The 136,129-nt window shown below is 40.8% G+C and overlaps 1 protein-coding gene and 1 long non-coding RNA gene across 3 annotated transcripts; one reads left to right on the forward strand and one right to left on the reverse strand.

The window, feature by feature from the left end:
• The first annotated feature begins 6,978 nt into the window (after nt 1-6,978).
• LOC139449866 (uncharacterized) lies at nt 6,979-52,546 on the forward strand. Of its 2 annotated transcripts, XR_011652195.1 has the most exons (4): nt 6,979-7,096; nt 29,125-29,189; nt 46,182-46,756; nt 51,381-52,546. It is a non-coding gene; the product is annotated as an uncharacterized lncRNA (long non-coding RNA). The 2 variants fall into 2 exon arrangements; XR_011652194.1 differs by lacking the exons at nt 46,182-46,756; nt 51,381-52,546 and adding an exon at nt 41,912-44,939.
• A 14,078-nt stretch (nt 52,547-66,624) lies between these two features.
• Nucleotides 66,625-115,503, reverse strand: LOC139450710 (glycine receptor subunit alpha-2-like). The gene is made up of 9 exons (XM_071232512.1): nt 115,196-115,503; nt 83,393-83,502; nt 83,008-83,078; nt 82,496-82,563; nt 78,176-78,402; nt 74,023-74,105; nt 71,697-71,828; nt 69,351-69,730; nt 66,625-68,842 (listed from the first exon to the last, which is right to left on the reverse strand). The coding sequence occupies exons 2-9, from the start codon at nt 83,485-83,487 to the stop codon at nt 68,699-68,701; spliced, it is 1,200 nt and encodes a 399-aa protein (XP_071088613.1). The 5' UTR covers nt 83,488-83,502; nt 115,196-115,503; the 3' UTR covers nt 66,625-68,698.
• Between the last annotated feature and the right edge of the window lie 20,626 nt (nt 115,504-136,129).

The following is a 136,129-nucleotide window of genomic DNA, read 5'->3' on the forward strand; positions in this document are numbered from 1 at the left end:
ATTGGGAGGTACCAAACCTAAGGCACCGAGAACAATGGGGAGTCGGACAACTTGGTACTTGGCATGCAAGCGTGACATTTCGAAAGTGAGGTCCGCATATTTGCCATGTTTTTCCTCAATCTTGTCAATCAAATTAGTGTCAAAGGGGACAGAAAATTCAATGATACAAATGATTTCATTAGATTTATCAAAAAGGACAAGATCAGGTTTGTTGGCCTTGCTACGTCTAAGGCTGTAAATGGGCCTGTTCAAAAGAATTTTGTATTTATCATTTTCCATGACGCCCTCCACATATTCCGGGTCGTACAATGGGTGTACTTCTGTGTCAAAACCACAAGCATGGCGAAGACGGTAATAAAATGATCGAGCTACACCATCATGTCGTACTAAGATACTGTGTTTGTGCCAAAGCTGGGCATCCACTGATAATGTGCTGGACAGTCTCATTTAATTCATAACATAATCATTCTACATTTCATATTTACATTTTGATGCACAATCGTACATTGACGGTTTCGAGTGGGAAGTGACTGGTACTGAGCAGCGACCAGAAAGCCTTCAGTTTCATTTTTCAGGCCACGCGACTTCATTCAAGCGAAGGACTCGGCAGGATTGCTGATCTTCTCAACACGTTGCACACAAACTCGATGCAGTGGTCGTTCAGATAGCCTCTCCTTGAAAAACTGAGTCTAGGCCGAAATGATATGGCACTTCGCTTGGTTGACACTCTTTTCTGTACCGTCCAGCAGTACAGAACCATTAACAAAATCAACACCGACATTGAGATTATGTCCCACATCCTTGGCTCGTTTAAGAAAAATGTGGAATGCCTTGTTTTTATCATGAGTCTTTACATTATTATTATTATTATTATTATTATTATTATTATTATTATTATTATCATCATCATACTCTACTACTATAGCTACAGAGTAAGAAGGTTTGGAAATACATCTATCTGCTCTTTAACTCCAGATAATTGGGGTAACTGCACACACGTATTAGCGGTTTCATTAAGCCATCCAACCATCAGCCCCCTGGAGCATGCGTCTGACAATGATCACGAGCCCCTGTACACCCCCCCATGTATTTACTGTACATGAATCTCAAGGTATCACTGCTGGGTCTCTGATGTGGTGTCTGTTAAAAATAAACCCAACAACTAATGCATGTGTTTGTTATTTGATACGTTTCGCTTATAGCGTTTCGGCATTTCCACGTCACTCTTTTTTAAAATAATTAAAGTCTTTATATATTTATATAGGCATACTTATTTCCCTATGCACATAGCTACGTTTGCTATTCTATTGCCCATTCCATCCCAGATTTAGTGATCCGTTTGTTTCCCTCGGACTGTGCGCAGGCAGGCCATACAGCTGACTTTAGATTTTTCGGTTACCTGGTGTGTTTACTTTGTGCGATGTCTGCACGCTGTCGCTGTAATACATGTTAGCATGGATATACGTCTGTATGTCGGCATTATTTGGGGTTGATTTCAGAATACTACGTTTATGCTTATCATTTTCCGTTGTTTGTTTTCATAAAGAAAAGCGTCGTTGATTTATTGCTAGTTTGTCATGTGATTAAGAATAATAATGCTGACTTTTATAAAACTATTTACTCAACAACAAAAATTCACGTGACACCAATATTTTAGTGTATTTTTCAAACAAGCAAAGTTTGGTTTTCAATATTGTAGTAAATATAAAAAAGTCACAAAAACGCAACTGCTACAGAAAAGCATGCATTCCATGCAAAAGTTGACTTTTATGCAAGCCCAATGCATTTCACTACCCACGAATGGGTAAAAACACATGTGCCTTAACGGGAGCCCATATGCATTGTTTAGCATCGTGCTGACAACAACAACTCAGAAAAAAAAACATTACGCAATTATTCAACATTACGAAATGCTACGCCTGTCCGAAAATGAGCGTCTGCGAGCCATTGGCATGCTTGAAGCAGGATCGACTCAACGTGATGTTGCAAGACAATTTAACGTCTACATAAACACCATTTGGTGTTTATGGCAACGTTAGCAACTGACGAATGCAGTCAGAGACCATTCTCGGAGTGGCAGGCCACGCGTAACCAATAATCGACAAGACATCTGGATTCGAACAACATACCTACGAAATCGATTCCAGCCCGCAACAGTGACTGCAAGAAGCATCCCTGGCCTTAGACGAATATCTTCACAAACCTTACGTCGTAGCCTCATATGTGCAGGGATTGTCGCCAGAAGACCCACCAGACGTCCCATTTTGACAGGAAACAATCGTCAAGCACGTCTACAGTGGTGCAGACAGCGTCTACGCTGGACGGCCATGCAGTGGGGACAAGTTCTATTCACTGACGAGTCTCGTTCTCACCTCAGCCACAGCGATGGACGGATTCGAGTGTACTGACGTGGGGGTGAACGTTACGTCAATCATTGTGTCATGAATGAAGATCGGTTCGGGGGCGGCAGCGTCATGGTATGGGGTGGGATTACAGCAAGACAGAGGACCCGTTTGATAGTGGTAGAGGGAAATCTCAATGGACAGCTCTACTGCGACGATATCATCGGCCCTGTTGTTCTACTGTTTTTGCGTCGTCATGGCCCAGGCATTACCTTTCATCATGACAACGCCCGGCCTCATATTGCTCGACTTGTTCAGGATTCTCTTCAACCAAACAACGTGAATGTTATCTCCTGGCCGGCTCGCTCCCCTGATCTCCCACCAATCGAGCACATGTGGGATGAGATGGATCAGAAATGGGTTTCACACATTGTACCCATGTTGGGAATCGAACCCGGGTCTTCGGCGTGACGAGCTAACGCTTTAACCACTAGGCTTCCCGCCACTGTTTCTTTCATGCTGATTGGCTGAATGGGTAGTCACGTGATCTCATATTTAGAGTTCACACACCTGTGAATGGACAAAAAAAGTTCACACGATGTGAACAATTTTTTTGGAAATTGATCGTGTGAACTTTTGCCGTAACTACTTTCCGGGGTTTCCCCGAATTCTCGATCGGTGTTTACGACCAACTCGTCTTCTATTTTCTTGTTAATACCTGCATTTATCAGCAATATAATGAATTTAGTATATTTGCCTGGTCTTGTAACATTTAATCTGACTTATAAATAAATAAATGCTTTGGTTCTGGTGATTGATGTCGTCTAGCTGCTACATGAAACAAAATGGATTGTCCTTGCGGTGATTTGGATATTGAATGGCTATCTTTCAATACTAATAACGCGAGTGAAGAAAATTAATTCTGTAAAATTACTGAGGTGAACGAAATTTATTGAACGATTTATTTAGCGATATTGACTTTGATGCCTTGTTTTCGGAAACGACAGGAATCTAGCACCAATGAAAACAATGTTGTACCCTGCTCAGAAGTGGCCGCTGACACAGAGCACTGATCAATCCCAAACTAAAACCCGATTTTCTACAGTATTGGGAAAAAAATCAAAGATTTTGAGAAACCATAAAACATAAAAAGGTAAGGAAAGAAACTTGGAATTAAAAAAACACACACCAAAAACTTGCCTACCTGTTTTATCGATGGTCATCGGAGACGAGAAAATATCCGTAGACGGAATTCGAAATCTGCTATTCCAGTTTCTGAGTTGGCCGACCTTCTCCGTGCATTCTAGGCCGAGAAGAGGCGGCACATGAGGAGTGACAGGGCACAGTAATGAAGCTGGCATCAGGTTATACAGTAGGTCCATCTCGGGTGACAGGAAACACCAGCTTAGCAAAGTATAACAGCACACGCGACAAATCCCAAACTCCAAATATAACACACCCTGACGTTGAAAATTAACACAAAACACACAAGTTTCAGAGCACTCGGTTCAATCCCCACCAGTCCATTCCGCATCGTCGGAATTGGTTTGCGATTATCCAAACACAAGCAACACTTGCATAAATCGGTGATATTCCCAATTTGCTCGTGCCACGGGAGGGTTCACGCGTCGGGATGTTTTCCATAACTGCTCCATAATCGTCATTTTAAACAGCAGCAAGTATAAATTTCATCCTCATGCTCCCATTCGACTCGAAATGCACCTCTTTGCAAACTTATGTGACGTCATATATAATTTCGCGCTTGAAGGTTGATCTCGCCTCGGTGCATCGAGGTCATGTTTATATTTTTGTTCAACTTCCTGTAACCTGTTTTTAAGATTTGATTTATCCCAAATGTTGTTTGTAAATGTATTCAGAGAATGAAATTATGTTGACATATTTCTAGATTATGTTGTATATATTCAAAGAACTATTTTTCCTTGCGTAACTGAGAATGAGTGGGGAAACGCATGTGACCGATCCGCCGAGAGCCGGCAAATACCGACAAAATAACATTGTTGCTATGTTCTTCGGCGAATCCAGAGGACTTCAAATTTAAGGAAACATTGTCACGATATTATTCGACGAGACCAGTAAACTACAAAGTATGAAATTACAAGAATTCAACGTCAGTTTGGATGGATTCATTGAAGTGTGAACGATTTAAAACCGCTGGTTAAACTTTCGTGTGAACACAGTTTAACCAGCGCTTTTAAATCGTTCACGCTTCAATGAACCAATCCAAACTGTGTTAAACAAACCCCGGGTGTATGTATGTATGTATGTATGTATGTATGTATGTATGTATGTATGTATGTATGTATGTATGTATGTATGTATGTATGTATGTGTCTGCATATGTCTGTTTGTGTATATATGTGTGTCCTCCTATCATTCCATGATGGCGAGGAGCCCTCCATATCAGTAATATAAAAGATCATCGAACCGGAAGTGAGATGAGGGTCAGCAACAGCTTCATCCCAGTGTGGGCTTCAGGCTATACAATCACGGTGGCCTGTTTTTTCTGTCACCTCTGTACCTGACATAATATCATCTTTCGTTTGCGCGTGGACTCGTTATTTTTGGGAACGTGATACTTGTTGATATTACAGATAACGTTGTGCGCATGTCCATCGGAAAAACAAATACAAATTTCTCTTTAGAAATAAACAACCAGCTAGTGTCATGGCGATATTCTATATCTGCAAGTGCTTCTCATAATTGATTGGCTATTTGAGGGGTCAAGATGAACTTGAACTTGCATGGATAGGTGAGGTGAGGGTGAGATGAGGTTAACGGGTTTAACGTCGCGTTCAAGATTATTGCACTTATATAGCGAAGTGCATGTGTGTGTGTGGCTGCTTGTACTTATGCCGATTTTATAGTGCTAGCCTAATCAGATAACATGCGGCAAGTTAAAATATCCCAGAGTTAGAATATCCCACGCACAGTATACTGACCAATCCTTGTTTAAGCTCATTAATGCCGAGCGCCAGGCAAGATAACAACAAGTACCTACTTTTAACGTCTTTTGGTATATCGCGGACGGGGTCGAACCCAGTGCTTCCAGTCTCCCGACAAACGCCCTGCCACCAGACCACGGAGGCGGTGTGCATGGATAGCGAATGATACCCGATGTTTATATCATTAAAGGAAATAGCCAACAATACCGTAAAGCTAAATATGTATAAAACATATTGCATTGACATAACTGAAGCATGTAGAGAACTGTTCATCATTTCCAGTGAATGAAACAACCCAGCAGTGTATGCTCTCTTTATGTGTATGGCCCTGTACACTCAGAGTGGGCGGTAGCAGGGTTGCAGGTTTTCTTTGTAATCAAACTAACCCGTCAAATTGAAAAGGAAGATTGAATAATTTTGGAGTGTATTCAACAATTTCCTCACTGAGTTTCAATTGTTTTCTGTGCCGAATGCACCCATTGCAAGAAGACTGTGATATCGCTGATGCAACGTTAATGTTTCATTCAGGTCACCGTGCAGGCTAGTTATTAAGAGTGCGATCCTGCAGACACATCGTCAACACTGAATGTAAACAAAGCTGCAACAAGTGAACATCATATCATGTATACACACGTGTGCTGGCGGACAGGTACAAACAATATTTGATTAAGAATTATCACACATTTCGTTTTATTTCCTATAAATATGCACGTACTTGTTTATAGTTATGCACAATGATACAACTATCCGGTATATATAACATATGATGAAGTCATTACAATAGAATTTATTATACAATGGACGATGGCCACATTCAAATGCCCCCCCCCCCCCCCCCCCCCCACACACACACACATGTACACTCCCCCACTGTGTTGCAAAGCGAATATTTCGTAGAAGTTATTCTTGTCAGGGTGATTAATCAATAACAAATAAAACCCATTGGCCTACAAGTAAACTATCCGAGGTCAGGGAATCCGATGGTTGTTAATAACAACGCTTGAACAGCGATCATTGTCGTCGGGAACGATGATATGATGCACATTAAGCCAGGTCAGACGTTGAAAAGTCCGAAGAATCGAACATCATGAAGGGGAATCACAAACGATGTTCGTGAAATAGTTTATTGTTATAAAGCACCAGATATTATACAAGGCCTTTCATGAACACTTACTGAATGCCTCCACACAATGGCATAACTCACGCGTTGCAAGAATATAACCATCCACGACAATGTGAAGTGACATGCAATGACAAGCTGAAGCGGTTCAGGTAGGTCATGTTACTGATCTTCAATCTTAAATGCACTCTCATTGCACAGCTTACTGCTTTCATTCCCGGGGACAGGTGGTGTTTTCGTGAAATTGTCTACCCATGTCATGACACTGACGTTCGTGTTGACTTGGATGTGTGAGGCACATCTGCTATATGATGCCGGTATCAACCTACCTCACAGATTATTTTGCAGTTTGTTATCTCAGTGATCCGGAAATTGAAACCCAATTCTGTTTTAAGCGTCCGATGGTGCGTTTCAATAAAATTACAAGAGCGGTGACTTTATCTCGCATGTCACTGAATATGAACAACTGCTTGCTTGGTAAAGTTGACTACTATTGCGTTGAAGTTGTGTCATCCAGGAAGTAGATCTAACCTAAATACCTGGGCTACTCTCATATGATTGGCCAGGTCCTGGGAACTACAGGTGTACCCAGACAGCTGAGGATCAGCAGTTTTATAGATTACCCTTGGCGAAAGGAGACCAACAGAAACCGGTTTGGCGAATCGTGTTTGGTAAGTTATGATTTTTTTCACGCATTAAAATACATTTCTACTTAGATTTTATTTTCATAAATTATATAAGAATGCCGTGCAAACACTTTATTCTCTTTCATGGAATTTTCACTAAACGTATTGAACTTGTACAATAATGAAAACCAATATAATGGAAGCAAAATAAGGTTACATTATTATTTCCTAATCTTCGGTCTCGTATTTCATATCAAAGTAGTTGCTTACTTGCGCCGCAAGAATGTCATGTAAGCGCATGTGATGACAGCCCCCTTTCAATCACGTGATCCCAGTTCAGAGCCGAGAGATAGCATGACGATGCATACAGATTTAATGGCTCCTGTCAATCCTCCCGTGCATCGTGAAGTCGTTTAGCTGTCAACTCGATATTTCATAATGCTTTTGAAGACACGCGAGTGTCCTGTTGTGTTAACTTAACTCTGCAGACATCCTGTCAATCCTCCCGTGCATCCTGAAGTCGTTAAGCTGTCAACTCGATATTTCAAAATGCTTTGAAGACACGTGTTAACTTAACTCTGCAGACATCCTGTCAATCCTCCCGTGCATCGTGAAGTCGTTTAGCTGTCAACTCGATATTTCATAATGCTTTGAAGACACGCGAGTGTCCTGTTGTGTTAACTGTACTCTGCAGACACCAACCCCCCCCCCCCCCCCCCCCCCCCCCCACACACACACACACACCCTCGTATCGTAAATATTTAACACAGTGTTTGTCGACATCCATATAAGATTATACCGAAAATGAATTTGTCATTTCTGCGTGAGAGCCTAGAGCGCCGGGGCACACCAACATCACATGCACGTGCAGCATCACTTATTGGGCCATAAAAAACGTTGGTGTTTCATTTGCATGACATCACAATCTTACAGCAAGTATAGAGCAATGTATGTTCTGCTCAATAAAGACCGTCTATACATTCCACAGTGTGAATGTTTCATTTATGCCTTGAGTATTTTTCTAAAGACATCCTAAAGCACATGTGTTTTAGCTATCATTATTTTTTTTACTTAATATTTCTGTCAAATGTAATATACCAGGAAGCAAATAAGGCACCACTTACCATATAGTTACAATGATATAAAATATCCATGGAAAAGATTGTATACTTTTTAAGACGACATAAAATTATAATATCGTTATTATTTACAATAGTGAAATACCCATCTACAAATACGGAAACCATAGTCGATTATCTAATGAAATATTTTTTAACGTCCAACGCCAGTTGATATTTGACTATCATTTCATTTGCTCCATGTTTTCTTCATCGCATTAAATTAATCTGATATGAATTAGTGATTGTTATCATATGGCAAAATGTACAATGTTCATGTACTAACGTGTCGGCAGCTATCATTGGCACACTGAGCATTTATCAGAAAAGGATCAATGTCACACAGCTTTCCAAGCGATAGCTGTCGGTGTTCGCCATATATGATCATACTGATTAACGTTTTCAAGGTGTACATTTGCGAGCATCGAAATTGGATATTGATAATAATAATTACATTACAACATACAGTAATAAGTATGTCATTCCTCTACTCATTTTTTAATTACTAACATTTTATACAGGAATCTGTCAAACAATAGTGATTCAGTCGATTTTCATAAACAGGGATGAAATGGATGTTAAATTGAAGGATTATTCTCACACAACATTTGCAAACATACATGCAAAACTAGTGCTGTTGTGGCTGCCATGTTGGAAATACGGTCGGTTTGCTTCAGGGATCGTATGTTACTACCGTGCATCAGTGTAAGAATAGCTGCTCTTTTCACGATCCTAAACATACACATAAGCGCCTTTCTTGTCCCATGAGTTTGATGCGTTTAAGGTCTTAACATGTTTTGGATTGTGTTTTGTGTTTAACAGCTAAACGTGTTTTTATGGTGTGGGAAAGACACGTATTCCCCCCTTCCCCCCCCCCCCCCCCCCCCAAACCTCCCGCCTCCTCGAAATTCATTGTAGGTAATTTAAGAAAGGCGCATTCTTTATGTTTTTAAGCGTTTATTTGGGATATTGGTATTTAGGGTTAACTTAAAACAAATAGGAGTCTGTCGTACTAATCAGATATACTTACATCACCAGTTTCCCTGTATGACAGAAATACTATTTGTCATACAGCAACAACGTAACACGTTTGTGAATACAACACGAAAAAGACTTCGGTAGGATAGGAACATGACGAACGAACACTTTAACCACAAGGCTACCTGCCGCCCTAACTTTTCTCAGCACATTAGGGTTAAACCAACATGTATTTTATTTCAAAACGAACACGATAATTGTTTCCATATGTGCATATACAATGTTATTAAGCGGAAGATCCCTGGCCACGTCTTACCAAAATATCATAAAAGATGGTACTTGTTGTTTCCCTGCATGGCGCTATGTGTATACTGTGTCTGAATGCGGTATTCATGTTAACCTGCCGTATGGTATGTTAGTGTGCGAGAACTATGAAACTGGCATAGGTTCGGACGAGTACAAGCAGCCACACATGCACACACGCACACACACGCACAAACACACACACGCACGCACACACACACGCACATACACACGCACTCTGTTAGTGCTGTGGCACGCCGAGGTGTTCCTAGAATAAGGTGGCATGGAGTCAGGAACTTAGTAATATGATGCGCAGAAAGAAACGCTCCCCTCCCTTCTGATGTGTTTCTTTATGCATATGACTCGGATTGGCTAAGCTGAAATTTATTTCGCTCAAGACAACAAGACATAGCTTCTTGAGGGTCAACAGAGGTCATTATATGCACATTCATGAACATACAGGCTGTATCACGTACAATCATCACTTACAACATTTATGATAGATTTACAGAAAAAATGACAACTTCTTCATTGTAAGTGTATGTGTGCGATCAAATTGTTTCACCAGTTTAAACATTGAAGGATTTCTTGTGTAATAATAATAGATCTATTTTGATCTAAATCATTTCACAAATTACGATATAATGACATTCATGTGCTACGCCATTGCGTGTAGACAACAGACATGTCCTTCCAGCTAGTGGTATTTTGGTTCAGAGACGTTTTTCACTGAATTGCCTGTGGCAAAAGAATTTAAAATACAGTAGTAACATGAGGTATTTGGGGGTTTAGTATCTAGGTAGCATTCTGGTTTTTTTCATATTTGATAAGTTGGTAGATTCTAGAAACTGAGGATCAGCGTGTTATTTTTGTAAGAACTGATCTTCAAGATGTGTCTTAACCACACATTTATATTAAAAGACATTGGTATAGATGAAGGTTGATTTATAAACAATCTTATTGCATCCTGTTTTAATTGCTTAGGTCCATTAGTTAGAATGATTAATATTGAATTTATCAAGCAATATTTTACAGACAATACATGAAGCAGATATTTTTGACGATTTTCCAGTTATTAGTTTTGTCCCAGAGGTTTACGTCCCAGTTCTACATACAACATATGCAATGGAATATTCTTTTTGACAGGTGTCAATTTTCTGGTTTACCAAGGTGAATCTTTTCCTTTATAGTGCATATTTTAAAAAAAATCTGAACCATAGGTTTACAAGTCGATTATCATTGCATCAAATAATGTATTGGCAGATTATCGAAAGGTTGGTAATCCAGCTTTGGTCAATATGAACTGCCTTTTATGCTTTTTCACAAAATAAATGCAAGGTGGAACAGAACGTATTTTTAAAAAATGCTACAGGACATAAATATTCACATTTCCAAATACAACATTATTTACAGTAAACATAGTGGAGTAATCTCTCTCCTGACCTGGCGCTTTGACTCTTCTTAAGGTATTGAAGCTTAACGTTATATTTTCTCTGTGAGAAATTCCCAACTGGGCATCTGTTTGTACTGCAGCGTCGGTCTCCCAACGGAAATTCTACCACCGGAGTAGCTGTCCGTAAGATGCTGCTTACGTAACAGGTGGTTTGACCAATGTCCTATTTAGACTGGCGTCGTGGGAAAGTGTACCTGTGTTGATGTGTAACACCCACTGTGTATGTACATCGGGGTCAGCTGTTTATTAGAACTGACCAGTTCACTGTTGTTAACTTATATTTGCCTATCTAGACGTACTCGACCCGTGAAGATCCGGGATAGAATAGGTCTTCAGCAATCCCTGCTTGTACCCCGTAAAGATGCGGGGTAGAAAAGGCTAAAGCAACCCATGCTTGCCGTGAAAGGAGACTATGCTTGTCATAAGAGGCGACTAACGGGATCGGGTGGCCAGGCTCGCTGACTTTGTTCATTCATGTCATGCTCTTGATTTTAATCAGTGGATTGTCTGGTCCAGTCTCGATTATTTACAGATCGCCGTCGTATAATTGTGATATTGCTGAGTGCGGCGTTAAACAACAAACATAACAAAAACAAAACACATCTGGACATTAACAGGCTGTGTGATTTCAACTTGTAACTGCTTGTTTAAAGCCCCGCTGATTCAGCTTGGTTTATTGCTCAGTGTTTATATATCCTCCAACTCCAGGTTGGTTTTCATTTGTCAGTGCGTTAGTGCATTAGTTCTGTCTGTACATTAATGTTTCTAATCTCAAGTGTGTGTACTTTTGACGGTTAGGAGAAGGCACGTCTGTTGTTGACGTCGGCGGTGTGTAATCGTTAGTTAAGTAGCGTGACACGTACCTTTTCCTGGTCTTGTATTTGACAACGTGTGCTTATCCGTAAATGACCCACAAGCATACCGTTTTTACCCTTTGAATATATCCTGCCGAGTATTCCCCCATGTGATAAAGACAACGTAAATTAAGCCGCCACCACCGCCAAGTTTGAACCCTGATCACAGGAAGGGCAAATGAAGGACTGGGAGCAAACTATTGCTAATTGCTTACTACACGTGCACGCATTAATGTTTTAGCTTGGTGAATTGTGTCTAGTTTTAACAAATTCTTTAACGTCAGTTGGTTTATCTTTGTCAATGCGCCTTAATACACTAGCTTGTCACGTTTATTATTATATGTTTTGACAATAACGAGGCGGTTCCCTCGTGGGTGAGGCTTTACTCTGGCGTGTGCGATGTTGTCGTTAGTTAAACACCATGACAAGGATGTATCACCATGTAAACTGATAACATGTTTTAAGATAAGCATAATCATTTAATTTGTGGAGGGTTGGATATTCATTAAATTTTACAGGAATGCAATGCTTTATATTTATTACAAATGAGGAAGAAGGGATATTTGTGTTATAGATGGCAGTTTACAGATATTACATAATCTCTCATTTCTAGCTTCTCCAAAAAAACCTGCCAATTTCTATTCGTAGTTTATGAAAATCCTGGCAAACTGAACAAGAGCACATCTGTGTTTTAAATACTAGTTGTTGACTATATGGATATATAGTTCGACACTGAAAATAGGTTTAAACAACGAGTAGCCAATGTGTTTGTGCCCTTTACTGATGCAGATTGCCAGTCTTGTTGAAACGAAACTTTTAGTCTACCTAAACATTCATTTTGAAATATCGTTTCATTTAGAACCATCTGTTCTTAACAAACACATCCGAATGCATAGACATGTAATAAATGTATGCTTAATCCTATATGCCCAACTTTTACAACCATAACTTTCCATTTGTACAAGCACATTTCTTGGCATAACACTCATTTGACACTTTCAATATTTTATATCACTATTTCATAGACCTTTTGATGGTATAAATGTACAATGGGTATCTTCTACATTCGCCTTGCACAACATGACTCAGAGGACTTAATTCCCCAAACTCGTTTACACAAGTTGCTAAATGTAAACTTCTATTTCCTAAACAACATGCAGTCACCATATTTCTGCACGGTATAATAACATCTCAAAGAACAACTCAAAAGGTAATAGCTTAAACATTGTCAGCCATCTAAAATTTCCAAATAATACTTGTTTAGCCAGCAAACATACACACATACTGATGACCTACTGAATAAAATACCAGGAAACGCATTCTACTTGTACGCCATTATGAACTACGTTTATAAAGAAAACGCTCACAACCAACTGACGTATATGAAAAAACATATTTTTTGGCCCCGAGCATTTGCTTTATATATGCTGTAAATATGCTTTATAACGAACTACAGTTTTAACGAAGTAAAATTAGTGGTCCCTTTGAGCTCATTATAACGGTAGTTTACTGCAGAACCAATTTTTCATATTTCGACAATTTACGTTTGTTCTTCTCCATATTTACCGTCAAACTATTCTGAAAACAAACGTCCTTCAGGAAAACAAGCCTCTTCTGTAAACCAAAAACTGTATTAGAGATTAACACAACATCTTCAGCAAACAAAATAAGAAATAACTGTACAAGTTCAGGATGAAGCTAAATTCCTGGTTCGCCACAAGCTTCGATTTCAAAAGCTAGTTCATTTATAAGAAAGGAAAATAGAAGAGGGCTAAATATACACCCTTGTCGTAAACCCAGTGGACAATCAAAACTTGAGTCCATAGTTATGCTGGGAATAGGCTTGTCAGATGAAGAAAACTTGCACATTGTGCTCCGAACAATTTTGAGTTATTCAGATTTGTAAGTAATATATCTTTTACGCATTCATAGTAGTTTCTTTGTTTTAGATTTTATAGTACAACTGTACATGCTTCTGGAATGCCAATACTTTCAAAGCAATGATTCATCATTACAATGTCTAAAACACCCCAAAAATATGCCGTCCTCATATCCCCTTTATATTACCATTGGTTTTAATATGTCAATATCGTCAACAGCGAATGGGTACCCAGTAGAGTGTGACTGAAAATCCAACAGGCAGCTCAAACTACTGATCCTCTTCATTGGCCTGTACATGCACTTGAGAGAGGTGTTAACTTGTGGCCTATTATCTAGCCTCTGCTGTCAATGACAGCATTGGCAAACCCCACTCATGTGTGCCCTGGTACTTTAGTCTTGCCGGTGGGATCTGGGTGTAATAGAGTACCTGGTGCACCTCCGGGAAGGGCAAAAAGGGGTATTCCCCGTGAACGCCCCTAGTTTACGCTTCTCTTGTCATCACTGTACTTCATGTCAGGTCACCTTACTGTAATTAAGGAAACCGTGCCAACTTTGGAATGAACCCATATGACTTTGAAGCGGTGGCTAGCGGCACAACTAGACATGTCATTGTAATCTATAACATGATCTATAAGCTTGCCGTAATAATTATTTCTTAAACTATCCATCTTAGCCCGGGACAACACAATAGCACGAACTATGTAAAGTGTTTCTATGTTGTGTTGTATGTAAGACAATGGGTCGTTTTACTAGATAAGATAAATGTGTAATTCCCACGTGTTCAATGTGATATATAAATAAACAGAGAAATTGATGTAATGTTTGATCAGGCTTCGACAAATACAGGATAAGATAGCCATATCTTAAATGTCAACCACATCCACTTCACATGATAACCCCACTTGGATTAAGTGCGAATGACACGATCACGTGATCTGTTAGAATTCTAGTCGTACAATGAGGTAGCTATGCAGGAATGAAGACAAAAATGTGGAGATGCGCCAGTACATGTGTATACTACGATGTATCATATGAAGGTACCATAATGACGGCAACACAAAGAAAAGAACTAGATTTAAGTTTAACAGTTTTTCGGTGAAGCAATTTGTAAAAGAAATCAGTCATGGCTTTCCTGAAGGTGTCATACATATTTGTATTGGGATGAAAAAGAAACTTTATTGTAGCCACACCTCAACCTTTCCTCCACCATCCTCAATGGGAACTGAAAATAAATATAAATGTCACCGCTAGGTTAGAACAATACAAACATAGAGAATGCTGGAGACAATTTGAGTTTATACATTTTGAATTTAATAAAAAGCCCTGCCCTGTGTATGCCAGTGTAGGTCATTTGTTTATAAATTACAACCAGGGTTGTTCATCTAGTACTATAAAATTCCAAAATTCTCATTTAAAACACGGTGTTAGTATATAACGCGTTCTTACAGATGGGCAATTAGGCCAGCTTAGAACTGTGCCGAAAAGGGGTCATAGTTAGTGACAAAGTTAAAATAAATATTACGCATGTTCAAATAAAGGCTACAAATACATAGTTTTCCTCAAAAGGAACTGATGAAATAACACCCCATAGAGATGATATATCTTTTTTCATCGCAACCTGTTGCATATTTGCACTTCTACCAAGACATTTCTAGGAATCGGCAAGACATTTCTAGGAATCGGCAAGTCATTTCTTGGCAATCAATATGACTTCTCCCATTGTAGGGCTGACAGGCTTTGGAAAAAACACGACAAAGGACCTGCTGAACTACTATATTACTCCAAGAAACTTTACTATAAATTAAACAACATGATGTAGTTATTTTAAAGTTTAAAGTATCAGTTGGTTTGAAATAACTCCCCAGCAGTAATACATATACATGTATCTCTCATTCCAAAACTCCGACCAGACTGAACTTGACTTCCTTCCCTTACTCTTTAATGCCTAAGGCTGCCAAAATAGTTGTTCACGGTGACAGTGCTATATACAAATTGCATGAATCCAGAGGATAGTCCCGACCTGTATTGATGCTCAACATAAGCCTGCATAATTACAGGTACAAATGAGCCTGAACTATGTCTTTTGGTATGACGCGGGTGGGAATCGAATCTCCGGGGGGAGAATTTTTACGGGGGAGAGTTTATACCGGGACACCGGCCGCTCTACCACTAGACCACGGATGCGGTATAAGGGGATTAAAAAATAACAACTACGCAAAACCACGTTTTGATGAAAATCAACGTCCGTCATCAACGTCTGACATCCGGCCTCGACGTCCAGCAAAACGCCTGATCTTGCTACCGTCAGGCACGCCTAGTTTGGTGTGGACCGTATCTGAGGTTCTGTAGACATCTGGACAGCTCTGGTGGCCGTGCAAGGGTCTACACACGTCCAGGAGAACGTTTTAACGACGCTTGCGTTACTCAATGTCGTCAGTTTGTGGGTGGACCTGTGATGGTATGGGGTGGCATTACAACTCATGGGAGAACACAACACATCATCGTTAACGGCAATTTGAATGGCGTTGGCTTCAGGGACGACATTGTTCGAGATCATGTTCTACCCTTTGTGCAAATGCAGGGAGGTAACGCCACGTGGCAGCAGGGTAATGCCTGCCCACAGGTTGCACGTGTTGTAACAGACCTTTTGAGGTAGCATAACATTGATGCTAGGGCTGGGACGAGTCCAAATTTATTACCTGGGTACCCGACCACCATTACCCGTCCCTACTCGGGTACCCACTGAAGGTCTCAAGAGTTTGGAACGAAATGTCTGATTGGGAATTGTTTTACCGCAGCCCTGGAAAAAAAAAACTATTGAGATACATGTATCAAACGATCAGATCATGCGTACACGGAAGTTTACTGAAGCTTTATCTCTACTCACACATATACAAGTCAAAGGAATGTGTTCATCGTCAGAAAGAAATGCGAACTATAGCGACTTGAAGTGTAACCACTGAGCTATAGTGTGTTGTTGTCATTAAACAATATATCACGTGACTAACCACGGGTCCTGGTAGTCCTGTGGGTACCCGGATCCTACTCAGGAACCACCCGACCCGAGTTACCCGTCCCAGCCCATATTTCTGCACTGTCATTGCCGGCTGTTTCTCCGGATTTCTCCCATAAATAACTTATCTAGCATGAGATGCATCGAGCCCTACGACAGGACCAGAACCAGCGGATAACACTAGCTCAGATGGGTCTTTCCTGGGCTGACATTTGGAATACCATTGCCCAGGCTGTATTCATTTTTCTGGGGTTTTCGATGATCCGCCGCTGCCTTGCCTGTTTCAACGCATATGGTGGTCACACCCTAAATATGCATTCGTTAATTGACGTGTTACACCGTCCGTCCTTTAGTGTGTGTCGCTCTGCCTCCTGTCACCATATCCGATGTTGTTATTTTCAATAACGTAACACATTTATAGTTTTACACAGTTTCTTCATTCGCTAGTATACATAGCTGTGTACACTGCTTCCGGATCTTCGTTGCGACTTTCGACTTCTTTAAATGTTATCACACAAAAATATAGACCAAATTCGTTTCGGCCAAAACGACCAACTGTGCATTATGGATTACATGCCTCATGTATATACAATCATGTAGACAATACTGTCATTGGTCCGAAACTAGATTGTCTTTTAGATTCTACTCTTGTGTACACTTTCGTGTTTCCTTCTTTGTAAAACCAAGGTTGTACTATCTGTACGGTTACAGGCCGGCAAAGCCACATTTCGAAAATAGATAGCCCAAATTGATGTGGCTCTCGCGGCAATGGTTATGGTTGCGTGATTGTATAATGTGGCTCTCGCGGCTATGCTGTCAAAACATGCTTTGTGATTCTAACAGGTTACCGTATATAACAAAACAAGTCTTGTTTTCTCATTTTTTATTCAACAAGGATAACATATTCATCAAAACTTTACATTGATGAATATGAATAGCATATGAATATCATAATGGATTTAATGTCATTACTGCAGATGAAGGTGTCGCCCACGTGGTCAGCATATTCACTGATCTTCATGAGGATATTCCAGTATTTAGGGCAGGTGTTTTACTGATCTTCATAAGGATATCCTAGTATTTAGGGCAGGTGTTTCACTGATCTTCATGTGGATATGCCGGTATTGAAGGCAGGTGTGTCAATGATCTTCATGAAGTTATCCGAAAAAAATATAGGGCAGGTGTTTCACTGATCTTCATCAGGATATCCTAGTATTTAGGGCAGGTGTTTCACTGATCCTCATGAGGATATGCTAGTATTTAGGGCAGGTGTTTCACTGATCCTCATGAGGATATGCTAGTATTTAGAACAGGTGTTTTACTGATATTAATGGGGATATCCCAGTATTTAGGGCATTTGTTTCACTGATCTTCATGAGGATATGCCAGTATTGAAGGCAGGTGTTTCACTGATCTTCATGAGGATATCCCAGTATTTAAGGCAGGTATTTTACTGATCTTCAGGAGGATAGGCCAGTTTTTAGTGCCGGTGTTTCAATGATCTTCATGGTGATATCTCAGTATTTATAACAGGTGTTTCACTGATCTATATGAGGATATGTAAGTATTTAGGACAGGTGTTTCACTGATCTTTATGAGGATATCCCAGTATTTAGGGCAGGTGTTCCACTGATCTTCATGAGGATATTCAAGTATTTAGGGCAGGTGTTTCACTGATCTTCATAAAGATATGCCAGTATTGAAGGCAGGTGTTTCACTGATCTTTATAGGGATATGCCAGTATTGAAGGCATTTGTGTCACTGATCTTTATAAGGATATTCCAGTATTTAGGGCTGCTGTGTCACTGATCTTCATGAAGATATCCCAGTAATTAGGGCAGGTGTTTCACTGATCTCCATGAAGATATCTCATATTTAGGGCAGGTGTATCATTGATCTTCATGAAGATATCTCATTATTTAGGGCAGGTGTTTCACTGATCCTCATGAGGATATGCTAGTATTTAGAACAGGTGTTTTACTGATATTAATGAGGATATTCCAGTATTTATGGCATGTGTTTCACTGATCTTTATAAGGATATTCCAGTATTTCGGGTTGGTGTTTCACTGATCTTCATGAGGATATGCCAGAATTGAGGGCAGGTGTTTCACTGATCTTTATAAGGATATTCCAGTATTGAAGGCAGGTGTTTCAATGATATTCATGGGGTTATTCCGGTCTTTAGAACAGGTTTTTAACTGATCTTCATGAAGATATCTCATTATTTAGGGCATGTGTTTCATTGATCTTCATGAGGATATGCCAGTATTTAGGGCAGGTGTTCCACTGATCTTCATGAGACATGCCAGTATTAAAAACATGTGTTTCACTGATCTTCATGAGGTTATCCTAGTATTAAAAACAGGTGTTTTACCGATCTTCATGAGGATATGCCAGTATTTAGGGCAGGTTTTTCACTGATCTTCTTTAGGATATGCCAGTATTTATAACAGGTGTTTTACTGATCTTCATGAGGATATGCCAGTATTTAGGGCAGGTTTTTCACTGATCTTCTTTAGGATATGCCAGTATTTATAACAGGTGTTTCACTGATCTTCATGAGGATATCCCAGTATTTAGGGCCGTCGTTTCATTGATCTTCACGAGGATATGCCAGTATTTAGTACAGGTGTTTCACTGATCTTCATAATGATATCATAGTAATTGAAGGCAGGTGTTTCACTGATCTTCATGAGGATATGCCAGTATTTAGAACAGGTGTTTCACTGATCTTCATGATTATATCCCAGTATTTAGGGCTGATGTTTTCATTTAGTTAAAGGTGTAAAAGACAATCTCAAATACCACAAAGTTTCATTTTTAACGAACTTGGTTAATGAAAGTGGTGTACCGTGTTTGCATTAGTGTTTGTGACTGTGTAAATAGCGTAGGTTTCGTCTACACGATGTCAGTCGACAATCATCAAATGGGTCCAATCCCGTTAGAAATAATTGTTTCCGCACAGCGTTACGTTGTTTTCTCGTCCCCTCTTCTGTTTCACCGATGTGAAGACGAGGTAAAGTGAAATGAGATTAACCTTATTTAGCTGAAATAGCGACATAGCATGTATATGCACGTGTGTGAGGGGCTGCTTGTATTAGTCCAGACTAATGCCGACTTTATAGTGCTAGTCTACTGAGACACCATGCCGCAACTAAACATGAATTCCCCCTCAGAACCAGTATACAGACTCCGAGCCGACCAGTCCTTGTTTTAGCCCCTTAATGCCGAGCCTCAAGCAGGGTAACCAAACATAGTATTTGTGAACACTCAAGTTATTTACTTGACATTGCACAAGGACAAAGTCAAAATCGTGTATGGTTTAACAGACGCTCCAGTGCCGTATTGAAGATTATGACCCGTTCTCCCTTTGCGGGACATTTTGCTGACAAAAGGCACAATACTTGTATTGAATGATCATAGAACTAATAAAAACAGATTCAAAATAATGTTTAGTTTTCACTCTTCTATACGCTGCTTGTCATGAGTGTTGTGTATTATGCAGTAATGTTGAAAGCCTGACGATTTACCACGTCTCTATTTTCACGTGTGTTTACCGCAGCCTGCAAGTTTTGATGTGGTGTGGATGTAACCGATTTTAGTGTGGAGGCAACATCAAAAGTCCAAGACACTGGTTACGGGGTGAGAACGTTTTATTCCCGGTCAATTAAACACACCCTGAAACAATATATCATTCAATATATATAGCGTCATACAACATACCCGAGGCTTAAAAACAGTCCATTACACAAATTAGGTGAAACAAAAATGACAGATCGTATGACAATACAACAAGGGGAGATAACTCCTTGATTAACTCATATCTTCAAAATATCTTCAAATTAAATATGACACAGACGTCTTAATGCAATACGCATATCAAATAGAATAAATGTGATACTCAGTATCACATAAACATACGAGATGCAAAATAGCATAATTCCTACCCGGTGTATGGCACTAGGGTGCACACGACGTTCACCAAGCTCCGCCAAGCCAGATATACCAAGCGTACCTAAAATCCGTGTAAACAATATGCAACATTAATTCTACAGTAACTACAAATCAACATAGCTATTATCATTACCAACACCTGGAACACATCAAAACAACTTAGGCTAAAATCACATTCGTACTTACATTCACATATACACTATTCTTCCTCTCATATATGAAATCAGTCAATCAATCAAACACTCAAACATGCAACAATTCACTCATTGGGAAATTATAATTACCTGAATGAATTATATGAGTTATTTGATAGTTTTTGTATTGATTCTATACTCTGAAATGCACTAGAACCTGACTGAAGTGTTATTTACATTTAGGTTAGATTTACCATTATTAAGGTTGAATTTACTTGTTTTATTTATATCCACACAATACAAATATAACATATAAAGTGTACACACTCATAAAACAATGTAAGAGATTAAACTAACCTGTGAGGTATTTGCATTTGTTTATGATTCCATGGCATAACAATCCTGATGGTGCAAAGAGTGACTGTGAAGTGCAGCTTTGAATTAGGAAAGAGGGCAAGAGTTTGAATGATCCAATCGGTGTTCATTAAATCAGGCCACGTAATAATGTGGTAGCCCTACCTATCTACCCTTAATCATATTAGAATGAAACTAACTATAGAGCTAATAATAGACTCAACCTTCTGTGTCCTTATAATTATAGCCTGTATCAAAAATGACCAAACCTGTTGATAGAAAAAATACATTCATTAGTTAAAATCGGAAATAATACACCTGCAATTCATAATGCAATTGTCATTATACAAATATCAATGCAACACTTAAATGACTTAAAACTAATATTAACATAACTATATAATACAATAATATGTATCTGCCACATGGAGATGACACAGATTATGACCCCTTCCGAGAATGGGAGGTGGGTTTCTAGGAATCTAGAGACCATTGTATCGTTATAACAAATCAGACGCTATTTTTCAGCGCATGTATTTGAACAGCCGTTCAGGCCTTTCTTCGCTTGACCTGTGCGCGTCAGTCACGATGTAACCCATTTCGTATCAGTATGCCTTCAACTGAGCTGTAGCTTACGTAAATTCAATAAAGAGGACATGACCATGGCGCGCACCAAATCATCTTTTTGTTCATATTGAAAACTAACTGGACTGGAAGGAATCATTCACATAGTGAACATTCACCGGTATATACATTTCCATAAGTTAGCTTATCATCGTAGTGTCAGCAAAGTCAATCTGTCGTATTTGCTCATGAAAATGTCCTTAAGGAAATTTGCCAAATAAATCTTGCTTGGCACGATCGGTTTTACTTAAGAAAGTTTCAATCTTTTACCTGATAATTTGTTTCAAGCATCAATAGTTTATCTTGCTAAGTCAGTTGATTATGTTTCCGGAGAATATCCCTTTTGGGGATATGGTGTATATGACATTGGTAAGAAGTAAGATAATTGTTTATGTCAGCAGTTTTACAAATATAACACGGATCAGTTTGATATGTAAGTTTGCGCTCAACGTCAAACCGTAAATCATTCAATGTACATTCATCGTTTCTAACATTAGTTTTCGAGGTCAGGCATCGTGTTTAAACTTTAATGCTTGAATTTACCATACTCCTAGTACGTTGTATTGAAACCTACTATCCGTATAAGTAGCCTATTACTAGTATGTTTGTCACATATATTACAACATTACATGTTTCCGTCGTCTATTCAGCAATGTCATTTGTTGAAACAGATTTTAGAGTTCATCATGTGCAATCTATTTTGCCTGCCACTTGTGTTTGTTGTCACTTTTACTTGCCTTGTGTTTGCATACTTAAAGTAGTTGTTTGCAGGCATACTATTCAAAGTTTGCTAAGGATTACCACCTTTAAGGTAATGTCCTGAGTCTCCCTGCACCACCCAGGAATAAAGCCTGCTCCTCCCACATGTTTAGTGTAATAAAATATAGGTTTGACGTGAAGTGTAACAGTTAAAGCACGAGGACGCTTGCGGCTTTGACTTTGCAGCAGTTCGGGACAACATGTTGTTACACTTCTCATAGGGTACGAAGAGTAAACTATATTCAAACTGTATTAGAAATTTAAGACACTAAACGTGTGTGACAATAGAGATGCGATTGTAGTCAAGTCTGTGAAAAGCGACGCCGCAAATTGAAAACTGACTGCTAGCAGACGCGCTATTCATAAACTCAGAAGCATTATCAATATAGTCAACGACTAAACATTTGTCTGGGTCAGGACATTAAAACTGCCGGCAACTGTGTTGCAAGAAGTTTCTTAAACGTTACTCTCTAGTTGTAAGCACTGCACGTGTACGCAGCAGAGGTAATTCAATATTATGATAATATCGTTTTTCATCGTTTCAACATCAGTAAACGCGCTATCGTTGTCACTGGATTACAATTGTGTGGTCCATACTTTGCTATTACTGCATTGTCTGGGCCAGAATCCATTGTTTACAGGCCGCTATCGTATAGTATTGCTGGGTGCGGCGTTAGGCAACAAACACAAACGTTTTTCATGCAAATTGTGTGAGGAGCCCAGTCAGCAAACCACTTCATATATAAATCTACACCATCGGTTTTCTGTTTGAATTGTTCAGTATTAGTTTGTGGAATCTAGTCAGCATGCCTGCATCACTAAACTATTAGATTATGTCCCCAATTGTTTCCATTACATGCAGCTTTAACGATCAAATAATGAGTGACTCTACGATTAGATTAGATAATATAACACTCTGCATGAACAATGTTCTTGTTTTGTGTGTTGTTTAACGCCACACTCAGCAACATTCCAGGTATATGACGGCGTTCTGTAACTAATCGAGTCTGGATCAGAGAATCCAGTGCTTGAAATGATGAGCATCGATCCACGGGATACGATGACATGTATCAACCAAGTCAGCGAAGCTGATCAACCGATCCCGTTACACGCCTCTCTCGCCAAGCATGGGCTGCTCATGAGCAATTACTACACTGTGTTTGCTGAAGACAGATAAGGGAATAAGGATCACGTGTCAGGGTTTTCATTTTCTTTTCCTCCCTATTTCTCCGAGAATTCTGAAGGGATATTTATCTTAAAAACAACATAGCTTTAAGCAGACCTGTAACGATTAATATTGCACTTTGACTCAGCAGTTCATGATCAAGAATGCGGATCTCCACATTACAGACAAGACTGTCGTGGGGTACTTTTTAGTGTCAGACGCTATGCTGTTGTAGTGCATTGTGTTCAATATTTCTGGCATTTAAGACGATACATATCTCCCTGAGGTAAGTTCTAAAAAACATCTTATATAACATTCTACTAAACTATTTTGTCCTATATGACAATCCATCCGGCTGCATGGTGTTCTGGATTTCGCCCAAGTGGAGAGGACAACGTGACTTTTTGCAAGTGTGTTGGAATGTGTGTTAAGCGGTACTTGTGTCGCTCAGGTATTGACATTGGTCATGCAGGAGATAGGCGGACATAGCAATGGAATATCGATAGATGGACATTATTTGCTAACGTTAAGGAAATATCCACTGATGATGGTAATGGTCACGGTATGGCAACGTTTACCCTACAATTTCAGGGAAAGGGTTCTACACAAGGTCTACGTCTGCTTCATGTTGGATTATTCAGTGGTCCATGATCATGATCGTTTGAATTAGGTTGGTCAGTGGAAGCACTTAATCGATGAATCATGTATCTCTGATATCCATGTCAGTGTTTGATGTGTCTATCATATTTATGAGACAATAACGAATGTAATTTAGGAAACTTTTGTATTCAAACCGTCACAATATCTAGAATTAGCCTTGGGGAATCAGCTCGGGATCGGGCACCACATTAGAAAGAAACCAAAAAAGTGTCTGTGGTCAATTCCTCCACTGGGGTTTTCTTAACAGTGAAGTACCCCCAGGACTAGCTAGTATTATAATCTCCAGACACCTTGAATAGTTAGTATACGCATTTACTGCTAGACCGATTGTTCAATTATCCGCTTAATAAGATAATTTGCATTCGTGTGCCGAGAAGAATGATTAAATGACTTTCTTAAGAATTATGACCAAGTGATGTCCACAGAAGTTAAATAATAATTGATTATTAGTCCGAAACTACTGAATAATATAAGTTCGGCGCATCAGCAAACGTGTGCCAAACGGTTATTGTAACAGTCTGAGCCAGGTAAAGCAAGTTACTACTGACCATGCTCCAAGGGTATAAGTTTCTAGATTACTGCGATCTTCAACATGTGTGACTGACTGAATACAGCAATTTACGTCTACCTACATTTAACGCAATAAAGACTATAACAACCCTTAACTTTTATATAAATATTGAAGCGAAAATGACCAATGTTTGCACAATGACAATACTGACTGTGCTGGTTATACATAAGATAATCAGTTAGTTGCAATAACCAAGAACCCTTGGTTGACAAAGAGAAAGAGATGCAACGAAGCAAATGATAAAGGTCACATGTAAGGAAGTGGGACCTGTCCAAAGATCCGATGCTAAACATCACGATTACTGTGTGTTATCTTAGTTTACTCTCGCTTCTTTCAATTGCTTTTCTTGTTATACTGCTCCAACCTTGGCGGTAGTGGCCGCATTTACGTTGCTTTATCATGTAATGCGTAGGGTAGGATATGGTCAAGGTCATGGTTTATCTGTCATACAGACAATGAAACAAATATATCCATGCAAGTCTATAATAGTGGGTAAGTCGAATAGAGCACTGCAGTAATGAAGAGATGTTTATTAGGATGATTTAATAACGGTACCTTTTTCTATAAGATATGTTCATTTCAGAGACTAGATGTTTAGGTCAAGGTATCCATTGGGGGTCATTTACGGTTTAACATATAGTGGCAAAGAAAAACAGATAAGATAGATACGTGCCACAGTGTTTAACTAGCGATTACGCCGCCTACGCTAGAGGAACGCCTCACCAACAGGGGAACCGACTCGTTATTGTCAAAAGAGTTTACAAGCGAGCACGTGGGAGTGGAAAAAATAATGTACAGAGAGACCGAATTCATTAAGGCGCATTGACAAAGATAAACCAATCTGGATTTAAAGGATATGTTAACTCTGAGCAATACACCAAGCAAAAGAATTAAGGTTTTAAGTAAACAATTACAAGTTGAACTCACTCAATGTGAGATACGTTTTACAGGCAAATATACACAAGTTAGCATCACCGATAATAAACTAGTCAGTATTGACATGCAACTGACCCGATCTAAATTCACAGAGGGTGTTAAGTCTACACAAGTAAAAGTTGCAAAAAAGCAAGTCAAACTAGGTTAAACCCTCTGTTACATAACCAGCTTCTGTCTGGACACCAGGTCCTAGCTTTGAACCTGCGGCGTCGCAACGACGGCATTTATCAATGATTCCGATTAAGAATGACATAACATGACAGATGAAATTCCCCACATACAATGTCTGTTCCTCATTCAGCTAAAAAAAGACACTCGCGTGATGACTTCTACATATCAACGTGGCATTTCTAGAAAGTATCCTTCATGGGAAGTACATATCGAATGACCATCTATACTTTCTTGAACTGCATGTTGGCTTCACATATGCCTACAGCGCGCCAAGGACATGTCCTAATGTTGCTTCGTGGGTGTCTATAGTATACCAACAGCTCCACTCTGCCATGACCTACTTTCTGTCACCCTGTTTACTAATCATGTTACACATATAATGCACGCCCAATGACATTGAAACTATCGTCAGCAATTGAGTTAACTTGACTCTTACGCACTGCGGGTGATACAACTAGGAGAGAATGGCTGTTATCTTCAGCTAGCCCCTTTAGGATCAATGCACTTGTCACGCACACCTTGTCTGGGCGCCATTGTTATCAAAATATATTTAGTACTCACAATCGTGACATGACGCTAGGAGGAGGGCCGTAGTTATGAACGTGACGTTGTGACCACGTTGACATACGTTCGTGATGTAGTTTGAACAGTGAGCCTTCAACACTGTGATGATTTACAGTATTGAGCACTGTACGAAATACGCACCATTCCGTCCCTGTAAGAATCAGACACCTGGATGACACCACTCAATGACGAGTTTCCAACAGATTTGTTTGTCGATTTCTAAAATAACTGAAATATTTAGCCTTTTTGTGAATTGCCAAAGGGACAATTTTAATCATTTTACACATTGAATGGTTTTACACATTGATTGTAACCAACGTTAATCGGAGTCGGGAAGGCATATCAACAATGATTGACTTAAGATAGCGAAATGCTTCGCATTGATGTATATAACGAAACTTCCAGGTACATGTACAAGTGGCCTTTTTGTCGCTAGGAATATCAACAAGAGGGCTTAAATGAGGACCGGGTGTCTTGCAATACATATTCATGAAGACTTATCCTCGGCTTTCAGGTCGTGATCCACAGTGATGTTTGCGTACTTCTAGGAGCATGATACACACGTGTGTTTTTTAAAGTGAGCAGCCCACAAGCTATCTGATAAAAAACACTTTTATAACCATAAATACCGCTTACGCAAATGCCACGGCTTACTGAATATCAACGTGTACACGCCGTGAGTATGCTGCAGACAGAAATGACACGAAAAGAGGTTGCCGGGTATGTTAATGTTCATCTCCCAGGAGACGTTATCTAGAGCCAGGCAACATTCAGGGCTTGCCAAGGACCGGTCGTCACGTCAAGTCACCAAGACAACCGTATTCGGTTGGTTCGTAAGGATTGAAATTGAAAATATAAGAAATATAATGAATCAATGAATGAATTTCTTTATTTCCTCCAGAAATAACATCCGAAGATTTACAAAATCCAATTTGATCTGTTGTATCAGAATAGTGTTCACTTGTGTACATAGTAAATGAAGAACAAATATAGCAGTTAATATCATTGTGTCACATATGTAGTGCTAGTTTTGATATTATAAGCATTGACTGAGTCTTAGTGTGCACATATAATATGTCTCATAGGAGAGAAGCATGAGTTTGTACACAGTCTTCCGAGGAGTAGTAGCCTGCATGTGTCTATGTATCCCGTCAGCGTCCACATCCCAAGATTTGCTATGGTTGAATCTGTAGATGATTTTTGGTCGAGAACTTGGATGACTCTGGCGAAGTGCCGTTGAACATTCACTATCTGAATCGTATCTTTACCACGTGTGCCGCTTAGCAGCTCACACGCATAGAAGCTGCTTGTCTTTGGTATTAACATTCAAATAAATGATATTTCTATCAGCGACGTCCTACCGGTGGGTAAGCTAAATATATCTGTGAAAAATGTATATTTTCGAAAATATCACGATACAGTTTTTACGATCCATCACATGTTTGCAATTGTGCTTGCTAATAACTTTATGTGTTGGCGTTGCTGATATCTGGATATGTTCTCTGGCAATATATACCAATCGGTCATCGCCCACAAAGATGACTTGTGAAATATTCCGTTTTAGTTCACTATTAGTTTGCGTATTTGTTGGTTATGTGACTGCAGAGTTATAGCGATTTTCTATACTTTAGTCGTCCCTGAGCCTTGCCCTTTCCTAATTATTTTGATTAAAAATCTCACTATTATCGTGTCGTTATTTAATGTTATATCAAGTACCCACTGTAATCTGCGAATTCGGATAGAACGGTAGAATTCATCACTTCCACTGCGAGGCTCGGGCACCGCGTCAAACTCAGGCCTGTGGCCAATCTGAGAAATAGAAATACCGATAAACACGGTTGCTCGATTGATAATGTCAGTTAGGAAAAGGGTGGAGCTTGATATCATTGTTCTCTCGCAGTAAATTCCAATGTCAAATAACAAACCAGTCCGGGCGAAAAACCGATGGTAAAGCTGCGTCCAAAAATGTCGCTTTTTCGTATTTCCTGCTTTAACCCCAACATATGCACGTAATAAATGGTGAAATCAGAAAATAAATACACAAGATCAATGAACTATCAACAACTACAATCATAAAGGCGATCCAATGTGGAAGAAGCAATAAATAATAGGCCTATAAACAAGTCATTGCAATCACGAATGTCCAGAATTTGTGACAGTCGAATGTCTTGAGTGAAGCACTTGATCCGTCCTGTAATCCAGGGAACAGTGTTTAAAGCAGGCAGTTATGCCATAGTCTCGCCCTTCTAAAGGCAATGACAGCCTTCTAGAAACACCAACCGCGGAAGTCAGTTCCAAAACTAGGTCGAGGAGAAGGTGATCAAGATGTGAAGAGCTTGGTCGAAGTTTGGGCTATAAAAACCTCAAGGGGGTCTTTCAAACTTACAATATACAACGTATAGTGCAAGGCCCACAGTATACACAGATACAGATAGTAAGCAGTCGAAGTCACTCCACAAGTGACAAGCTCAGTAGCAAGTATCAATGGTAAAAAATATACTCTATGTTTTGGTCGCGACAAAACTGGTTATTCGAGTATGGTTATTCTTCTGTATTTGCGTGTTTATTTTTTGTTTCAGGAACCTGTTAAAACTACTACTGCATCCCATGTGTGAGGGCATAATCAACGCTAATGACTCTTTTGGTTAGTATCTGTTTTAACTGTTTCTCATTTATCTTGCTGATTATATTCACTATTCGCAAATAATCAATTATTTTATATTAAGAGTTATTGAAACGGTGGAGTTTCTTAGAATTTGGATAGATTAGTTTAGCATGCAAAATACGCCTTAATATGTTAAAACCTTATAAAATTCTTACATTGTTTATTTGAACGATTGTAACTCATTCGGAATCTTATATGGAAGTTAAATGGGCACTAATCTCTCGCTCCCGGCTGTCTGACACTGCCCGATGAGGCCCACTCCTTGCCGTGAGTCGACTTGCTCACTGACGCTACCTGACTGAGCGTGACAAGAGACTCGGCTACTATCAGAAGCGACACCGTAAGTCTTTGAGACAATATCTATACGCATTTCTGAACACTGATCGGTTACCCGTGACCTATGAAGAGTTACATATTACAAAGGGCTTATGTTAATTAATTTATTAAACCTAAACAAACAGACAAAAAGAACGGTCGAAGCTCATCGGATGTCGTTATTATTGAAAATACCCCTGATGGTTATACATGTAGCTAAATAAAAAAAGTACTCTTGCAGTGGAAGCATTTTTAGATACTCACTTGAATGTATTAAAGGTAAAATTAGTTGTTGGCACCACTCAGATTTCCTGACAAAGTTTCCATAAAAAAAGCATCCATCAAAGTATTAACAGAAAATACCTTGATTGATTAATCACTGTTATCTTGCACAGCGGATTTGTCTAAAGTATGTCCTTACATCTGTAGGTTTACTAAAGCATTACCATTGTTAAAACAACATACTTTGTTCAAAGGTTTTGGCGATAGTACGTGGATTGAAACCATTGACCAATGGTCTCAGCGGACCAATGAAACTTGACACCAGTGTGAAACATCTGAAATAAACTTACTTGATCAGTTAAAAACCGAACACTTGTTATGAATATATACATTTTAAAATATTTGATTGTTACAAAGACAAGTACCATCGAACAAATTTGTTTGTACAGCTTCAGACGATAGTTTTCTTTCTTGATATTAACGGATACATCCCTCGAACAAGGTAATTGCCTCATAACTATACTCATAACTTTGGTCGGTTGTAATTACGATATTTGCATTTTGTTTTCTGTAACATTTATTTGCTGAAGCATTGAACAGAATCAGTCTTGTTCCTCTACGTTTTCGTTCGGAAATCCTTCGGTGCGATACAGACAAATCTAAGCCGTTGGTTTCAGAAGCCTTTTCGTTTGTAGGCGTGTATATGTTAATTACAGTCAGAGTGTAATATGTGATTTACTCAGGTCATTTATGGAACTTTCAGAACTTGTTATTTTTCCATAAGCCACCACTGGTTGCACAAGAGCAATGTATTTTATAATTTACTCATAATATTGACCGTCCCCATAAGAACATTGTATATCAACTTCACTGCAATATTTTGTAAGCATGAAAGATGCAATATCATTGAGATAAATTGGGAAGCTCAAAGGTGACAGATTCTGTGCTTGCTTTACACCAGATTTACTTGAGAAAACATCCGTAAATTTATCATTGACAAGTACACACTTATGTAAACAATTGTAACGGAGCTGTGCTCAGTCATCAGGGGTGTAATTAAAAAAAGTAGGTAAAAGGTAGAGGTTCACAGGTTTATTAATATCAACTAATTCTTCTAAGAGATGACAATAAAAGATAAGATAAACCCAATCTGCGCTGACACAGATCACTGATTAATTACAGCAGAGCCTCAACACAAGCGGTTTAGCTAAGCAACTGTGTATTACAGTCATAAACATGAGGGTAGCCAACACAACACTTTGACAAGATAGCGACCAGGTACCAATTTAGTCGGCTGTGACAAATCCACACTGAATCAATTAACTCAACACTCTCATGAGTGAATAACCTCGGCTTGGTTAAATAACGGGAAATAAGCACTGAGGGTCTATCCCTAAAATAAGTCACTTGTACTCTAAAATAGACGAGTACCTCTTGAAATCAAAGAGATCCTAATCGACTAAAGATTCTGTCATTTTGACTGAACAATAAACAAAGTTCCTAAATAGCAAGACAATCACGGGAAGGTTGGTTTTCCACGGATTACTAGAAAAACGGAGTATTGGAAACACTAGTTAATAAGTGCCTAGACTATCACGGGAAGGTTGGTTATCTGCGGATTACTAGAAAAAAAATCAGTATTACAAACTCCAGCTATTAAGTTTAGTTCAGTACAACCAGACTAAGTTAATACTTGATCGATAATTGACCCGAAACCACTCACTGAAGAGACCTGAGCTTCAAACGGGACCGCGCCAGTAGCGAGACCATCGTGAAAGATTTAACGAAACCTGGAGGGTCAAGACAGTCTAGTTCTTTCATATCATCAGCTATGTCACTGTCAGATACACTGTTTGCAATTAAGTTTATATTTCTAAAAGATTCATAGACCTACTCCGTGTGAGGTACTTCACAACTCTTCTCCCCGTAGATTTTTGGATACAACACTTTCCGAAATTCTCTTGGAGAAAACTTGGCAACACTTCTAAGTTTGTTACTTATTTCGTTCCTATGTTTATAAATTAGTTTATTGATGCACCTTTTGTAAGCGTTTGCGTAATTCCGGTAATATATTTTGTTAATTTTGTTTCCATTCTTCTTAAAACGTTTCTGGCTTGAGTGTTATGTATTCTCTTTCTTTTGCACTCCGAATCGAACCATGGTTTATTCCGTTTCTTGGATATATGTGATTGGAAAATGTTGGTGGCAGCCATTGTTAATTTGCACACTTGTTTTCACGCTTGTTCAAAAATGTCTTGGAGGAAAACAGTAAAGCAAAATGCATTCGATATGGCATTCGTAACTCGTGGTAGTGGCTGTAATGAGGCAAGCACAAGCCAATAATTTGTCATTCAATTATCAACATTTTTCAAGTTCGAACATGCCGAGACTCAGCGTGGCCGACAGGAACATGGCCACAGGATGTATCCAAAGAGGGGAATCGAAGTCTTCTGTTGCACGCCACTTCAACGTCCACCACCATCATTTGCCGCCTTTGGGACCGATACACACAGTTCAATTCCACTGCAGACCGTCCGAGAACCGGCCGACCAAGAGTTACCAACCCTGCACAGGATCGTTACATTCGACTGTTCCACCTACGCCATCACAATGCCACAACTACGGAGACTGCAGGACGCATCCCTGGTTTGCGGAAGATATCGGACCAGACTGTCAGGAACCATTTTTGCGAGGCTCGAATCCGACCCAGAAAACTAGTTATTGTCCCTATTTTGCAATAGATCCATCGACAGCGACGCTTGCGTTGGTGCCATACTTTACAGCCTTGGAATTTGAGAAACTGGAGACGAGTATAGTCTAGCGATGAATCACGATTTCTTCTCCACCGGCGAGATGGAAGACAACGTGTTTATCGTCGTCGAAATGAACGTTTTGCCCAACATTGTGTACGTAAATTCGACAATTTCGGTTGTGGTAGTGTCATGGTGTGGGGGGCCATATCCTACACCGCGAGATCTGACTTGGTTGTGGTTCAGGGAAATTTGACAACAAATCGCTACACGAATCAAATTCTTCAACCTCACCTTCTTCCAATCATTGACCGCCAGAGGGAGCTGTTTCAACAGGACAACGCTCCCCCGCATACAGTTTTTTGTCACGGTAGGCTATCTTCATAATGCCATTATCAACGACTTGCCCTGGCCGTCGAGATCTTCAGATCAATTGAACACCCCTGGGTTGAACTCGATCGACGTGTACGTCAGCGTCAGAATACGCCGCAGATACTCCCACAACTGACCAATGCGTTACAAGAGGAATTGCGCAGAATTCCGCAGGACAGAATTCGTACACTTATCCAGTCGGTGCCGGGAAGAAGCAGGGCCGTAATTGCTGGTCGGTCACACGAGATCTAGATACTGAGTTCAGCGCCACCTTGTGGCCTTATGTGACGTGATAATGAACAGTTTTCAATGCCTTTGTACAAAGACAACATGTGACTATCGAACTAAAAATGTCATATTTGTATCTATGATATTGGATTAGATATATCGACTTTATTAGGTACATTAAATTTCCTAAAAGCTACCTGTGTGTTTCATTTTCTTTGAGAGTATGTTGGTTTATCAAGAAAGCTATCATTGCCAATACGCCCGTTGCAAATGAACATACTGAGGTTTTTGCTTATATCCAGTAACTTGTAACCATAATAATTTATTCTTTCTGTATCTTGCATACATATGTGTGGCACTTTTAACTCATCTAATGCGCTTACTAAATGACGTATTTTCTTTTCGTTATCCTAGTCTAACTATGTTTATTAAAGATACAGAACTCTCTCAGTTAGCTTGTCCTAGCGGTGAAGTCGCTCATGAAATATATCATTTCAGAATTACTCAACATTTCAAATATTAATTATTCTAATTCTGGAAACATTTAATCTGATGCGTATTTAGATCCTTTCGGTGGTAAGTATACGACAGCAATCGCTACGTCGTGGTCCATATAAATAGTAATTGGATAGGTTGAACCACGTGACATATTCATTAACATCTCCAAGAGGTGTTACATAACTACTGAAAAACCTGTCCATTCATTTAGCAATTATTCAGACCTTCAGAAGGGCTTAAACATATTATTGTTGATATATTGACGAGTGGATTGTTTTTCCCAAAATTGTTCCTCTTTGTCATGTTATTTTGTAATTCCTGATTCATGCTGTTATGATGCTTAGGGTGTAAGTTAGAATATTTGTACCTCTGAAGTAAAGTGTTCACAAATTTGATAATTCGTATGATAGCAATTACATGACACCTTGTTGGAGGAAATGCACTGGACATTATACATTAAAACAATCTTAAACAAAAGTCTAACTATGCCAGGATTAGAGTGAGTGAGTGAGTTTGGTTTAACGCCGCTTTTAACAGTATTCCAGTCATATCACAGCGTGTAAACTTAATGTGGGAGGAAAGCCCGAAGTGATGCAGGTCTTAGACGTTTACCACTTCGGTGAAACCCACGAGCACGGGTACGGTGCTGACAAACCTATAAACATAATGGAGGCGAACCGGGATTCGAACCCACAATCATAGGTTTCTGGCGTGCCCATGGAGCGCAACTCTGCACAGCGAATCGCGGCGCCTAAGACGACTGGGCCACCAGTGCCCCCGCTAGGATCAGAAGCCAAACAATACAGAAATGTTCTTTGACTGTCGTTTTCATATCGCAATCATATATTTTTTCAGTCACTGGGTGATGAAATTAAACAGGTTTGGATTTTATTATCATAATAAAATAAATGGACAGATTTTTTTCAATGGACAATTTGTAAAAACTGTGAATATTTAGGTGTTTAATAAATTGTCTCTGTGAAAATATTAGTCATTTGAATCATTGACTATAACATATACACACGATAAAATAAGCAATGCTCAAGTGAAATCTTTAGTTTCAGTTGTGTTACAAGCCAAAATGTTGTAAACGAAAATCACACAATATCATGATCAAGCAAATGACTTATCAAAATTTCTTCACCATTACCAATGCAACCCCCAAAGATACCTACATTTACTTATCATTTCCAAATCCAAACTGTATTTCATTTTGTTGATCAATGTAACGACACGCCATTGCACTATCAATAAAAGGACAAATGCGTTTTTTGTTCGCGCAGCACAGGTCGCGAACTAGTCGAGATTTCTAGGATATCATCCGGGTGCTCACAGAAAAACAACAACAACAACAAAGGCAACACTCTGTCCCGGGGAATTGCTGTAGATCAGTACCCCTTTCATAAGAAACATCATGACAGTTCAGTTAGTGAGTGAAGAGCGTTCTTTCAACATGTACATCGCGACGTCCTGTAAGTATCATCTAGTCCGTTACTTTTTTGTCTTTTTTGTTCAATGTCGCACTCAGCATATTCCAGCTATATATTAAGGCGGTCTTTAAATGATCGAGTATGGACCAGCCAATCCTGAGGTGAACCTGACGACCCGATCAAATCATAATTAGTGTCCTCTTCTACTATAAACATTGGTTGCTGGGGTGTTCGTACCCAGAATACCAAAGGGTTTTTAGTCAGTTGACTAGTACACTAGTGTAATTATTGTTGATATATTGACGAGTGGATTGTTTTTCCCAAAATTGTTCCTCTTTGTCATGTTATTTTGTAATTCCTGATTCATGCTGTTATGATGCTTAGGGTGTAAGTTAGAATATATGTAGTTCTAAAATAAAGTGTTCACAAATTTGATAATTCGTATAATAGCAATTACATAACACCTTGTTAGAGGAAATGCACTGGACATTATACATTTAAACAATCACATAGTAAACTTACCTACAATTGTACCTACTGTGCAGAAGACGCTCGACTAATATTATCACAGTAACATTCACATTACTATGTTAATTTAAACCATCCGATACATATATAAACCGAAAACAAGTGCCTTATTTCAACAGTTCCTCAAAACCAAACATAAGTGACCTTATTCCTGTAATAACAAAATCATTTAACTTTTTTTTAAAAGCAGCGTGTATTTCAAGATCATCACAACCTGTCTGAGGCAGGTATTCTATGCCTATTGGAACGTCATGGTCAGTTACCAAATCAACATTTTGTGGTCATTGACAAGCGTAGAAGTATACAATTTCGACTTCAGATTATGTACTAGCATCACTGACTACATAAGAAATGATAAATAAACGCCAAAAAAACGAGTTTGCAACAGAATGTAACACTATCCAGTATGGCCAGAGGCTGTGTAGACAGGTGGGCTTATTGTGACCAACGAAGGAAAACAGTTACTGATCCATGATAATATTAAAGAAGACACCCTCTGTGCGTTTTTGGATTTAATGACCCCCCTAAAGATTTGAGGGTCACTAATGGCTCATTTGCGACTAGCAGTAATAACGGTTGATTAGTCTGGAGGCTTGTTGTGACACTCTGAGAACTTGTTGGCCCATTATGCTGCGACATGTTCTCAGCTAATCAGCTGAGAAAACCCCTATATATACAGCATCGTCAGTACAGACGGCAGAGAGGCAGAGAAGGGCGCTGTACACTGACCAGGACCAGACCGACAGAGCAGTCCAGAAGAACGGCATAACAACACGAGCCAACGGCCAGCAGCTATCAGCCAAGTCAACGCTCAGAAGGCCAGCACACTGGGACAAGCTCTAGTCAAACTTGGTCACGCCCGAAACAGCCCATAGCCTCTCTCACAGTCTCTGCCACGCCCTTGTGAAGTGTTCATAGTACTAGCGTATGCAATTAGTCCATGTTATTATTAAAACCTGTTGAAACTGAAGACCGAGTTTGTCTGTTGTGCTACATATAGAGCACTGTTGGGTTCTTCTTTGGTGCCGTGACCCGGATCCCTCTCAAAACAAAGGAACAGCCTGGGACAAGTGAAGACTGACGCTCAGACCAACTTGGGTAAGTAGCTCAGATTTCTTCTGTTTCATTTATCGTTATGGCTGGCCAGGAATTGGGAGAATTTTTGACAGGGATAGCAGGACAAATAACAGGACAGTTAGCTAATCTTTCAACAACTTTAGGAGCAGAGGGAATAGCGCAGGTCATAAAGACTTTTGATGGGGAACCTACAAAATTTAAAGAATGGCTAAAAAGTATAGAAAAATATGCGGTATTAACAAATGCAGATCAAGAAAGAATAAATCTGGTGGCCTATCAGTCAAGTTCAGGGGCAGTTAGCGATGTCATCCATAGGTATCTACAAGACCATGATCAAGCAACAAGGCAGATTGTAACCTTGGCAGTAGTCGTAGGTGCTCAAGGCATCGCTAATTTATTCCGTTCATTTGAAGGGGATCCAGCCATGTGTTAAGCGTTCGCAAAGACTGCTTAATGTTTGGTCTAGATAAAGTAAAACTAGTTGTGGAAGTGATCAAACGCGTACAGAGGTAAGCTTAAATTTATATCGGATTATTAGGAAAGTTATTGGCAGCATATAAGAAACTGAAAGTCGATTTTATTAAAGAGGCTAAACAAATTATAGGGATGAGGGAAACCTTAAAACGGGAGAACAAGGTTCTTATCAAGAACAGAATAGGGAAACTGTGAACACAATAGGAAATTCATTAATGCGAAGACATACACGTGGCCCAGGTCCGGTCAAAAGTATGCTAATATCGTTAGGGGTTGTAAAAACATAAAGGATCCAGTTATGAGGATCAGTTCTTGATCGTAGGTTGCGTCAAGGGTGTACTGACATGATAACGGTGATGATCAGTATTTGGTCGCGAGTAGTGACAAGAGTATTCTGATATGCTTCAAGAGATTGCCCAAACAGTCAGAACTTATGGGACGAACTATGGGGCACACAGGGGAACACATAACAGAGGTTTAAACACTGAACACTCCTTCTCATGATGACACTGATTGGAAGGAGGAGGAGGGAACAACATTCCGTATAAATTAAGCTGGTAGCCCGTGCAGTGGTAGCTGGTACAGTTAAGATAGGAAAGCAAGTCATCCGAAACTTACAGAAAGCATGACAAACAAGTAGAGTTCCATGGTTCGGTTGTGGAAAGTGAAGTTGCGGATAGCGACAGGTTCAGTTGTGGAAAGCGAAGTTGCGGATAGCGACAGGTTCAGCTGTGGAAAGTGAGGTTGCGGATAGCGACAGGTTCAGTTGTGGAAAGTGAAGTTGCGGATAGCGACAGGTTCAGTTGTGGAAAGTGAAGTTGCGGAAAGTGACAGGTTCAGTAATGGAAAGTGAAGTTGCGGATAGCATCAAGGAGACATGTCACACAGAAGTCCAACCAAATGCTATATTGCCTAGGGCAGAATACCTTACTGCAGGACGCTGGGTCTTGACAACCAATAAAAGGTTGGATCTTGTAGTGGCATGTGATGCGGATAACAAGTTTTCATATACCATAATGGTCTTACCTCCGTTATCAATAATTAAACTGAACGCATTATGTTCAGCATCTAATGATCATTTGACCTTACTCCCTTATTATCATAATGAAAGCCAGTACGAGTTGGAAGATAATTTTCTGAAGTTAGTTCATACCCCGAATGTTTCAAACATGTTGCTCTGGAAACCTTTCTTGAAAACTGCTGTAAAACTGAACTTGATTAGGTTACCTGATAAACTCAAGAGCATTGAGAATATCCCCATGAATCATCTTATAGATCAGCTTAATGATTTACAGGCAATGGTACCAGATGAGGAGATTTCAGATTGGAAATATTTCTTGGGAATAACCTTAACTGTAGTGGGAATTCTGGTGGGGATTTTCTTGTTTGTAAGATTTATTAGACCCTGGCTAGCCAAGCGAGGAATGAGTAAGAGGAATGTCTTGGCTACAACCGAGTTTGAGATGGCGCCAGTTGACACTGGGAGCGCAGGTCGCGCCTACAGAGGAAACCTACCCTCTGCGCCACTCTTGACACAAAGGGACTCCGATCCAGCAGAAGAAATTCGACCGACTCCCGCCATACGGAGCATCTACCCGACGCTGGATGCGGGTACCCGAGGGCATCGTGAGTTCGACTAACGCACGTTGACAGGAGTAAGGACAGCAGAGAACTGCATGAAGTGTTGTCGTCGCATATGATCAGAGCACCATACTACAGCACTTTACAAATTGACTGTGGAAAAGAAAAGAAATAGACACAACGCAGGACAGACGATCTAACATTGTGCAGGTGTTTTGCATTTCAGTTCTTGGTGTGCAAAGATGAACTGTATCCTGTTTTCAGCACATGTTATATTTTGTGAACTTATATATGTATGCATATTCACTATATTCTAATTGACAACGGTTTGTTGTGGTTTGTACATACATTTGAAGTAGTCGTATTAACTATATGCTAATGAAATGGACAACGGATTGTTGTGGATTGTACATATATTTTGAGGTGTTCATGTATCTATGGATGGTCATAATTATTTTAAGAAATTTTATGCTGAAAATTTCTCAATAAGAAAAGGGCGAATGTAACACTATCCAGTATGGCCAGAGGCTGTGTAGACAGGTGGGCTTATTGTGACCAACGAAGGAAAACAGTTACTGATCCATGATAATATTAAAGAAGACACCCTCTGTGCGTTTTGGGATTTAATGACCCCCCTAAAGATTTGAGGGTCACTAATGGCTCATTTGCGACTAGCAGTAATAACGATTGATTAGTCTGGAGGCTTGTTGTGACACTCTGAGAACTTGTTGGCCCATTATGCTGCGACATGTTCTCAGCTAATCAGCTGAGAAAACCCCTATATATACAGCATCGTCAGTACAGACGGCAGAGAGGCAGAGAAGGGCGCTGTACACTGACCAGGACCAGACCGACAGAGCAGTCCAGAAGAACGGCATAACAACACGAGCCAACGGCCAGCAGCTAACAGCCAAGTCAACGCTCAGAAGGCCAGCACACTGGGACAAGCTCTAGTCAAACTTGGTCACGCCCGAAACAGCCCATAGCCTCTCTCACAGTCTCTGCCACGCCCTTGTGAAGTGTTCATAGTACTAGCGTATGCAATTAGTCCATGTTATTATTAAAACCTGTTGAAACTGAAGACCGAGTTTGTCTGTTGTGCTACAAGAACAACATACAAAATGTACTAATGTCAGTTAAACATGAATTCATCATGACAGTGTCAACACATGTCCTCTGTAAACGTCATGGCAATTGTTAGTTCACAAGTCAGTATCGGGTAAGACCACCATGCCAGTAGCAGAGACGCAAGCCTGCCAGCGCCTCATTGACGACACAGTATTTGTGAGGAAGGCTTGTGGATGTCATCAGGACCAAGGCCTTTTGCAGCTGGATCAACGTCACCGGTTGGTTTGGAAGTCGACGTTCCATTTCCTCCCATTCATTTAAACCCATTGGATTGGCGACAGATTTGTAGGAACAGCAATCAATGGGAGTACCTATGTTCTGTTGTCCAATGAAGTCTACGACCACACGTACGATGTGAGGGTGTGCGTTGTCCTGAATTAAAGTGACGTGACGTCCATGGGTCTCAAGGAACGTTAGGACGCATAACATCGCCACGGTACCGCACACCTGCCAATATACCATCGATGACTACACGGAGGATTCTGTGATATGCAGTGATGCCTCCCCACACCATGACGTTCCCTCCACCGAATTCAGAACGTTGAACACACGCGTTAGCGTATCGTTCTTCCAGACGTCGATAAACACAAGATGAAACCTGGACATATCTGTGAAGAGGACTAACATCCAGTTCTGTAATCTGAACCTCAGATGTTGTTTTAACCTTGCCAGGCGTTCAGTTCGATAACGTGGCACCAATACTGGACGTACAACCGGACGTCGTAGTCGGATGTTGTGCTCTGGTAATCGATTTTGTCACAATCCTTGCCGTAATCGGACGTTAGCCGGGGATGCTGCGGGCTGTGAAGTTTCAGCCTGATTCCTATTTCGCAGGTGAACAAGACGGATATGGTTGCCGACTTGAAGTTACTCTTGGCCGTCCAGAACGTGGTCGGTTTCTGGTTTTGCCAGTCTGTTGATACCGGCCCTAGAGTGACTATGTGGTGTTACAGCGAACCCACAAACGGCTGACAACAACGTTTTGTTCAGTTCCAGTTTCAAGCATTCTAATTGCAAGCAACCGTTCATTTTTAGATAGGCGTGGTAGAAGAGGCTTGGCCGTCAGCAAAGCTGTTTTTCACAGTTAAAACACTTCAGCGGTTTACTGTGTTTGAATTTACTCTGTCCCACGTGTGCCCTGAATGTGTGACGAATATCTTATTCCTATCTCAGTCTATGCATGTAATCAAGGAACAATTTCAGGTTCATCACGTGTAATCATGACTATGTCACTGTACACGTGATTAACGTGCATGTTTCTGACAAATCCATGGCAATATATTTAAATGTGATTTTGTGTGGTGCACAGTATTTCTTTCCGCTAGTATATCTATGTGACCCTGCATCCGTAATACATTTACCAATGATACAGTAACTGCTTTTGAATAACATGTTTTCTCCAGGGTTATTCAATGTAGAGATGGAAAGATTTGTACTGATACATGCATCGCAGATGCAGATATGGCGATCGTGTAGTCCAGAGGCATTTTAACAGTAATCATTTTGAATGTGCCTGAAGTAGGCGAGATTCCGTTGATTGGATAAATGTATACGCCTGTCTCATAACTGAATAACGAAGCTTTGAGGCTATTCATAACGTTAATATTGTCTGACAATTCCCAACTTTTGAATTACTTCGTACGGGTATATCATCTTTACCATTTCGATCACTGATGGTATTGCATAAGGGGTATTGTTAAAATGCATAAATGATACATGACCGACCTGAAATTCAGTGTAAGAAAAATATGATCAAATATTTGCTCTTCCATTATCGTTCACGCAAGCAAACCATTGTTCTGGTGTTAATAAGCATGAGACAAGGTTTCTGTCAAGCCACTGATATGCTTGTATTTCTGTGGAATTGCTAAGCTACATGTAAATCACAGACCCAATTATAGATCCGTGGCTAAACGTTCATTACAAACTCCCTCAATCATAATATTAGATGTCATTATACTCTAGTCTGGTACAAGACTGCAGACTTCAGCGACAGAATGTATTACAGTATATGTACACATTGCCCGCCTAATAAACTCTTGCAAATGCCAAGCTGTATCGTTATGAAACATTTCTTGATGTGTTTTGTCTTTAACAGGTGTTGATACTGCTTGGATGTGTTACAGTCACCAGGCTGGATGAGGAAACCGCATCTATCACCTGTGCATCATCAGTGGGACGTAATGACATCGACAGCTCGAACACTTGCACAAGGCCACAGAGAAGAAACTTAAGAAGAGAGCTGTCAAGATTCAAGAAATATGCCAGGTTCAAGGACGCACTTATGTATAATATACCCCCCAAAATGGATGAATTTAGAAGAGAAATGGAGAGAGACTTTGGGAAACAACCATTTGCACAACCTTTAACAACAGACATATTTCAAAAAGAAATTTGCACGGGATATTGGCACGATGACTATAATGACGTATGTCGTAAAATGGATGTTTTGACCTACAGTAAGTTGCGATATCCGCGACGTATACACGAATACAAATGTTGTCCACCGCCGAAACATCAGAAAGGACATTGCAAGCCCGTGAAAATACCTGTACACGTCCTACAGATCGTCCGCCCTGCACACAAATATTGTCGGTGCGTTGTATGGGATTTCTATTTCAAAACTGTGGGCTGTTCCTACGAACCTGACAATTCAAGAAGTTTTCGAGATAAGACATAATCTTTCGCAACGGATGTTGAGACGTCTGGCCTAGTTAAGTTGCTGTTAGTGTGTAGCGCTACCCCTATGGTGTGGATGCAGTTGTAGAGACAACACATAACCAGCTAAGTTGAAGCAGGGCAGAACGTGTTTGACAAAATGTGCTTCTTGTTGTTTCTATGTGACGTTCACCAGGATATGTGTGAGCCTGACTCTGGTAATCTCTCACTCGCTAGTGACACAAACTACCGTCTGAGCCTCACATCTGAAACCGCAGATTGATCAATCACAATCGATATTGTTCAAAGTACAAAGTGGTATATTATCGGTTGACCATAACTCTTCCACACTGTCTTCCATGGATTCTCTGTCAGTGTTGTCAGGATTCCCAATCAAACTAAACAGAAGTGCATCAACTATATATTCCACTGATGCATGTACGCAAATGTACATCTATATCCTGCGTCTTGATGTGTCTGATTATCTGGAACAATGTAAAATTGACTGGAATCAAATTTAAACAGATAGTTGTCAGAACAGATGTATACTAAACAATGATGATAGGGCTGCTTTTGTAATGGCAATATATTTGAGACCAGTGGATACATAGTTTATTTGCGATGAAACTTCAATACCAAGGTGTTTAAATTTTACCTTGATGTTATTAGACTGGACACTTTGATGACACTTGATAAAGTGCCAGATCCTTCAAAAACAAGATTCAGTGTCGGGTGTAACTTACAATCATCTCCAAAATGACTTTGACGTGAAAAGCTCACGAATGTGTAATGTCTTAAAGTCAATGTGACCGGCCCTGACAGCAGGCTGTGAGACTTGACTTGGGCCTCGTCCAATACAGTGTAGACTGAACTCACGTCCGGGCAATACGCCCGTAACTCCGTGGCGTGTTCGATGAATGGTCGGGATTAGTCGTGCATACAAACAAAGTCGCCATCTAAAGACGCCGGCGTCAGGTTGTAAGGTGTTTTCTTACAGGCATTGTAAAGACCAAACAATCATGGTAGAAACGATTGATAGCACTGTTGGAATGACATGTACCTTATCAGAGAAAAAGGCAAGGACCGGTGTCACTGATCGGGCCCGTCAGTGTATACACCTCCATGTATTGGCTAGGTACCACATACAAGAGACCTGCGTGCATCTCCACAACAGAGTCCGACAATTCCACACGATACGCACAAATTTCGTGAACAAATATTAGTGGCCCACGTTTGTGTTACTTCTATACAACTATGTATATTGACCATTTCTTCGGGCACATCTACCATGACACCCTTAAGCCATTTTCTAAACTCTTGGCAAAGTGTCCGATGGCCTGGGTATATATAACATAATCAACGGTTCTAACCAATGCTGAGTTGGGTTTGTCGAATCAAATTTAATATGCAGCTACTAAATGAAGTATATTTCTTATTTTGATCATCCTTGGGTGACATTGAACTGGGCATACATCTGAGTGTTATCCACGACGTTCTTAATTAACTTCACGTTTGCGTGATGTTGTCATCTGTAGTTATCCACAAAGCTTTAGTGGTGATGTACAAGTGCATTTGTATTTCTACTAGGTTACCTAACTCTTTCTGAAATATAGTGATGATAATTAGTTATGATAATTAGCTACTACAGTTGGTATTTGTTTCTTTAATCCAAAGCGATTCATTCATGTGGTCATTCATCAAAGATCATCTACAGACAAACATGAACCAAGCCTATTCAAACCAGACATAAATATACATATATACATATGATTATATATGTGTCTATATATATATATATATATATATATATATATCTACTTACATATGCACGCCTACATCAGTAGGTTCTCTCATCAGTGTGTAGCTGCTCACGTGTACTGTCAGCTGGGTAATCACGCTCATGTGGCGCCCAACACATAAGTACATTCAAGCATCACGTCATCAGAATATTTACCCACCAAACCCAAACCAAAAATGTACACATTCACTTTCCTGATGCCAGGCGTTGGTGAGTGTGGTTTTACTTCTTCAAATATTCCAGCTATATTACAAACAGGGTCACCAGTAAGTATTTTGCGAACTGAATCCGGGTATTCGGCCGGACGAATCACTGGCTACCATCCTGCCCCTGCAGGTCTATTCAGCAAGTTGTATGTAGACACCACACATAGCTCAATGACATCCCATTGTATACATCGCTGCAAAGCTGTATAAAGTATACATTCATGTTTTCAAGCATAGAACATTCAGGTGTTGCAATAGAACTTACGTTTTTGTAAGGGATTAGTTCATATAACATGTTTTCATTTTTACTGTACAATACATGTATTTCGCTTGATTACATTCCGTTAATTTCATTGTATGACGTTTCAATTGTAGATGTAGTTTCTTAATTACTGGTCAATGTTTTCAATCTTACCTACCTACAAGTGCATGACGTCAGGCAGGAGGCGAAATAATTTTCCAAATAGCTGTCTCATTTCTTGCATTTTTTATCAATAAAATATGTTTAAGCTATAACGCCCGTTATGTATACATTTAAGGAGCTGGCGAGGACATCCATTGATGTTTTGGCCCTCACTGTGTATACGAAGAGTCATACTCCATTGAACTCACACAAAGTGAATGTCATTTCTTATAATTGTCGATGTCACTATTGTATATCTCGAAGATTGTATTATACAATTTCATCAAGTGCGCGTGACTTTATGTTTACACTGAGAGTCAAACAACAATCAGCTGTATTGTGGAATAAAATAGTTCCTCATTTTGACAGGTGATTAGAGCGTATATATGCTGTTCAAGAACACCTTTTGTAGTTAGAACAAATAGATTTGAATATCATCATTAGTCGATAAAGGTCTGTTAACAACCTCAGTAAGTCAGTCACAAAGACAGTTCGTCGAAATACATTTCGTGTAATCTTCACATTAAAAAATCACATTGATATAACCAACCAGATGCAACAATTTATATTGGACCTCAAACAATAATTAATGGATGGGTTTGGAGTAGCAGAACTACACATGCACCTCTAATTACTTGGCGTAAGCGTTTGCTGCCAATAACAGCCAGTAGTCATTGTGATAAGTGTCTCACATATGTGTCGGATGACGGGTACAATTATCACAATTCCAAAATGCCCCTTCTCATAGTAGACTGACGCCGCTGCTCTTTATGCCAGGGCACACTACGCATTATGATACATATTCTTATTTCTGTTGGTATGCAGTTGTTCGCTAAAACGTGTGCGCATCCTGCCCAAACGGTATCACACGTCACAAACACATGCATAGCCTAGTCAAATGTTCACCTGAAAAAAAACACGCGAACAATGGTTCAAATCAAATAGTAAATTGCATCGGACATCATACTTAACAATAACTAATCTTGATTCGAACCTTTTCTATCCCGTAAATGACTTCTATTTTTGATAAAATACGATAACAATGCTATTAACCATGCTGAGTAAGTTGTAGTAACAAACTATATTATATTTTATTATAAGACATATAGTCATTTCGTAGTGATGTACCTCAGAACAAAATGTATGAAGTGGGTTTTTTTAAATCATGAATTCATATGGGTATTAATGTTGAAAGTTTATCCATGTGGTAAGACTGGAATACCCTTCAAAGTGAAGTGACCAAAGAGTGAAATTCACATTATCAGACTCGCTTATGATCACTCACTCATGTTTCATGTTTCAGATCCGAATGCTGGTCACCCTGTTTGTCAGTTTGGTTTGGCTTAACAGTTTCACAGATGGAAGGAGCTACGTATACGTCGTGAATAAACGCCATTGCAAGAGGCCAAATAAAAGACATTTGCATAAAACACTGTATAACTTTACGAAACGTTTACCGTATCTACTTCAATATGTGATACCCGAGGTGAGGACAAGATCAAAGTGGTATAAACAGAAAGATCGTTTTCCTGAAACGATTCCGTTTAAGTATGCTTTGACAGAGAACATCGGCAAGGACACAGAGCTTTGTAATAGATCCATTCTGCTGGAAGTTAATCATCTCCGATATCCTTCAAAGCAGACTTTTATTCAGTGCCGCAAAAGCACAAAAGAGCTTATGGGTTCATGTAAACCCGTGAAAATACCTGTTCCTGTTCTTAGGATTATGAACCCCTGGGATGTCGGTAAAAAATGTTTCTATGTTCCGTATATTGAGATGAGGACAGTCGGCTGTTCGTGGCAACCACCTGATCCTGTGCCTGTGAATAATTACACCTACACGGGGATAAGATGACGCCATCATTTGCATCACGCAATGTGAGGTTTACATTCAGTGATTCTTCCAGATTTTATATTGAAAGCGCTGCCATGAGATTTGTTGCTTTACACTTTCGTTTATTTAGGACATGCAGCAAGGACTAAAACTATAACTTCAAAACGGACAATAGGTACGAGAGCAACTTAACACTAAGAAGGGATTAAAGCATTCTACTTTTAAAATGAAGGGTTCACAAAGTTGAACAGGTACGCGAAACACTTAGAACATCCATAAATCACATTCACAATTATGAGACAGGAGTCTGACAACTTGATACTTGACTTGCGCCTGTGCCCAAAGTCTGGTAAACGATGACAATGGTGCTTTAACATGAAGGTAATGATGTAAGGCACCCAAACCAACATCATGTGGGTTAAAAGTTAAAGGTTAAAGTTGGTCGCCATCTTTGCTTTATGTCTGTAGCTGTCTAACAGTGAGTGGAGGAATATTGTGAACGCACACATATGTTAGAAATAATTAACTCACCTTTACACCTCATGAGACAACTCAAAACTATCTCTCCATGGTTATTTACTTTTCTTAGAGACAGATTTTTTTTACAGTTTGTTCTTTTACGCAAAACAGATCATTTCAAAACATCCAAGAATTTAATAGAATGAAACAATACAGAACAATAATATGTCTTGTGTGTCTTATGAATGTAACGAGTATGTACGGTGACATGTGTCTTATTTTTCGTAGCTTCATTAACACCTCGATATTAGTCGAGGAGCGGCTAAGTCTATAAGATAGGGCCGAATTGTGCACTTTGAGTTAAAAGCATGACATTTGATACAGTAAAAGCTTTAACCATCGTCATTACTTAGCTACAGGGCCAAGCTAAGTGGCCACCATTAGCAATATTCCCGCCATCTCAGGCCTGACATTCTGTCTGCTCCTGTGTAGTTTCGTGGATTTAAGGGATAGGTAGGAATTGGGTCTTGTGTAGATGTACGCACGTACTAGTACATACACGCAATCGCTGACCGTGTAATCCATAACAGACAGAGCAGAGGCCCTACTGACTTCCCTGTAGTCATGTATGCAGTCTATCGTGTTATACTTCTTTATCATGTGGCTGAAGTGTAAATCTGAATATGAAAACAGTCAATTATACATACATCAAATACTTGACTTAAACAGAAACAATTAACAATAAAAGAGACAGAACCATGTCCATAATCATAAGATATATCTACTTAAACTAGTGAGTAGGGGGTAGTTGGTGCCTCAACTTTATGTCTAAATGTCCTCTTCACACATTTGACATGACGTGTTATCTATGGGGAAATCCTGCATTTCACATATTGTTTTCTCACCAAAGTTCAGATTTGCTTTAAAAACAATTTAATTAATATGGCATGAATTAAGATATTATATATCAAGGAGGATATTTATTGTTCGTTTGTGTTCTTTCTGTTCAGGCGTTTATCGAGATGTCCTTTCGTAACTGTGCGGGGGGCACAGGGGGCCGAGTCGTCTTGGGTGCCGCGATTTGCTGTGCAGGCTTGCGTCCCTTGGGCACGCCAGAAACCTATGATTGTGGGTTCGAATCCCGGTTCGCCCCGATTATGTTTCTAGGTTTGTCAGCACCACACCCGTGCTCGTGGGTTTCACCGGTGTTAGGCGTCTGAGACCTGCATCACTTCTGGCTTTCCTCCCACATTAAGTTGACACGCCGTGATATAACTGGAATACTGTTAAAAGCAGCGATAAACCCAACTCACTCACTCACTCGTAACTGTGCCGCCCCTGTCCTCTGCGGAATCCCGCTGGTCGTAATGATTCGGGCGTTCTGGTGATTGTGTGATACGACGTAGATGGCTGCAATTAATATCTATCACTGGGTTGTCGGGTCCAGACTCAATTATCTATAGGCCGCCAATATATACCTGGAAAAAGTTCCCAGTGCGGCGTTAACAAAAACAAATATATTTAGAACACAACGTCCACTTACAAACGATAACATATACACGTGCAACCAGAAGCGCAGACATTACTGCATACAAACATGTTCAACGTTACAATTCGCACTCACTAACATATTCTGCTGTTTGCTAGTTAAACAATACTTTTTTACACATAAGGCATCGAAAGAAACACTCGCGTTAAACATAATAATATTTATCTATTTCTTGTCTATTTAGATCCTCTTAACTGTAAGTGTTTGTCGCGTATTTCTATTATGGAATAAATAGCTATGAAACAGATCCCAAGAAGAGAAAACTGTGTGTGTTGCAACTTGTGTTCATGGACGTGTAACATAGATCATGTGTGAATGGTTGCCCCGGCTGTGGAATGTACACACACGTAGTTAGGTTGTGATCATTCTAAACTATACTCTGTATATCTATACTCCCGAAGTACAAGAACTCCCCTCACGGTAGTTCGGATCGTCGTGATTACTCGTTAAAACGTAACAAACCATATCAGTTGGAACTCGCTCTCTTGGTATTACTGCGACGTAATTTCTGGTCGTTTATAAATTCACTGCTAAGAACCTTTGCTATTACATGGCTGTCATGTATTAATATTCACATTGCAAGAACCTTCCACACTAAGGATGCACATACATGTATGAACAACGGATAATAGCCGGGTTTTCCCAGTCCCTTTATTTCCATGAACACGTGGGTGTATTTTTATAATCGTGCATAAAAAGACTTACGCGGATGCAGTACTTGTAGATCGCGACACAGAACAGTCACCGTGCCTTCACGTTACAGGATAGGAAGCTCATTTGTCTGAATGAACACCTTCAAACATGTAGGTATACATTAATTTTGTTTAAAATGTCATTGCGAATAACTCTATAAGGGAAGTTTAGTGTCGTGTGTGCGTTCCCGTGTATTTGTTGTATTATGGACTCATTATCGTTTGTCGGGAAACACTTCTTGCTGGTGTCCGAATGAACGGATACGTGTAGTAATATTTTCAATCACGTTATGTATAAACAGACCCGTGCAGATTTGAGTTAGAATAGGTCTTCAGCGAGAAGCGACGAACGATATCGGGTGGTTAGACTCGCTGACTTTGTTGATGCATTTCACCGTATCCAAACTGCGTGGATCGATGCTCATGGTCATGATGTCAATCACTGGATTCTCTGGTCAAGACTCTATTATTTACAGACTGCCGTGATATAGATAATATTGCTGAGTGCGGCGTTTAACAACAAACACAGGATACATGTTTGGTAATACCAGTAGGATAAACGAGGTGTGAGGCTGGTGACAACAGATGTTGTGACTGATGTGTGTGATGTTGTGGTTGTTTTGTGTGTGATGTGTGTGATGTTGTGTCTGATGTGTGTGATGTTGTGTCTCATGTGTATGATGTTGTGGTTGTTTTGTGTGTGATGTGTGTGATGTTGTGTCTGATGTGTGTGATGTTGTGTCTGATGTGTGTGATGTTGTGGCTAATGTGTGTGATGTATGTGATGTTGTGACTGATGTGTGTGATGTTGTGGCTGATGTGTGAGATGTTGTGAATGATGTGTGTGATGTTGTGACTGATATGTGTGATGTTGTGATTGATGTCAGTGATGTTGTGGCTGATGTGTGTGATGTTGTGGTTGATGTGTGTGATGTTGTGGCTGATGTATGTGATGTTGTGACTGATGTGTGTGATGTTGTGACTGATGTGTGTGATGTTGTGGCTGATGTGTGTGATGTTGTGACTGATGTATGTGATGTTGTGGCTGATGTGTGTGATGTTGTGACTGATGTGTGTGATGTTGTGGCTGATGTGTGTGATGTTGTGACTGATGTATGTGATGTTGTGGCTGATGTGTGTGATGTTGTGACTGATATGTGTGATTTTGTGATTGATGTCAGTTATGTTGTGATTGATGTGTGTGATGTTGTGGCTGATGTATGTGATGTTGTGGTTGATGTATGTGATGTTGTGGCTGATGTATGTGATGTTGTGGCTGATGTGTGTGATGTTGTGGCTGATGTATGTGATGTTGTGGCTGATGTGTGAGATGTTGTGGCTGATGTGTGTGATGTTGTGATTGATGTGTGTGATGTTGTGGCTGATGTATGTGATGTTGTGGCTGATGTGTGAGATGTTGTGGCTGAAGTGTGTGATGTTGTGGCTGAAGTGTGTGATGTTTTGGCTGATGTGTGTAATGTGGCTGATGTGTGTGATGTTTTGGTTGATGTGTGTGATGTGTGTGATGTTGTGGCTGATGTGTGTGATGTTTTGGTTGATGTGTGTGATGTTGTGACTGATACGTGTGATGTTTTGGTTGATGTGTGTGATGTGTGTGATGTTGTGGCTGATGTGTGTGATGTTGTGGCTGATGTGTGTTATGTTGTGGTTGAAGTGTGTGATGTTGTGAATGATGTATGTGATGTTGTGGCTGATGTGTGTGATGTTGTGGGTGATGATACGCGTTTGTTGAAAGTAGATATTTGGGTCGGGGGTGTTGTAATCATGTCCGATAAAGCAACATGTTCTTTGATTCTAGTGGTTATTGGGCGCAATGCCTTTCCAGTGTGTGTCAACATATGTGATTGTCTGTGAAGAGGGCACGCTATATCATTAATCACATTAAGATGACATGGAGGGTTCAATAATGCAAGTGACCTAGTTAAACGTCTTTATATATGTTTTCAGATGACCCTTGTTTCTGCAATCCTGGTCGGAATGGTGGTCACGTTCTGTGCCCCCACAGGAAGACGTATGCTTAAGAATGAGTGTTTGTGCATCCCGCGCAGAGACATATACCTGTACAAATTAATTGCAAACTATAAGAAGAAACAACCATCAATTCTTGTTTTCACAATACCTAAAGTGAAGAAACGGTTCGAACCATTTTGGAAGGAGGCATTGAAGAATGTACCTACGACAAATCCCTGGATTGATAACTTACTTGGGACCAGAAAAAACAAGATCCCGAAAGACGAGAGATACCCGTGCACTACATCCTTAATGATGGGCGTTGACAATTTGAGATTTCCAGGAATACGAGACTTTGTTCAGTGTCGTAAAACCAGGTTGGGAAGTGCCGGGACGTGTGTGGATGTGAGTGAACCAGTTGTTGCTCTGAGAATTACCAACCCAAGACAGAAGACACGTAAGTGTCGATATGTGCCCACCATAGAATGGAGGGTTGTTGGGTGCTCTTGGCTACCAGATGGACTCAGAAAAGTGAATGTAAATGAACGCCCCCATCATTAATGAACAAATCAACGTCTGCATTTAGATCTGCATGAATACGGAAGGTGATAAATGCGAGATTCAGGATGTGAAGTGTATCAAGTGTCTGTCTGAATTTGATACGATTGTTTTGTGTCAATTATGTGCATTTATTCCATGAAATGGTGTGACATATTACCATCGACGTTTCTTTATTGCCCATTTATTACACAACTCTTGTGATGCAGATATAGTTTACCTACCCCTTTGATCAACCTAAATCATTCTCAAGTGAATGTAAATGCCCATGAACAGAACAACGTCACTACTAGACCTGTTTCACACTTGGGTGGAATAACAACGCAGTGACCTCTAAAACATTTCATAAGCTTTAAGGACGATTTACTTCTAGTTATTCTCTGATGTACATCACCATCATGTGTTATATACACCATGGTGACGCAGACTATGGTTGACATTATGGTGGGCGTATTCACAATCAATGTCTCCTTCCTAACATTCCATTCCACCTCCATTCATTACGTGTACCTGGGAAATATATAGCATTTCCAACTCGACCTGTGACGTGGTGCTATAAACAGCTGTGAATTCCCAGTGTGTAAATACATCCAAAGGTCTCCTAATAAAAGAACAAACATCAGACAATGATCCTAAGTTGCTTTAATTGAGATCAGATTATTCATGAACGGTGAGCAGCAGATAAGGAAGATAATTATGTCAATAGTTTACACTGCAAACACGAAAACGTCGTTTTTTTCCGTATATGGTCATTGGACGGGAAAATGACGTTATTTGGACGTTTTCAAACCATCGTTTTTCCGTCCAAATAACGTCGTTATTTGACATCGGAATTTACTGGGAGAGAACGATGCCGTTAAGCTCCTCCCTTTCTTGATTGACATTGTCAATCAAGCAACAGCGTCTACCGGTATTTCTACTTCTCAGATTTCATTGGTCAGTCCTCGTGTGTTAGATTACAGGCCCGCGTTTGACGCTGCACTCGAAGCGCTTAGCGGAAGTACTGAAATCAATCGTTCTGCGCATGCGGATTACTTTACGCCTTGACCAAATTTTCCGTTCTGTGCATGCGCGATTTCGCGTATTGTTTCCTAGATTTAATGTCACCACTATTTGACAATGATTCATAAACAGAGTCACGTGAAGGTTCGGAATCGTAACGAATAACGCCATTTAAATTGAAGAGGATCCCCAGTGATATGGGAGATTCCAAGATGAAACTATTCAATGGCTATCTAGGCTGCCACCCAAACCGATCTTAACGGGACCCGATAGCTTATTGTATGTTATATAGTCATATGGAAGTGGACAAGAACTATACATTGTATTCCGGCCGATTGTTCTTGCATTTACTTATAAGTCAGGAAAATGGACTTAAAAGGGGAGTTGTTGAATGTAATTATTTTAATTATTAAATGTTGCCTATACACTAATCTGGACGAACTTCTCATTGTTCTGTTTATGTCATCCTATATACTATTAGTATGTTACCGTTCTAAAGTCAACCTCTCACATAACATTATATTGTTCATAGTATCAAAGTTTAATCAACAATATCAAGAGCAGCGATTTAAACCACTGAAACACCCAAACACAAGGCTGTTATCAAGCGCTAGTGCAGACGTGATGCATCGTAAAAACTGTATCGTGATGTCTTCAGAAACACAATTATACTACGAGATAGTACGGCTAACGCTGACTCACCGGTGGAACGAAGACAATATCGCTAATACAGATATAACGTATTTGAATGTTAATACTAAAGACAAACAATCATTATTTTTGCAGTGACGATATAACACTTATACACGTTTATTGGTAACTTTCATCATGCGTGCATGCGTTGTGATACGAGGGTTGCCGAACATGTTGTCAGATGATTGTGTGAGTAAGTTAAGTGGTTGAGGATGCGGCAGGTATGAGTATTGAGTATGAGTATTGTACAATTCTTCTTCTACCTCTCACACACACACACACACACACACACACACACACACACACACACACACACACACACACACACACACACACACACACACACACACACACACACACACACACACACACAGGCACACACACACGCACACACACACGCACACACACGCATTCATTGTTTTATTAAATGTTTCTTCGAGAGTCAGTAAGAAACTAAAAATAACTGCCTTTGTTCTGTAAACCTCACCAAGTTTCAGCTTTCGCCTCTTTCTTTGTGGACTGAGGTTTCACATTTGTAAAATGATCTCTCTTATCTGTCTGTACCATCAACTTAACTGCCCTCACCCCCTGCAGTTTTCCCGTCCCATATTGCCAAGCAGGTGACCCACAAGGAGGAATACCGCCCTCCCTCAATCCAGTGATACTGTGCCTAGCACAATATGTTGGGGATACGTAGCCTTGCTGTGGGCAAACATTTTGTAACAATTTGGCAAACTTTGATATGTAAACAGAAAATATAATCAGTTTTATTTCAACAAAAACGGAAAAAAATCGGATCCTACTTATTTTGTGGATACCATAACAATAAATCAAGCCAATAGATCTTTTGAGCTGGCATGAATATACAAAAAATAATTAGCAAGTCGATAGTCATAATTCCCTCTGTTGGTCCCACGTGAAAAGTTCTTCATGAATAGAATAGATGGCTGATAGACGTTCGACCGAATAATATCATTTGCTAACTTCAACTGTTTATCTAATTTCCATGAATGTATGTCACATAGTTCATATGTTCATGGGCTTCTTCACTGAATGTATAGTGTGGAGGACTACTTCACTTGAGGATAAGTAACATAAATAATGATGATAATTATGATAGTATTGCCATTATTTTTCCTTCAGATTATTAAAAAAAAAGTTATTATGTTTTCATAGAGAGAAAGAGGTATGTCGATTATTTTTAGCATCGGAACTGTTAACATAATTCTTAAAGATATTATGTTTTGTTTGTTTGTTGTTTAATGCTGCACTCAGCAACGTAAGGATATTAAAACATTACATTTAGGTTCTGTTGTATTTTTATATTTGTATCATTTTGCAAATGTGACAGAGACCTGATAAGGGATATAATAATGGATAATCGCTATTCTTAAAGTAAGAATATGTTAGATTTATCAACCAGAAATATTGCACACAAGAGGATAATCATATTTCATGACACTATTCAACGTCGAAGTCAACGATATTTGTGCATGTTATTACTACATGACACGGATACGTCATGATAAAGCAATTAGAAATTGGCATTTGATGATATAAGATACCTACGCGATAAATCGCAAAGAACAAAGAAGGAAGCGATATTTATTTCACGATTTATAAAACATTGTTCTATCATGACGTCATTTATTGAGATTCGAACATGCACTCGCAACTTGAAAACGTCGTAAATTTGACCTTATTTTTGAGAGGTATGTGTCTAGTGAGTTGTTCCCAATAAATGTTGCTGGAGAATCCGAAAGTGAGAGTGATATGACAATCGGTATTGGGAGAAAAGGTACAGATGATTGACGAGAAAATTGTGAGAATATGCGGGACCAAACTCAAATCCTAAAATGGATTTATCTAGCATGGCCGCTGTCGGATTCTATTCAAGGAATCATCATTATTTAAGTACGGGTAAATATTGTAAAGCGTGTATTTTTTCCTAATATAACACCTTCAAAGAGGCTGTACGTAATGTTGATATCTCATATAGAAATAAACGAGTCTCGGTCGTTGTTTATCGTACAATAAACAACTCCCACTCGTCGTTTGTTTCTTAATTACATGCCCATATACACTAACATTATATCTTTTCATGTTTATCGGTCAACAAAAGCGACATAAGCATTTCCATTATCATGAGAAACCCTTGCCAAAAGTAGCGCCAACTGCACAATTTCGACAACATCAGGAGCATGTTTCATGATTCATCATAATAAATGATGACATTGGATGCTCGCAAAAACGCGAGCTCATTCCGATCCACTAGTGGCACCCGACACAAACACATTCAAAGGCAAGCCAATTGTTCACCCGAAAAACCAGAGAATTGCATCTGACATCATTTTTGTCATTGATACGTCAAACCTGGAAATGCCGTCTACACGTCCAACACAAACCTCAAGCCAGGACCCAAATCTTTCAAACCCGGCCAAAGTTCTGTTAATTACATACATTTCCCCCTAACCTTAAATAATCTATACTAGTTCTGAAGTAAATCGTATTTACCCGTATGAATCGTCTTATGTTATTTATTGCCGATAAACAGAATATGCACACTTTCTGAAAGTACTGCGTGATAAGTCACGCACCAAACCTATACTCTCGATATACATGCTGCTCTTACTTAAAAAAGAATATTGTGTTAACAAGATACGTATATTAAAATACCATGCTTTCCTGATGTGCTCTCATTCTAATTTGAAATAATGGCATAAATAGTTACCACTCATCTTTCAATATTTTTCAAGGTTGGGTTAATCACGAACATATTTGAATATGTACAACATCTATACTTACTTATCTTTACACTTAAAGGCATCAGGTTTGTCTGTCATAAGACCCCGAAACAAATACGTCCAACACAGCCCTACTATTGTTTAAACAACTGTTTTTTTCTGTAAAATATGTTCATTTCAGAAATTAGATGTTATTCTAGCATTAGGTCTGTGGTACGTTTACTGCATCAGCATTACATTAAAACGATATTACATTATATAAATCCATACAGAGGAAATGCTCAACATTTATCTTTTAAGGAAGAGTGCAGGACGACTTGCTTTATACATATAAATGTGGACATATATGTATGGACATTTGGATGATACAGATATACCTCCTTAAAGATAGTGTTCGTAGATGACTGTAGAAAATGGAATAATTATGTGAGTAATCGGGTTAATACCACGTTCAGCAATATTTAGCCATATTGCGATATTGGTTTCCAACATACAAGACGGACCAGGAAATTATGCCTTGAATTTGGACCTGGCTTTCTGGTGTGATGTAACACCCCAGAATCTCCGGTAGAAAAAGGGCTCAAAGCACGAATTAAGATCACGAGATGATACTGATGTACGCATCTGGACATATATTTGCGTAGTATTACTACCTTAATTCATCAGTATATATGTATTTTGCATAAAAGGATATTATAGGATCGACGCTGACATGCGCATATAACCTATTCACCAGTGCTGTAATATTTCATTTCTTCTGACACATATCGACACGAGAAACTATATTTAAATTTAAAAGGAGCCCAAGTGGGATGGAAATTTCAGTCTGAACCTGTTGAACAAGGCTTGTTTCATTTTGGGCTATAGCATTGCCGCAAGGCCTGGGCGGAAGGGAACACCTGTTTGCACCCATCAGATACCAATCTCAACTTCTCTCTCCAAACGAAAACAAAATACGAAAAATGTCGGAAGTGTATCCTTCTAATTTTCTATTTAGGTACATGTTTTAACTTTAAAGTAATTATATGTATCTCATGTATTATTGGTATCTGTGATGCTGGTACCGTTTTGTTGCCATTGTGTAGCTTTTGTGCAGTTATTATGAATATCAAATACATGTCTTGAAATATGGACTTGAGAAAGAACTCAACATTGAATCATTTGCATCTAAATTAATGCATATACCATTTAGTTGGCGTGTATGGACATATTATCCATCTACTTATACACACTTATTATGGACATATACAGAATTTCATTGTACCTTATTATTTAAAAAAATACCCGTGAAGATCCGGGATAGAATAGGCATTCAACAACCCATGCTTGTACGAAGGCGACTTGGCTCGCTGACTTGGTTGATGCATGTCATCGTATCCCAAATGCGTAGATCGGTGCTCTTGATGATAATAACTAAATTGTTTGGTCCAGACTGGATTATTTACGAACCACCGTCATATAGCTGGTATATTGCTGAGTGCGGCGTTAAACAACAAACAATCAAACAAAATTTATATAATTATTAAACACCTTCCAACAATGAGAAATTTAACTTATATTTTCTAAATATTCTGTTATATTTATAACATAATTTGATGCATAATTTAATTATTGCGTTGCTTTCTTCCCTGTCATTCAATGTGCATGTTCAGACCCCTAAACTTTTAATATTTCATTTTTCATAAATGGCTACCTACTCACAAGAAAAGATTAAAATAATTTGTTTTACTATCATATTTCTGTTTATCTAATTCATAATACGAAATTGATAATTCATTTATCATAGTATAGATCATATTCGTGTATATCACTATCTGATGCTAAGGTTTTATTGCAGAAAGCATAATTATTTCAAAATGGAGAAAGATACACAATTTGCCATTATGTGACTTTTAAACTGTACAAAGTATGATATAATGATCAGAATGCCTGTAACGGGTAGTATTTAAGAAAGAAATATTTGTCGAGAAGTCCCATTTTTCAGATATGCCCTTCAGTAGTATTATTGTATATCTCCAGAGAGAGGTTTACATTGTAGTTCTCATTATTTGTGGATAATTCAAAAAGCAACATAGAAAATGTATATGCTACCATGACGAAAGAATACAGAGTATACATAACTCGCAATTCTATATATTCAGCAAACAGCCCAAAACCGAAACTCCACAACATATCCGATTACACTGATAAAGGCTGTCCCAGTTCTCCATGCGATACCGACGCCGGTTCGTCTCCCAGACCATACAGAATAAATTTAAAAGGAATCCAGCTCAAGTCTAGAACGATTTGGCAAGCCTAGATTGCCTTAATTCTATCCATGAAAGTAAGCATTAATAAAAAAATATTGTTCTTGTCTGCTTCAGATTATATTTTGTAGATACTTATTTTAACTAGGAAAATTGTACTGACACCGGCGCTGTCCTTATTGAAGCTATCCATAAGAATTTCGAATTGCCGTCCATTGTTCGATGTCACTACATCGATGACAAGTGAGGATATCATAAAGTAATCGTTGATGCCGCGCTACATTTTGATAAAAATTATAATCAAGTTGACTGGTGTGTACATTACTACAGTGAACATGTACATTATCATGCCCTAATAATCAAATGCCGTAATGTCAAATACTAATATATTATTGTGTGATGAATTTTTAACTGGATCAGTGGTAACATGTGATATTAATATTCCATCAATTTCTTTCCTGGTTTGTCCATCCATGTCTACAAAATGAAAATAATACAATTAAAATGGAGCATAGAACAATTCTTAATTTCCGGCTAGAGCTGTGGAAATCTAGACCTTTCCAATCATTATAGACTTGAGTTGGTCTCATGTTTTACATTATTCTCTTGGGTCAACGTCTCAGCTCATACCATACACTAACAAGACCAGTTTGCCCCCCACGGAGCTCCCGGATTTTGGTTATGTCATCTAACATGGCCAACTCTGCTCTTAAGTAAACAAGAACCTAATCAGCGAGGGGTCCTTTTCATCCCTATGTGGCCGCTTATAAAAATCTGATATCTTTTCCCAAAGACCTGGTTAATAATATATTTTCTGCTGAATATTCGAAACAAATAGAGTGAGTTGGTATTACATGTACATATGTATACGGTTCTATTTTAAATGACTGCAGCACTCCATTATGAAAACAATTTGTTTTAACGCCGCTCTCAGCAGTATTCCAGTGATATATGACGGCGGTCTGTTGTATATGAAATATATGCAAATTGAATCTTGAATCTTGAAAGTTGTAGCATTTCCGCAAATAAGTATCACATGCAGTATACAGTATATCAACTGCAATATACTGTATACAACATTCAGTATACAGTGTGTCGCGAGCTCTGCGCTGGGCTTGAGCACACATTTCCTACCCCTCTCCCTTCGGCAAACACCTCATGAGGTTTGCAACGAGGTCACAGGTCAGGCGTGCACTCGTCAGTTGTCTAATGCGGTCAAGAGTAAGATCTTCCGGAAGACCACTGCACTAGCTATGTGGATTATTGAGGAGGTATTACGTGTTTGGAACTGGGAGTTGAACACTAAGCACTTTTAGAGAAGAGCTCACAATAAAACGTTATGGACTCGCGGACGGACTTGTGTTTTCATTTCAAGACGTACATTTATCAGGTTGAATTTCCTAACTGTAACAATAACTGAACTTTACGCCTTTTATACACATTTGTGATGGGGCGACAATGCGACAACGAGACATATTTTGACCTTGAAAATGTCGCGTTACGGCATCTTCGCCCTTTTGTAAAATAAAGAAAAGGATTATCAAAGAGCGACAATGCGAACACGCGACAATGCGACAAATGGCCAATTGTCGCGCTTTTGTTAATTTTGACGCGTTTTGCTTGTTTTTGTAAAGGCGTCAATTCGACAATGCGACAACGAGACAATGTCCCTTCCATAGTAATCCGTGCAAATAAAACTGAGTAATGAAATAGATGTCTGACATGACAGTTAAAAGATAGAGTGTTGCAGCTTCTGATTTCATAGATCTTCAAGAAGGGTTATCAATAATGGGATGGGTGATGAGTTCAACTGCATACGCTGTGATTAACAATAATGTTTCGAGTCAATACATTTTGTCAAATGTATGACATGTATTACGTGAATGAACATATTGTTTATACCCGTCCATGTTTTTGACGGACAAAATAATTTACATGCTCGGTAAAAGTGAGGACGGGCATCATTGTGTGTTTCCGTGCTTTGTTCAGGTGAACAATTGACTTGTCCTTGCATGTGTTTGTGACGGGTGCCACTTGTGTGGCAGGATACGCTCACCTTTTCCCGAACACCCATTGGATGACCTGAACCACTTCGGATTTTTATCCCACATCAGTCTGATACACCATGATATAACTGAAATACTGAAATACTGTACAGTTGAAAATGATGTTTAATGCGATTACCGTAGTGTGTTACTGCAACTGTTCATATTTTGTGCAGTGATGTTATGTAATATGTAAAAGAAAGCATAATTATTCAATTATCTAATTGATTTGAATAGAATATACTTGCGTCAGTGTATTTTATTAACGCCCCAAATCGTCATTTAAACACATAAAATAACAGATCACGCATGGTGCCTTGACTTACAACTAGATTTAATGGGCCACCCCGGAATAAAATAGTTCCCCCCCTCCCCACCCCACACAGGAACATATGTTTTAGTATGTTTACAAGAAATATATTCCAAACAATATCCTCATTAGATGAGAAGATCTTTTACAGAATTACCTCAGTAAGTCAATTACAATGACAGAGCGTCGTAATACAATTACATCAAGTACAATACGTCAAAATGGCCGACTCGATAAACGTGACGGGAGATATTTTCGAAGTTGTTAATTAACCTGTCGCTATTTCAAGCCTTTGGCATCACTGATCAATTGGCCGATCATTGAAAGGTGATTGTGAAGATGTGTCAAATAGATACTAAGGTAAATTCATAGATTTCTGTAAATTGTCACTGCGACAGTTTTTGTTTTTTTCGTGTTTTCTCTCTCTGGGATGGGTTGTAGCGAGGGTATCCTTAAATGGGCTTGCAACCACGCTTCTGTATGAATTCGTACCAGGGAATTCCAAGGGTTTTCCCCAGGAATGTGGAAGTAGTCAGTGTTTACGCCTTTTCAAGAATACAGTCACGTGAAGAACGTCATGTGACCGACCTCGCGTCCAAGTCGTATATCTTGTAAACTTCACATTAAGAAATTAGTTATTGTTATAACCAAATGAAACACAACCCATTATCCGATAGGGGTAACTGTACATAGCCGTTACCACAATAAACCTAGTAACATTGTTTGGTTTGACTTCTTGGCGCGTGTCTGAATTCCATTAACATGTTACATATCCTAAAACTGGCTTATCAGCAAATCTCGCTGCACTGCGCGCGACAGATACTAGAGCAAGGCATGCCAGAAAATGAAACCTAAAGCTTCCGAAAGGAAGTCTCGGACATCACGTACGTCGGGGGACCAGCGCCATCTGATTGGCCGTTAACAGTTGTACAAGGCGGAGCAAAAAGCATCGTTTTTCCGTCCATTTTACGCTTGAAAAACTCGACCCTCTTCTGGACACTTTCTAGACGCTGACCAATTAATCAATTTTAATGAATTTTTAGTCGTTTTTCCGTCCAATGACCATATACGGAAAAAAACGACGTTTTCGTGTTTGCAGTGTTAGGTGATTCATGAAATTATATATTACTATGATGAACAGGAGAAAGCTTTGAAAACTAGCTGAGTTAGAACGGTTTCGGAACCAAAACCTTACTCCCCAAACACACTCGAAACATTGCACGTGAACCATGCAGCGCCACCGTGCACGTGGTCATTTATGATTCTGACACTTCAGTGAAAGGAGTCATTGGTATTGTTGATTTTCATGATCCACAGTAACATGTAGGTTCTCTACTCTTGCTTGAATGCAGTATTTGTGTTCATATCGGGAAATCGGTCGTCTACTAAGTGACGGTAGAATTCAGCAGCAGGCAGCTAATTATAAAGTAGTCGTCCTGAAGCCTGATTTCTTTGATTCTTCGTAAGTCTCGGCATGGCGCTATTATCGATACAAGAATGTTGGATCCACGTATTGGCGTGTCGTTTTTCAGAAAAGGCACAAGGAAACGAAAACGAATTTATAGATTTCATGGAAAGCATTCGAGACGTTATACTATGTTTGTTGTTAAGCTGCTTTTTGACGACCCATTATATCATTTATTTGTGTCACGTTTTGGCCGTTAACAATACATGTGACCAATGTCAAAAAGGAGATACCTCCAACAAGCAGCATTGATATTTCAATGGAAAATTTTCATGAAGTGACGGGGCGGTCCTGTATCCTAGTGGTTAAAGCGTTAGCTCCTCACGCCGAGACCCGGGTTCGATTTCCGATATGGGTACAATGTGTGAAGCCCATTTCTGGTGTCCCCCGCCGTGATATTACTGGAACATTGCGAAAAGCGGTGTAAAACCAAACTCACTCACTCACTAATGAAGTGACGTTTCCTTTGTGGTTCAGTAGATGTTCATCGTATCTCAGTCTTTGATTTGCAGACTTTGGAACAGACTTTAAGAAATCGAGCCTAAACAGCTGTTGGACAAGGCCATCGGAATTCCTGTTACCGACCAAACAATAAGTAATCGTCTGCATGCATCTAATCTACATACTCGGGGACTTCGTGTTGTACTACCATTAACAAAGCGAAACATTCGAGGCATACGCCAATGGTGTTTTGAGTGTAGAAACTGGAATAGATCGCCCACTGTCTCGCGTAAAGTTTTCACATGAATCCAGTGTAACTCAGGACTTTCAGGATAGGCGTGGACGTGTGGAGGCTTTCTAACGAACGGCATGCGAAAGCCAACATAAGGCACCATGACATATTTGGGGGTGGGTCTGTAATGACATTGCACGTGATGACTATAACTGCCAGAACACCACTGCGTACTGATCACTGGACAGTACTACCAAGACAACATACTGGCGCCAATAGTTGTGCCGTTTGCGCGCAATGCTGGTTCACGATTTGTCTTTCAAGGCACTAAAGCTCGTGCTAACTGTGCACGTATCGATTAGCTTCAGCAGATTACATTCAGCAGCAAAACGTCACCAGAATGTCATGGCCAGCCAGGGGTCCTAGCCTTTCCCCCATAGATCACGTCTGACACATCACCAGAATGCCATGGCCACCCAGGGGCCCTGGCCTTTCCCCCATAGTTCACGTCTGACACATCACCAGAATGTCATGGCCACCCAGGGGCCCTGGCCTTTCCCCCATAGATCACGTCTGACACATCACCAGAATGCCATGGCCACCCAGGGGCCCTGGCCTTTCCCCCATAGTTCACGTCTGACACATCACCAGAGTGCCATGGCCACCCAGGGGTCCTAGCCTTTCCCCCATAGTTCACGTCTGACACATCACCAGAATGTCATGGCCACCCAGGGGTCCTAGCCTCTCCCCCATAGTTCACGTCTGACACATCACCAGAGTGCCATGGCCACCCAGGGGTCCTAGCCTTTCCCCCATAGTTCACGTCTGACACATCACCAGAATGCCATGGCCACCCAGGGGCCCTGGCCTTTCCCCCATAGATCACGTCTGACACATCACCAGAATGTCATGGCCAGCCAGGGGTCCTAGCCTTTCCCCCATAGTTCACGTCTGACACATCACCAGAATGCCATGGCCACCCAGGGGCCCTGGCCTTTCCCCCATAGTTCACGTCTGACACATCACCAGAATGTCATGGCCACCCAGGGGTCCTAGCCTTTCCCCCATAGTTCACGTCTGACACATCACCAGAATGTCATGGCCACCCAGGGGTCCTAGCCTCTCCCCCATAGTTCACGTCTGACACATCACCAGAGTGCCATGGCCACCCAGGGGTCCTAGCCTTTCCCCCATAGTTCACGTCTGACACATCACCAGAATGTCATGGCCACCCAGGGGCCCTGGCCTTTCCCCCATAGTTCACGTCTGACACATCACCAGAATGTCATGGCCACCCAGGGGCCCTGGCCTTTCCCCCATAGTTCACGTCTGACACATCACCAGAATGTCATGGCCACCCAGGGGCCCTGGCCTTTCCCCCATAGTTCACGTCTGACACATCACCAGAATGCCATGGCCACCCAGGGGCCCTGGCCTTTCCCCCATAGTTCACGTCTGACACATCACCAGAATATCATGGCCACCCAGGGGCCCTGGCCTTTCCCCCATAGTTCACGTCTGACACATCACCAGAGTGCCATGGCCACCCAGGGGCCCTGGCCTTTCCCCCATAGTTCACGTCTGACACATCACCAGAATATCATGGCCACCCAGGGGCCCTGGCCTTTCCCCCATAGTTCACGTCTGATACATCACCAGAATATCATGGCCACCCAGGGGCCCTGGCCTTTCCCCCATAGTTCACGTCTGATACATCACCAGAATGTCATGGCCACCCAGGGGCCCTGGCCTTTCCCCCATAAATCACGTCTGACACACGATCGGGAGAGGTTTACGCCGGCGTTGACGTTAGCCAGTCCTTACTTATTCTAATCAATCCATTACCATAACCGCATTCCTATTTACATTTCTGTAATCATCTGTTATTTCCGAATATCCTCTACTGTTTCCAGAGAGTATGTATTTATGTGTACAGCGTGTAAAATGCACACGTTCGCCACACACAGAAAAGGTATCTTGCCTGGCATAAATCAGTGAAGGTATGTGTATATGGGTCATGTCCCAGGACAACACATTCTACAGCAGTGTGTTTGTGTCACAAATACATGCATTTGGCCGTGTTTGTACACACGCCACTGCTTGACGCCGTGTATTCATTGCGTGTATGTATTATTCCCTGTCTAACAGCATGAAGACTGTGCTCCTGTGTATCGCGTCTCAGTTCGCTCTTACTTCAGACATTCCTTCCACAACAGCCACACACACACATGCCATATGGCAGAAGTTCTGTTACACACCACCGTTCCCCAACATATGAATGCTTCATGTGCTTTAAACATATATACATGGATTCACTGTTCACTGACCAGGTCCTTATATTTCTGAACATAAAGATCATAACGTATTGCTCTTCTTAGGCGGGTTCGATTTCCAACATGTGATGTGTATTACTCCCGTCATCGTGTCATTAGTACAGTTGCAATACAACCATCGTACACAAGTATGGTAGGAATGTATATATGCATATAACTTCATCTTTTAGTTGGATGTATGTCGGAAAAGATGATATTCATACCTTGTTTGGTTCATAACGAGGAACGTGATTTATCAATTCTGTCATCCCACTATATTGCTACAAGTCAAGAACCCCACATCTTCCCGAGGCAAGAGAGTTAACTGTCTTTAAAAGTCCAGTTTCCACCCTTGCCAAACTAGGCCTGAATTCCTGTGCTCGATCGTAGCGCCACCAGTGGCTATAACGAGTTATGTCCCTTCTATGCCTCTCCTGTGTACCAGTCAGATTCCACCTCTCGTATCACTTGCATTTATTTCAAACAAAATGGCGGCACCAGGTCAAGACGATCCGATCGATAATCAAGATCTATATTGTGATAAAACGGGTCTTACATCGCCAAGTGCACCAAGTCATGTGAGAACCTGGAATAATAACATGAAACGATTTGGAAAATATCTGTTGACAACACGTTGGCGGTGCACTTTCTTTGAAATTCCTGCAATTGACCGAAATCTGCATGACAGTTTTTAAACCAGATTTCGATTTCGTTGCTCTATTGTGATTGGACTATGCATAGACTCGTTAGTCCAGCCAAAATGTAACTCCATAATACCAGCCTAGCGCCCTTGCGTTTTGGATAATACTTGTCACCTACCATCGGACGAACCCTTGTGATCGTGAACCAATAAGCCCCATTTGTTTTCACAACCGATCATCAATCGTCACATATGGGAGGGGCCTGCAATCAACACGCGTTACTATTCTTACAAATAAAGCAGTCATGGTCAGATTATGGATTAAACTTTACCGTGTTTGTGTATGTTATTGTGTTTGTATATCTATTATTTCAGTTATCTGTTTTGTACCGACATGTGTGTGGCGAAATACAAAAAGCTCCACAGGGCAAACGTCGGCCGATTACATTCACTCCTGACACAACATGCATGAATGCTAATCTGTGTACCACTAGCCGTTGATACTACACCGCTGACATATTGGTAAGCAAAAGACACATAATTCGTAGTCAAGAGATTTTATTCCGGAAAGAATGCAAATAATACAATTAAGTATATTCATAATTAACTGTAAGGCCATGGGCACATAGAACAGAATACATGGCAGTGTGGAAGCGATTTACATTTTACAAAGATTCATTTCTTAACAACATGGCATGATATATACATAGAGATATATTTCGTATAGTGACACAGGTGACTCATGTGACATTACAGAGATATATTTGTATTTTTTGGATATCCTCAGTACTTTTGTTCAATATTTTTGTTCCCTAAATTATTATATTTATAGCATATCAGCAAAAATTGAATTTCATCTTCCATGACATTTAAGGAACATTGTATAGTTAATCAATAACTTTTGGTACTTTTTTTGCCATCCAACTTCAACCATTCACCTGCGTGAGCTGCATCTAAATTGTGCTAAAGATATTCACATCAGTTAAATAATTTTTCTGCGCATGTTTGCATTTTCAAATATCTATAATATCTGTAGAGACATCCACAAAAAAAATCTCCATGTTTGAAAGTACATACAAGAAAATGTCTGTCTTATTGACGATAAACACAGTACGATTCTCTAAAAAAAACATTGGTTGTCTCACTGAGTGAGTGAGTATAGTTTTACGCCGCTTTTAGCAATATTCCAGTAATATCACGGCGGGGGACACCAGAAATGGGCTTCACACATTGTACCCATTTCGGGAATCGTACCCGGGTCTTCGCCGTGACGTGCGAACGCTTTAACCACTCACTAGGCTACCCGACCGCCCCGAGGTTGTCTCAAATATAACCATACCCACAATGCAAATTATAAAAACAAATGTCACGGGTCGTTCATATATTACTAACATGAGTAGTGTTTGAACATACTTGTGATGGAATGGGTACAATGTACATGGAGGGTGCTTAGCATGAACGTTATTGATCATTGGGTTTAACTTGCGTCTCAGCTCAGTGTCATATTCACCAATAGTTTAATTATTTTTCAATACATATATCCTTAAATTTTAAAAGTTTAAAGATACGATCGGTACAAACAGAGGGTGGTCTTTACTGGAATGCATGAATACATATTTGACTTATTACAAGGGGTAACCACCATTACTCACATATATTGTTTCAAACTTTGCATCACTCATGAACCAGAGTTAATGTCGAAATCTATCTCCAGCACGATTAATACTGAAATCTATAGTGTCATGACTTCCCATAAGGGGGTCAATAGCTCACTTTGTAGCTAGTGATAAGCATTAATATCAACAGATCGTATGATCAGCGAAACATACACAACTTGTCTCCAGAGAAATAGCAAGTGTAACGATTAAAAGCCACAGGCACTTGTAATTGTATAAACAAATGAAAATCGCCTTCGAAAAAATTGGTTTATAAATTCACAACATACCAAATTATCTTCGCCGCCTTTAACAGACGAATTTAATATCATTATTCATATTTAATGTAACAGACATAAAATAACAACATATAATAGATAAAGTTTGTCTGTTTAAAAAAATAGCATAAACTTGTTGCAGCAAGAACGAGAGATACTTTAAGAAATATGTGCTCCGACTGTTGTCGCTGAATTCTATCAACCTGGTCGCTTTCAGCGTGACGGAAATGGGACAGTATCATGTACAAATAATGTACAGCCATTTCATTTTAAAATGCCGCACATAATAAACATGTTTAAGAAATCAAGTCATGAGGATGTGTGACTTCTAAAACCTTATTTCGATTCCTAAATTAATTACAAGTACGTATAATAATATTGTCTCGTGTAATGTATTATATATACATTGTATGAAAGGCAATTCTAATCAATATATTACGTACATTAATATTGCGACGATAATCGATATATATAGTATCAATACTATATACACAGCTTACATGTGTATCCATAACCTTCACAACACCCAATGTAGAGATTTGTAAAAAAAATATTTATATTAAAATTGTGTAAAGTTTAAATAAAATGTGTCACCAGATGACGTTAACATGGTACCTACCCTACTGCGCATACATTGTACAATCAAACGTGAAAACAACCCACTTTACACTCAAGAGAACAGATAGGACCCTTTTCATTCAACGTGTAGGTATATACACCAATACATTATATTAAAAACTATGAACGCCACAGGGAAGATCCATCGTGAATATTTGTCCAACTGACGAGCTGCTAAAAATGACTTCCGAACCTTGGTGGTTATTTCATTGTCACTTTCCTGGGAACAGAAATAAACCAGATTAGTGAACATAATGCATGATATAGAGAGGATAAACAGGTTTATAACAAGTAACTGCATGTACTCGTATAGTACAGTATACATGTATGATATGGTTGGTCCACACAACGTATGTGTGTATATATAACTGATCTACATTATTGACAGTATACATGTAAGTTATTGTTCGTCTACAGAACGTATGTGTGTATATGGAGACAATAAATACGAAACAAAACTTATCCTTATAATAAATACGCATATGACGTTGTTTCGAAATGAGAATTATATCCCAAATGCACGTCTCAAAGTCCATACATATTTTGTTCCATACATTCAATGTCATCGTTACAAGCATCGGCTCCAAATATAGAAATCAATCAACTGATAGAGCTATTGGAATTAGATCGTTAGTAAAAAACTCCTTATAAATGTTTTATTTGTCAGATTACGATACGTAAATAGTGTCAACGTTAGTGTATATGTCTGGTCAAGTGCCTGTACTCACTGATGGCGGTAATTTGCTCATATCAGGCTTCTTGGTTTTAAATCTTTCAGGGTGGTTTTGAGCCCGTCTTGATTGCACATTAACATAAGCATACTCCAATAGAGCCGTGAAGACGAAGAACAAACATATCGACATCCAGACATCGATAGCCTTGACATACGATACACGCGGAAGTGACGACTGCGCACCGGAACTCTGGGTTGTCATGGTGAGGACTGTGAGAACACCCAATGAAATTCGAGCAGGGACAGCTCCAATGTCTATCCAGAAAGATATCCACGACAGAATTACTATTAGAACACTAGGCACATACACTTGAAGGATGAAATACCCCATGTCTCTTTTCAGTTTGAAGTTGGCCATTATGCAGGCGAATCTTTCTGCAAATGAAATATTGACAACATTGTCATACATAAATTTTCACATTCAACTTATATGATGTGCGTATCAAATTACTTAAGCAGAAGTTAAAAAATACGACGGTGCACGCGTGGTCTTGTCTAAGGCGACGCAATTTGGTGTGTCAGAAACCTGTTATCGTGGCTTTGAATGCAGGTTCGCCGTCAATAGGCCGTGATGGAATTGAAACACTGCTCAAAACGGCGTTACATCTACACCAAAATCACTAACGTCTGTAAGAAATGGTATGGACGGTGGATTTCATTAAAAGGGGGCACTGGTGGGCCAGTCGCCTAAGACGCCGCGATTCGCTGTGTAGAGTTGCGTCCCTTGGGCACGCCAGAAACCAATGATTGTGGGTTCGAATCCCGGTTCGCCCCGATTATGTTTCTAGGTTTGTCAGCACAATACCCGTGCGCGTGGGTTTCATCGAAGTGGTAAACGCCTGAGACCTACATCACTTCGGACTTTCCTCCCACATATATATTAAGCTGACACGCCGCGATATAGCTGGAAAAGTGTTAAAAGCGGCGTTAAACCCAACTAACTCACTCACTATATGAACGTTAACGCTTATTCCTGACGCGTGGTATCCGATGTTCTAGTATTCACTGTAATCAATCGGCCGATACGTTTTTCACACAGGGAATTGGTCTTCAGCAACCCATGCTTGTCGTAAGAAGCGACTAAAACGACTACATGTCGAAGCGGGCGGTAAGACTCGCTTACTTGGTTGATGCCTGTCATTGTATTTCAGATGTAAACCACTGTATTTTCCAGTCAAGACTCGCTTATTTACATTTCGGCGTCAGCTGGAATATTTCTGAAATGTACATATAGTCGCTATTTCCCATTCACCAATCGTTTACTCCACATCACTAACACTTTCAATCTAACTGATTAGCCCTGATACAGGATCAGCGTGTATGCACATTTCATAAGGTTAGCAATCACAAATCTCCATATTATGGGTGCACATTCTCTGCCTCACCCACCCACGTCATGTCAAGAGAAATAACATCCTGGCTTGAGTTTGAGATACAACATATCACGCACTGCATGAAAGGCTGATATCGATATATAAGTAGCATAAAATCCTTTATACTGCATCACGTGCGACTCATAGCTCCGTGTAACGACATAAAGACATGAATGTATTTGTTATAGAGTATTTGACGAAGAAGCAGATTAAAAAAGAAATACTATTTACTTGTTAATCACAGTGGACGGAAAACAAAAACACGACGGCAAACACATATTGGTAATGTTCTCAGAATTATCAGATCAATTTTTTTTTATTGTGTTAACCATCTATAAGATAAACGTAGCATTTTATGAGAGCAAACACGTATATTAGACCTACGTCCAAACAATGTAACTCAATTTTCACTTTTCGATTTTTTCCGAATAATACATTTACATGTCGAAGCGATCGTAAGATGTTGCATGCAATGTTGGGGAAAGTTTTCAGACACAGTGAACAGTAACAAATCGTTCACTTTGAGAACTGTTAAGTACTGAGAAAATATTTGATCAGCAGTTACTATGGTAGACCAAAACCTATCTATATTCACTTGCCGACATTGTGAGTGAGTAGATCATAACCAATATGTGCACCCAAGGACAACATTTAACGGTCACAACATCTCTCTGAAATATGTTATCACATTTCAGTTCTACATATACTGACTCACAATGAAAATGCTGATCAACTTTAACCAGAAGGAGAAGAAAACGACTTTAGCAGTAAATATGTACTTGCATGGCACAGAATGATGACTGTGTGACAAAATCACATTGTTTTGTTTGATTAGCTCATGCCTAAAAACCCAGAACAACTTAATTTGTTTTTGTGTGTGGCTATTTTGCCAAATATTATAAAATTCCAATATGCAATTTCAAAATGTTTCAGTATAGTTATTCACACTACAACAGTTCTGTACGTACTTTCATAAACGTCACGGCAGTCCACTATCTCATATTTCTGAAAATTAAATTGCGGCAGCTCCATGTTTGTATTGGTCGTAATGGGGTTATAGGGGGACCAGGCGAACACCACGTTGTCTGTCGTGTAGGTATCTGGAAGGACAAGAAGTATTCTATCACTGGTAGGCACTCGATGCTTTACAGACCGCCGCCACATATATCAGCTAGAATATTGCTGAGTGCGGCGTTGACAAACAAACAAACAAACCAAACCAAACAAACACCAAGTTTCAAAAATGTGTTGATTGTTGTGTCGGGAAGGTAATATACTACTCAAAATTTGATAAGGATCACTAGGTGATGTGTGTGTAAGTTACCACAAACATAACAAAAGACATGACTCTGACTCAGAAACGTGTTTAATCATGTTATGAATGAAAATTCATGAACTTGTATCAATATGGAATGTTTGAAACCAAAAGGCATTTCATTAAAAAATGTTAACAGCAAACAAGAGAAAGAATTACACAGTTATGAGGGATAGTCCATCATTACACTTAGTCGATGAAGTGTCAATATCGAGTATGACCTCCCCTTGCATCAATGACGGCCTGACAACGTCGAGATATGCTGTCAATATGCACCCGGATGTTCCCAATGGGAAGGTTGTTCCACTCTTCCACGAGGGCATGTCCGAGCTCTGCCAAAGTCGTGGGTTGTGCTCTACGGCGTGAAAGGGCAACCTGCAGCATGTTCCAGACATGCTCAATCGGGTTCAAGTCCGGCGAGCGCGGTGGCCAATCCATGCGGACAATTGTCTCCTGCTCAAGGTACTGTTCAACCACACTGGCGCGATGAGGACGGGCGTTATCATCCATCAGGATGAACTCAGGGCCAATAGCACCAGCGTAGGGTCTGACGTACACATCGAGGATCTCATCCCGGTACCTCACCCCCGTCTTTGTTCCTCTCTCCAGGACATGAAGATCTGTCCTTCCATCTCTGCTGATTCCACCCCAGACCATGATGGAACCACCACCATAACGGTCATGTTCACTGATGTTGGCATCATGGAAACGTTCACGTTGTCGTCGCCACACCCGCTGCCTCCTGTCTGTAAAGTCCAAACAATACCTGGACTCATCGGTGAACAGAACTGGAACCCAATCGTTCCGTGTCCAAGTGACATGATCTTCAGCCCATTCCAATCGCCCCCGCCGGTGTCGAACAGTCAGGGGGATTCGGACACATGCCCTTCTCGAGTAGAGACCTGCATTGTGAAGACGATTCCGTATCGTCTGAGTGGACACATTCACCCCCGAGGCGTTCAGGAGGTCGTTACGTAGGCTGGTTGCTGTCCAGAAGGGATGACGTCGTGCCTGAAGAGCCACAAAATGATCTTGGCGTTGGGTTGTCGACCTCTGACGACCACCCCCATGTCGGTGTGCTGCTGTACCAACATTTTGCTGTCGGGACCAGGCCCTGCTTACAACGCTCTGGCTGACGTTTAGTGCATTGGCAACGTCACGTTGTGAATAGCCAGCATCAAGCATTCCAATACATCTGCCCAGTTGTTCTGTCGTCAGGCGACGCCTTACACGTTGAGGGGGCATTGCGTAGATAAACGTAGTGTAAACACTCAATTGAGTTTAAAGTTTCAGAACGAATCAGACACCGTTGCCTGATTGGAAATCGTGCAATGGTAGCAAAAGCATGAACTGTGATGTGAAACGCATTTCCCATGGCATGAAATGCACGTGCAAGTGTGTTGGAGACGTTTTTGATTTCACTTGAACACAATTTTGCCAGTTATGCAGTTATTTTGTTTTTTTATTAAGAAAAATATCTACGATCCTTATCAAATTTTGAGTAGTATATATATGTAGACAACATGTCAACTGTTTTATTTTCAGAATTTTGAGCATTATCTTGAAGGGTTCGTTGAACCTGAAGCAATCAAGCTCTTGTAATGAGAGAACTGCGATACAGCTGTTCCGCATCTTGAAGGGGTAGGTTTTGACAAAGGAAGATTGATCAGCTGATGTCTATAGAACTGCAGAATAACACCAGTGGTATAAACAACATGGTGACATGTTCAGAGTTCTCTAGACAGCAATGTTCTCATGACGCAATAGCCGATTTGAAAACATGTTCTATGACCGTGTAAATTAGTACAGGATCAAGAATGGTATATTGAAATTTAATACGAAATTATAACAAGCTTTATATATTTAGGTAATGCGTTTTTTTTTAAACTGAGGAAATCGAATTTGTAAACTATTGTCCACGTATATCAAGATGATAGAAAATTCAAACGTTGGACCAGAATAATTTGATAGTTACTCACAACTTTGAATAATGATGGGGCAACTCTGAGAGTCCATCGGGTAGCGGGCCAGAAACATGTGGCAGCTCAACGTCATGGATAGCCTGGGTCAGACAGAAGACATAACATCAGCAGAAAACCTTTACAATATGTATGTGTCCGTACACACGTATTCTAACATTTAGTACATTTATTATGAAAGCATTACTTCCCAACATAGTCGATAACAACCAGCAATAATCTCCGGGCGCTGTATGGAGATGCAACGTTTCTTGCCTTAATTACAAGTAGTCTCCCTTGGACCAAGACACACACACCCAGTAGTGCCGCCACAGTGTTTATTTTTTCACGATGCAAGTCAACGTATAGTTTTGTCCTAGTGGCGTGTGCAGAGCCAGACAACTGTCATATGGTAGGTTCGCAAAGATTATATTTCTAGGTTATGGTGCTCGTTAGGTTTCCTAAATTGGTAAAGGTCTCAGACCCGCATCACTTTTGGCCCTCCTTCCACACCACTCACTCACTCACCCACTCACCCACTCACTCACTCACTCACTCACTCACTCACTCACTCACTCACTCACTCACTCACTCACTCACTCACTCACTCACTCACTGGTATTAGTCTTTGGATATTAAGCTTCATCTGCATGCAAATAAAATTTGTAAAACATGACTAGCCCAAAACTCGTTTCCCTATATGCATCGTGTCGATCAACGCCAGCGAGATTCAATAATACCTTTAATAGTTGTGAAGAATATCATTTGTTGCAGTACAACTTTTATGTTTTTATGAAGGATGGTTATTAGCTACGATTTAGCTGTCTAATGGCTACATGCTACGTTACCACGTCATATATATTTAAGAACTATATCATTCAAATATGACTGATGAAATATATTGACTGTGATGTTCTTTGTTAACGTCGTCAGCAACCGCATTAAGCTGAATAATAACATCATCCCGAAACAAAATCATATTACAGACATTTTTTGAAATTATATTTCTATTAATGAAGAGAGACGTTTTGTCTATGTCGGCATGCGTGCCAATGTGATAAAGCTTGTCACATCTATGCCGCAGATCGTTATTTGGTGAGTAGCTATATAAGTAGAGACTCAATCAGAATCATCCTGGCCACGCGGAACTAGAATCATAAAATATCGCTCCATGTAGAAATCAAAATACGTCAGTCTAAACAGTGACATCATGGCCATATTAATCATTGAAGTCGTTATCTGATGTGGATCCTGGCAACACACAGCTAGACTATGCATCATACATCGGGGCGAGACTGGCAGCCTAGAGGAAGCGGGCCAGTCAACACTTTGCTCCCCTGCTAACTCATGTGTTATTTAATAGATCAATCTATTCATGATTAATTGTTTACATACAGATTACATCTAAATTAGACATACATTTACAACTACAACGTCTAAACTCACATTAACAATGGATACCAGACGACGGAGGCTACTTTCCAAACTATCGCGAGTTTTAACACTTATATACAAAACATATACACGCATTTTCTGAAGAAGCTTCTTTTAATTTATATCGTTCACCATAGCAACCCCCTTGGTTATCTTCAGGTTGTCAGAGGCAACCAGTGACTCAGGAGTCTAAAGTGATGCAATATGCCGTGAAGAGCTTTCGCTGCAAGGATTCATTGGATTTTTGCTCAAAGCACATTTTCGACCTCATTGATCCAAAGCCTGTCCGCATGATACTCACGCCGGTGAGTGTCACCCTAATGGTGACGTTCACCACCATTGTCACTGTGAACTATCCTCCAACATTGTGGTGACGTTCACCACCGTTGTCACTGTGAACTGTTCTCCAATATCGTGATGACGTTCACCACCGTTGTCACTGTGAACTGTTCTCCAACATCGTGATGACGTTCACCACCATTGTCACTGTGAACTGTCCTCCAACATTGTGGTGACGTCCACCACCATTGTCACTGTGAGCTGTCCTCCAACATCGTGATGACGTTCACCACCATTGTCACTGTGAACTGTCCTCCAACATTGTGGTGACGTTCACCGCCGTTGTCACTGTGAACTGTTCTCCAACATTGTGGTGACGTCCACCACCATTGTCACTGTGACCTATCCTCCAACATTGTGGTGACGTTCACCGCCATTGTCACTGTGAACTATCCTCCAACATTGTGGTGACGTTCACCACCGTTGTCACTGTGAACTGTTCTCCAATATCGTGATGACGTTCACCGCCGTTGTCACTGTGAACTGTTCTCCAACATCGTGGTGACGTTCACTACCATTGTCACTGTCAACTTTCCTCTAACATTGTGTTGACGTTCACCACCATTGTCACTGTGAACTGTCCTCCAACATTGTGGTGACGTTCACCACCGTTGTCACTGTGAACTGTCCTCAAACATTGTGGTGACGTTCAAAACCATTGTCACTGTGAACTGTCCTCCAACATTGTGGTGACGTTCACCGCCGTTGTCACTGTGAACTGTCCTCCAACATTGTGGTGACGTTCACTACCATTGTCACTGTCAACTTTCCTCTAACATTGTGTTGACGTTCACCACCATTGTCACTGTGAACTGTCCTCCAACATTGTGGTGACGTTCACCGCCGTTGTCACTGTGAACTGTCCTCCAACATTGTGATGACGTTCACTACCATTGTAACTGTCAACTTTCCTCTAACATTGTGGTGACGTCCACCACCATTGTCCTTGTGAACTGTCCTCAAACATTGTGGTGACGTTCACCACCATTGTCACTGTGACCTATCCCCCAACATTGTGGTGACGTCCACCACCGTTGTCACTGTGAACTGTCCCCAAACATTGTGGTGACGTCCACCACCATTGTCACTGTGACCTATCCTCCAACATTGTGGTGACGTTCACCACCATTGTCCTTGTGAACTGTCCTCCAACATTGTGGTGACGTCCACCACCATTGTCACTGTGACCTATCCTCCAACATTGTGGTGACGTCCACCGCCGTTGTCACTGTGAACTGTCCCCCAACATTGTGGTGACGTCCACCACCATTGTCACTGTGACCTATCCTCCAACATTGTGATGACGTCCACCACCATTGTCACTGTGAACTGTCCCCAAACATTGTGGCGACGTCCACCACCATTGTCACTGTGACCTATCCTCCAACATTGTGATGACGTTCACCGCCGTAGTCACTGTGGATTGTTCTCCAACATCGTGGTGACGTCCACCACCATTGTCACTGTGACCTATCCTCCAACATTGTGATGACGTCCACCACCGTTGTCACTGTGACCTGTCCTCCGACATTGTGATGACGTTATTCCTGTGGAATCAAAACATTCTTATTGTTCCTTTCTTCTTTTGCATATTTGGTTCCACCATTGTCACTGTGACCTATCCTCCAACATTGTGGTGAAGTCCACCACCATTGTCCTTGTGAACTGTCCTCCAACATTGTGGTGACGTCCACCACCATTGTCACTGTGACCTATCCTCCAACATTGTGGTGACGTCCACCGCCGTTGTCACTGTGAACTGTCCCCCAACATTGTAGTGACGTCCACCACCATTGTCACTGTGACCTATCCTCCAACATTGTGATGACGTCCACCACCATTGTCACTGTGAACTGTCCCCAAACATTGTGGTGACGTCCACCACCATTGTCACTGTGATCTATCCTCCAACATTGTGGTGACGTTCACCGCTGTAGTCACTGTGAATTGTTCTCCAACATCGTGATGACGTCCACCACCATTGTCACTGTGACCTATCCTCCAACATTGTGGTGATGTTCACCACCGTTGTCACTGTGGACTGTCCTCAAACATTGTGGTGACGTTCAAAACCATTGTCACTGTGAACTGTCCTCCAACATTGTGGTGACGTTCACCGCCGTTGTCACTGTGACCTATCCTCCAACATTGTGATGACGTTATTCCTGTGGAATCAAAACATTCTTATTGTTCCTTTCTTCTTTTGCATATTTGGTTCACTATGTGTGAGTGTATTGTAGTTATTTAACCGCGACATTCTTAAAGATCAATAAATTCTAAAATGCCCTTCTTCTTTTGCTAATTAAGAAAAAAAATATTTGTGACTTACTGTGTCACATGGCTCTATGTCGTGCATCCAGGGGGATCAATACATCAGAGCACGCACATCCGCCAAGCTTACCTTAGACTGTAATTAACTGTGCCGTTCCTGTAGAGATGTATGAGCCTGTTGGGAACTGTAACATTATGGAAAGCAGCCTTCTTTTCATTTTGGAAGTATACATCTGGGACCCAAACATGATCTAACATCCGGGTATCCAGTTCGAGCCAATCAGATTTTGTGTAGTTCATGAAGGCAAGGCGACTGTCGGTCCATTTTTCCCGTAGATATATGTTGATGGAATAATCCTAGATATGGAACAAGCATTTAAAAGAAAATTGTCAATAAAGAGTGATATAGTCATGATGGATAACGTTATAATTACATGCATTTTGGAAGAATCAAAGCATCGAGCGAGATTTTGCCCACAGAACGTATACCTTGTAAAACTTGATATAGTTGTATTCAAGTTAAGATATATATTTTTTACATGAATGCATTTTTACTGCAGCAGATGCTATAATCAAATTAATACGCAACACTTAGGATATTAGCTGCTCATCTCTCTATTCAGCCTCCCACCACATACATCACAACTCAGCCTCCCACCACATACATCACCACTTAGCCTCCCACCACATACATCATCACTCAGCCTCCCTCCCACCACATACATCATCACTCAGCCTCCCACCACATACATCATCACTCAGCCTCCCACCACATACATCATCACTTAGCCTCCCAACACATACATCACCACTCAGCCTCCCACCACATACATCACCTCTCAACCTCACACCACATACATCACCACTCAGCCTCCCTCCCACCACATATATCACCACTCAGCCTCACACCACATACATCACCACTTAGCCTCCCACCACATACATCACCATTCAGCCTCCCTCCCACCACATACATCACCACTCAGCCTCCCACCACATACATCACCACTTAGCCTCCCACCACATACATCACCACTCAGCCTCCCACCACATACATCATTACTCAGCCTCCCTCCAACCACATACATCACCACTCAGCCTCCCACCACATACATCATCACTCAGCCTCCCTCCCACCACATATATCACCACTCAGCCTCCCACCACATACATCACCACTCAGCCTCCCTCCCCCCACCACATATATCACCACTCAGCCTCCCTCCCACCACATACATCATCACTCAGCCTCCAACCACATACATCACCACTCAACCTCCCACCACATACATCACCACTCAGCCTCCCTCCCACCACATATATCACCACTCAGCCTCACACCACATACATCACCACTTAGCCTCCCTCCCACCACATACATCACCAGTCAGCCTCCCACCATATACATCACCACTTAGCCTCCCACCACATTCATCACCAGTCAGCCTCCCACCACATACATCACCACTCAGCCTCCCTCCCACCACATACATCACCACTCAGCCTCCCACCACATACATCATCACTCAGCCTCCCACCACATACATCATCACTCAGCCTCCCACCACATACATCATCACTCAGCCTCCCACCACATACATCACCACTCAGCCTCCCACCACATACATCACCACCCAGGCTCCCACCATAATGCATCATCACTCAGCCTCCCTCCCACCTCATATATCACCACTCAGCCTCCCACCACATACATCACCACTCAACCTCCCACCACATACATCACCACTCAGCCTCCCTCCCACCACATATATCACCACTCAGCCTCACACCACATACATCACCACTTAGCCTCCCTCCCACCACATACATCACCAGTCAGCCTCCCACCATATACATCACCACTTAGCGTCCCACCACATACATCACCATTCAGCCTCCCTCCCACCACATACATCACCACTCAGCCTCCCACCACATACATCACCACTTAGCCTCCCACCACATACATCACCAGTCAGCCTCCCACCACATACATCATCACTCAGCCTCCCTCCAACCACATACATCCCCACTCAGCCTCCCACCACATACATCACCACCCAGGCTCCCACCACAATGCATCATCACTCAGCCTCCCTCCCACTACATACATCATCACTCAGCCTCCCTCCCACTACATACATCACCAGTCAGCCTCCCTCCCACCACATACATCATCACTCAACCTCCCACCACATACATCACCACTCAACCTCCCACCACATACATCACCACTCAGCCTCCCTCCCACCACATATATCACCACTCAGCCTCCCTCCCACCACATACATCATCACTCAGCCTCCCACCACATACATCACCACTCAACCTCCCACCACATACATCACCACTCAGCCTCCCTCCCACCACATATATCACCACTCAGCCATACACCACATACATCACCACTTAGCCTCCCTCCCACCACATACATCACCAGTCAGCCTCCCACCATGTACATCACCACTTAGCCTCCCACCACATACATCACCATTCAGCCTCCCTCCCACCACATACATCACCACTCAGCCTCCCACCACATACATCACCAGTCAGCCTCCCACCACATACATCACCAGTCAGCCTCCCACCACATACATCATCACTCAGCCTCCCTCCCACTACATACATCACCACTCAGACTCCCACCACATACATCACCACTCAGCCTCCCTCCCACCACATATATCACCACTTAGTCTCCCTCCCACCATATACATCATCACTCAGCCTCCCACCACATACATCACCACTCAACCTCCCACCACATACATCACCACTCAGCCTCCCTCCCACCACATATATCACCAGTCAGCCTCCCACCATATACATCTCCACTTAGCCTCCCACCACATACATCACCATTCAGCCTCCCTACCACCACATACATCACCACTCAGCCTCACACCACATACATCACCACTTAGCCTCCCACCACATTCATCATCACTCAGCCTCCCACCACATACATCATCACTCAGCCTCCCTCCCACCACATACATCATCACTCAGCCTCCCACCACATACATCATCACTCAGCCTCCCACCACATACATCATCACTCAGTCTCCCACCACATACATCATCACTCAGCCTCCCACCACATACATCACCACTCAGCCTCCCACCACATACATCACCACCCAGGCTCCCACCACAATGCATCACCACTCAGCCTCCCTCCCCCAACCACATATATCACCACTCAGCCTCCCTCCCACCACATACATCATCACTCAGCCTCCAACCACATACATCACCACTCAACCTCACTACACACACATCACGACTCAGCCTCCCTCCCACCACATATATCACCACTCAGCCTCCCTCCTACCACATACATCACCACTTAGCCTCCCACCACATTCATCATCACTCAGCCTCCCACCACAAACATCATCACTCAGCCTCCCTCCCACCACATACATCATCACTCAGCCTCCCACCACATACATCATCACTCAGCCTCCCACCACATACATCACCACTCAACCTCACTACACACACATCACGACTCAGCCTCCCTCCCACCACATACATCACCACTCAGCCTCCCTCCCACCACATATATCACCACTCAGCCTCCCTCCCACCACATACATCATCACTCAGCCTCCCACCACATACATCACCACTGAACCTCCCACCACATACATCACCACTCAGCCCCCCTCCCACCACATATATCACCACTCAGCCTCACACCATATACATCACCACTTAGCCTCCCTCCCACCACATACATCACCAGTCAGCCTCCCACCATATACATCACCACTTAGCCTCCCACCACATACATCACCAATCAGCCTCCCTCCCACCACATACATCACCAGTCAGCCTCCCACCACATACATCACCACTTAGCCTCCCATCACATACATCACCACTCAGCCTCCCACCACATACATCACCACTCAGCCTCCCACCACATACATCACCAGTCAGCCTCCCACCACATACATCACCAGTCAGCCTCCCACCACATCAAAAGAACCTGCTCCTACCTTAAGCCTGGTGTACATGTACAGTTACTAACATCAAGTTTCTAACACAAAATGTTGAACAATCCCATACATCCATTCCACCTAATCAATAATTAGCGTTCATCCATTCCTCTAGCTCTAATACTCAGAGGCTCGTTAAGTGTACGGCTGCTTTATAAAGCCACCAATTAATGTTTTTGCTGTATTCCCGATAGCATAATTACTCTTGTGACATATGAAGTCTGACATAAGGCAATTATCTATGTCGTACTGTGCCATTTTCTATAATTGGTAATTGAAAAGTATTGCCTTGTCTGTCTAAAGATTTAAAGAAACTGAACTATCTGACAATTTGAAGAATAACCACAGTCATGGCTTGCAGTATGTGACCTGAGAAAATGAGACAGATCGATTGTAGTTTGGTGTGTAAGATTGTAATCGACAACGAAATGTGCGCTAACCATCGACCCTTCATTGATGGAGTCAAAGCTGAGTATGTGGATCTGGAGAGTAACATTCGTGGGCTCATCTGAAATGCAAGACATTGAGTTAGTCCCAATAAAGTGAACGACACACGTGCCGTGCACTGTTGAAGACACAAATTACCCTTGGAGAGCATTCTGACATCAAACTCAAAATCCATTGCACCAAGAGGTAGTCAAAATACCCTAAATAGGAGGCTGGACAAAAAACTGCTTCACATCCCAGGTGACCCAAAGGATTAACTTGTCAATGTTTTTTATGACATTTTCAAAATTACTTAAAAGCGAAACATTTTCTTCCTACTTCAAATGTAAACATGCAGTTTGCCTGTAGAGCTCCGTCAGCCAGTGGGTTACATAAATAACTCCCTGCCCGATAACATCCACACATCATTAATTGGGACGGTGTCAGCAAAACGATAATTAGAAACATGACGTTTCTCTATTGTTATTTTTTTTATTATACAAGAGCAAAATTTCATAATATTTACCTCTTTCGTAATCAGGAGGAATTCTTGGATCGTAAGTTGATTTTTTCAATATCTGGTCAAGCAGTTCACGTCTACAATAGTGAAGTACATGTATATGGATTGCACAATTAATGTTTATTTGTCAACAAACGTATCTTCCTAAATGACACCAGTCATAATGACAATACATAGTTGTTTATTAGGTCCACTATTAATGTATCACCATTAGACGCATGTACGTACATAATTTATCATAAAACCATCATTTACTGTTAGGTACAACAAACCAAATAGTGTGCCCGTTATCTAGTTTCGAGTTTTATACTAGGACGATCTTATTATCATTAGAGTATATGTTATCTATGGCAGCTTCGCCAGACGATGTAGGTGCGAGAAGTCCACTCACCTACTCAGGCCATTGTGGACTTGCGGTGTGGCTCGAGGCAGAGTTGTGAGTAGAGCTGGAAACATCACGAGCCAGGCCCGATACGTGCTCATCATCCCGCTGTCTTCTGGCTGTGGGGGGACAATATAATGAGTGAGTGATCATGACCGCGTTTAATGTAACACAGTTGTGAAAGTATTTCACTTATAACATGGTATGTCAACTTGATGCTGGGAGAAATTCAGAATTGATGTGGGTCTTAAACGTGTTCTATTTTGGTGAAACCAACGAGCACGGGCATGATACTGACAAACCTGGAAACATAATTCGGGACTAGAAGCAACGATGATAGGTTGAAACCAAGAGCATGGGTATAGTGTTGACACATAATAAAGTGCATCTGGGATTCGAATCAACATCATATATTTCTGCCATGCCTAAGGGATGTAACTGTGCACATACAGTTGCCACTCATGTCCTCGTATCATGAGTGTATAACTACTATATAATAACAGAAGAGTGAAGCAGCTCTTACTGTACATTGTTCACGTTATTACCCATTGATTGAATCTGTTTACAATAATTTTCTCCTCTGTATGTTGCAACAAAGCACACCATAATGATACGTCTATTGTCACATCAATTCATCAACAAATCAATGCCATGTAATATGGAATTACCACTTTTTGCAATATTCTTCCTTTTGTGTCACACATGGAGTCTGCATGTTACACATGCTTATACGTTTTAAGATAATTTGTATACCAATTTCAGTGTCAGGGTTTACCTGTTAGTTGTCGGTTTCTAGTGATGTGGTCTACAAAACTCTGCTGCAAATATTGCCTGGTCCCATTGTACAGACTACTCAGCAAGCAAACATATTAATTACAAATGTTCACCACCGTTCCGGGGCATCAAACCCCACAGCGACATGACACACAACAGTACAGCACGGTCTCACATACTTACACTTGCCATGTTCTCATGAGGTTTAACGTCGATTATTGCACTTATATAGCGACGTGCAAGCACGTGTACTGGTCTTGACTAATTAAATATTTTTATAGTGCTAGCCCACTGAGATATCATGCCACAGTTTAACATTAATACCCCACTTAGACACAATGTACCGACTCCGAGCCGACCAGTCCTTGTTTTAGACCCTTAATGCCGTGCGCCAGGCAGGGTGACAAAAAGTACGCTGCGGGGGATAGAACCCCCGAGCTACCGCTCTCCGGGCAGACGTTCTACCACCTGACCACGGAGACGGTCCAGTATTCTTAAGAAACTTATCAAAGTAACTCGTACATGTGAGCAGAACTCAGATTGACATGTGGCATGTCACCAGTGTAAAATAACGTTATACGAGTAGTTACTGCTTAGACAACTGCATATGTTTACCTAAAACAATAACCGTGGTTAGAGCCACATGCATCTGTGACTGACATAAAATACAAGGTGATGGAGTGGTAAGTGTCTGAATGATGCTGATGGCTACCACTTACAAGCAGCCGTGAATGAATCTGAGGCGACATCAAGATGGAGCTTCCAAATCGAGTTAATTCTTCACTGTAAGCACATTCAGCTTTATCAGAAACGACGGCCCCATTTCTCATGAGGCCCAGACGACAAACGTAGACACCTGAATATATGCAGTCCTCACTGACTGATCACTTCCTTCATGTGTGTTTGTGGATCACACGGTCACATCAATCGGTTCCATGCTGCACTCAACTGCGTTGCCCTACTCCAATCGCGTTAAGCACACATTATATTAATTATATACACAAGCAAAACGTGGCTTTACTCGAGGACGGACTGGAGCAAGCTGGTATAGTCAAACAGGTGGGATCTAATTAAGAAGGTGAACATTATGTGGTTTCATCGTTGAGGGTGATAAAAAAGCATCACGTCGTCTTGAAACTCGCTTAGGTATTATATTCGATATATCTGCATGGTTAGTACATGTCTGTTTGTATGTATGTTTATATACATCTGGAGGAATAATATACACACCCCTTGTTATGGATTAAATCGTTATGATCTTCATCCAATTTCAAGCGTGAAAATATGGCTCAGAATGATACTCAAAACCAGCCTTTATGGATGTGAATTACTCCATGACATCAAGGGTCCACATGCCGTTCTGTTGGAAGGCGCGCAAAGATATTTTACACGCATTGTACAGGGTCTTGATAGAAGATCTCCCTCAGAATCTACTATTGCGAATTTGGAGTTTGGACAATTACTGCATATATTGATAAATGCAAACTTTTATTTATTGGTCGATTATGCAACTGCAATAACTTTGCCATTGCAAGCCCTGTCAAATCAAAGACAAGCTGTTTAGAACTTAAATCAACACTTGATAAATACCAACTGGGTACCTACCTTCGTACATATACTCAGTACGGTACTTTCCCCCCACAATTGAAATGGATAATTCTTGTTAATGAAATTATATGCAAATACGAAGAACAATGATGGCTCACAAATGTATCAAATAACGTAAACATGTCCCGTTATAAGAGAATTCATACGAAATAAACATACCATGTACTATGGCTATCAGCTTTTCTGTACCTGGAATATCGACCTGCTTTACAACCTGGTGTGAACGTCTCATCACGCAGTAAACTTTCGAAAGAGTGCATGCTCTGTTATAAGCAATGCTTTCGACTATGACAGCCACATTATTTTACACTGTGAAGCCCTTAAATCAGAAAGAAATGCGTTTTTCTCTTCTCTCATTGAATTACAAGACGTTCAAAAATATCCTGATTTGTAAATGCAAGATGTTATCATTCTTCTTTGGGGTTGAAAGAAAATCTACTCATTATCTGGATGAACACACCTGGGAAACTATCATACTACAATTCGCCTCGTCTCTGTGCAAACTAAGGCATCTTTTGATATATATCTTTTAGTGAATATCTGTCTTCGTTTAGGTATGTGAATTTGGTAAACTGTGTGTATTTGTAAATATGTTATGCCTTTTTGTATTGTGTTAACCGCGTGTAATTGAATATATTTTCATTGTAATCTTCGGAATGACATCTGGAGGAAATAATGAATCTCTATTTCTATAAACAGTTACATGACATTTCACTCGATAAGTCCGGTTTCTGTATTTCAATATGAGTGTGTTATTCTTAAATGTTTTCCGTCAAAACCTCGTCAGAAACAGTGTTGACAAGTGACTACTTTCTATGGAAATACAATAGAGATTGAAGAACTGTCCACGGCATCGTCCATCCTTCGGAGATAATATCAATTTCTATCAAAATGAAACAATCATGAGCGACCTATTTACACAACATATTTTGTTATCGCGTTCAAAACGTTTCAGCTGTGTGAACATATATATGCCATAATTAAAATATTATTGCATAGACATTGAATGACAAATTGCCGCATGTGCTTACAATGATGATGATAATTACATTGCCAACATTTATCACACACAGGGAGTTACGACACTTGTCACATATCCGCACTCACTTGTCTGTAGCACGGCGCTTCTGTTCTGCAGGGATTAATCAAGTGAGGCATGAACTTTTCATTCCGTCTCTCATCTTCCTAATACGTGGAAATTGAGATCATAAATCAGACAATTATTAACGTCGAAGTCATTATTGCGACCTGTGGGATCCCCTGTGAGTCGTTGGGAAGCTGCGATATGACTACATGTCGACACTCTCATACAATCATGCATGACGTGCTCGGAACATCGTTAGGGAACGCTGATTGTATTTGTTTGCGATCACCGATAATAAGTAGCGGAAACTATGAGTTATGTCGACAATATATTAGTGGGAGCTACTGACATCTAGCAATGAATGCATTAAATCCTAAAATGGGATACCGGATAATGGGATAATATAAGAACCTACAACTCTCCCACAAGATACAATGATCTATCCCTTAATCTGAAGAAGGGTCTTTGTTATTTCCGGAAGAATGGAATACGCCGGATGCCTCCAACACGTTCATAATTCAACCATTACACAAGCCATTTCCCTTTGAGTAAGTGTTAGCAAGGGTTGGACATCTGTTTTTATGAAGTTCCTGTAGTATTATTACATGTTATATGACATCTTGACGCTAAAGATGTCTACAATTTACCGTGTAATTACCAGTATACATCAATATACCAGTGTAAGGGTAATTGCAGACAATACTTGAAGTAGACTGAAACTCAACACTATATTCAGCAACCATGCACACTTGTCTGTCAACATTCTATGGGTGTCTACAACTGGTTGATCATATGTGTGCTATAATATACTGTTGGTGTTGACTGCTCTCTTGCTATCAACCTCTTTGTATCTTGGTGCGTGATTCTAAGCTTTTGTGTGGAGGTTGAGAAACTGTGGAATCGAATACATGCTTTTATCACATGGTGATATTGTTGGTATTAAGTACGAGTCCGTTGCAACCTACATATCTGTCTAGTTATGTAACTGTTTTATTGGTACGTGTACTATTGTACGTAACGAAAAGGTGATTCTTAAAGCCTTTTGTCGTTATAGCAAGTACTTTAATTGTCGTTAAGGACATATGTGTCTGCACATAAACAGTTACTCCATCTCAAGTTTTAAGAACCAAAGTCGTATACATACCTTCCTGTTGAGTTTAAATGAAGTTAGAAAACTACTGTTAAGCTAAAATTATTTATCTCTGTTACAATAGAAATGTTTAAGATATTCCCCGACACAGCACGATAGACATTACAAGAAGGCGTTTTCTTTCGCCTACCGTGTTATTTAAACAATTGTATGCGATAGAAGAGTTATGCTTTTTCAATCCCCACAGGTACATAGTAGACTCAACCAGGCAGCCGCTAAAAATGATAAAATAATAGAGTTGTTACGAGTACTCCAGCCAGTCCCGAGCTTCGAACTAAACACTTTGTGTCGTTCTAGCTTGACCAGACAAATAACCAAGCTACAAATATGTTTAATCAACCTTGTCTTTGCTGTGAGCTTACCAGAGCTTGAATATAGACAGATGTGTGGTATTGGTGTATAGGTGAAAGTGTTAATCACTGACAATTTCTACACAAGTAACATGTATAAACAGGATTAATATACTCTTCCTGAAATGTAAATATACATATCATGGATTCTCATAACAGAGACACAATATATTTATTTGACTATGAAAACTTACGAAATAGTATACATGTGTCTTAAAGTCAAAAGTTCTGCTTCAATCCAATTTGAACCCTGCTGACAAATGTCCCTGGAGTCTCTGGTCCAGCTCCTTGAAGATGGTCTTGCGAGGTGTCGTCCTCCTTCATCGGCGCCACAGTCTACTCTTGACGTTGCTGAACGACTGGACAAGGGCAGGAGAATCTTTGTCAATTGTGACGAATTTTTCATTTTGGATAGCCTGGACAAGAATTATTTCAGTCTGAACCCACAAGCGGATGTTGCTGAAAAATTAGTTCGTCATAAGATTTTCTCTCCCATGGTTGTATAGGGTCTAATGTCTTACGAATTCACCAGCAGCGGTACATTTACTTGTACAACCTGGGTCTGCACATTGACTTTACAGTTATTTTGCTTTTATTAATATCTTAAGACAATTTATTTGGTTTTAGATCAGTTGCATTCATTAATATCTTCATAATAACTGTGTTTTACTTATCCTCCCCTAAATGTAAGTAAAAAAATATTTCATTCTTCAATTTATATCACATTACAAATTACTTGCACTGTATACACCGCGATCTATATACCTGCCTAGTGTTGGGACCGATCCATTACAACAAATGGATGCAACTATATGAGTGTAGAACTACCACACCAAATAGTAGGCAAAGTGATCGTTGGCGAAAGTAGATCTGAAGTAGGCCTGACCAACATGAATAGTCATTACTCATCGTCTTGTTACAGTTCAGTAAACCCCGGGATATTTCAAGAAAGTAGGTGATAATCTGCAAGTCGTATCGATCTTGTAGAAGTGAGGTAATCAGAGGCAAGTGGCTAGAGGCTCTGGTGGTTCGTATGTTAAGTGCGATTATTTCATGTAATTTAGTGAAATGATGTCTATATTGTTCTGTGTCGTTTTTGAGTAACGTCGTAAATTAAAAAGGCCGAGAAGCTTTTCATTTTGCATATGGACTGTTAACGGGAAACGTCTCAAGAAACCTATGGGACCCTTAGAGGGTGAGCTGGCGTTGTAGGTCATACACAGCCACTACACAAATCAATATATAGATTCTTCATTATTGTATGAAACAGACTAGATTTTGTTATAACGAGATGTTCGTTGCCCATGACAAAGCGTTAATGTTGACGTACTAGTAGATCTGGTAGGAAAACAACCAATAAAACGAAGAATGTAGGCATCTGCAGACTACTAGTCTGTTGTATTAGTCCGATTGTAACGTATCATTGCTGTAAGCAACCTAATTTGAGATACTGAATGTTGTTTTATGCTACAGTCTGACATATTATGAAGATAAACTAGTAGGTAAATTAGTGTTTGATTGCATGATAAACAACGACCAGGGTACGATCAGACACACTCACGCAGCTGCAGGTCACCATCCGATCCCGTTTGGTATGCTTGTCTGCCCAATTCTGCTCTGATATGTCTACAGGGGAGGAATACCAGAATAGCACATCAATACCATCCTGCCTCATCTTCAACACCAATATTTATAAATATGTTTGATTTTATGTAGGCTATGTAAAATGTCTTTCATTATTGTTGATGGGATATAGTTAAAGGGTAGGAAATATCCACCATGGGAATTACAAGTATAACCCTTTATGCAAATGACAGACAGTAAAAAGAGACATCGATGTCAGCAGACATTTTACAACAAAAGTAAAGTAGGTGACCAAGAGGATAGACAAGAGGCAATGTATCACGCAGCTCACCTGCTTAGAAACATTACATGATAGATAAGTGATTAAGGGAGGTGGGTTTCCCACCGCTGTGATTTCAGTTATTTCCCAGCGTGTCATGGAAATTCCAATACATGAAAGTATATATGACCTTTTATGACAAGAACGTACTGACAAAGCAATTATCATTATTCTGGCAAATCTAGGAGATGCACATCTGCATCATGAGTTGCTGCGACTGCCGAATTTGAAATACATGGATTTCCACAGAGATTTCTTATGATTATGGAAAGGGCTTTTCGGTTTAACTTATATTTAAAGTCGATTTAATAATATGGTGTATAATATGGGAATATGGATATAGTTTAAATTCATAATTGATTACATTGATAAAGGTAAGGAATATTTATAACTTGATAATAGACATGTATTTTATTTAAAACAACAGGTTAAACTATTTTGATCAACTTAACTTCACTTTGGTCAAATTTGAAACCTGTGACAACACAGTTATCCTTGTTTCTTTGTACGTCGCTATATAAGTGCAATAATATTGAACGCGACGTGAAACCCCATTTCACCTTACCTCACCTTGTTTCTTTGAAAATACAGTTTAATCTCTGTTTCAATGCACACAATTTCTTTCTCTGAACAGGTGAACAGAAATCCTTTTGGCCCATATTTTTGTAAGGACATCCTGTGAACATAGTTCTGCGACCCCCTTGACCCCAAGACGCTACAGTCTGCCCTTAATGACTCCTTCACAATACCACGAAGAGAAAGTTAACAGTTGTTAACAGCTAATTGGGTCGACAAAAGTAAATTACCTTATACTTCATGGTCTGTTGTCCGACTAAGAGATAATATAATATAATGAAAAGCTTTATCGTAGATAACATCTTTTCATGCGCATGGGGAGCCCATTCTACACAATACCTCTTCCAACTCAAGCATGAATGATTCAATCCGTCTCATGTAAGTTAACGCCGTCTGGTTCCAGATGTGTGTAAATAAATTCAGTTAAGGCAAATTGCTCTCTCTGGACATCAGGGCTCCGCTATTGCCGAGGACTCGCAAACCAACCGTTCGTCAAAGTAGACACACGAATGTGGCCATATTGGCGTTGTTGCATTGCAAAGTACCTTTGTATGCAAAATCAATTAATATAATACCATCGACAGCTGAAGAATGGATATATAGCTTATCATAATATTGTCTGTATGATTGCAAACTGGCACAGATAATATATTCACAAAATCGATTGATTTTATTATTTGTTCACAGAAGATTGATAAAGTTCTCCAGCTCATGTTTTCATACCTAAGACATAAATCATTGGATGTTCTTTTGATACAATGGGGAGTTGGGAAAGATGGTAACCTGTGCATGCGTATGATGAAACAGGCCTCGTTTGTATAGTTCTTTTGGACTGTCCCTCAGTGTATATTTGCTGAATGTACAAGTATCATTATATACACACTGTAATACTATGTCGGCCTTCTTTTAAGGGCAGTTGTTAACAGACCAGACAATAGATTCCTTTGGGAGATGGAAAAAAAAGAAATACAAAATGTAATATATTCTGATACGAGTGTTGTGCATGTATGACATTTGGCATGACTTCATGATCAGTTTTGCAGACAGTGTATAAATTTATTGTCCTGTTTTTTGTCTTGTATAATTTACGTGGCATATGTCGAACTGGCATTTCAACAAAAGCATTGCATTTCTTACACAGAGAATGTTGTGAAACCATGGGTCTCTTGAACACGGTTCTTAGAATTTGCCTTTTCAAATGGTTATATCACGAAGCGTTCAGTCGTGCCACCCACGTTGCATAAAAGAAGGCCACGCAACACTAATACGAGGCCGTCGTTACGTGTTCCAGCGAAGAAGAGGTTACATGATTGATCAATCTCTTGCATTCGTTATAAGAAAGTGTTCCTCTGGTATCACAATTTATTCCCGTCAATCTCTTGTGTAGACAAATATAAACTTGCCGTGAAATTAAAACTTAGCAAACATTGTCATGTCTGCATTTTCTAGTTTAAACAACTCATGTTAAAGGGCTAAATAAATTAGTTCTCTAAAATTCTTTTGTCTAAAATTTTACATTAACTGGACATTAACATTAACATTAACCGTAACTTGACTAGATTTATACCTGTGCTGACTACAGGGTACGCCCTGGAGTGTCATCGTGGCCGACAGAGTAGGTAAGCAATCATGCAGTCAGACACTGGTTTTCCTGGTCCAAACATAATAATTTACAGACAGTATGATACCGCTAGAATACAGCTGAATACAGCGTAGAGTAAAAATTCATTCAATGTGATGGCCCTTGACGTAAATACATATATACGCTGGTCGTGTACTACAAGCTTCTCAGCAAGTTTAAATCTACTATGTACCATACGCTCCATTTTCATAAAATGAACTTACGCCGAGTAGCACACAGTTCAAGACTACTGTGTATGATCATAGGGAGTGAGTGAGTGAGTGAGTGAGTATGGTTTTACGCCGATTTTAGCAATAGTCCAGCAATATCACGGCGGGGGACACCAGAAATGGGCTTCACACATTGTACCCATGTGGGGAATCAAACCCGGGTCTTCGGGGTGACGAGCTAACGCTTTAACCACTAGGCTACCCCACCGTCCCTATATGATCATAGGAACATTTGAAGACTTATTGTTCCTATGATCATATAGGGGCGGTGGGGTAGCCCAGTGGTTAAAGCTATGATCATAGGAACATTTGAAGACTACCATGTATCAAAGGAACATTTCAAAACTACTGCGTATCATAGGAACAGGTCAAGACTACTGTGGATCATAGAGCATTTCAAGATTACTATGTATCATAGAAACAGTTCAAGACTACTATGGATCATAGAACATTTCCAGACAACTATGTATCATAGAAACATTTCGAGACTACTGTGCATCACAGGAACAAAAGTTGTACGGTTATTCAATACTTTGTGATATTCAATTTGTCCTGACATTGACACTGATTAATCAATTTCTGAAGGGACATAAAAGAGTCTGCATGTTATTGATTAACTCTATTTCCTAGGCGAAATTCCTCGGATATGTATTAAATGACGTATGAAGGAAATAACGGGTGACCCGTTAATGTTCCAGTCTTTCACTGATGATCAATAAGCCCGCACTATCCCCAGAAACGGCGGCATGGTCCTACTTTTCTATCTAAAACGTTTACTTGTATATGCAGTTATTCTATGTGGGGGAACATGCGATTAGCATCAAGTAATCGAGTATCGGGATATGTATTACTTTTCACAGTCAAATCTGACATTGTATCGTTTGATTTACGAGTGCGTGTGCTTTGAATTATCAATGTATCCGAAGCAAGAAAACTGTTCACATTCAAGTAACTATGGCTATATGTACCTGATGTACCGGGAATATACGGAAACATAATTATTGCCGTTGAAAGTGATACGTCATACTTCAAGCCACGTGCAGTGAATGAATCACACCGCAATGAGTTGGCATTTAATTAATGTTTGTTTTTAAAGTCCACGGTGTTTTATTACGTGAATTCTGTTGTCAGAGGCTATACATTATCAATAGAGGTTTTCAGTAGTGAGTGAAATCGACTTAGATACACGCTTCAAATTAGATGGAATTGGGTTTTGTGATGAAATATTACCGTTACTTTGAAATTCAATACTGGCTTCGTAAGCGATTCAACAGAAGAGCACAGGCAGAATGCAAATATTAGTAGTGCCCATTTTAGCAGTATTTATCATAACTTGACAGTGTGAACTATGTCCTGTTCAGATAATTGAATAACGTCCATGATCATGGACCTTGGAATAGGAAATTGAATATTTATTTCAATGAACATATAACCAAGTAATTCCTGTGATGTTTGTCACATATTCTGAGCCTCAAACGAAACGCAAAATGATAGTGTCAATTCTTAGCACATTTATAGGTTTATAAAAGCGCATGCAAGACCGTGACCTGTGCTGTATTCCAAAATCGATCGTTCAAATTATTCAATCATGTTTATAATGACCATCACGTCAATACAGGTGCATTGCTCGATAGGCCTTTTACTTGGTGGTACGGGTGCAGGGTTGCATCCCTTGGGCGTTCGAGTAATGAATGTTCGTTGGTTTGAATCCTGGTTTGCCCAGATTATGTAACTAGGTTTGGTCAGTACCATATACCCGGGCACGTTGTTTTCACCAAAGTGGAAAACGTGTAAGATATGCATCACTTCGGGCCTTTCTCCCACATCAAGCTGACACACAGTGATATGCCTGCCTCCCCAAACCCCTCCCTCATGAATTCTCCTCACCATGCCGTTACTTCAGTCTGATTTGCTTCTGATTTCTGTTGATAGTGGCAGATCTGGCCAGTAAGTATTATAAAGGTTACTGCCCACTTTTGGTCAAAAAGAGAAGGCAAATACCACAAAATAATTGGATGCCTTAAATATATAATCTTATTTACAATTTCCTGACGTAAATTGGTTGACTTGGACTTGGACTATGACATTGTGCGCATAGGCACATTCACATTCGCCACTGTCTGGGTTTCGACGGCCTATATTTAAGGAATTTCTCTGTCAGGTCTTCTCATTAAATGTCAGAGCTAGTTGGTATTCATTGTCGTTGACGTCAATTTAGTTGGAACCAGGGTCAACGTGCGATCGGGAGCGTGCTGTTCTGAGAGGAGGGCCGTTTCAAAAGACATACATAAAGTATGCTTTGAGGGTGACCTTGAACGACAGAAGTACAGAATGAATCCGGTTACATGTACATACCGTGTACCTAAATACGACGTCGATAGTCTGCTTAGAGCCTTGATCTGGAGTGGAACAGAATATAACATATGTGTGGCGCTTGGTTAAGATTCTGCTCTTTCAACTATACGTATCCACATGGTATTGGGATCGAGTTCTGGTATTATTTAACACTATTTATACTTTTTGTATAGGTCAAGTATCCAAAGCGGCATACGTGAAATTAGACGTTTGATGAATGGGATCGTAATCTAATTATTTTGGACTTATATCTCCAAACTCGAGAAGTAGCCAATGTTAACTTATAACATTAAAATCATGCCAACGCAATATGTTTGATGCAAAACCATTTTGTACACATGAAATGTGTGATTTTATCTTTTGATTTATACGACTAAAAACAATCACTTCGCAATGACACTTGCAATATGTATTTGTTCCTTGTGTGTTTCATGCACATGATATATTCATTCTTGATATATGATATTTTGAACTTTAGAGTTACTATTTTGTAATTACACAACGTGGTACAACAATAGAGTCCCAATGGCCAGTGTCCACAATAAACATGAGATACAAGTTAAGGCTAGTTAAGGCTAGTTACATCCAATTACTCTCAATAGTCAAGATGGCACATTCTTCATCATACTGCGTTTGAATACAAACTCAAAGCATAAAACGCCATTGTAACATAGATCGATAGAAATGCATAGGTAATCGATAAACATTGTTTCTCTCCTGAGAAGAAACTGCTAGCCTAATACTCAAGGAGAGCCGTTACATAGTTATCAAGGTTAAGAAGGAATAACATAGCAATGCAACTAAAAGTGGATTTTTTTATTCATCAGTTAGCTTATTTTCAATATCGTATCACCAAGGACAGACATGGGAAACATATTTACTGGACAAATCTCATCTCCAGACGTAGTTTCAACACTTGTCAAGAATCAAGCCTGGTTACATTCAGAGGCTTGTTATCCAGCACTCTGAAGCGTAAACATGTGCAATCAAACCTGTTGAAACAATGTAAACTAAGAATTCAAAGAAAAAATGTTATTTAGTACGCATGCCATTCAGGTTCTTTGCAGTACATATATACTACACGAACACGTATAAACTAAGGCCGTGTTGTTGTTTATGCAATGTTAAATGATGACGAATAGCCATGAACACCCCTGACAGTTGACAGAAAAGGGTCTCCTCTTCCTCTGACTGCTCGTAAGAGTTGACACAAATGGTATTTGTATGGTCAAGTCATCTAGCCTATTGTTCCCAGACTTTGTCTGATTCAGATGCGGTAAATTACTGTCTGTCGTGGAAGTAGTAATTTACCTGACCAAGGCGGAAAACATTTTACCAGTCACTGTGCATGAAATACGTGTGCATGTACACATATTGGTTCTGATTTAAAAAAGAATCATTTTGACATAAACCACTGTTTCTTTATAAAGATTACTGTTGTTTTTTTACACAACTTTTAATGCACATGATATTCATTAAGCATTTGTTATTTATTGCAATGTCGCCACCTTATTTGCAGTTACATATGTTTACTGTCAAGATCACATTGTTTATATTTCTTGTAAGATGGGTTGACTGAATGCATTAGAATGTGGTTGGACGGTATGTAAGCTGTACGCACTAAAGATGTTATGTTATGTGAGATAGCTTGGGTGAAGAGTGAACGTCTTTTGTCGAATGAGTTGTGTGACTTAATGGGCATTTGAAAAAGCTGTCAACTAAAATTCAGGGCAGTTGATGGGACTTCTAACCTTGGTTGGACGGTTTTGGTTTTAGTGTGGTTTCCCAATCTCGTGACGTAAGTTGCATTAAATTTGTATATTGTTTATGCTTATATTCATGTAGATTGAACATTAGACCATGTATGTATACTGTGTATAGTTTTATGTATAAAAAGTATATATGTAGTGCTACCTTAGCATACGGATGTAGGAATATATATGTTGTAGTCACTGTGTATATTCATTGTGAATGAAGTTATTACAATCTGAAATATCTCACACAAACAAAGTTCTGATCTGGCCTTGTTTGGGCAGTCGTCGTCGATTTCAGAACAACCCCCATCACATTATATACATTTACTTCGGATATAGAAATTGGTTATTCTGAACAGTACTTACGCTATGAATGTTGAATAACTTTGTGCTATTTAGTTATTCTGAGTATAGTACATGCCTGATGTATGTTGAGTAACCGTGTGCAGTTATTCTGAGCATGCTCCAATGCTCATCTGTATGTTAGCTAACTATAAGTGTACCATTCTGAGTATATCATGAGGTGTAAGGTGAATGGTTCCTGATATGTACACAGACGTGTATGTACGTAGACCCAGAGGGGCCATCTATGACGTTTAAGAAGTTGAAGGTGATTTCAACATTGTGTGTTTCTGATGACAACATTTACTTGGTAATACTCTCAAAAAAAGTAGGGGATCATGAAATATAAACGTTATGAACGGTCATCAGAATAAAGATCACCTTTGACAAATGTCTGACAGAGATTGTTACTGTTTCCCCGGAAAAACTGCATGTGGTTCATGAAATTTCCTTGTGCACGTTGCTTCTGACACTAAAGTGAAGGTCGTCAAATCGCTATGAGCCCTAAGTCTACTTGTATAGATTATTTGACATAATATGAGCAACACATAATATGAGCTCTCTATTTTAATTCTTTAATGCAGTATTTGTTGATCAGATTTGAAATGAGTCGGAAAGGCGTGGTGAACGCCCAAAGGCTATAGGTTTGCCTTATAATTTAACAGGTGGTTATGGGCCGGGAACGCCAAATTGGAATATAAGATAGTCCCGGGAAAGCCGAACACCGATTTTGCTGTTGGTACCACGAGCACCAAATCGAGGGACTAGCCGTGAATGCGGTGAACCGTGACTTCATACCGTTTTATGAAATAAACGAGGCATACTGAAATACATTAGTAGAAATACGCTTTATAATGTAAACCAATTATTCAGAAAGAGTGCAAATACATAAAATGCATAAAACAAGATACAGTTAATTAAAACAGACCATGTGATTATCAGTTTACAGGCAGTGAGTCTAATCAGGATGCTGATGTGTTTTCAGATAAAGCTCTTAAGAAGATCAAAACTGTTAACAGGTTGTTGCCTGTGTTTACAGTTGCAGTGAGTCTCCTCAGGATGCTGATGTGTTGATAGATAAAGCGCTTGTTTTAGAGGATCAAACTTGCCGAAAAGCTTTAATTTGATATGCTCAATTGTAATAATTTAATAACATCGTTACGGGTACAGAAAGAACGGCTGGCTTTCAACCCTGAGGTGAAGAGGGTTTGTTAGGCATGCATTTGCCGTTCCCATTGTGTCACTCGACAATGGCAGAACATTTGGGTTGGAGACGATTGCCGTTAGCCCAGCAGGACCTCAGAGATTCGACTTCGTGGATGCCACAACACTTGGATTAAAGGGAGGCAGTTCAGTCTTGCCATCGGGAACCACTTTGGCAACTCTGGTCATCAGACTAACAACAAACTTTAAGGGGCACAACAAGAACAACCAGCTGACCAGGACGAGCCACTCTAACACCTAGGAGGTGGTGCAGCGATTCCACAGAGAGAGCTGTTCAACACCGAAGTCAGCATCCCGAGGTTGGACGGCAGTCATCTGCACCTCCCCGTACCTGACATTACCGTCAAATCGACGACCTCCTCAGATCATTGAAGGGGGACGTCGTCAACCACCATATGTGTGACATTGACTTAACAGACCATGTGTCGGAACTTTGGACTGAACATCGATATGAATATATCCATTTTAACATTTTAACTTAATATGCATGAATAGGGTAATTAAATTGATGAGCGGTACTCCTTTGTTCCCGTTGTATGTTCCTGGTACCGGGAACGCCAAATCCGAAGTCAATGAACCGTGTCTAAGCCCTTATTGGTCCCTGAACGCCCCGAGGAGATTTCCTGCTAAATATCAAATTTGGCGCACTTGGCCAACACCAAACGAGTAGCCATATGTTCAATGTGTCTGTGATTTGCATACTTTGGAAAATGTTCCTGCTGACCAAAAATACCAATGATTGGCCTTTGGTCATCATCACAAGTCCCGGATCGATTAATCAGAAACCAGACTCTAAGAAATCGAAAACCAACATCCAACAAAATCGCTGTTCACTTACGCCAGGCCACTGGAGTTCAAGTTACTGACTGGACGATTAGGAAACATCTACATGCAGCTGATCTTATTTTAGAGGCGAGACATGTATTGTGTAAAACTATTTCATAGACTATGGGTTAGTCTACTGTCCACAGTGCACAGTGTCAAACACCAACAGCAAAGCATCACCAAACATGCATCCTATGGCCAGCTATAAATCCTGACCTTTAGATCATCTCGGACATGATCAGGAGTCTGTTGAAAAAGGCTGTGAATGAAAGTTGAATAGTGTCTGGTACTGTTGTCAACCACTGACTTGATCTACAGGTTTTCGTATATAATGGTTTTGGAGCATACATAAGGATGTACTGCATTTGAAATTGGAGTTGGACATACGTGAACCATTCCCAACAAATATAGTATATAATTGTATTTGAAAACGAACATGTACTCCAGGCCAATACGCCCACGGTTCTCGAGGTTATCTGGTATCAACTGTGGTGAGTGAGTGAGTAAGTGAGTGAGTATGGTTTTACGCCGCTTTTAGCAATATTCCAGCAATATCACGGCGGGGGACACCAGAAATGGGCTTCACACATTGTACCCATGTCGGGAATCGAACCCGGGTCTTCGGCGTGACGAGCGAACGCTTTAACCACTAAGCTACCCGACCGCCCCCTGGTATCAACTGTAACAAACACGAGCTATATAAAGAACCTATTCAATAACGCAAATATTTAATGTGCCTTTATATAAGATAACTGAAAACATTATAAAAAATAGAAAACACATTTGTGTTTTGATAGGAACCAAGAGGCAGACATATATCGACCACAGTAATTAACACAGTTCATGTTGATCAACAACAGCGTCATGAAATATTGCTACAGGGAGTATGCTTACAAATCCCATGTGCCACAATGCTACAAAAATGAAAGTGAATCCTTTCAAGACAAAAACTATTACCATTTTTCAAAACAACTATAACCAATCATTTTTATGTTGGAGAGCATGTACGAAAAGATTCTCGTTTTAAGGGCTTCGCTGTCAGAGGACAATTTATAGTCAACTAAGCTGAAATTATATAGATAGATAGATTAATAGTTTCTTGGTTGTATGTGTTTATTTTATAGGCAAACATGTCTTGAATATGTCTATCTGCGCGATTATTTAAAGTCGTTCTTGTCGGTATTTTTCAAATGACTTAAAAATAATACGGTGATAGAGAGTTAAAATTTTCCTGTATATGAGATGTAAAATGGCGTGGATTCAGTTGTTTCTCAATTCATTTTATGTTCAAAATTGCCGTTAAGTAGAATCAAAGTGTCTATGAAATGTGTAACAGGGGAAGGCAGCTGATGTGTATAAAATTCATTTGCATAGCTACCATAAAAATCGAAGTTTATAGGCAGCTAACTGAGGCGGAAACACTCGGCTGAAGAGCCTCGATTGACTTTTAGACATTAAGATGCACATATGTATATCCCCAGGCCGCCCCATGTAGAAGAGGCCAACGCCGCTGCTTTAGTTAAGTAGTAGATGATAATGCCATTCCTCCAACTGATGTATCTTAATGGTAATACCGCTGGCTTATGTTGCTGATTTTACTTCTATCTTACATTCATGAATACGGTAATACCGCTGGCTCATGTCGTGTTGTATGTTGCTGGTTATACCATTATCAAACAATGATTGCATATGGCAATACCGCTGTCATGTTGGTGGTTATACCATTGTCTTACAATAAATACATATGGCAACACCGCTGTCATGTTGATGGTTATACTACTATCTTACAATGTATAAATATCGTTGTTGCCGCATCTCAAAGGGTTAACGGCAATAATGTTGCTTAGGAAGCAACTACAGTGTGTTACATATGACAGTGCCCTTCAGCTAATTACTGAATAATAGCCAGTTGTCCCGCTGGTTGAAGTAGTACGCGGACATAACAACTCGCGATCAGTTCCATCCAATTACTTCTTCCCGTCGCTTCTTGGTCATACATTTTCTGTGATAAAAGTTGTGTGCAGGAGATAGTAGTTGTCTACTTCATTTCCTAATGATGTGTGACCTAGTCCTTATATTAGTATAATATTCTCATATCTCATTTCACCACAAGAAATAAGTGAATGATTCCAAAAGCAATAGATCTAACTACAATGGAAGGAGAGGCCCCGGGAGGATGAGAGTAGCTGCTTCGCGACATCTGTGATCATCGCCCCAGAAAGGACACAAAGAAACCCTGCACGTCACGTTACTCGATGCTGCAATGTATTCATCCACCGTGTACAACGTGCACAGTGAACCACCATAACTCGCTTTATTGCCGCCCCAAGGGATCATAAATATTAAAGATTTGAATCATGTTATGACATTTCGCATGATCTAAGTCTTGTGGGTTTCGATGGCTCTTCGAGCTAGTTCTCAATGACTAACTTGAGGATGTCTGTCTGATAAGATGTACATTTGATACAGTGATTGATCTCGGGTTTACAGTTCCTACAACAGATTATACAAAAGCTCAAACGTTAGTACAATAGTATATACACAGTAGTTTATACAATATTTTATGCAAACGTTTACACAACAGTTCAGACAACACTTTATGCAGTATTTTATACAATAGTTTATGCCACAGTTTATATAGTTCTTTAGTGTTCATAAACAGTTTATGAATACTTTATAAAATAGTTTATTTAACTGTGATGCAGTGGTTTATGCAACAGTTTTTACAGTAATTTCTATAATGTATTATACAATAGTCATGCAATATTTTATACAATTGTTAAACGAGAAGATATTAAAGGTTGTCTTCTACACGACAACGGACACCCAACCTAGAGTTTGTTTTGACATTGCATTAGATTACAAATGTTGCGAAAATCAGATTCTTTGTGTTTTTTAAGGTTTGTTTGCTCAACATGCAACTGCATTTTAGATAGATAGATAGATAGATTGTCTTTATTTCCTCCAGTACTGAAGATACATTATATAAGATACATTGTAGATACATGAAATAGATTAAAACTAAACAAAGTAGTTACATGTCATGGTGAAGGGGGTATGAACAAGTGTTGCCGCTTGTTAACGTAATGAGAGATTAGTAACATAGTTTCGCCCCATATTTCAAGCTCAAGGTTTTTCATGCAATCAGGCAGTCCACCTAAGAGGAAGGACATGATAACATCATCATCATTTGACCAAAGGTCAACAAAGGAATTCGAATCTGTGATATCAAAGATATTTTCGAAAATTTCATTTCTTTCTTGCATATTCATAGTACATGACATAAAAATTTGTTTGACCATGTCATGGGCTACAGTTCCGCAATAACATTCTCGTGATTCAGTCTTAGAGCATCCTATTTTGACCATATTAGACAGAACATAAAACGTTGAAGGAAATCGTAAAGAAAGTTGCCAAATCCTGTGTTGACCTTCTGATCTGATACCAGTTTATCTTAACAGGCCCTGTCGGTCGCACATTTGTTTCAATAGCCTAACAGAGTCTACATTTCTTATCTTTTCATTCACAAGACTAGTCCATTTACATTTACTGGGAACATTACAATTAGCTATGTAATCATTCAAGACATGGAAAAGATCGTATTTATGTACAAGGCGAAGCATGTTAAAACAGGGAGATTTATGTTTTGTCAAGATCTGGTTGACATTTGTATTGCCCAAGACTGCCAATAAATAGTTGTTTGAAATAGAAGTCGCAGCTAGATCGACGCAGTTTACCAAATAGGAGCAGAGCTTGTTTATCAATGTACGCCTGAATGGTAATAAGATCTAGACTATCCAATACAACTTTGCTTGGTGTAAGTCTTGGTAGACCCTGTACTTTTTTTACTGAAGTAGCGCTGTGGTATTTCCAGAAATTCATACTCTCTACCGGTAAGTTGCCCCTATACATTGCATCCATATAAGGCTCATGGCAAGATAACTCTCTGTAGTATTCGCACAGTTGCAATTGGGTTCAACCCACCGAAATACAAACCATTGTTATGGTTTACATTAATAAGTCTTTTCAGTTTTTCACATGCAATACGCGAGCGTTCGAGTGTTGAGATACTGTTACTAAGGCATACACCAGCATACGTTACAAAATGTTTGTGTGGCAATTCTATCTTTCCACAGGAAACATGAGGGTCGGGTACATTATATTTACAGTGCGAAAATACTACGACTGCACTTTTCTTCACATTATAAACCAGACGCCATCTACACGCATAGTTGTGAGCAATATCTAGCAGGTTTTGCAGTGCTGATGGAGAGCTACTGACAATGGTTGTATCGTCTGCTAGCAGTTGACCCGGATAGTGACCCCAAGGTAAGCGGAGGCCGTAGCCAGAGCAATCAAGCTTGCAAATGAGATCATTGATATACACTGTGAAGAGTACACGTCCTTGACCAACACCTTGATAGATAGAAATACATCTGAGCTGTAGCCTGCGTATGTAACATATGATTGCATGGACGAGTAGGCATTACGCAAAAGACGCCATGTTTTACCAGTTATACCCATGTCATATAGCTTAAGGAATAAGCCATCAAGCCATACTCTATCAAATGCCTTTGCGTTATCAAGAAATGCACAATAAACAACTGATTTTCTTTCCGTATAATATGCAATGTTTTCGAGGAGGCTGAAGCAGGCTGTTTCAGCCCCTGCATTTTTGCGAAATCCGAATTGTAACGGATGCGGGAAAACACACTTTCTGTTAACCCACTTTTCAATTCTGATAAGCAGGAGGCGTTCAAAAAGCTTACTGAGGACAGATGTTAAGGTAATCCCTCTGTAATTGTTTGGGTCAGACTTGCTCTTACTATGACCTTTGTGAATTGGTAAGATCTTGCCTACGTGATAAGAAGATGGTATATGTTCATATTTAATTATAGCATTGAACATTGTAGTTAGATGATCAAATAATGATCTACCTGCACGTTTAAGGTGTTCATTAGTTAGGCAGTCTGGACCAGGGGATTTTCCCATTTTCAAGGACTTGACAGTACACCAGACCTCTTGGGAGGTAAAAGGATCGGATAGCGGTGAATCAAGCTTTTCCACATCAGGATTTTTATAGATCTTTTTGATTAATTCTACTCTTTCCGTTACATCAAAGGCAAAAGATTCATCAAAACAATCAGACATTACAGGTGTAGCTAAATCAGCAAAATACATGCCGAACGCTGAGCATATGTCCTCTGGCGTCGTTGAAGAAATCCCATTAACAGTTAATTTTGACATTTGTCCATTCTGTCTCGATAAGCGTTTAGTCACTTTCACATATTCGTTAATGTCCACTTCAGCAGCTTTCGATATTTCGCAGAGTTTATCGTCAAGACTGCGTTGTTCTGATCTGCGATGGCTTTTTCGAAATTCACGTTTAGCGTCTTTGTACTTTCTATAGTGTTCATAGTCTATGTTATGAGATTTTCCCGAGTCACGCCGGAGTCCGCGACATCGTCTCATTTCATTATGGAGAGGTTTCAAGCCATCTCTTTTCCAATATGGTTTCAGGTACGAGCGATATCTGGAGCATGGTATACTGTTGTTGGATGAATCTCTGAGTGCCTGTACGATAAAGTCGTTGTAGGAGTTGATATATTCTGCAGGAGTTGAGTAGCATGACACATCAACGCACGTCTCTCGGAGATGGTTCTCAGTCTCATACCGGTAGAGCATCAAGTCAACTTCACTTGCTTTTTTCCAGTCAATCTTGTCACCACCATAGTGTTTACTGGAACCGGCGACATTAAGACACACAATTATAGGCAAGTGATCAGACACACTGTAGGGCACACTAGTGTCAATCATATGTCCAGTTACACAATGGAGGTATTCTTTATGTACAAACACATAGTCAATGAGAGTTCTCGAAGAATTATTCTTTGTTGAAAATGTATATTGAGACTGATTATCCAGAGGAACAATAGAAATAAGATTTCTTTCGGTGAGTGCTCTCTGCAAATATGAGGCACGTTTTCTGGGTTGAAGATGTTTGCGCAGATCTACATTAAAATCCCCCAGGAGAAAAGTGTCACCTTCGTGTGAATATTGATCATACGTCGCCATGGTAAAGTCAAGAGCGTCTATATATACACTATCCAAAACATTGGAAGATGGCAGAAAACCTGTTCCAATGACATAGATCAGTTCTTCATTCGTTTTAAGTTTTAGACCTAATATACGGTTCCGGCTATTGGTATCCAGAAGTGTGACCTTGCACTGTTTTGATTTTCTGACGAATATCGCCACTCCCCCAAAGCCTCTGTGACCCTGGGGAACACCCATAGAACATTTAGTAAATACTGCAAATTGGTCGTTAATGTGATACAGGGTGTCTTCATTCTGTCTATCAAGCCATGTTTCACACACAAACATTGGATCACAGTGGTCTAATCTGGAGGACAGTTCATGCTCGCTTTTAATAATGCCTCGTATATTCCATGTTGCAAGTCTGCTTATGAGCATTATTAGAAGTAATGGTAGCATCACTTGAAGTTTAATACATTTCCCCATAATTATTTATTGCTATTGAATGTGCTTGAACTATCCTCGTCCTGACCATACCAGTATTTCCTTGGGACCCACTCGCGGCAGTTTAGATTTTCTGGCCAAAACGTATCATCATCAAGAATGATTTTTCCACACTGAGGAGACACACTGATTGATATTGGGTAAGTCGGATTATATCCCTGCCAGTGTTTCAGTAGGGAGATCTTGTGGATTATTACACCCCTCTCCTCAGCATAGTTAGTAATGGCATCTTGGACAATATCAAACGACTGTTTCGCACAAACATATGACAATACAAATCGTTTAGTTCTGGTACGTGATGCCCCCGAGAATGCACGTTTCCATTCTTGGGAGAAGTTAACTGTGCGCTGTTCATTGGTGTCGATGTGTTCCTCAATGGACTGGTTATCCTGTGTTATCTGCAGGGTGTCGGCGTGCCTGGTCTGTGGGGGTTGAGTAGCACGCTTGGCTTGAGCTGAGGCCTGAATCAAGGGACAGTGGCTGTGGGCTGGTGCGTGGGGTGATGGAGACAGGCGCTCAGCTGGGGCGTGGATGTCAACAGTTATCTCCCTTTCATGGCGGGATATTCGAGTTTCTGGTGGACTCTTGACAGCTTCTGAGTAGAGTAGCTTATCCGTCGTATTCATGCAGTCTATTTTACCATCGATTGCGCTTGTTCGCTTGTTGATTGATGACATTGTCTCGCACAGCTTGTCTTTCAGTAAGATATTTTCACAGCTTTTGTCCTTCAGTTCACGTTTTAGTGATGTAATCTCACTGCTCTGTCGTTCAAGACTGGAGGTCAACTTCTGCACTTCTACTGCATACGTTTTGACTTCGTTATTTTTCTCATCCCATGCTGTTATTAGTTGTCTCATATTACTCTCATACCTCTCTTGAAAATCTTGTAGTTTACCATTAACACACTTCATCTGTTCTTTCAGATCATCATGAAACATGATAAGTTTGCTCACAATGTCACACATTACATCATTATTTGACCGATCATCACACACACTATCGTTGCCGACAAGGTGTTCTCCGCTTATACTTTTAGAGCGTACATGATGTTTCACACGACTCAGGACTTCATTTTGAACAACATGTCCAGGGATACATCTTTTGATATATTTGTACAATAGATAGATGTCAGATGCATACTTCTGGGAAACCTTTTGTCCACCACGATGCACACGTCTTGCAAGTATACCTTCTGGAAAATCACTATTTTCTTTCTTTGCTATATCGTAGAGTGAGAATCTGACGTCACTTAAGTATTTTTTATCATTTTTGTAAGCGTCCATAAGCTTGTTCTCACATGTTACTTTGTCGTGTTCAGCAAGGATATCAGTAAGTTCATGGAGTATTGCATAATCAGTGGAATCGGGGGGTTGAGTACAATATGCAGGCGATGACTCACTCATAGTGACAAATCTGGGTAACACAGCAGGTTACAGTAATTTCTATAATGTTTTTTATACAATAGTCATGCAATATTTTATACAATAGTTAAACGAGAAGATATTAAAGGTTGTCTTCTGCACGACAACGGACACCCAACCTAGAGTTTGTTTTGACATTGCATTAGATTACAAATGTTGCGAAAATCAGATTCTTTGTATTTTTAAAGGTTTGTTTGCTCAACATGCAACTGCATTTTATGATACGGGCATATCTCAGGGGAACTCCTCTAGCTTCTCTATAGTCATTCACAGTGAATCCTGAGCTCGCACCACAGATTAGTCAGGCAGATCAGTAGAACTTAGCACGTCTGAATTCATAACAGTGTCAGTTGCATAGAGAGACCAATTTCGAGAGTAAACAGACCCACAGCTCCGCACATTAGTGATTTATATTTCATACATTACTGAAGGTTCGATCAAAATAGCTGCATGTCCAGCTGCTGTGATGAATACACAAGGAAGCTGATTACGATATCGATGTTCGAGTTCAAATACAAAAGTGCACATCCACTTGATAACAAAGTTCACACGAATTGAACACACATCTCCATATAATATGGCGGATATGATCTTCTCTTTAGGCTTAGAGGGTATGGTATTTATTTGCTGTAAACTTGAATTCATATTACGTATTTTTCATCCTGACAAAGGCTGTGAGATAAACAAAGTAACTCGTAGAGTAGAGGGAGCGAGGAAGGTTAGGTGTTTAATGTTTGGATAATCTACTTAAATGATTGCTACTACCACTTCTACTCAAGCGATAATTCAAAATATAATAGACCCGCGAAGATCCGGGGTAGAATAGGTCTTCAGCAACCCATGCTTTCCCGATAAGGCAACTATGCTTGTCGTGAGAGGCGATTAACCAGATCGGGTGGTAAGGCTCGGTGACTTGGTTGATGAATGTCATCGTATCTCAATTGCGTGGATCGATTCTCATTATATCAATCACTGGATTGTCTGCTCAAGACTCGATTATTTATAGACCGCTGTCATGTACATGGAATATTTCTGAGTACAGCGTTAAAAGACAAACAAACAATATATACTTTTGCTGAAAACAAAATCCAAACGAGGATGTCTGTTGGTGCAGTCGTGTTTGCGACTTGCTAGCGATCGGGTCCCGACTAGGTCCTTTCATTGCATAAGAATAGAATTTCATCACTGTACTCAATAATATTACAGTTGGTAGGGTTAACATTTGAAATGTAATGAACAATAAAAAAATACCACACAATAAAAACAGTTTTTGAGCAAAATGTGAAAAGGGACTATTCTTGGAGAATCAGAGACAGAAAATAGTTAATTAGATAATAAGAACAATTATAATCACTTCCAGAAAGAGAAAAGGCGCATTCCGCTAAAATCAGTGATATGCATCATTTGGTTCCTTACCGAAATAGAATATCAATTACTTCAGGTTCACTAGACCCCTTTAACCATGTGGATTTCAATCTAATATATTTGATATCCATTCGTAGAAAAGCAAACATTATACAGAGGATCAATAACCTTATTTTAACTAATTCGATCTGCAATAAATACTAGGTTTGGGGTGATGTTGTGATGTCCTGTATTGATAACCATGCTGAGACAGAAACCAATTTCTGTAGTAATCATTTGGTGTCCTATTTTATAGTTATCTAGACCGACATATTTTCTTTGTTTGACTGCCCGATTCTGAAGCTATGACTTTGCCGGAATTTGGAGGAAAAGTGGGAGGAAATCATCACAAAAAAAACATTGATTAAAAGGCCTACACATGTTTCATTCTAGATTACATTTGCGGAAACTCCAACAGTGTGACCAGTTCAATTAACATCACAACGAGAATACATATTTACAAAGATATTTGGGGTTGCAAAGCATACCTGTATGTGCACCTAGTGTAGCAATATGGTTGCAAAAGTTCATTTACCGTGAACATTGAAATCGCCACATGAAGCAAATAGAGAGTCTGGAACACCCCTAAAGAGACATTTTACACTACACTCTGTTTGAAATGAGCCGAATGAATATGTGTAAAGTTTGAATTAATCAGTACACTTCAAAATCCATCTGGAAATTCAATTGTTCGACACAGGTAATCTGCAGATGTTGAGCTGTTACATTCGTGTTCTTGTAAGTGTACATTAGCAATACCTAGTCGAATCTTCTATTTCAACGAATCAACGACAGAACATTTTCTTTTCTTTGAAAAGAGGGTCTCTTTAGTTTAAAGCGAAAATGAACAATATTTAAGCTATATGACGGAGCCCTGAAAATACTGGAATCGAGATCAGACAATCCAGCGATTGATATTGTAAGCAACGATCCACGCCATCGATGTACGGTGACGCCCAGTCAACCTAGCCTGACCGACAGATCCATTAAGTCGCTATTACAAATGCATATGTTGATGAGGACCCGGAATCCCACGAGGAAATAGACTTTACGACGAAACCGTAATAGCATAAGCCTGCAGTGGTCAAACTGAAATATGGATGTTTATTTTTGAGTAGTAAGAAGGCCACGATCAGTGACAAGAACATGTCTGCATGTCTCAAACTTTAAGCTACATTTAGTAGACACTAAACATCTGCGTTCACCCTGTGATGAAGCTGACGCTAAAATAATATCAAACCTCAGGGGCTCGTGACTGAACAGGCTATGGATCTTAAGGCATTTCTAGCTTGGAAATTGTGGGGAACTGATGACAGGCCACTGTGCCACACTGACATAATATCATATGCTATGTTGTTGTATTTAATGTTGTAGTAACATAAGCGATACTCAACGAGATGTCTTTGAACTTGACGATTAATTGATTCTAGAAAGTATTCACACGCCAGCGTCCACTATGAACGTTGCATACAGACTCAAAGAATTGTTTTCAGATAAGTATGGCAACATGATAGAGTTGAAACATTCATCTGCAAAGCTGACTTATTGGCAATTGTTATAATGTCAAAGCCTTTCGCAATTAATATATACAGCCGCCAGACATCCTGCTCGTTGTTTTGTTAACTGTGTGGTGAATTCTATTGATACCATCATTTGAGTGAGTGAGGCGGAAAAACTAGCTGTACCAGACAGACATGATCTGATAAATTATTCTGATTGTTCTTCAATTGTTAAAACACCAGGGACATGTTAATAATATATGAGATGCATCTAGTGTGAAGGCTAATGAAGTCCATGCAGTTATAGGGGTCAGTGTTCCGTTGTATTGCCATTATAATGACAAACATGTGTCGTATCAGTTTTGTTGTAATGCTGGGTGTATACACATGTTGGTATAAAAGGGAACATTATCTGGCTTATGTTCCCACATGAGGTGTACACACACTGTTAAACATATCTTCTGTGTGATGCTGCCAGAATGATACTATTGTGCTGCACATAATTCATTAGCTGAACCGTGTGAGTTTCTTGCAGTTAACGAAATATACTCAACACAGGAAATATTTGAATAGAGGTTCAAGTGACCCGTCATGTATTACAAGGGGATGGGGTGTTTATCAGGGGATTTAGATGCATTAATGTACAGAAAGTGAAGTGATCACACTTCCCAAATGACTTGTGACTCTTCCCTGAGATCCTCTGCCCACTCATCACCCTGTAATAAATGACACGTCCCTAAGCTTCATGTAACGTACGATGGAAATTTAGAATGCCAGACAGATGGATACATTTATATAAAACATTCGCAACTATATTTAAAAAGGGAAAGGATATATATGGTATTAGTGAAATAACTATGTGCGAAGCATGCCAACTGTAATTGTTCATACTTCAACATTTATCAAAGGACAACACAGATTCACTGACAGGGAATTACACGTTACTGCTCACTGAAGAGTTACGAGTAAGTCCTTGTAATTACACATACCATGTCGAATAAGATCCGACGAATATACGACCACTCGCCTTTAAATGAGTGTATCGAGAGATTATGTATACAAAACAGGGTAATGATCACCCGCTAGTCAATGTTTATTTTGAAACACGCCGCTGTCAGCAACATATGGTTCGCGATATGCACTGAGATATTATGAACGGAACATGAACAAGCGCGTTAAAATAGTCCCGACCGACCACTGGAGGCTCGAACATGCAGCCATAGTTTCCCGAGAAGACATTAACATAATCAAGACTGGCGTCCCTTGTGTATGGAATATATCGTAAAGACTGACACACATTTACCGAAACATTTTATGCATATGTATGATGCTTTACTAGACGATCTTCTGTCGGCAGGTTGTATTACTCTCGAGAAGCGTGAAGCGCAGGTATTTTGATAAAAACGAAGTAGCAGGGAGCAAGATGCTGTCGGGGCAGATTTGCACATGCAGCTGTTAATGAAACTGGGTTATACAGAGAGGGTGTTGTTTTGAAAACGATACGGAACGTGTCCAGTCGTGAGTGAGCTGGGTTTAACGCAGCTTTGAGGGTATTTCAGTTACATTTCAGTTGTGGCGTGTCATCTTGGTGTGGGAGGAAAGCCCGAACGTCATGCAAGTCTTAGATTTTACTCATTTGTGAAACCCGCGAGCATTGGTGTGGTGCTGACAAACGTAGAAACATGTTGGCGAACTGGGATTCAAACCCATGATAAAGGGACGCAACTCTGAACAGCGAATTATAATTAGCCTTTTATTAGACTCTTGGTCACTCTTCCTTTAGCAGAGGTCGGAACTAATGTAGGAAAAATGTATTATTAGGTCTCTCTCGATTTAATACATTTATAACAACATGTATAACAACGGCAAGTAAGAATAAAGGATTGAACACTGCACTATGGCACTCCCTACAAGAAGCTTTTCATGTTAAGTTGTCCCGTTATGTTAACCTAGATCTATTCAATGCACCTATTGCAAACATCATCTGTTAAATGAACTGCGTGTCTGGAAGAAACATCCACGCACTCTGTAGGCAGTATGAACTACACCTCTCACGCTCAAACCGGGTCTCGTTAGTGCAGACGAATTCATTGCCAGTTTTAATGTTAATTCAGTAAGTGTCAGCTGTTGTGGATTCAAGAGTAGGTTAACCCTCTTTCTAATGTAAGGTGTGGATGACTTTGAACTTCATTGTATTATCTTAACCACGTCACAGCTTAATGACGGAGAAAAACAAATATCGCTACAGCGTCCATAGTTTTAACATTGGAAGCAATATGTGATTAACACAAGTGACATCAGGCTGGTATTCAGTGATATATTTTTATCTACGTGTATTGAAGGAAATAACAGATTGATGGAGGAGAGTAAGTACATTGTCCAGTCGCTGGTCAGGGTTGCAACAGCTGAAGCTGACCAGTGTTGTGAGAGGCGATAAAGACAAGTGGACGACACGGAGCGTAGAAATGGGTTGTTTAACAACACTGTAATCAATATAATTCATAAAAAAATATATTATGTTTTAACTGTAGCCGTTCCAGAAGGAAGAAGCAATGCTGTTCCCTGAGAAGGATAGTCATGTCCTGCTGATCTGCGGAATGGCATATTCCACTGTTTTCCGAGACAAACATAAAATATGTAATCTCTTCCCTCAAATTAGCAGTTCATGTGTTGTAATGTACAGAGGTTTGGCATGTTAAGGTATATCTGGCACCATTCAATCTTCGTTGTGCGGGACAGTTCCTTATAGAATTACAAGTTGTTTAGGGAACACTGATAATAATACGCACAACCCAGAGAACATGTCCAATACACACACATGTTTACTATATAGTTTCCTTCTAATCGCGTAACATCTGTTGCAGGCTTCAATTCTATGTCTGTTGTAATATTCACAATGACCTTTGCATTGTGATTGCAAATATGTCATGCATAGAGCACCACAACCAAATCATTCAATAGTTAGCCGCAACATCATTTACCCAACAATCCGATCCCTGCAATTGTGCTTTTGTTTGCGGCAATCACCATAGCAGAAAGTACAGAAGATGTCACTTTTATGAAAATGTAACTGGTAACCAATGGCAGATCATACTTGACCTGTGCATGCCACAAATAGCACAAGGTTATGTTGGCTTGTGCCAGCGTGTACATCATTGGGTTGTACTGTACTGTACTGTATTGTCATGTTGACCTTCATTACAATAAATGCAACTTGTATTAACCCGTCGGAGCGAGACCCTGTTTTCCAATACATAGAAGTGAACACTCCCCTAATAACGCATTCACAAGTGTGAATGAGTGAACGTTGTATCAAGCTACATGACAGCGACCTGTAAAAAAGCCCGATTCTGCCAACGAAATGCCAACTAGTGGTTGAGAGCATGAGCAATGACCCGTGTCTGTTCCTGATGACGGAGATTAAGACGACACAGGGTGACATCATTAGCCAGCTCATTACGGTTATGGGGAGCTGAGGCGGATTCCGACCGGGAACCGCTCAAAAGAAAGACTCCCAAGCTTTCGCTAGTGTCCAATGACCCAACATGAATAATAGTTTCGCGGTTAACAGTGAAACATAAATATTTAACGACACTATTTCAAATAAGTATTGAATTGAACAAGGAAAACTCACATTCCAGATTTTTAGCCGTTTTATATTAGTTGCATTTGTATATCACAACATGTCAGGGGGGCACGGGTGGCCCAGTCGTCTAAGGCGCCGCGATTTGCTGTGGAGAGTTGCGTCCCTTTGGTACGGCATAAACCTCTGATTGTGGGTTCCCAGTTCGCCCCAATTATGTTTCTAGGTTTGTCAGCACCATACCCATGCTCTTGGGCTTCACCGAAGCGGTAAACGTCTGAGACCTGCATCACCTCGGGCTTTCCCAGAAAGGCCATTGTTATGATCAATCTGTCAACACCATATATAGCTGGGTCGGTTTGGCTTTCCTCAGACATCAAGCTGACACGCCGCGATGTAACTGGAATACTGTTAAAAGCGGAGTTCAACCCAACTCACTCACTCACTCACAACATGTCAGCTTCATGTGGGACGAAAGCCAAACCGACCCAGTGTTGACAGATTGATCATAATAATGGCCATTCTGGGATTCCCACTTTTAACAGGGGAAGCCTTGCACGCACATTAGGATGCATGTTTTCACAGCAAACTGAGGTATCAACTACCTCCTTAAATAAGACAAGGATTGAAGGAAAGTAAGGGTAAACTATGATGAAACGCGATGTTCTGCTAGCAGCGGCAGCACTACAATGTTATGTGTATGTTGCTCAGAATGTATACATGTCTACAATGCTGATTTCGACCTTGGTCATATATACATGTGCGCACAATAGGATAACTTCAATAAGAGTATAATTACACATACCACAGAAGGTCATTCAGCGAGCCGATGGCTAGCCAGGTGGCTCTGTACTTCGTATATGTCACCATAACATGAGGCATGAAACGTTTGCTACAAGATACCATGCTGCTACAGACATTTACCAGCTGATCCTATTCGGTAATCGTGCATAGAGGTGGTTTCAGATACACATTGTAAATGTCTGGCACGGCAATAGAATACTCTTCCAATATATCGTGATAATGTCGTTCAGATGTGATTAATAATTGCTTAAAAGGGGCCCGAATTAGTTCACTTAGATATGAGAAGTGATTAGGATGAGATCAATTGATTTAATGTCATCTAATGTCTGAGAATTGTGTTTTGTGTTCCACATTCGTTTGTGTTCCGTGATCAATAATGTTGAGATGACGACAAAGGGTTTTCCATCAAACCGGAATGAGTAATTCATCAATGACAATATTTTACACCAAAGTCAATCTTAAACCTTCGTCAATCAAACGGAATGATCTGTTGAATATCAGTTAACAGTAATACGCATATTACTCTATATGGTTATCACATGTGACTCTAACCTTAGTCAACATACAATCCTTGAAACGCTTATGATACACGTAAACACGATGCTTCGGGAGACTAGTAAGCACCGATAGCAACAACAATCTTATGTTCGGAACGGTTAGACATCAGAGCTTATCGATAGAACATGTAAACACACACTTCCTCAAGGAGACTGAAAATGCTGTACACGCGGGTGAAGGAGGCTGTGACAGATCTTTCCTACTCACCAATCTTCACTGGAAATCCTCTCATAGAATGAAATTTCCGAACACAGTGATCTCCACTCAAGGCTGTGTATACGTTGAAACATACAGGAAACCGTCGTGAATGTGCTGCTAGGACTGACTGGTGTGGCATCTGCTATAATTGGCTCGCGGTATCTCTAGCGCACCGACTCAGCGTTTCGCTCACTTTAGCATTGATCGACAGAGAACTAAAGCGTTGCAACCATAACGCCATCGGTCGCCTGTGCCAGTTTCACGCATTCATATGACTGACGTGAACAGTGTACGGACCCATGTCTTTACTTTCTCCTTCACAGAAAGGCTTGATGCCGCTAGTTGGAACAGAAATTCTATTAAATGCTAAATTGTTTCTCTGTCAACCCGTGAACAACATAAACTTCAGAGTATAACATACTGAGGATCGATGTACATTGTCACATGCGTTTCGTAAAATCAATAAGAATATATATTACTTATGGACAATTGCGAACTGAAAGTAAACGAGGTAGTCTGTTATCGAATATATGTTTGTGTGAATGTGTGTCACATGTGTCGTACCTCTTGACTAGACACCGCAGTAAGCTGCACAATACGTCATCGGGATCGATATCAATAACTATGACTTGTGTTGGACATTTACATGTAGTTTTAGCACAAATTCATATTACTAATTATATAACGATGGAATACACGCATATCGTATATCGCTTTTGTACTGTATGAATGTCACAGTTTCATTTAAAATCAGCAATCCATGCAATTGTACATTTCATGGACATTAACATTTAGTGAACATATTATTGATAGACAGCGACCACACAGTCCAACAGTATTTAACACTAGCCAGTTGTACGAGTACCACACGTATGTGTTGGCTCCTTGTGCATCAGTATTTAACACTAGCCTGTTGTACGAGTACCACACGTATGTGTTGGCTCCTAGTGCATCAGTATTTAACACTAGCCTGGTGTACGAGTACCACACGTATGTGTTGGCTCCTAGTGCATCAGTATTTAACACTAGCCTGGTGTACGGGTACCACACGAATGTGTTGGCTCCTAGTGCATCAGTATTTAACACTAGCCTGTTGTACGAGTACCACACGTATGTTTTGGCTCCTAGTGCATCAGTATTTAACACTAGCCTGTTGTACGAGTACCACACGTGTGTTGGCTCCTAGTGCATCAGTATTTAACACTAGCCTGCTGTACGAGTACCACACGTATGTGTTGGCTCCTAGTGCATCAGTATTTAACACTAGCCTGTTGTACGAGTACCACACGTATGTGTTGGCTCCTAGTGCATCAGTATTTAACACTAGCCTGTTGTAAGAGTACCACACGTATGCGTTGGCTCCTAGTGCATCAGTATTTAACACTAGCCTGTTGTACGAGTACCACACGTATGTGTTGGCTCCTAGTGCATCAGTATTTAACACTAGCCTGGTGTACGGGTACCACACGTATGTGTTGGCTCCTAGTGCATCAGTATTTAACACTAGCCTGTTGTACGAGTACCACACGTATGTTTTGGCTCCTAGTGCATCAGTTTTCAACACTAGCCTGTTGTACGAGTACCACACGTATATGTTGGCTCCTAGTGCATCAGTATTTAACACTAGCCTGGTGTACGAGTACCACACGTATGTGTTGGCTCCTAGTGCATCAGTATTTAACACTAGCCTGTTGTACGAGTACCACACGTATGTGTTGGCTCCTAGTGCATCAGTATTTAACACTAGCCTGTTGTACGAGTACAATACGTACGTGTTGGCTCCTAGTGCATCAGTATTTAACACTAGCCTGTTGTACGAGTACCACACGTGTGTTGGCTCCTAGTGCATCAGTATTTAACACTAGCCTGTTGTACGAGTACCACACGTATGTGTTGGCTCCTAGTGCATCAGTATTTAACACTAGCCTGTTGTACGAGTACAATACGTACGTGTTGGCTCCTAGTGCATCAGTATTTAACACTAGCCTGTTGTACGAGTACCACACGTGTGTTGGCTCCTAGTGCATCAGTATTTAACACTAGCCTGTTGTACGAGTACCACACGTGTGTTGGCTCCTAGTGCATCAGTATTTAACACTAGCCTGTTGTACGAGTACCACACGTATGTGTTGGCTCCTAGTGCATCAGTATTTAACACTAGCCTGCTGTACGAGTACCACACGTATGTGTTGGCTCCTAGTGCATCAGTATTTAACACTAGCCTGTTGTACGAGTACAATACGTACGTGTTGGCTCCTAGTGCATCAGTATTTAACACTAGCCTGTTGTACGAGTACCACACGTGTGTTGGCTCCTAGTGCATCAGTATTTAACACTAGCCTGTTGTACGAGTACCACACGTGTGTTGGCTCCTAGTGCATCAGTATTTAACACTAGCCTGTTGTACGAGTACCACACGTATGTGTTGGCTCCTAGTGCATCAGTATTTAACACTAGCCTGCTGTACGAGTACCACACGTATGTGTTGGCTCCTAGTGCATCAGTATTTAACACTAGCCTGTTGTACGAGTACCACACGTATGTGTTGGCTCCTAGTGCATCAGTATTTAACACTAGCCTGGTGTACGAGTACCACACGTATGTGTTGGCTCCTAGTGCATCAGTAATTAACACTAGCCTGGTGTACGAGTACCACACGTATGTGTTGGCTCCTAGTGCATCAGTATTTAACACTAGCCTGTTGTACGAGTACCACACGTATGTTTTGGCTCCTAGTGCATCAGTATTTAACACTAGCCTGTTGTACGAGTACCACACGCATGTGTTGGCTCCTAGTGCATCAGTATTTAACACTAGCCTGGTGTACGAGTACCACACGTATGTTTTGGCTCCTAGTGCATCAGTATTTAACACTAGCCTGTTGTACGAGTACCACACGTATGTGTTGGCTCCTAGTGCATCAGTATTTAACACTAGCCTGGTGTACGAGTACCACACGTATGTGTTGGCTCCTAGTGCATCAGTAATTAACACTAGCCTGGTGTACGAGTACCACACGTATGTGTTGGCTCCTAGTGCATCAGTATTTAACACTAGCCTGTTGTACGAGTACCACACGTATGTTTTGGCTCCTAGTGCATCAGTATTTAACACTAGCCTGTTGTACGAGTACCACACGCATGTGTTGGCTCCTAGTGCATCAGTATTTAACACTAGCCTGGTGTACGAGTACCACACGTATGTTTTGGCTCCTAGTGCATCAGTATTTAACACTAGCCTGTTTTACGAGTACCACACGTATGTGTTGGCTCCTAGTGCATCAGTATTTAACACTAGCCTGGTGTACGGGTACCACACGTATGTGTTGGCTCCTAGTGCATCAGTATTTAACACTAGCCTGTTGTACGAGTACCACACGTATGTGTTGGCTCCTAGTGCATCAGTATTTAACACTAGCCTGGTGTACGGGTACCACACGTATGTGTTGGCTCCTAGTGCATCAGTATTTAACACTAACCTGTTGTACGAGTACCACACGTATGTTTTGGCTCCTAGTGCATCAGTATTTAACACTTGCCAGTTGTACGAGTACCACACGTATGTGTTGGCTCCTAGTGCATTAGTATTTAACACTAGCCTGTTTTACGAGTACCACACGTATGTGTTGGCTCCTAGTGCATCAGTATTTAACACTAGCCTGTTGTACGAGTACCACACGTATGTGTTGGCTCCTAGTGCATCAGTATTTAACACTAGCCTGTTGTACGAGTACCACACGTATGTTTTGGCTCCTAGTGCATCAGTATTTAAAACTAGCCTGTTTTACGAGTACCACACGTATGTGTTGGCTCCTAGTGCATCAGTATTTAACACTAGCCTCTTGTACGAGTACCACACGTATGTGTTGGCTCCTAGTGCATCAGTATTTATCACTAGCCAGTTGTACGAGTACCACACGTATGTGTTGGCTCCTAGTGCATCAGTATTTAACACTAGCCTGTTGTACGAGTACCACACGTGTGTTGGCTCCTAGTGCATCAGTATTTAACACTAGCCTGTTGTACGAGTACCACACGTATGTGTTGGCTCCTAGTGCATCAGTATTTAACACTAGCCTGTTGTACGAGTACCATACGTACGTGTTGGCTCCTAGTGCATCAGTATTGAACACTAGCCTGTTGTACGAATACCACACGTGTGTTGGCTCCTAGTGCATCAGTATTTAACACTAGCCTGTTGTACGAGTACCACACGTATGTGTTGGCTCCTAGTGCATCAGTATTTAACACTAGCCTGCTGTACGAGTACCACACGTATGTGTTGGCTCCTAGTGCATCAGTATTTAACACTAGCCTGTTGTACGAGTACCACACGTATGTGTTGGCTCCTAGTGCATCAGTATTTAACACTAGCCTGTTGTACGAGTACCACACGTATGCGTTGGCTCCTAGTGCATCAGATTTTAACACTAGCCTGTTGTACGAGTACCACACGTATATGTTGGCTCCTAGTGCATCAGTATTTAACACTAACCTGGTGTACGAGTACCACACGTATGTGTTGGCTCCTAGTGCATCAGTATTTAACACTAGCCTGTTGTACGAGTACCACACGTATGTTTTGGCTCCTAGTGCATCAGTTTTTAACACTAGCCTGTTGTACGAGTACCACACGTATATGTTGGCTCATAGTGCATCAGTATTTAACACTAGCCTGGTGTACGAGTACTACACGTTTGTGTTGGCTCCTAGTGCATCAGTATTTAACACTAGCCTGTTGTACGAGTACCACACGTATGTGTTAGCTCCTAGTGCATCAGTATTTAACACTAGCCTGGTGTACGAGTACCACACGTATGTGTTGGCTCCTAGTGCATCAGTAATTAACACTAGCCTGGTGTACGAGTACCACACGTATGTGTTGGCTCCTAGTGCATCAGTATTTAACACTAGCCTGTTGTACGAGTACCACACGTATGTGTTGGCTCCTAGTGCATCAGTATTTAACACTAGCCTGTTGTAGGAGTACCACACGTATGTTTTGGCTCTTAGTGCATCAGTATTTAACACTAGCCTGTTTTACGAGTACCACACGTATGTGTTGGCTCCTAGTGCATCAGTATTTAACACTAGCCTCTTGTACGAGTACCACACGCATGTGTTTGCTCCTAGTGCATCAGTATTTAACACTAGCCTGTTGTACGAGTACCACACGTATGTGTTGGCTCCTAGTGCATCAGTATTTAACACTAGCCTGTTGTACGAGTACCACACGTATGTTTTGGCTCCTAGTGCATCAGTATTTAAAACTAGCCTGTTTTACGAGTACCACACGTATGTGTTGGCTCCTAGTGCATCAGTATTTAACACTAGCCTGGTGTACGAGTACCACACGTATGTGTTGGCTCCTAGTGCATCAGTATTTAACACTAGCCAGTTGTACGAGTACCACACGTATGTGTTGGCTCCTAGTGCATCAGTATTTAACACTAGCCTGTTGTACGAGTACCACACGTATGTGTTGGCTCCTAGTGCATCAGTATTTAACACTAGCCTGTTGTACGAGTACCACACGTATGTGTTGGCTCCTAGTGCATCAGTATTTAACACTAGCCTGTTGTACGAGTACCATACGTACGTGTTGGCTCCTAGTGCATCAGTATTTAACACTAGCCTGTTGTACGAGTACCACACGTGTGTTGGCTCCTAGTGCATCAGTATTTAACACTAGCCTGTTGTACGAGTACCACACGTATGTGTTGGCTCCTAGTGCATCAGTATTTAACACTAGCCTGCTGTACGAGTACCACACGTATGTGTTGGCTCCTAGTGCATCAGTATTTAACACAAGCCTGTTGTACGAGTACCACACGTATGCGTTGGCTCCTAGTGCATCAGTATTTAACACTAGCCTGTTGTACGAGTACCACACGTATGCGTTGGCTCCTAGTGCATCAGTATTTAACACTAGCCTGTTGTACGAGTACCACACGCATGTGTTGGCTCCTAGTGCATCAGTATTTAACACTAGCCTGGTGTACGGGTACCACACGTATGTGTTGGCTCCTAGTGCATCAGTATTTAACACTAGCCTGTTGTACGAGTACCACACGTATGTTTTGGCTCCTAGTGCATCAGTTTTTAACACTAGCCTGTTGTACGAGTACCACACGTATATGTTGGCTCCTAGTGCATCAGTATTTAACACTAACCTGGTGTACGAGTACCACACGTATGTGTTGGCTCCTAGTGCATCAGTATTTAACACTAGCCTCTTGTACGAGTACCACACGCATGTGTTTGCTCCTAGTGCATCAGTATTTAACACTAGCCTGTTGTACGAGTACCACACGTATGTGTTGGCTCCTAGTGCATCAGTATTTAACACTAGCCTGTTGTACGAGTACCACACGTATGTTTTGGCTCCTAGTGCATCAGTATTTAAAACTAGCCTGTTTTACGAGTACCACACGTATGTGTTGGCTCCTAGTGCATCAGTATTTAACACTAGCCTGGTGTACGAGTACCACACGTATGTGTTGGCTCCTAGTGCATCAGTATTTAACACTAGCCAGTTGTACGAGTACCACACGTATGTGTTGGCTCCTAGTGCATCAGTATTTAACACTAGCCTGTTGTACGAGTACCACACGTATGTGTTGGCTCCTAGTGCATCAGTATTTAACACTAGCCTGTTGTACGAGTACCACACGTATGTGTTGGCTCCTAGTGCATCAGTATTTAACACTAGCCTGTTGTACGAGTACCATACGTACGTGTTGGCTCCTAGTGCATCAGTATTTAACACTAGCCTGTTGTACGAGTACCACACGTGTGTTGGCTCCTAGTGCATCAGTATTTAACACTAGCCTGTTGTACGAGTACCACACGTATGTGTTGGCTCCTAGTGCATCAGTATTTAACACTAGCCTGCTGTACGAGTACCACACGTATGTGTTGGCTCCTAGTGCATCAGTATTTAACACAAGCCTGTTGTACGAGTACCACACGTATGCGTTGGCTCCTAGTGCATCAGTATTTAACACTAGCCTGTTGTACGAGTACCACACGTATGCGTTGGCTCCTAGTGCATCAGTATTTAACACTAGCCTGTTGTACGAGTACCACACGCATGTGTTGGCTCCTAGTGCATCAGTATTTAACACTAGCCTGGTGTACGGGTACCACACGTATGTGTTGGCTCCTAGTGCATCAGTATTTAACACTAGCCTGTTGTACGAGTACCACACGTATGTTTTGGCTCCTAGTGCATCAGTTTTTAACACTAGCCTGTTGTTCGAGTACCACACGTATGTTTTGGCTCCTAGTGCATCAGTATTTAACACTAGCCTGTTGTACGAGTACCACACGTATGTTTTGGCTCCTAGTGCATCAGTTTTTAACACTAGCCTGTTGTACGAGTACCACACGTATATGTTGGCTCCTAGTGCATCAGTATTTAACACTAGCCTGGTGTACGAGTACCACACGTTTGTGTTGGCTCCTAGTGCATCAGTATTTAACACTAGCCAGTTGTACGAGTACCACACGTATGTGTTGGCTCCTAGTGCATCAGTATTTAACACTAGCCTGTTGTACGAGTACCACACGTATGTGTTGGCTCCTAGTGCATCAGTATTTAACACTAGCCTGTTGTACGAGTACCACACGTATGTGTTGGCTCCTAGTGCATCAGTATTTAACACTAGCCTGGTGTACGAGTACCACACGTATGTGTTGGCTCCTAGTGCATCAGTATTTAACACTAGCCTGGTGTACGAGTACCACACGTATGTGTTGGCTCCTAGTGCATCAGTATTTAACACTAGCCTGTTGTACGAGTACCACACGTATGTGTTGGCTCCTAGTGCATCAGTATTTAACACTAGCCTGGTGTACGGGTACCACACGTATGTGTTGGCTCCTAGTGCATCAGTATTTAACACTAACCTGTTGTACGAGTACCACACGTATGTTTTGGCTCCTAGTGCATCAGTATTTAACACTTGCCAGTTGTACGAGTACCACACGTATGTGTTGGCTCCTAGTGCATCAGTATTTAACACTAGCCTGCTGTACGAGTACCACACGTATGTGTTGGCTCCTAGTGCATCAGTATTTAACACTAGCCAGTTGTACGAGTACCACACGTATGTGTTGGCTCCTAGTGCATCAGTATTTAACACTAGCCTGTTGTACGAGTACCACACGTATGTTTTGGCTCCTAGTGCATCAGTATTTAAAACTAGCCTGTTTTACGAGTACCACACGTATGTGTTGGCTCCTAGTGCATCAGTATTTAACACTAGCCTGGTGTACGAGTACCACACGTATGTGTTGGCTCCTATTGCATCAGTATTTATCACTAGCCAGTTGTACGAGTACCACACGTATGTGTTGGCTCCTAGTGCATCAGTATTTAACACTAGCCTGTTGTACGAGTACCACACGTGTGTTGGCTCCTAGTGTATCAGTATTTAACACTAGCCTGTTGTACGAGTACCACACGTATGTGTTGGCTCCTAGTGCATCAGTATTTAACACTAGCCTGTTGTACGAGTACCATACGTACGTGTTGGCTCCTAGTGCATCAGTATTTAACACTAGCCTGTTGTACGAATACCACACGTATGTGTTGGCTCCTAGTGCATCAGTATTTAACACTAGCCTGTTGTACGAGTACCACACGTATGTTTTGGCTCCTAGTGCATCAGTATTTAAAACTAGCCTGTTTTACGAGTACCACACGTATGTGTTGGCTCCTAGTGCATCAGTATTTAACACTAGCCTGGTGTACGAGTACCACACGTATGTGTTGGCTCCTAGTGCATCAGTATTTAACACTAGCCAGTTGTACGAGTACCACACGTATGTGTTGGCTCCTAGTGCATCAGTATTTAACACTAGCCTGTTGTACGAGTACCACACGTGTGTTGGCTCCTAGTGCATCAGTATTTAACACTAGCCTGTTGTACGAGTACCACACGTATGTGTTGGCTCCTAGTGCATCAGTATTTAACACTAGCCTGTTGTACGAGTACCATACGTACGTGTTGGCTCCTAGTGCATCAGTATTTAACACTAGCCTGTTGTACGAGTACCACACGCATGTGTTGGCTCCTAGTGCATCAGTATTTAACACTAGCCTGTTGTACGAGTACCACACGTATGTGTTGGCTCCTAGTGCATCAGTATTTAACACTAGCCTGCTGTACGAGTACCACACGTATGTGTTGGCTCCTAGTGCATCAGTATTTAACACTAGCCTGTTGTACGAGTACCACACGTATGTGTTGGCTCCTAGTGCATCAGTATTTAACACTAGCCTGTTGTACGAGTACCACACGTATGTGTTGGCTCCTAGTGCATCAGTATTTAACACTAGCCTGTTGTACGAGTACCACACGTATGTGTTGGCTCCTAGTGCATCAGTATTTAACACTAGCCTGGTGTACGGGTAGCACACGTATGTGTTGGCTCCTAGTGCATCAGTATTTAACACTAGCCTGTTGTACGAGTACCACACGTATGTTTTGGCTCCTAGTGCATCAGTTTTTAACACTAGCCTGTTGTACGAGTACCACACGTATGTGTTGGCTCCTAGTGCATCAGTATTTAACACTAACCTGGTGTACGAGTACCACACGTATGTGTTGGCTCCTAGTGCATCAGTATTTAACACTAGCCTGTTGTACGAGTACCACACGTATGTGTTGGCTCCTAGTGCATCAGTATTTAACACTAGCCTGTTGTACGGGTACCACACGTATGTGTTGGCTCCTAGTGCATCAGTATTTAACACTAGCCTGTTGTACGAGTACCACGCGTATGTTTTGGCTCCTAGTGCATCAGTTTTTAACACTAGCCTGTTGTACGAGTACCACACGTATATGTTGGCTCCTAGTGCATCAGTATTTAACACTAGCCTGTTGTACGAGTACCACACGTATGCGTTGGCTCCTAGTGCATCAGTATTTAACACTAGCCTGTTGTACGAGTACCACACGTATGTGTTGGCTCCTAGTGCATCAGTATTTAACACTAGCCTGGTGTACGAGTACCACACGTATGTGTTGGCTCCTAGTGCATCAGTATTTAACACTAGCCTCTTGTACGAGTACCACACGCATGTGTTTGCTCCTAGTGCATCAGTATTTAACACTAGCCTGTTGTACGAGTACCACACGTATGTGTTGGCTCCTAGTGCATCAGTATTTAACACTAGCCTGTTGTACGAGTACCACACGTATGTTTTGGCTCCTAGTGCATCAGTATTTAAAACTAGCCTGTTTTACGAGTACCACACGTATGTGTTGGCTCCTAGTGCATCAGTATTTAACACTAGCCTGGTGTACGAGTACCACACGTATGTGTTGGCTCCTAGTGCATCAGTATTTAACACTAGCCAGTTGTACGAGTACCACACGTATGTGTTGGCTCCTAGTGCATCAGTATTTAACACTAGCCTGTTGTACGAGTACCACACGTGTGTTGGCTCCTAGTGCATCAGTATTTAACACTAGCCTGTTGTACGAGTACCACACGTATGTGTTGGCTCCTAGTGCATCAGTATTTAACACTAGCCTGTTGTACGAGTACCATACGTACGTGTTGGCTCCTAGTGCATCAGTATTTAACACTAGCCTGTTGTACGAGTACCACACGTGTGTTGGCTCCTAGTGCATCAGTATTTAACACTAGCCTGTTGTACGGGTACCACACGTATGTGTTGGCTCCTAGTGCATCAGTATTTAACACTAGCCTGTTGTACGAGTACCACGCGTATGTTTTGGCTCCTAGTGCATCAGTTTTTAACACTAGCCTGTTGTACGAGTACCACACGTATATGTTGGCTCCTAGTGCATCAGTATTTAACACTAGCCTGTTGTACGAGTACCACACGTATGCGTTGGCTCCTAGTGCATCAGTATTTAACACTAGCCTGTTGTACGAGTACCACACGTATGTGTTGGCTCCTAGTGCATCAGTATTTAACACTAGCCTGGTGTACGAGTACCACACGTATGTGTTGGCTCCTAGTGCATCAGTATTTAACACTAGCCTCTTGTACGAGTACCACACGCATGTGTTTGCTCCTAGTGCATCAGTATTTAACACTAGCCTGTTGTACGAGTACCACACGTATGTGTTGGCTCCTAGTGCATCAGTATTTAACACTAGCCTGTTGTACGAGTACCACACGTATGTTTTGGCTCCTAGTGCATCAGTATTTAAAACTAGCCTGTTTTACGAGTACCACACGTATGTGTTGGCTCCTAGTGCATCAGTATTTAACACTAGCCTGGTGTACGAGTACCACACGTATATGTTGGCTCCTAGTGCATCAGTATTTAACACTAACCTGGTGTACGAGTACCACACGTATGTGTTGGCTCCTAGTGCATCAGTATTTAACACTAGCCTGTTGTACGAGTACCACACGTATGTGTTGGCTCCTAGTGCATCAGTATTTAACACTAGCCTGTTGTACGGGTACCACACGTATGTGTTGGCTCCTAGTGCATCAGTATTTAACACTAGCCTGTTGTACGAGTACCACGCGTATGTTTTGGCTCCTAGTGCATCAGTTTTTAACACTAGCCTGTTGTACGAGTACCACACGTATATGTTGGCTCCTAGTGCATCAGTATTTAACACTAGCCTGTTGTACGAGTACCACACGTATGCGTTGGCTCCTAGTGCATCAGTATTTAACACTAGCCTGTTGTACGAGTACCACACGTATGTGTTGGCTCCTAGTGCATCAGTATTTAACACTAGCCTGGTGTACGAGTACCACACGTATGTGTTGGCTCCTAGTGCATCAGTATTTAACACTAGCCTCTTGTACGAGTACCACACGCATGTGTTTGCTCCTAGTGCATCAGTATTTAACACTAGCCTGTTGTACGAGTACCACACGTATGTGTTGGCTCCTAGTGCATCAGTATTTAACACTAGCCTGTTGTACGAGTACCACACGTATGTTTTGGCTCCTAGTGCATCAGTATTTAAAACTAGCCTGTTTTACGAGTACCACACGTATGTGTTGGCTCCTAGTGCATCAGTATTTAACACTAGCCTGGTGTACGAGTACCACACGTATGTGTTGGCTCCTAGTGCATCAGTATTTAACACTAGCCAGTTGTACGAGTACCACACGTATGTGTTGGCTCCTAGTGCATCAGTATTTAACACTAGCCTGTTGTACGAGTACCACACGTGTGTTGGCTCCTAGTGCATCAGTATTTAACACTAGCCTGTTGTACGAGTACCACACGTATGTGTTGGCTCCTAGTGCATCAGTATTTAACACTAGCCTGTTGTACGAGTACCATACGTACGTGTTGGCTCCTAGTGCATCAGTATTTAACACTAGCCTGTTGTACGAGTACCACACGTGTGTTGGCTCCTAGTGCATCAGTATTTAACACTAGCCTGTTGTACGAGTACCACACGTATGTGTTGGCTCCTAGTGCATCAGTATTTAACACTAGCCTGGTGTACGAGTACCACACGTATGTGTTGGCTCCTAGTGCATCAGTATTTAACACTAGCCTGTTGTACGAGTACCACACGTATGTGTTGGCTCCTAGTGCATCAGTATTTAACACTAGCCTGTTGTACGAGTACCACACGTATGCGTTGGCTCCTAGTGCATCAGTATTTAACACTAGCCTGTTGTACGAGTACCACACGTATGTGTTGGCTCCTAGTGCATCAGTATTTAACACTAGCCTCGTGTACGGGTACCACACGTATGTGTTGGCTCCTAGTGCATCAGTATTTAACACTAGCCTGTTGTACGAGTACCACACGTATGTTTTGGCTCCTAGTGCATCAGTTTTTAACACTAGCCTGTTGTACGAGTACCACACGTATATTTTGGCTCCTAGTGCATCAGTATTTAACACTAGCCTGGTGTACGAGTACCACACGTATGTGTTGGCTCCTAGTGCCTCAGTATTTAACACTAGCCTGTTGTACGAGTACCACACGTATGTGTTGGCTCCTAGTGCATCAGTATTTAACACTAGCCTGGTGTACGAGTACCACACGTATGTGTTGGCTCCTAGTGCATCAGTAATTAACACTAGCCTGGTGTACGAGTACCACACGTATGTGTTGGCTCCTAGTGCATCAGTATTTAACACTAGCCTGTTGTACGAGTACCACACGTATGTGTTGGCTCCTATTGCATCAGTATTTAACACTAGCCTGCTGTACGAGTACCACACGTATGTTTTGGCTCCTAGTGCATCAGTATTTAACACTAGCCTGTTTTACGAGTACCACACGTATGTGTTGGCTCCTAGTGCATCAGTATTTAACACTAGCCTGTTGTACGAGTACCACACGTATGTGTTGGCTCCTAGTGCATCAGTATTTAACACTAGCCTCGTGTACGAGTACCACACGTATATTTTGGCTCCTAGTGCATCAGTATTTAACACTAGCCTGTTTTACGAGTACCACACGTATGTGTTGGCTCCTAGTGCATCAGTATTTAACACTAGCCTGGTGTACGGGTACCACACGTATGTGTTGGCTCCTAGTGCATCAGTATTTAACACTAGCCTGGTGTACGAGTACCACACGTATGTGTTGGCTCCTAGTGCATCAGTATTTAACAGTAGCCTGCTGTACGAGTACCACACGTATGTTTTGGCTCCTAGTGCATCAGTATTTAACACTAGCCTGGTTTACGAGTACCACACGTATGTGTTGGCTCCTAGTGCATCAGTATTTAACACTAGCCTGTTGTACGAGTACCACACGTAAGTGTTGGCTCCTAGTGCATCAGTATTCAACACTAGCCTGTTGTACGAGTACCACACGTATGTGTTGGCTCCTAGTGCATCAGTATTTAACACTAGCCTGTTGTACGAGTACCACACGTATGTGTTGGCTCCTAGTGCATCAGTATTTAACACTAGCCTGCTGTACGAGTACCACACGTATGTGTTGGCTCCTAGTGTCATGATGGAGGGACGGACCTTTTACATTACCCTCGTGAGGATTCTTTTTAATTAGGAACAATAGAAGTTGGCTTTGAATGGCCAAGTGTCAGTGTACCAATCTTTCAGTAATGGTTTATTAACGGTTATTCATAATGATGTGACATGAACGTACATACCATGTAAATAACGTTAATGTACATCATTGTTGATTGCTGTTCTGCAGACCGCCTCCTTGATCTGGTGGTAGGGCACTGCCCGGAGAGCGGAAGGTCCGGGTCCGATCCCCGGCCTTATCATACCTTAAGACGTTAAATGATGGTACTTGTTGTCACCCTGCCTGGCGGTCGGGATTAAGGGGCTAAAAGACTGGTCGGCTCGGGGTCAGTGTACTGTGTCTGACTGAGATGATCATGTTAAACTGCGGCATGGTATTTCAGTGGGTAAGCACCATAGACTAGTACAAGCAATCAGACACACACGTGCATGTCTTGAAGGCGACGTTTAACCCCATTCATTTCCCCTCACCTGTTATTCTGCATTGTGAAAGACCAAGGTTAATGATCTGTGACAAATGAAAGCTTAAACGTAGTCGATAAGCTAGTGTCCCAGATTGTGGACATGGACCATATATTTCACGGTTGTTTATAGTCAGACGTATGCAAAAATACAAACAGACAAGTATACGATACACGTATAAGGCATGGAGTGGTTAAGATTGAATCAATATGATAAACAACTATGGCAAATCTTTGAAAGGGATTTTAATTTTTTAACTGTTTTATTTAGACATAGTCACTTTTTTAATACGTGTCAGCTAGACTTGGCATGCTACTGGAATGTTACTCGATCATGTTTGCGAGAAGCCCTCATGAGTAATGTAATATAACAGGAATAAAAACATGTACCTCAACTGCATGCGCCAGGTGTAATGCACCACCACTCACCCCCCCCCCCCCCCCCCAACCCCCCCCAACCCCCCAATCCCCTTCCCCTCGTTACTTCACTCTTCTTGGAGTATCCACTAGACACAAGCAGAGATATAATAGCACTGTACTACATGTAGGTACATGAACCGTTCCACTTAATTCATTGCACATGTAACGCTTCTGATCGCAGCTCAGTTACATGGGATGTTATATACGATTAATCTTTACACCAAAACATGCGGAATTGTCCTGCGTTCGGGAAACACAAAAGGGGACAAGATAGTCATATCGGTTGGTTCAGTCGAGGTTGTACTGTATGCCTCACAGTGCGGACATGCCTGGCTGTGCCCACTCTGATGCCATGATCGGCTGGTGCAGCTGTGACGGATAAGGAGATGTCATTGACGAGCCATCTCGTTATCGTATCTGAAGGGGTTTCAAACAGATTTCCCCATGAGATATCAGAACTGTCATTCTTCATATTATGGGTAATAATTATAGCAATTAAGTATTGATGGAAAGTTGCACTTACCATACACGAATATCTTGACGTATATGATTTAATATTTTGATTGTCTAAGTGGAGTCAGATAAATAATTATGTTATATTTCTCTTTATGTATTTTCACTGTTCGTTGTAGTAATTGTCCCCAGCATGAGCTCTGTGTCTGCAATCAGGACATTTGAACGAATATAATGTATTTATCTTGATGAAGCTGAAACAGCATTGCAAGTGTAAATTGTAACACTCCACTATAAAGCTTCCTTTGGTAGATTAAGTACTTTTTCGAACACCTGGTTTCATCATTAATTGGTAGTAATTCATAAACATGTGCTAATGGTACAGTCGAAATCGTACACCGGGCATTGTTTTCATATTAATATGGACATGGTTTTGTCACTCTTATATAATTATCATTATTTGTTATATTTTTGTTATTTTATTTTGTAACCTTGTGACAGGCCGTTTAACTATAGCGTGACATGCGCACGTGCTCATACCATTGCGTTCAATATAGTTCACACATTAGCATAATGGTGTACGTTAACTGAACATATTGAAACTTTGGAACGTTTCCTCTGATATAACTTGATTATCTACATTGAGAAATGAGCTTAATTTACTGCGACTGAGACAGCACTCTTTACCTTCATACAGTTCTTTTTTTACTTATCATTGTTGCATCTTTATCGCGATACACTGATTTGCTCAAACGACTTGGATACAAATAATTGTGCTAACATCGAGGTAATATAATCTGCGTATACATGTACACTCTTCAAAAAAAGAAACGCACAGGTAATTTTATTGTACCTAATAAAGTCGATATATATATAATTCAATATCATAGAAACAAATTTGAATTTTGGAGCTCGATAGTCACATGTTGAATAAAAGCATTGAAAACTGTTCATTGTCACAAGGTTGCGCTGAACTCAGTATCTCGTGTGACCGCCCCGGACAGCTCTAACGGCTCTGCATCTCCTCGACACTGACTGGATAAGTGTACGAATTCTGTCCTGCGGATTTCTGCGCCATTCTGCGTGTAACGCGTTGGCGAGTTGTGGGAGTGTCTGCGGCCTGTTCCGACGTTGACGTACACGTCGATCGAGTTCATCCCAGATGTGTTCGATTGGGTTGAGATCTGGAGATCTCGACGTCCAGGGCAAGACGTTGATGTTGACATTATGAAGGTAGTCTACCGTGACATGAGCTGTGTTCGAAGGAGCGTTGTTCTGTTGAAACAGCTTCCTCTGGCAGTCAAGGATTGGAAGAAGGTGAGGTTGAAGAATCTGATTCATGTAGCAATTTGCTGTCAAATGTCCCTGAACCACAACCAAGTCAGATCTCGCGGTGTACGATATGGCCGCAACACCATGACACTTCCGCCACCGAAATTGTCGATTTCACGTACACAAAGTGGGGCAAAACGATCATTTCGACGACGATAAATACTTTGTCTTCCATCACGCCGGTGAAGGAGAATTGTGAGTCGTCGCTAAATCATACTCGTCTCCAGTTTCTGAAATTGCAAGGCTGTAAGATATGGCACCAACGCAAGCGTCGCTATCGATGGATAATGCTGCAAAACAGGGACGATAACTGGTCTTCTGGGTCGGATTCCAACCAGGCGAAGATGGTTCCTGACAGTCTGGTCCGATATTCTCCTTAAACCAGGGATGCGTCCTGCAGTCCCCGTAGCTGTGGCATTGCGATGACGTAGATGGAACATTTGAATGTAACGATCCTGTGCAGGGGTGGTAACTCTTGGTCGGCCGGTTCTTGGTCGGCCGGAAGACTGCGATTCTCCTCTTTGGACAATTCCGATGGCGATGTTCCGATTGACAACGCTGAGTCTCGTCATTTTCTAACTTTTATAGCCACGGGTTACAAATGCCATAACTTACACATGCATTTTGCTTTACTGTTTTCCTCCATGACATTTTTGAACAAGTGTGAAAACAATGCCGTTTAAGACATTTCAAATCGACAATGGCTGCGTTTTGACGCACCGTTTGTCGAATATCAGACCACCAACATTTTCTAATAACATATATTCAATTTATATACCGGATTATTTGTGAAGTCAGGTTCAATGAACTACATAGTGTGCGTTTCTTTTTTTGAAGAGTGTATATGAAACGGCACAGACACGTGCGTTATATATATAAGTACACACTGACTGTTCCCACTTTTGTGACAGGTAAAGGGAACATCTGGTTTTGCTGATAATGTTTATACATTTTTGTGTATATTCATCTGATCCTGGGTTCCGTTCCTTCTGGCATACGTATAGTAGACTAAGTAAATCATAATTAAATCAGTGTAATATTCAAATGTAAATATTGTGTATTTACATCAACCAAATGTTACGACTGGCGCGCTGTGCCCACACAATATGACCACCAGTTAGCTGTCGAGTTGAGGAAGCTGATACGCGATGCCATGCACATGTGTGGTGTACAGAGTACAGAGCCGCCAACCACACTATTCCACGATAGCCTACCTCTCTTGTACGAACGATCCCCATCGATGCGTATGTTATGATTCCCAGTTAAAGTGTCGGCTGTCTGTAAATAATCGAGACTGGGTCAGACAACTTAGAGATTGATATCATGCGCATCAATCTACGCAGTCAGCGATCCTGACCACCCGATCCCGTTAGTCGCCTCTGACGACAAGCATGGGTTTCGGAGGGACAATTTAAACCCGGATCTTCACGGGCCCCTCATAGAACTGATGAACCTCAAAACATCCTTAAATTACGCCTTTTATTCGTGTCAGACGCTTTTTGCATGTGCATTGGGTGTGTTTATTATTTTAGGTTTATTTGTTAATGCATATTGTTTATAAAACTGTTGACCCGCCTACAACGTTAACTAAATATATTCAGGGAATATAATGTATTACTCACATAGCAACACGAACAGAAGGCACAATAGTGTCCAGACCTAACGTCAGGGAATGAGCGGAGATGTTTATTACATGCATCCCCGAATTCCATGCCATTAAGTTGCGTGCTGTGTATGTACATGTGTGTGACCATGACCCTATCCGCGCATCTGTCCCAGAGTAACACACTCGGCTGTACTGCCGCGGAGGGAGGGGACTATACTTGTTTGGAATGAACTGTGCATGACATATCCGTGTGTGTCGTTTGTTTCTTTACCACTATTATCGCCCGGGACAATAGAGATATGTTTCAGATGTCAAGTACATAAGAGGGGTTTATCAGCAGGTTAAAGTGTCCAGTAGTCGCGTGGTGTAATACAGGGCTTTGACCGATGTTTGTACAGCTAGAGTACGGCAATAACATCCGGGTACGATATTACTGAACCATACAGCAGTGTCGCACGGAATGTAAAGCAGCTTTAGTCGATGTATTCATGGATTAAACATGTATAGTCTATTCAAATGTGTATAGCTGCTCAGGATATGCTGTTTAGTTTTGAAGTATCTGTGAGAAAGTTGAAGTGAGTAATCACGGTAGACGCCTGACGTGAACCCTACCGTAGATCCTAGAGAACAGGAAAGAAGCTGAGCTATGACAAGTAGAGTTACGCCCCTTATCACGTGCTCAGCGAACATAACTGTTAGCTCCGTTTATCCCGTACCTTTTGCTTTGTGAATATATATACAGATCAATTCCACTTTATATACTAGTATTATGAATCTTTGTAATTACCAAACCCATTAGCGATACTCATCATGCAATTGATCTATTGTATCTGTAAATTCATGCGCCAACATCGACAGAGATGCAATCCGCTGAGGTCCCTATACACATGTGTACCCATTAGTACCCCTTGTACATGTGCACCCTCTATGAATGTTCACACACAGTGGATGTACACACAATACATGTTTGTTCAGAGTACCCCTTGTACATGTACACCTTCAATGAATGTTCACACACAGTGGATGTACACACAATGCATGTTTGTTCAGAGTACCCCTTGTACATGTACACCCTCAATGAATGTTCACACACAGTGGATGTACACACAATGCATGTTTGTTCAGAGTGCCCCGTGTACATGTACACCCTCTATGAATGTTCACACACAGTGGATGTACACACAATGCATGTTTGTTCAGAGTGCCCCGTGTACATGTACACCCTCTATGAATGTTCACACACAGTGGATGTACACACAATGCATGTTTGTTCAGAGTACCCCGTGTACATGTACACCCTCTATGAATGTTCACACACAGTGGATGTACACACAATGCATGTTTGTTCAGAGTGCCCCGTGTACATGTACACCCTCAATGAATGTTCACACACAGTGGATGTACACACAATGCATGTTTGTTCAGAGTACCCCTTGTACATGTACACCCTCATTGAATGTTCACACACAGTGGATGTACACACAACACATGTTTGTTCAGAGTACCCCTTGTACATGTACACCCTCAATGAATGTTCACACACAGTGGATGTACACACAACACATGTTTGTTCAGAGTACCCCTTGTACATGTACACCCTCAATGAATGTTCACACACAGTGGATGTACACACAACACATGTTTGTTCAGAGTACCCCGTGTACATGTACACCCTCTATGAATGTTCACACACAGTGGATGTACACACAATGCATGTTTGTTCAGAGTACCCCGTGTACATGTACACCCTCTATGAATGTTCACACACAGTGGATGTACACACAACACATGTTTGTTCAGAGTACCCCGTGTACATGTACACCCTCTATGAATGTTCACACACAGTGGATGTACACACAACACATGTTTGTTCAGAGTACCCCGTGTACATGTACACCCTCTATGAATGTTCACACACAGTGGATGTACACACAATGCATGTTTGTTCAGAGTACCCCGTGTACATGTACACCCTCATTGAATGTTCACACACAGTGGATGTACACACAACACATGTTTGTTCAGAGTGTCCCGTGTACATGTACACCCTCAATGAATGTTCACACACAGTGGATGTACACACAATGCATGTTTGTTCAGAGTGCCCCTTGTACATGTACACCCTCTATGAATGTTCACACACAGTGGATGTACACACAATGCATGTTTGTTCAGAGTGCCCCGTGTACATTTCCCCCCCTTTATGAATGTTCACACACAGTGGATGTACACACAACACATGTTTGTTCAGAGTACCCCGTGTACATGTACACCCTCAATGAATGTTCACACACAGTCGATGTACACACAATGCATGTTTGTTCAGAGTACCCCTTGTACATGTACACCCTCATTGAATGTTCACACACAGTGGATGTACACACAACACATGTTTGTTCAGAGTACCCCTTGTACATGTACACCCTCTATGAATGTTCACACACAGTGGATGTACACACAATACATGTTTGTTCAGAGTACCCCGTGTACATGTACACGCTCTATGAATGTTCACACACAGTGGATGTACACACAATGCATGTTTGTTCGGAGCACCCCTTGTACATGTACACGCTCTATAATGGCCTCTCATAATCCTTGTATTGATTTTATCGGATAATTAGAATTACTTTTGGTTTTGACGATATCGATCTAGAAACTGAGCGTGTGTGCATTGTCGTGTACTTTGATGCTAA

This window comes from Haliotis cracherodii, unplaced genomic scaffold (assembly GCF_022045235.1).
Source record: "Haliotis cracherodii isolate W230 unplaced genomic scaffold, xgHalCrac1.p SCAF_8, whole genome shotgun sequence".
NCBI classification, from domain to species: Eukaryota; Metazoa; Mollusca; class Gastropoda; order Lepetellida; family Haliotidae; genus Haliotis; species Haliotis cracherodii.

What these genes read in the sequence shown, in the direction of transcription:
- LOC139450710 (XM_071232512.1), bottom strand. Translation starts at nt 83,487, where the DNA reads ATGATGAGCACGTATCGGGCCTGGCTCGTGATGTTTCCAGCTCTACTC. An exon ending in GTCCACAATGGCCTGAGTAG is followed by an intron (nt 83,079 to 83,392) that starts GTGAGTGGACTT and finishes TCACTATTGTAG; the next exon opens with ACGTGAACTGCTTGACCAGA. An exon ending in ACAGTTAATTACAGTCTAAG is followed by an intron (nt 74,106 to 78,175) that starts GTAAGCTTGGCG and finishes TGTCTGACCCAG; the next exon opens with GCTATCCATGACGTTGAGCT.